The following is a 108,743-nucleotide window of genomic DNA, read 5'->3' on the forward strand; positions in this document are numbered from 1 at the left end:
TCTCCTGCCCCGCTCCCTTCTACCTGACCCCCATTCCCCCCTGCACCTCTTCCCCCTGCACTCCCCTTCCTCCCCCTATTTCCATCCCCCCTGCAACCTCTCTTCCTCACCCCTTCTCCCCCAGGTCCCCCCACCCTTCAGGCTCCTTTGACGTCTCTGGTCCTGCCTGGGTGAATCGGGCGGAAGAAAAGCCTCTGTACCTTGGTTTTACCTGGCCGTCGCTACCTCCTTTAAGTCTTTGTTTAGGAAATTTGTGTTAGTACCTGAGCACGTGTGGGGGGGGTAGAAATCCAGGTCGAGGTCTTATATTAGTTGTGAATGGCACATGAATGGCATTTGCTCGTTTCTGTTACTTTTCAGGATATCCTAACTTCCCTGCTAAAAAAAACCAAAAACAAAACCAAATCTTAAACTGGTCAAAAATTTCTTCTCTGGGGCCATATTTGATGGTGAGCTGTGTGAGGCTGTCTTGCAGACTGGTACTATGTACAGCAGTGTTCTTAATTTTAGGTATTGCTAAAATTATACCTGAACAGTTTCTTGACCCAATTTATGTTGCTGGTTTTTTCTCTCTTCTAATTCTTATCGAATTCTTCCTGACGTAGCCCATATCTTTCTTCTGCATCTACAGCAGCAGACCTCTGGTCTCAGTAGATATCCCTGACTTCAGATATTTAACTTTTGAAGGTTGACTGAAGCAGTTTGCTTTTAGGTTCCCTGTATAAGGAAGAAACATGCACCTAAGGAGTTGAGTTTGCTTCTCAAGTGCCTCTTTAGGATGGAAAGAGCAATATTTTGGAGATTACAGTTTCTATCATTGAATTGGAAAACTAAGACAATGCTAATCTCTCTATTTGGACAACTGAAGTTAGGGGACATGACCTAGAGAATTGGAGTTCCATACATGCAGAAGGCTGCCTTCCCTGATAGCCTTGTGCATTCTTGTATATTATTAAAAATATTTTTAGCATTTGAAGTAGTTGAGTCACCATCCCTGGAGGTATTTAAAAGACATGTAAATATGTCACTTAGGGACATGGCTTAGTGGTGGATTTGGCAGTGTTAAGAGTTGGACTCTATGATCTTAGAGGTCTTCTCCAAATTAAATGATTCCGTGATTCCATAATTTACAATTTAGAGAAGAGGTCTGGTAAAGCAGATTCCTGAAAATTATCTTCAATGCCAATACAGGTCAGACTTAGCACCTTCTGCAAACTCTGCTCTCCATGAGATATTGTGATTTGTATGTAGTTCAGAGGGGGCTAACACAGTAATAAAAAGAAGCAGCCACTTGGGTTGTAAATTAGAATGTACAGAAGGTCTGCAAAAAATATAATTGACTTGAGAGCGAAAAGAACAAAGCCATATAGAGAACTGCCATGTTTCATGTGGATGAAACTCCCATCCAGTACTACTCTCTCAGAGCCCACATATAGACATATATTCTGTGTCCGTATATGTGAGCTCCGACATATGTGGACATACACATGATCTATTAGAAAGCCAAAAACCTAAGGTTAGGTAAAGGACAGTCCTGTGTATTCACAGTGTCAGAGATGCTGTTTTCTTTAGTCCTTATTTTTAAATACCATTTTTAAAAAATAGAAATTAAGGGTACATATCTAAGAAGAGGTTTTAAGGTAGGATTAGTGCACTGTGAGTGAATGGAGTTGCTGTGAATTATTCGAGAGCGTGAGCCATGGCACTGGGACCTACTTCACAAGAAAACCTTTTTGCCCTTCTTCCCTGCCAATCTTAGTACTGCCTTTTTAGATCTCAACAATACTGGGATATATGAATTGGAATTAGCTGCTCTAGAATGGCTTCCCATGTGGAGGAGGGTCTATTGTGAAATGCATGTGATTGTTTTCTTTTTCTTTTGTTCTTTCTACTTCTTTCAATTACAGAACTATTACTTTTCTTTAGACGGACACGGTATTCCCAAATAGTATTCAGAAATAGTAACAGATTCTGTGTCCTTTTGGGTGGCTGTTTTAGAGCAGCCACAATATCTACTGTTACTGACTTTGTGTTGTCAAAAACTTGAGTCTTACTTACTTCACACACGTGTACTCAAGACGATGATGCATGCAGCAGCTGTTCAGTGCTCAAACCTGCAGAAAGCTGTAAGATGTTAACTTCCTGTAAAATCTTCAGAGGTTGTAGATACTCAAACCAAAAAAGAGTGCTGAGCCTATATGTTAGGTTTTTTTACCCCCTGAAGGCTTATAATTTGGACAGATACATCCCTGATACAAACTCCCCTGCATTCCTGCCAGATTTCAGGTCTGTTTTAGAACAGAGCTGTTCAAAGCAAATGCTTCCAGATTTTGTTTGCACAGCCAAATTCTTTTTTATTGTGTTCAGAACCACCTAAGCCAGTTGTCTCTCCTCCTTCCCCCCTTAATTTCAGTATGTGATAGGAACAAAATCCTCCAGCCCAGTCTCCAAGTAAAGTTTGGCAAAGCTGTCTCAGCTGAAGATAGCTACTTTATGAGGGTTTCTTAAGCCTCTGTATATAAGGCTTGCTGTTTGCACCACCTGTTTAAACATGAATAATATAGTAGCTTGTGAGGAGAAGAAGGTAGACAGTTTGGGGCCCTGGACTCTGGTACTGCTGGCGTTACTCTGCAGGTTACACTGTTGACAGAACCTGTCCCCTTGATGTGCTCCCAAACGTGGTTCCCACGCTGGAGCGTCCCAGTCACTGCAGCGTAGGCTGCATGATCCTCATGGCTCAAGAAATGAATTATGCACAGTAAAAATACCTGAATTTCCGTGTTTTCTCTCTGAGTTTCATCATTTTCATGTCTTTTGGAATGGCAAATCGGGCAGGTGCTGTTAGTGCAGAATTGCTATTTGTTCTTCCCCATGTTCTCGCTCCTTCTGACATTTTAAATGAATTTTGGAAATCTGAAAATTGTTTTAACATTGATGCTACTTGCACTCTGCTGTTTGTAGCAAAGACTTTGTCATTTCATTAAAGTTTCAAGAAAATAGTTTGATTTTTACTCCCTCTTTTTCCCCTCCTTCCCCCTTAGCCCTCTGAACTGTTGCACGTTCTGTGTGGGTGGTGCGACCAGTAAAAGTGGAAAGAAAATCACTGCACTTGAGGAAACACAAATTTCTTGCAAGTTAGTATAGGATTTCCAATTCTGGATGGAAGTTTACAGCAGTTTGTCCAGAAGTTGCCCGGTACCCATCTGTGTCGGTGCTTGTTCTTTTTTCTAGTGGTGTGAACTCAAGTGGAAAATCTTTAAGAGAATTACATAGTATATAAGATTTCTCGTGCCCATAAGGCACAGAACTGAGACTGTAAATTACACAATTAATTTGAAATGCAGAATTTAAAGTTCCTAGGATATCTGGTTTTCTGCACAGAGTACCATTTACATTTATTTTATATGTAACAATAGAGAGCCAGCTTCAGTTTTTATCAAAACCAATAGAAGATGAAGACAAAAGGCTTCTGTGTTCAAGATGTGGATTTGTACTGAACGCATAGGTGTGCCCTCAAGTTCTCCAGCATGATTGCTCTATGTGCAGCTACAGTGGTTTGCAACAGATGTGATGTCCAGTAGCATTTAGGAAAGAAATCAGTGAAAAATATAGCTGTGAAAATACAGCTCACCAAACTCTCAGGTGTTGACCTGTGGTGGGTGCAGCTGTACAGTCTTAATTTTAGCACTTACACTTGATTCTGTTAAAGAGAAAGAGCCTCCTGTGTTAGGTTAAACTTGGAAGTAGGCAGAGATTCCTGCATATCCAAGATATTCAGTGTGGCTTTTTTCCAATTTATGTGTTTTATATCAGAATTGTTCCATTGCCTTAGAAAGGTTAACCCTGCCTTTAGCTGGAAATTTATTATAAATGATGTTGACGGATTTAGAGACAATTTAAGAGTTATAGCTCAAATAGGAAAAAGGATCTCAGGGTATTTTGAGCTCTGAATTTTTCCTTTCCACTCGTCTGGTTTTTCAGCCAGAGCATTTGATTTCTCAGGCTTCGCCCCTGGTACACTTTTTTGTAACTCACAGAAAAAGCCTTTGAATTAAATGTGGGACTAAGTAATCACACAATTTTAAAATACACCACTTAGGGATGAGCAGATTTCTGTTTAAATTGGGGAAAGCCTAGCTACTGCTTTCTAGATTTCCAAAAAATTGCTTGAAAAGCTGCCCATTGCTAACACAGTATTGCTTACAGGTTGGTACATTTTTCCAGAGTATATCCTTTGCACTTACACTTTTAAATAATTGTAGCCTCTTGGTAATTGTACTTTTACATTAAGCACTGGTAGGAGAGTGTATTTTGATACCTGCTTAAATTTTCGGAGTTGAGTCAATCAGGTCTGTTTCTGTAATTAAAGATCTGATTGCAGGTATCATGAGGATTGAGGGTGCTGTTGTTGTGTGTGGAAAAAGTTTTGGTTTTATTGAATGAGAATGTATTTTCCTTGGACTTTGTGCATTGATTTTCAGACAGAAGACAAAGATGAATTTTTTGGGCTGACCTTTTTTTAATGTTGTCAGTGTAATCTTGAATTGTTTTTTTTTTATTTTGTCCCTCACTTTTTCTCTTTTTAACTTAAAAAATGTAGAAGTCTGTTGCTCAATTGTGTGCTGTTGAACCAATGCATTGCATCTGTTGCTGCAAGCCTATGAGAAATAGAATTGTTTCTGCACAAGTCTTATCTGGCATTATAAAGTGGTTTTTGATGAAGAAACAGCCATTGGAGCGATTGTTTATTTTGTTGTTAAATACTTTTATATACTAGCTTTTTAGCTCTGAAGTTTTCCCCAAGTTTCCTCACTTATCTAGTTGCGTGGTTCAAGAATAGTTGCATTTTTACACTGAAACATCCAAACAATTTGCTGCCATGTCTGTGACCCCGCAAGTCAGAATCTGGTCTAGGATTCATTCCACAGTGTCCAGAGCTGCACCTTTGTGTTGCTGAGTTCATTGTGTACAGTATCAAAAGCAGGATTCAGCATTAAATCTAAAGTTTCGCTTAGAAACATCTACTGATACATTTTTTTGGGAAAGAGTGCAAGTTGCACTTTTATGACTGTTCTGTGTTTAATTGGGGTATCTAGAGCTGCTTTTTTATCTCTGACTTGCTTTGTCTTGTATTTCTGATTCTTAAAGCACCACCTCCATTGTAAAAATTTTGCAGTCTTTAGGGGTCAGATGGGCAGAATCCTAATACTGAACTGTGCTTTATGGGACACAGTAGTCAATATAGCTACTCTTGCTGGCTCCCCAGACTTTGCTAAACAAAAAAAAACCCAAACAAGCAAACAAAAAACCTGAAACAACCAAACAAAAAAAAAACAAGGAAAAAACCCTCCACCTCTTAGCATTCAATCACCCAAAGAAGACTAAATTTAGTTTCTGAAGATGTAGATATATAGATAGATATGAAAACCTGTGGCTTTGGTTATTGTTTCAGATTAAAGATCTTTTTTTTTCTTTCCCCAGGGCCGATTACTGGAAATCTCAGCCAAAAAAATTCTGCGATTACTGCAAGTGCTGGATAGCAGACAACAGACCTGTACGATGGTCTACCATACTATGTCAATTATTTTGAATTACTAGGAATTTGAATTACAGGCTTTTAACATCACTTTTTGATACTAGTCTATTGATGCATGAAATTTGTTTTTAAAAAATGTCTTTGTAATACTTGTGATCCTTAAAATATACTGCATGAGAGCCAGATACCTGCATACAAGATGGTGTGTGCTGTTCTACTTAGCAGTACAGATAAGAACTAAAATATCTGACCCTGCTTTTTTCTTCGAGTTCTGTAACTTAACACTTGATCTGTCTTGAAACTTTGTCTGCTCCTGTTCCTCACTTTCATGTGCAAGAAGAAAGCAAAACCTGGCATTTGTACTGTTTCTATGTGGTAGGCATGGTACAGCCAGCAGTCTTGAGCATTTAAAGCAGGTTTCTTTCATTTCACACAGCCCACGGAAATATTATAGGTGTTTCTGACTTGTAGATGTCTTTTGCAGACTACTAGACCCATTGGTTTCTTACTTAGAAATAAGTTTTGCATTCCTGATTGGATGCCAGAAGTACTCTTAGAGCTGAGCTTCATCTGGCTTACAGTAAGATACCTCAATTAATTAGCTCACAAGAACTGCAGGTATCTTCTTGGAGTCAGTGAAGAGAACTACATGTAAAGGGAGAGGTACGAGTACCTTGTAAAGTCTGTCTTCAAATGAGTTATCCCTGAAGGTGCATCCTCTGCACATCAGTTCATGCAGAGGAAAGAAAGAAATTCTAGGGTTACTAGGTCAGGTTTAGGCACCGAACATCTGAACACCTGAATGAGCTCAGACATTTTTTTCTGAGAACCGCAGGAGGACTTCCACTGTTGTGCCCATAGGGAGCTTCTGAACTCCTTCCAGCTCCTACTGACTTGTCTTCCTGGCAGCTTTTTGGCTTGCGGGCTGTTCTGTTGTCCTTAGTTACCCAACTCTCCCACTTTGCCTTTTCTTTTTCTCTCTCTCTTTCTCAGATATGTGGACCTGCAGTTCGAGTTCATGAGATATTTGTGGAGTTAACATTATCTAATTAAGGGTGGTAGCTAATATTTGGAACACTAATTAACCCATATGGTTTTTAAACGTTTGCATGAGAACAGGATAAAAAAAAAATTAATGACACTTGGAAGGATAGCATGAAGAGGGAGCCCAGGTTCCCTGTTACTTGTCTCTAATATGTTGCTGAACAGTATTATTTGAAAAAATTTAAATCTTATAAATACACTGAGATTCTGTGATACCATCCTGGAGTGTTACTGATTTTTTATTATTTTTATGTTGAGTGTTTCTCAGTGTTCCTGTGTCCCACCCATTTCATAGCTTTAGTTTTGCTGTAAGTGTTCTCAGAACAGGTTACATTTAGGTTTGTTCAACTAAGCTTAGTCTAACTAAATTTTAAGTAACTAAAACTATTTTTAAATTGTATAATACATATAATTTTTCTTGGTTTTTTTCTCACTTTGAAGAGCATTGATTTTCATGAAAGAGGAAAGAATCATAAAGAAAATGTGGCAAAAAGAATTAGTGAGGTAACTCAAATATCTTAATTGCACAAATGCTTATTTTTACTCTCTTATCATATTTGTTTAATTTATTCTCTTGGGGGTTTTCTGTTTTGTTTTAGATTAAAAAGAAAAGCTTGGAAAAGGCAAAAGAAGAAGAAAACATGTCAAAAGAATTTGCGGCAATGGAGGAGGCTGCAATGAAAGCATATCAAGAGGATATGAAAAGGCTTGGAATTAAGCCAGGTAGTTCACATAGCTGCCAAAAGATAAAAGGCAGAATTGAAAGAATATTGAATAGGAAAGTTTTGTCTTAAATTGGGTTTAGGAACATGAGAGGAGGCTTCCAGGACTGTGTTTGCTCATTAATAATAAAAAAAAAAAGAGTAGTCTACAATTTGCGAGTAGCAGAAGTGGCAGCCCAGAACATTTTCAGCTATGGTATCCTCTGATCCGTGGAACAATCAAATTCCGAGTAGAAAAATTAAACAATGTGATAACAACAAAAAAAAAAAATAGGCTGTAGTTGGTGCTTTGAATGACCAGTGCAGCTTCCCTTGATTAACTTTTATGTTTCACTTTTGCCAGTTGGAGACAAAAGTTCCTATGCGTAGGAGAAGACTGGGTTCCCACTTGTGTCTGACAGTGGAGATGAGAATCTCCTACTCAGCTTGCAGTTCAGCAAGTACCTTTGTTCTGTCCCTGTGAAGACATACTATCCTCTAAAAAAAAGTTTGTAGTTTCAGGCTGCTGTACCAGCTGTCTTTCTCATAACGCTTTTAGTTTGGTTTTTGTTGTTTGGTTAGAGCTAATTGATCCAAATGGTTTTTGTTATTCATCTTTTTAAATTTGGACTTTGTTATGACACTATGGAAGTGCTACAGTGTAAGATTCTTTGAATATAGTCTTTTAAGAGTGCTTGCTGTGTGTAATATTGATGACTGTCACACATTAGTGAAAATACTCATAAGAACAAAGCTTCCTATTTTCTGTTGTGCAAGTGACTAATATTTAAGTGCAGATTATTACTCTTTTTTTATAAGGGCAGTATTGTTTTCTTTAAGATCCTGTAGGTCCCAGTTCAACACCAAGTAAAACACAGAGTGACACAGTGGAAAGTAAAGGAAAGAAAGAAAAGAAAGAGAAGAAGGAAAAGAAAGAAAAGAAAAAGAAGACAACTGAAACGAAGCAGTGGGTGCAAGGACTGTCTCCAGAAGGCTATACATATTACTACAACACAAAAACTGGAGGTAAAAGGAAATGCAGATGTAGTTACTGGATCTAAGTGAGAAATGACTACCTGCATTTCTTTACTCTTCTGCTCTTTCAGTAGTAAGCTGATTATTAAAATGTGAACGATTTGATGGAGTTTTGATATTTAACATTCAAGATTTAGGCATCCAGAATTTCAGAGTAGTTTTACTGTTGATTAATAATAGAAGAATGCAGTAATTCCACAGTTTCTGGAAATGTTTAGCCTGTCAGAGGTTAAGTATACAAAAGATAGCTGTGTTCTTCCTAAACAAGTTTTCTGATCAGGAATGTGAAATAAACCAGTTGTTTCTTTCCAAATTTACAGGCTTTATCTAACTGACTTTTCTTGAAGAACTGTGTGTTGTGGTCTACTTTAGAGCATAAAAGCCACCCTCTTTTATGATTAACGAGAATGTTACAAACTGTTTCTTATAAATCTAAGGATTTGCACTAGTATTTACTGTAGTCTTTCCTCATACAAGATAACGTCCAAAAGGTAAAAATCTTGTGCGTTTGGTTTCTTCTGGCCTAACATTTAAAAAAGGCCAAACAAACCCCCCACCTTTTTTTTTAACTGAATTTTCAGTATCTGTGTATCAGCCATATAGAGTCTGAAGGGTCGCTAATTCCAGTAAAGCCAGGTGTAATTATGATACTTTGATTTATTTTTCATACGATAGTTTTATCAAGGATTATTCATATTCCAGTGAGGTATATCTATACTATTTCTTTATGTATGTGCACACATCAGTGTTATATCTTTTAGATCTCGTTTTATAAAACATTATTAAACATAAACAGGATTGAATGATGGGTGAATTATGCCTTTGTTTTTTTCAGAATCACAGTGGGAGAAACCTAAAGGATTCCAAGGCAACTCTCAAAACTCACAAACGGTAATCAAATACTATTATTCATACTTTTCTTTGTCCTTGTAAACACTTAACAGAAATAATCTAAGCAATTTGCTAGTCTTTTGGTTCCAGAAAATAAATTGTTTGCCCTTTATAACCTTAAGAAAACACAGAATCATTTATGATAAACTGAAATTTTACTGCACAAATCTTATTTGGCTAATTTGTCTATCAAGGGAGGAGAAATGATAATAGTGGTTGGGTTCTTGCAGAACATGCTTTTTCTTATGCTTCAACCCATAAAATTGAAAGCTTTGGGGAAATTCTGAATAAATTCTGTTGAACCTTTTGTGAACAAAATGTAATTTAAAAAATCTTACATATTTGAAATAGTTAAGCCTCCTTTATCTTAGGAAACATTGAGATTGCATTGGCAGGTAGTTAAAAAAAAGAGTGCCTATTTTTTGTGTTTACTATTGATACAGTTATGTAATAATTTCTGGTTTTCCTTGGTTTATTATGATCATGGAACCTATGTACAAGCAATTATTTAACATATTTAGAAATTTAGCATGTTACTCTATTTTCCTTGTTTGAGGCACAGGGAAACTTGCAGAATAGTCCAAAGACAGAAAGACTATTATTAATGGCCTTTCCCCTGATACTTATCACTCCAGGATTTTTGTGCTTTGCAGCATTAAAACCAGGATTTTTCCAAATCTCCTGTTAAGTGATGTTATGTTTCTCATTTTCAAGATAGGTGTCATATGCACACTATGATTTAACGTAAGTTTTTTTTGGTTTGCCAATGTTGGATTTTACATTAGAGTTCAAAAAAGCCTGGTGTTTTCAGAGTGCCTAACATTCTCTAGCTCTATATTGTCCCATCACATGCTGCTCTGGCTTTCTGATTCCCTTATCCTGTGGTTTTGCACCACTTGTTAATCAGCACTTCAACTTTATCTTTTCAGTCAAGGCATAGCATTGCAATATTTATAAGCCAATCTTACTGTAGCCTTCCACCGAAGGAGGCGGTCCTGAAGCTAATCTTGTGTGGTCTTTGGTGCATATTTACCCTGACAGTGAACTAGTTCAGGGAGTGAAGGCATCAGAGTTTAGGTCAGTGCTTTGTAGGCTTATTTCCTTGCCATTGGCTATCTGGTTAATCAGAGAAATGCCAGTGTGGGGAGAGCACACTGGGGGGAAAAGGCACTCCCTTCTTGGCAACAAATTGAAGTTAGCTCAGCTCAGCTATATCATAAACACACACCTTCAGCCTTGCATATCTCTCTAGTACCACATGGCTGTATTTTGCCATTCCTTCCTCAGCCTGCTCAGTGACTTTGTGCTGTCTTGAGTTATTTTCGCTACAGCTAAAAACAAGCGTTTGATTGCTCCCTTATTTAGTCTGAGCTAAACATACTGGGAACACTCCAGACCTCTAACAAGGACTCACTGCCCAGAAGTTAAAGGGCATGCTTGCAATATGCCGTGCAAGTGAGATTCAGGAGCCCTCCTGGTTTTACAGCACATTACATTGCTGCTCAGACTTTGTAAGAGGTGGGAAGAACAGAATAATGAAGAGGCATGTTGGAGACTACCTATAACCAGTTAGATTGACATTGTGCTTGTTAGCATTCGTGTCACAGGATACTCAGTGTGCCTAGTGTCAAATATTTGCTGAAAACCTTCAGGCACCAGGTCTAAAACGATCAGGATCTAACACTTAACAAAAAGGATAGGTTGTACTTAAGACTACTTTTTTGATCCACTTTCTACTTACGTAAAAGAAACATTCCTTTTGCTTCTTTTCTTGAAAGGAGCACGCTGAAACTTTTGAGGGCAAAACCTTGAAGAAACTTGCTTACTGAAGGCTTTTTTGCCTTTGCTTGCTCTAAACCTACTGGTACATTTTTTTTGTTGTTTGTTTACAGAGTGGGTGCAAGAAGCTTAACTTCTGATTTTGTTGTGTTTAAAAAATAAATAAACCCAAGTTTTATTAAGAGTATTAAGCAAATGTAGAGGTATGTGCGTGCAAAACGTAGACGTTATTAATGCCAAAATAAGGTATGGTGAAGCAGCACAGATATTCTGCCCAACACAGGGGAGCGGGCAGTATTAGTACTTAAGGAGCAGTGAAGTAGTTGTATGTGCTAATGTAGCTAAAAATCGGGTTCTTAAGGAAGATGTTAGGTCATGGGTAATGCTGATCATCTATCTGTAGCTAAGTCTGAAAAAAAAAATTACATTACATGTCCACAAAGATACTCCAGCAAGTTCTACCACATTTCATACGTATTTATAAATCAGTAGGGAAAAACAGTCCATGGTTGAAATCAGTGCTTTACGGAAGAAGTAAAATCATTGGTGTGCATTCATACAAAGTTTGATTCTATATTTGTAGTGAAAGTCTATTTTGGGATACATTTCTGTTTGTTTATTTAATTTGTGATAGTATTTATTGGTATTGGTTTTTTTTTAACCCTCACTAAGACCTGAGTCTTGTAGAGAATTTTTTCATCAGTCTCTAGTAAAGACAATAACACAAATAGGAAATTACAACCTCAGGGGTGAATACTTTGGAAAATAAAGAAAACATGTAAAATAATGGTCTATATAATAATTTGAACTTCATGGCAACATTTACTATAGAGGCTCATACAGATTATCCACTGTTTGAAAAATAATTGTTTATGTGCATTTGCAATATTTTAAGTCATGGAATTCAGTCTCATTTGAGTCAAAGGGAATATGTTCTAACAACGTTAGGGGTTCAAACTTTAAACCAGTAAAATAACCACAGACAAAAAATACTCAGGAGTTGAATAATCTTACAAGTGATGCTTTGGCTGATCCTGATAACTTTTTCATTAGCTTCTGAATCTTTTTCCTAGGGAGCAGAGTGGGTAGAAGGTGTCACTGAAGATGGTCATACCTATTACTATAACACACAAACTGGAGGTAAGGAGAGAACTCTGTTAAGCTCTGTTTCAGGAGAGGGGGTTTTCAGAGAAGCTTTTTGTTTTGCAAATTAACTGCATTTTAAGGCCGTTACTAAGTTTTGTATTTTTTAAGCTGCAGTCTTAGCTGAAATATACTTGTTGCTTAAGTCACTGCTGGCTTTACAGCTGTATTGTCAGTGTGTATAAGTTCATGCTTCGTAGGGTTTTTTAGACTTCAGCTTGTAACTTTAAGCATTCTTCTTTTCTATATGTATATTGAAATTAGAGTTAGGAAACTAGAAAGGGGATTTTGTTTTCACGGGTACGTAGTACTAAATAAGAATCTCCTAAACTTTCCATCTTGTTGGCATAGCATTGATAAGAGAGTCTAGAATCTTACCTCCCACTTCTTTTACCCTTTTTTTTCCCTACATGGGAACTTTGTGGTGACTCCCTCAGAATGTTTTCTAAATCTGTTTGAATCATTTTAAGGTCAATGAGGCCTTTCTGGAGAGGAAGTGATTTTTATGCTTTCTATGAGTTTTTCTACTGCTATTGGGTATGAAGTGGCATTCCTCATGATGCCAAGAACAGAAAAAAAACCCCAACCAAAACCTTTCAGTTTTTAAACCAGTCACTCCCCCGCTCCAATGATTTGTGGTTTCTTCTTTGGAAAGGGAAAGGAGGTGTTGCTTATTTTTAAACATTGCCTTCTAAATTCAGATGCATTTTATGCATTTTGGGTGTATTGTTTTTTTAAGTTCTTCAGAGACATATGACACTTGTGAATAATGTGTTTATAGTCATCGCATTTGGTAAAATTTTGGCTTGTGAGATTTCAAATTGATCCTTTACTTTTATATAGCTGTAAACGTCTTGGAAATATTTGAGAATTACCTGTCGGTTCTAATAAGAGTAATCCCATCCTCTGAAGACAGGACCAATTTTTAACTGATGTAAATAGTCATAATTGTCTCATCTTAGACATGTAACTTAGGAGACTGATATCTCTGGACTTAGTGCTACGAGTCGTGCTTTGGGAGGCTGTACTTTACTCCACTGTATGTGGCACCTAAGAAAGTGAAAGCCAGATGACAGCAGTACCGTTAAGTGACTGTGCTGTTCATGCAAAGTCCTTCACTGCCAGTTTTTTACACCTTTACTTCTTCAAGATACATCTAGACGCTTACCTGTTAAATGTTGTTTGCAGTTAAGGATTTCCTTGGAAATGGATAAAATAATTGGAAAAGTAGTAGTTTTGTTACATCTGAAAACTTACATAAAATTATGGATGGAAAGTTGGCCTACTTTCGCCTTATTCTTACTAAAACCAGTTTTAAGACCACTGAATCAACTTTTATTTAAATATTTCCTTTTGATGTATTTACTGGCATACTACCTTTTAATTGAAAATGAGGATATGTATGTATATATCCTGTACATACTTTCATGTATTTTCAGATTAATGTTTGTGTTTCCTCGTTTGCTTGACAGCTTTTAATTAGAGACTTAACGTTACCAAGCAAAGGAGCACGCGGAAGGGGTTTATCATGCTGGAGACCTGAGGCTTGCAGTTATCATTCTTTACTTTATCCTGTCTTTGTAATCAGCGAACAACTCAAATCAAATAGGCACATCTAGAGGGTAATTAATTCACTGGTCCTGTGTAGGGATGAGAGCGACCACAGTCGTGCAGACCACGGTTCACCGTGTGTTTGAGCTAATTAAAACAAGCTTTATCAACAGTGAACTCAGCTGTCATGACTGTATCTCTGCTGGGAAGTGAAATGTTATCTTTCTAATTATGTTTATTAAAACAAACATACCCAACAAAGGCAAAACCCTCGTGCTAAATTATTTGCTGTATTTTTGAATAAGGCAGCACTGCTTCTAAAAGGTAATGTTGTCGAAGCAATGAAAGATCAAAATTAGAAGCATAAATAATGGTTGTTCAAATGTCTTGGACAGTATCCACATGGGAGAAACCGGATGGTTTTGTTTCATCTTCAAATGAGAAGAGTCGACGTGACAAGCATTCCGAAGAGCATGCAGAAACAGCATCTGAATCAGACTCAGAAGACAGTGAAAATGAAGCAAAGAGTTCAGAAACAAACTCCAAGGTAATTTTTCTTCAGATTTATTTTATATACAATCTTATACTAAAAAATTATTGCTGTATCTTTTATCTCTTGTGATAGGCTGTACTCATTGAAATGAGATTAAACCATATGACTGAAAGTAGAATTTTGCACTTCTTTAAATAGTAAAATGAATCTTTGTTCAATTGTTTGGCTCATTAGTGGCACTGTTCCAGGATAGAAAGCATGTTCTTTCCTTCAACTCACCAGAATTACCTTGAATTCTGCAAGATATGTGATGTTCTCTGAGAAAGGTCACTGTCATCTCTCTGAAATAATCCACAAAATGGTTTGGATTTCTGTGTGAGAATGACTTCAACCCTTCATTGGTAAATGTGACTGCCAATGGACTCCAGGGAATGCTTTGGACCGAAAATGGCATGGTTGTAGTTTCCTTATTAAATTGAGAAAAAGCATTGACACCACATAGTACAACATCTGTATCAATTAAATATTTCAAATGTAAATGTAAAACTTCAGATAAAAGTGTGTGATTATGGCTTTGGTTGGGTCAAATGGTTTTTCTGAACAGAGACAATTTAAATATAAAATGCATTCACAGGCAGATGTTAATTCTAAAATATGTATTTTTGTATCACTGTGCATCATTATAAACTGCTATCAGGTATTAGCAATAAAGTGTGTGTATCTGCATGTACATAAAGCTGCATGTGAATTTTTTTCCTCATTTTTTATTTTAAGACACCCTAAGCTTTTTTTTTAAGTAACTTTGAATTGGCTATGCCTTGCTAACTTCAGTCTTGGTAGATGGGCTTTTCCATCTTGAACTTCTTGTAACATTTAAGAATTGTTTTTCAACTTTATGTAATGAAAGCTCAAGAAGAAAAATTTGCAAATTATATTACAATATGAACTTGTTTCAAGTTATTCTTGGTTGAAAACTATGAATAGTAGATAATACTAAATAAAAGATGTAAAATAAAGATACATTATGTTTTTATTTAGGCATTTTTGCTTAAGGTGGGTTTTTTCCTCTTTAGAGGAAAGGAGATAACGGTGAAGAATCAGAGGAAGGGAAGAAATCTCCTAAAGCTAAAAAGTTAAGTCCATATGGGAAATGGCGAGAAGTTAAGTCAGAAGAAACTGGAGATAAAGAGAAGAGTACATCAGCTTCCCAAGAAACCTCTAATGATGGATCTAACACGACCAACCCTTATGGAAAATGGAAAGCACTTAAGGAAGTAGGAGAAGAACAAGAAAAAGAAGAAGAAGAAGAAGGGTGAGTATCTTTTTTACCTTGATTATTGTCATAATGTTGTTTTCAAGAGCTGAAGCTTTTTCTTCTGAATTCTGGAAGCATTAGCACAGCAGTAATTGGAATACAATTCTTTCTGCCATGATTATTTTAAGTAATAACTCTCCATTGCATATGTCAGTGGTGGTTTGGGTTTAGTGTAGAATTTTACTGTAAGTACAGAGTAAATTAAAGTGATTTAAGAATTCTAGTCATGCATCATTTTTTCAGAGGCTGAGTATCAAATGTTTAAATGTTGTTACTCTAAGCTTAACATCATCTCCTTCATAAATCTGGTTCAGCTTCCTCAGGCACTCTTATGACTGCTTTTTGAACTGCTTCCAGCCTTGGAAGCTCTCTTGGGGCCTTCAGCTTTCAGGCTAAATTCTGTTTCTTTTTCATGGGTAACTAGTTGGGCAGACTTCACCTGGAGTTTGAGATCTATCTTGATCTTCTAGGACCACCAGCAACTTTACGTTGATCGTAGTGGGTTAGCATTGCTTTGAATTCCTTCCTTGTGGGATCAATAGTTGCTGACATAATGAGTGTGCTTTTTTAGACTCCAAGCAATTTTTACCTAACACTGGTATGTTTGGCTGGGCTACTCCCACAAGCAGTGGATCATTTCTCACTTTGTGGTATTGTACTAACTTTTGACTGTTCACTTGAAGGACACAGCCTAGAAGACACTTCAAATTTTCTACCTTACTTTCACTCAGTATTGCAGTAAAAGACTTCTGGTTCAACTATTTTCTTGTTCCCTTTTTTCTCTCATTTCAAAACAAAGTTAACCAAAACCAAAACAAAATCCACTACAGCCTTTTCTGCTGTCACAATGACTAAGTCCTGAAGACTATTAAAATGGGGTGGGAAACACTTTCTCTAATGATTTTACTTGGGAGATGAAAGACAAAATATGTCTAACGTAGTTATGCCAGTTTTGAATCGGGAAGCTGTCTCTCCCTCTCTCTCTCTGCCTCCCCCATGCCTGAGCAGATGTTTTCATGACCTGCATCTGATCAGGAGGGTTGTTTTTGTTTTACTGCATAGTGCCTGAGGTAGCTTTTTTGTTTGTTTGTTTGGGGGTTGTTTTTGGTTTTTATTGTGAAGCATGCTGTCTTTTATTGTCATTTTCTTGTGGCTCCCTCTAGGAGTCTGGAGAAAATAGGTTTTGGAGAATGAAAACAGTCTTCTTCCTTATGCTTACTCCATTCTCCACATAACACCTGTGTAGCATCGGCTAGCTGCTCCTTGACTTCTGAGCTGAAAAATTCTTTTGGGGTTTTGGAAAGCACTGTCTAGTAAAAAGTGCTTTCAGCTACTGAACGTTATAGATGAGTCTCTGCATGAGCATGCAGGCTTGAGATAAACACATGTCAATGAGACAAATGCAGTTCATTATTTAATTTAAATTGAGTCTAGGCACAGTGACAACCACTTTCAGGAGGTTTATATTTTCAGGATATGGCAGCACTTGCATTTTCTTGACGTACTTGACTTGCAATCATTCTTATGGCTCTTCTTTGGGTGCTCAAACTGATCCATGTCTTCCTTGAAGGGAGGACTTGAAACTAAGTATATACATGAGCTGACATCAGACTAATACTTGGTAGTACCAAGAGTATTCTTGCATGGATTGGCCAACGTGTATCTCTTTGCATCAGTGTTGTGCTGGTGTGATTCCTGACAGACTTGTGATTTAAGTAACTTTCTGCGAAATGTTTCGTTCTTCTCTACCGTATATTTATGCCACAGGTTATCTGTGTGGAACACAGTGTTTTGCTGTTGACCCCTTAAAACCAATTAGTCATTTTTAGTTGATGTCTTTGGTTTGTTCATATCACTGTTAGCTGTGATCCTGGCCTCCAAAGCCACCTCTCCCAACTTGGGGTCACTGGCTGATTTGGTAAGCTTGTCCTCTCTTCTGTCGTGCAGTTCCTTGAGGATGGACACTTCAGCAGAACTACTCAATGGTATTTTGGTGGAGAGCCACTGCAAATTACTCACTGGCTACTGTCTGTCAATATTCTTATATTTACAGACATGCAGCCCTGTTATCTTTTGCGGGACTGTTTACCTGATGAGTACTTGGTCCATGGTCTAAGCTCAGCACAGAATGAGGTTTCAGTTTGTTACTTTTTGTGGCAACCCACACAGAAGAAACAAAGAACATGGATTTTTTTTCTTGATGCCTGTCATGATGATGACTAGAAGACTGCATGTAGCTGAAAGCTGCTTTGACAAATAAAAATAGCTGTTACGGTCTGCAGTACACCACGTTGTTTTCTCCATGTAGCTTAACCCTTTCATGTTTTCTTCTCTCCTCCCAGTGAAAAAGTGGACCTGGAGCTTCCAAGTACAGAGAGTGACAATGTAGCACCCCCAGTGTTAGAGGTTCCGGAAGAGGAAACAGTGATGTTTAAAGAGAAGACAGTCACCTCCCTTGGAGACCTGACAGAAGGGGTGCCAACATTTAAAAAGAGAAAATTTGAAAATGGAAAATCTAGAAACTTAAGACAAAGACTAAGTGATCAGTAGTACTTAACAAATCATTTTAGATTCTGTTTAAGCTAGAGTGAATCAAAAGTTTAATATTTTAAACAGGCTTTTATAAAGAAAATGTTGGATAGAAATTGAGGATTTATAGGTATTAAAACATATGTGAGTTATTTTATTTTGATGTGATTGGTTTTGGAATGGAAGTTCGTGTTGTGTTACTTATGCACTATTGTAAATACTTTTTATTTTAACCATGCCATCTAAGTTCTATTTGCTCTGTGTATGCTGTTTTAAATATGTTGCATAACATTTTACTTCTTTTCTAAGTATGTGAGAATGTAGTAATGTTTAATATGGCAAAAATTAAGCAGATCTTTTATTTTTACAGAGGAACTGGATCAATAGCATGTACTAGAGAGCAAAATCATCCCCCAAGATTGTTTATGTGGAGTAGTTTCCCCACTAATGAATAAAAATATTGTGCTTTCTAACCTTTGGTCAATCGCTTGCCGAAGAGTAGGTGGTGAGACTGCCAACATTTCAAACTGATCATTTGAAAGCTGTTTTTAGAGGAGTTAGTCACATCAGTGCCACCCATTCCAAATGATGTTCTGAAAAATTATTTCTGTACGTGCATGATAGATGTATTAAACCTCTGCAGAAGATTTAAACCTGATGAATCTTGTAGTAACAGCACCAGAGCCCTGTTGGAGTAGACATTTTTTCTTGTTGTATTTTGTTTTATTGTTGCCTACTTCAACTGTTACTTATAATATTTTCTTTTTTTGGTCTTGCTTTCTTTTTGTCTCTTTCCCAGAAAAAAAGTGCTTGCCTGATATTTTAAAGAAAAAATAGTCTAGAGACTTGGCCCTTGTATGCTCTAGCATACAGGACCCTTTTTGAGATTAATGTGTTTTATCTGCTGATAAGAAGAGTGTGTTGCATAGTTGCAGTGTTTGATAAGCTGAGAGGGACTTAGTATATTGAAGCTTGATCATTCTCAGTACCACAGGAGAGGAAAACAAAAGATTAGTAGAGCTGATGGCTGTACTGTCCAAGATGACTTGGACATTTTCTTAAGGATTGTAGATTTGATTTCTTCACTTGGTGGCATTGGTCTGCATTTAGCATCATCAAGATTCATTGCCTGTGTTAGAATACAGCTGCACTTATTGCTTCTCTAGCAATGAAACAGTGGACCATAAAGGTTCAAATAATGAATCCATTAAAAACTATCTCTTTATTCCTAAAGCTCACAGTGTTTTGTTCAGGAAAGTCTCAGTCAAAAAGAGGTGCAGTTAAGACTGTTGTCAAGAGTCCAGCAAAATAGAGTTGGTAACTGCTGAGCTTGAATTGCTTTGAGAAAACAACTGTTAATCTTTTGGATCAGTGGAGAAAGGAGTGCAAGACAGGAAATCTGATTTATTGTGTGTCACAATGGAGGTGAAGTCTTTTTTTCTATTATGTGACATTTGCTTTATGTGTAGAAGAGAATTAAGTATTGTATTTAATCCTGTGTGTTTTCTTGGCTTCATCAGGGTTGTGGGTTTTTTTCCTGATGTTTATTCTGATAAATTTGAAGGTTTCCTGTAAAATCTGACCCTGGATTGTCATTTAGAGATGCAGGACGTGCTGGATGCTTTCACAGTTATAGTTCAGGAATATACAACATGCACTCCACATGAAAGATCTCACATGCAAGGCTAGAACAGAAGCGTCTTTCCTGCCAAGGAGAGGTTGTCAGGTTTCTTATTCAAATTTTTCAGGTTTTGTTCTTATTTGAACGCTACTCTGGCAGCTAGGAGCCTGCTCTAACTTAGTCTCCTTATGTTTGTGACCAGTTTACACTCTTCCTCCCAATTCACACAAGTACTGTCCTTGAGTTAAGTAGCTTTTCTTCATCTTGAATCCATCACATCATCTCTCTTCGAAATCACAAAAAGCATCCTTGTGTGACAGGACCTTCAGTGCTCCACCAGCACTTCTCTTCACCCATTCCAGCCTGAGTCTGCCTAGACTAGATTTGCCTAGGTGATTTTGCCTGGGCTAGTTTGCCTAGAATAAGGCCACACATGATGTCACTAATACTTCCTTAGCATATTGGAAGTAACTCTGGGTATGTCCCTAAACCATATTTGCCTTTCACATGACCACATCACACTGTCTGCCAGGGGTGCCCTGTGACTTAACAGTACAACCAGCTCTCTCTACTCCTTTGCCATTGCCAGCTGATGAATTAACAGCTGGTCATGCTCTCCTTTCAAGCACAATTTTTTTTTGTACTGCTGTACACATCCTCCTTCTGTTACTCCAGGCCTGAGATATATACATTTCATTATGATTTCTGAAAAATTATTTTTTTGTTTATTAGTACAGTTTTATCCAGTAGTATAGAATTTTTTTTTTGTAGGCTCCACTTTTAATATCCTCTGAGGAGAGCATCTTTCCTCTTGTTATGAGGTTTCCAAAATATGAAAGTCTTTCCTTTAAAATGTTTTGACACATTGAAGTCACAGGCGGGGATTTAAAATACCTGTAACTACATCCCTTGAGTAGATGTTTAAAAACGTCTGAAAATGAGTGTTCAAAACTTTTGTTCTTGTGGAGCTGCTGTTAGTTGTAATATGAACCAAAGGTCATTGTACTGTGTTAAATAGACAAACCAAAACATTAGGAAAAGAGATTCAAATATTTCTTTGCTCACCTCTAGTAAAGTTAGTTTAAATACCTTATGCTTGGTTTTGCTGATGTGACTTTTAAAGCTTGTGTTTCACAAAGAAATACAGATACAGCCCTTTGCTCTCTACTACCTCTGAAAGTCAGAGACTAGTTTATTCCTAACTGTAAATTATAAAAAAGGCCAGTTGATTTAAATTCGATATACTCAAAGCCACTGTTTAATTTTGCAGCGTGCTGTCATTCAATTTTCCTTATTGTGTATCTAAGCCAAATATTTTTCTGTTCTACACAAAAATACTGTCTTGTCTGAGATTTAAGGCAGACACTGCTTTTCCAAGACATCTGTTTTTTCACAGATCTCTCTCCCTTCTGTGCTATCTCCCTGCAAAATCTTCTGCTTTTGAAATTTGCCGTACGAATCCTCTAGGTATTACTACAGTTACGCTCCTCATCTGCTAATCCTTCCTTGGGCTGCACTGGCTTTTGACAAAGGAATGTTACTGTTTCAGATGAGTGTTTTCTTTTCTGACTAATCCCATTTTCTATCCTACAGCATGTTTTTATCTGCTTGCCTGGTTTTATTGCAAGCTCGAGTGAGGACTACATCCTTGGTTTTACAGGCTGCCATAGATATCATTAGCAGTATGAGAAGGAGAGTCAAAGAGAAAAGGAGTCATTGCAATTTCTGATGATGATTTCTGTTGTGTGGTTTAGAGCAAGTCAATTCACTGCTCTGTATTTTTCTTTCCTTGCCTAATATTTTCACCTGCCTTGTTTGTTTAGAAAGACAGCTTCATAGTACACGACATTTTGTGCATGTTTTTACAGCAGGGCCTGTCTAAAGTTGGTGATACTTTTAGAAGCAAACATACTGCATATACAGAAAAAAGAAAAATTATTTTATTGTGCATTTGCTATGCCAGGAGCTGTGCGGAGACCTGCTCAGTTTTACCCGTGTTATAGAATAATCCTTGTTCCTATTTAGGCTAAGACAAATTTTAACCCTTCACCTGGGGATTGGTAGATTGAAATCCAGACTTCCCCAGTAGGGTGAAGTTTCATTTGACCATCATAGATAAAGTCTGTGCTGCAGCATCAGCCAGTCCCGATATTGAGATTTAGAAGGTGGGAGGGCTGGTCATGACATGGATCTGAGTTAAATTCACTAATCTGTGCATGTATAAAACCATTTCTCCTTTTTTTTTTTTCTTCCCTGAAAGAGATTTTATTTCAATGCAAATTTTGGCATCTCAGAAAGGGAGTAAAAAACTATTTCACGCTGCTTGGTTTCCTTGATTTGCTTTTTGAGTTGTGCCTCCCTTTTTTAGTACTTTTCTTATTAATGCTGTCTTCCTTGAATCGTCTTCTTCCAGTATTCTCAGATACACAAATCTGTATCACTGCTGTGCCATGTTTCTGGCATCCACCTTCACCTCATCCCCTGCTCTGCCGAGATCTTCAGAAAGCTTTGCGTTCCTAGGTAGGCCAAGGTGTCTCCAGGTCCCAGCTCCTGCCAACCACTTCTGCTGCCTGTTTGCATTGTGCCCTGAAGAACTACAACCATGTCTATTTCCACACAACACACAAGCTATTTCAAGACTGACTACATGTGCTCTTTTGATTTCCTTGATAATTCATTTTTCTGAGACAGATTCCACTCCGTTCCTCCTATGGGGTTTGCAGCCCTAAAATCCTTCTACTTGTTGGTACAAAAGCTGTCTATACCTTCTGCCATGAGCTGCAGCAACCCTTGGGTTCTGTTTTGTCAGCCATACCTCTTCAGTCTCTATCTACCTCTTTAGTCACCTTACCTTCTACCTGCTAAATTATTTAACTTAGAAATTGTGTTAACCATTTGTGTGATTAACAGGTTTAGCTTTGTGAAATGTTTCAGGGTAGAGCTTGAATAAAATTTTCTATACAAAGCAAGAAGTGTTGCAAATAATAATCTCAAAAAGGCTAAATTTGCCCAAGAGGATTCCCAGAGAGCGTCAGCAAAAGTGGGTTTGATTTTACATGTAAAACCAGAAACAGTCTGTGTTAAAAACCAGAAGAGAGCATTGTACAGACCACGGGATGATGACAGTGGATTTTAATGGCTTGTTTGGGGTGACTGAAGAGTGCTTGTTTTAGTTTATAAGTAACATCTGCAAAGTTAAACAGCTGGTTTATCTTCAACTGCTTCTCAGTTGCAATTACAAAATATTGCAAGCTCTTGATGTGAAGTTTATATGAAAATACAGAATAAAGCTTTCATTTGAACAATCTGCGTTACTACTGTTCATCTGTTCAGGGGGTTTAGGACAACCTGGAAGATTTATGGGTGCATATTCTGTTAAAAGTGGGGCCTGAGGCAAATATGAACTATATATATATATAAGAACTATATAAAATATAAAATATATAATAAAAATATGGAAATGCTTCTTAAAAGAAATACTTTTATTTTGTGGTCACCAACATGGTGTCTGGCTGCCTTCCTGTAGCACATTAAGTGGTTACTGCAAATTTGTTTATTCTGTGCATCAACTATGAGTAATAAAAGGCCTGGGTTAAAATTGTTATTTAAAAAATTATTTGTAATAGAGTTCAGGTAAGGTTTGTTGCAGTTACTGTTAGTAACATTCAGAAAAAAGCTGAATATATGAACTTTGTGATGACAGATTGTGATTCAGTAGTTACAAATTTGCTGGTCTCAAGAACAATGAGCAGTGCCCTGAGAGTTAGATACACGCTTGATGACTAAATGGAAGTAATCAAGGTGAGGTGCCTGGGCTGTTCTCCTTCTGCGGAGGGTAAGCATCCATCTTTCCACTGCCATAGAAAGGGCTACTTCCAAGGGCACACATAGCTTTTGTGTGGCTTCCTTCTTGGCTGAGTGAGATGCTGCTGCACAAGACCTCAGCAGGGAAAGGAAAGAGATCGAGGTACTACTTTTCATATCAATGGACAGGATCTGCAGAGCGATGAAGTTGGTGCCTTGCACCACCTGTAACATGACGTCTGTGGCTAAGGGCCCAGTTCCACACTGATGGTGGGGAGGGGAAGCCAAGCAGATGGGTGGTACTTCATGTTTGTTCTAACACTGTTTGACAAGAAAATGCAAAGCTACAGCAGAAGGCTGTTGTTTCTAGCAGAGGAACCTGCTCTTGCTCTATCGCACTGTCCCCAGGGGCTGTTCATTGGCCCCCAAGAAGTTGTTACCCCTTTTCCTCCCTGTGCTTTGTTACTGTAATTTTTCCTGCTGATGATTTCACTGCTGGAAGTCGTGATTGCTTGTAGGAAACAAAAAGCCCAAGTTCAGAGTATTCCATCCTGAAAATACCTCAGAAATGGAAGTGTTATACCCCACATCCCTTCTTTGAGGACAAGTGCCAGCCCACAGTCAAACCCCATCACAATCTCTCAGCTCTTACATCCCACAGAAAGACTAGGGTGGAAAAATACAGCTTCAAATCTTTTTAAGTTAGGAGCAAACAGTTTCAAATAATGCTTTCTCAATGAGGAGAAGCAAATATTCCTGCACTGCAGGCAGTGACCTCCTGTAGAAGTAAGTCTGCTCTATACCGAATTCTCTCATAGCCATATTTTGCTAACACACACACACACACATACACACATATATGTGATTGCAGAAGCTTAATAAGAAAAAGACCCTCCAGAATCTCCCAGCCTAGGCTGGCAGAAGGGGCTTAGCTGCTGAGTTTCAATGCCTATGTTTGGGACATCCAAAACTTAGTAGAAGAGTGCAGCTGCTGTCTGCTTTTCCCTTTCTCATCACTCTGCACCAAACCAGCAACAAAAAAGGGCTACAGAAAATTAATTAATCACAAATATCCCTAAGGTCCTGCAGAAATATGACCGTCTTTCTTCCAGTAAAATAAATGAGGACCATTTTTTAAGTGTTTCAATAGTTTTTCATAGTTAAGTACTTCACAGGTATTAATTAATCCTGGAAGTGAAATCTGATTATTTAAAATGTGTACATTTTAAGAAGTTTCTAAGATTATTCAAGAGATAGCATTAATAAAATAAATTGGTTTGTGTAACAAAAGTGAGCATGGTAATTGGATATGCATATTATCTGGATACTCTCCTACTACAGCTGACCGTATTTGTTATTGCCAGTCTGTCAGTATGGCAGAAGTACAAGCTCAGTTGCAGATCTTCATGGAGAGTTTTTTTTCTGAATTCTGAACTGCTTATTGCAAAAAGCCAAAGTTCAAATGAATACTGGATTGCATGGTAAATACATTTCCTGATTGATTTACAGAGCTATCAATTAAAAAAAAAAAATCAGATCCCAGAAGTTTTTGTAATTAAAGTGTTGGAAGCAAGTCAGAAATTGTCAGACAAAGCTTGCTGATAGGAACACACAAAAGAATTGAAGAATAATTCCAGAACTGAGGAAACGAGTATAGTTTTCCTGCTTTCTTCCTGGTATAAATTCTGTCTTTCTTTATAAAGCTGAATAATGTTTAAACTGTTGTTATATATAAAGTAGTAAAAACTACACCATTCAGAAGAACTCAGTATTAAAATAAAAAGAAAACACCGTGATCTTGCAAGTCGACTGAGTTCAGCAGAGCACCTATTTTTGTGTCACGTTGAACATGGAGTATTCCTGAGTCACTGGGCGTGACGTCTGCCTGCCTCCGGTCGGTGCCTGTCAGCACACAGCACCACACGCGCACAGGGAAAAACATAAACCCAAGGCCCAGTAAAGCCGAGTGTGCTCACAGACATCTGGATCACCCTCAGGGACAGGCAGACATTCCCAAAGACATCAAGGCAGAAGCTGAATTCCAGAGCTACCTGGTTTGCTAAAATGCATCTACACTATGAACTTGTTTGCTCTGCCAAGAAGCAGGGAGCTGCCTGTTATTACTTAGTTTAAAACTAGAACACGTACTTTTACACACCACCACAGCACAAGGTCCAGTCCCACCCTAAGCTGACCCAAGAATGGCTGGAAGAAAGCTGACAGGATTCTCTCTTAACATTCTGGCCCCTTGACCAAGATCACTGCCTTTGCTTTTGTATATTTACTCTAAAGTATCATAATACAAAGTTATTTTTAAGGGATTTCATTTAGGAAGCTGACACAATAAATGGATAAAAAAGAAGTAGCATTCAGGAGGCCAGACTCTAGACTCTGTTGGGGGAGCTCAGTTTTTTTCACTCGCAGAGGAACATCTTCCACCCCCAAAACAAAAAGTGCACTCCCTGCTCCACCACCATGATTCTGTCTCTTTCCAGCTGTAATATAGTCAAGACGACCAGCTTAACAAAGCCCAGCTGCCAAGACGCAAGGAGTATGCACACAGTACTTCAAGCCTGTTCTTTTCTGCCATGTCTACTGTAATAAATTCAACCCATTTGCACCAAAACATAAAAAGAATAGTATCACACACTGAGAAACAGAGGAATAGATTTTAATCAACCTATCATCCAACAAACACACCTGTTTTATTTTGCTACTGAACATGTTTTTGGTTTAACTCTACACATCATTGTCAGCAGCCTCCACCTTCGGAAGCCTGCAGATTTTCTAGATATTCGGTGACAGCCTCTATCTCTGCAAACTCCAGTACTCTGTTGATTAGCTTATCCAGTGCTTCTTTCCCACACAGAATTTCCTATGGAAAAAAAAAGCAGACAAAAGAGCATTACTGACTGTACTTCAGTACTATTCTGAAATGCTGACTACTCCAATGAGGAGCCCCTGAAATGCTCTTTTTCTGCAGCCTGTCCACTTGCTCACTCTTGCAGTTTCTGCCTGTGTGAAAGCAACACGTGGTGGACAGCAGTGGGACTTGGCTGGCTGCCTGTGAAAGGCACATTGATTCTGGCAGCAACAAAAGGAGCTACTGGTGCCTTCCCGCCATATTTTCATGTAACCCATGCGCTTACATGAAAATCCCCTATAAGAACAATCAAGGACTGAAGAACCTAATTCTAATGCTGTTGTCTGTGCCAAAAACTAGGCTGTTCTGCAAGCAAAGCGCAACTAACTTTTGTTAGGTAATTTATGGTTCCAGTTTCACTCAAAAAAGTAACGAGTTCCCAGCACAAAGTAACTAAGAAAAGTCACCTTTATGCAATCGTGGAACTATTTCCTCCACCATGGTATTCTGCACTCCATTAAATATAAACCATTTAGCATGCTCTGCAGTCTCTGGATTTACCCAGGACACATGTGAGTGCAGTTTGAAAAGCGTTGCTCCTTATGCAATAGCACTTATGGCTAAGTGCTGTTAAGTGGATACCTAAGCCAAAATATCAAGGGATCACCCTAAACTTTGTTCTGACATTCAAAACATTTACATAAATTTAATACTCAAAAATCCATTATCAGGAGTCTTTTTCACTGTTAAAAAACTGCAATAAATTGAATCATGGAACCATAGAATAGCTCAGGTTAGAGAGGACCTTAAAGATCATCTAGTTGCAACCCCCCTGTTGTGGCCAGGGACAACTTTCACTAGACCAAGTTGCTCAAAACCCCATCCAACGTGGCCTTGAACACTTACCGGGATGGGGCATCCACAACTTTTCTGGGCAACTTGTTTCTGTGCCTCATCACCCTTACAGTAAAGGATTTTTTCCTAATATCTAATCTAAACATACCCTCTTTGAGTTTGAACCCATTCCTCCTTGTGCTGTCACTACATGCCCTTGTAAAAAGTCTCCACCTTTCTTGTAGGCTTCCTTTGGATACTGGAAGGATGCAATTAGGTCACCCCGGAGCCTTCTCTTTTTTCAGGCTGAACGATCAATAAGATTCAAGCCATATGTAGATATTTACTCAGAAATAAGATCTCAGATAATCTTAAAATGAAAACAATTCAGTTGCAGTTTCTTTTAAGTCTGGCCTCTGAGGCAAACATAAAAGTATTTCTGTTTTTCACCTCAGCTTTAGGAGGAGAAAAGAATGGCTTAACAAAAATAAAAAGTCCCTCATGTCAGCTTTTTCTTTTGGATGTACTATGCTTCAAGAATCTCAAATGTCACCTGCCCAGTTTGGCCAAGAAACTCATGGAGCTCATTGAGGACTAAATGCTTGATCATTTTCCACTCATACAGTAGAAGAAAAATACACAGAGAAGTAGGCCAGTGAGCTATAGCCTGTGTCAGTAATTTCTAACACTACAAGAAGGCAGGAAAGAAAGTTTAAGCTTTCTAAATCTACAATGTTCTGTCAGAGCACAACTGGCTACTTTCTTCATGTATATATATTAAATTGTTTTCACTAAATTATTTTTTCTTCTTATGGTACACCTAAGTATCTAACTTTAAATACTCCATAAGCAACCATTACCTTGATATTGCGTGCCTCGTATGAGATCCTGTGGTCAGTGACTCTGTCCTGGGTGAAGTTATAAGTACGAATTCTCTCTGACTGGGCTCTTGTTCCCAACTGTAGCAAAGCAGAAAAAAAACAAATTCTGTTATGTTACATTTTAAAAAAATCAAGTACTTCTCTAGAACAGCATATTTAGAATAAACTTTAATGGATGAGCCTGTTTCAACCACAAACCTAGCAATCACTGGCTTAGCATATGGGGTTTTTTTAAATATTGTGGCATTACTAAACTGTATTGTTTGTGATTCTGTATCACAGGCCAAGTTTTTATATCCTCCAGCACGTTTCTATTCCAGCTCTGTAGCTGGAAGAACTACTTAACTCTCAAAAGTCATGTAAGGCAAGAGATATGTCTATACGAGTCCTTAGTTCCAAAATATAAGTATTTTTCCTTTTTGGGGGGTTATAGCTCTCACAAAAAAATTATGAAAGTAGTCTCCATTAATAACAGAAGCAGCACAGTCAACGCGTGGCTATCGGAAATTAGCACCAAAAGAGTAAATTAGTAGTGAGAGGCTAAGTTACCCTCTAGTGGTAAAGTGCGAAAGTGCAAGCAGCACTCATCTGCACTCAACATGTGTAATTCAAAAGAAGGGATTTTTGGGATAAATTCTGAGATATTAGGAAAGGTAAGTCACTTTCGCCTGATTTTCCACAGTATTTATATAAAGGTTCATCTAAGTCCTTTATGCAACTTTGAAGACTCTCAAGCTGAAATTAGTAACAAAAGATAAATGGCTCACTGCTTGCAACGATGGGGAATACTCTTCAGGAACAATACATGTAAATACAACCTGAAATTAGTGATTAAATAGCTAAGCTGGAAAATATGGAGTACCGAGTAATTTTCTAATTCTAAAGTTTTTCATTCCCATTGATCACTGTTGAATTTTGTACCACAGATGGGAAAATACTCAAAGAATGACAGGACATTTTGAGAGAAAGGCACACTTTGCAGCCTAACTTGAGGTAACTCTTAGGGAAGCTGTTTCTTCCTTAAAAGGTTACCTAAACCATATCAAATAAACTGCTACCTACATGTGCAGTGGCAGGATTGTTTATGTACTTGTTTCTTTCAAAAGCTCTGTATGGCTATATCATATACTCTGGTTTAAAAACTTCTGAGAACTTCTGATCCTAGTTTTTCACACAAAATAACTTTTTACTGATGCTTTATTTGTGTAACTCTGGCCTTAACAGGCACATTAAATATATGATGTTGAGTTTTGCCTCTTGGATAATTCCAGTTAGTCTTCTGACTCTTTTGTTTCCAGCCACACGTCTCTTTTCATTGCCTGAGAAGTCTACAATAGTGTGGAACTGGGATAAGTAGAAACAGACTTACCATTTTAAAATACAAGATTTTCCCTTGTAAGCACACCTGGTTATACACACACTCACACACTCTTCCTTGCTCTGTCACAATCGCTCAAAAAGATCGGAAACAAATCTACAACACAGCACCCCCTCTGAATCTCAGCCATCACATGTCCTCACCTGCAGTTTTCTGGCGCTCTGCTCTTGACTTAGTTGTTTTTCAATTATCTGCTGGTACAGCTTAGCTCTCAGTGTCCGCAGAGCTATTTCCTTGTTCAGCTGCTGTGACCGCTCCTGCTGGCACTCCACTGCCAGTCCTTTACAGAGGGATTCAAGAACTCAGACCAAAAGCCCATTATAACAAAGAACAAACAAGCTAAATTAATTCTAACACATTAGGCAAATGAAACCTACTGGAGTGCTGGTTTGTAGGGCCTTTCAGCTGTGGGATAAAAAGTCATTTTAACACACTGGCCAGAACCATTAGCGCGTTTTTAAACTCGTCACAGCTGCACTGGAGGGCTTTGTTCAGTGCTATAAAAAATCAGGGATATTTTAAAATTTCATGAAGCAAACAAGTTTCTGACCTTGCCTCCAGAAAATGGGTTCACTCCAATTAGCTGTCATATGTTAAAAATGCAATTTGAACAGTCTACAGAAGCATGTTTAAAACAGTGTAACACAAGTTTTTAAAGTCTTAGTCCAGATAAGCTCTAGGAGACTGGAAAATTCATTATTCTGGCAGAAAAAGGTTCCTAATCAAAACTAGTGAGTCTTGAACTATGAATAATGAAATAAAGCAAAATAATGCTCTTTAAAAGAAATGTAGTACTTATTTTTGCTTCTCATTTGATTTTTGAAAGAAAAAGGCATATAGGAAACAGCTGTTTTCAGGTCACTACTGGAATTTCCTGTGCTTAAAGGGATTCTGCATCTGGACAGATAGAAGCTCTCTGAATTTCAATAAAAACAAATCCTGAGAAAGACAGAGTGGTCTGGCCTACATGATACCTTCCCATCAGCATTTTCCCTCCTATTCGATGTATGATAGCATTATCTAGTGCTGAATGAAAATCTTTAAGTCGTCTTTTTTATCAGTCATGTAACTACAAAGGTTTCAGCCAAGCAAAGCGTGCCCCGGATTGCCAGTGGCCATCATGCCTGAAGGTACAGAGCACACAGCACGAATCATTTACGTCTTCCATCCCATCCCTGTCACCCTCCATTTGTTCTTTCATCCTTCAAAGACAGTGTATTCATTAAACACGCCCTCTGAAGACAAACTGGCATAATTGTTGTGCCACTGGTACACAGCCCTTTTCTCACATGTTGCCTTACCACAAAAGGGGCAGAAACCAGAAAGGGCTACTTCCTTTCTTTGGTATAGGGCCCAATCTGCAAGAGACAACTTGCAGGATTCATCAGCTTTCTTTTCAGGATACAGATTTCGTGCGATTAGAAGTATGGAATACAGCCAGACTTACCTGTGGGAAGGTGTACAATTCTCACAGCACTATCAGTTTTGTTAACGTGTTGCCCTCCTGCTCCTTTGGCCCTGAATGTATCTATACGCAAATCTTTGGGATCCACTTTAACATCAACCTAGAATCAAAGAAAATTACTACTTCCTCCTCACTCTAAAAATATTTGAATGTCAATGATACTCAGCATTAAAAAAAAAAATCACTTCTCAAAAACTTGCTCCTCTACACCTGAGTAACAGCTATAATCATTATAACTTAAAAAATGCAGTGTCAAATATCTCTGAAAAGCAAGTGATGCTTTAAATATTTCACTTATTTTTTCAAACTCTTACTCCAGGTCCTTCACAAGACAAGGGGGGGGCGTGGGGGGTGTGAAAGAAAACAAAATCAACGCTTTGTAAAACCACTCGCTTTGGAGGGAGACTAAGAAATAAGCAAATATTTAAAAACTACTACTAAACAGCAGCGCAAAGATCTTGTTCATGAGTTAAGCCTGGATGATTCTTGCAACAGTACTTAGACTCATCTAACCAAGGAAAAAATAGGTATATCCAGATCCATCCAAGTAAGGATTGTCACATTGGAAATATGAGTCCATGATGACCTGGACCATAGTTTGAGCTCAGTGGATGGGAAAGGAACATTCAGATCTGATCAATGTTGCAAGGAAAGTATTACAAAGAAGGAGGAGAAGGTTCAGGGAGAGCCTACAGGATCTAGGTTTGTTCATTTTATGTGTATATATCTGGTTTAAGTAAGAACTGCTGGTATCAGTGAGATCTCAGAAAGACTAGCCAACACTCTCATTCAAATTCGAAGGAGATTGTCCTTGATTTAACAGAAAAGGACACCAATAATTTAAATGAACAAAAAAAAAAATCAAAAGAACCTGCAGAATCACATTAATATGCAACACTGAGTATTTTCTTGGATATATTCCCTGTATTAATACAAGATGTAATTTAAAATTGGCTTACTCATTACAGTGAGCCTTGCCAGTGTTGGGGCTGGAACACTTAATGAAATGATCATTCATTTACATGCCATTTCAGGCAACAGCAAATCTCTGCAAAGTTGGTTCTGATGATCCATTTACACATGTAAGGTACAGAGCCAAGGATATCATCTTCCAGAGTCAGAGCACTTGTGGTTCCTTTGCTGGGACTTGGACAAAGCACTTGCGTATTGATGAAATCCCCAAAACAGTAACATGCTTTTAAATAACACCTAGTCCAATGCCAAAATGGGTGAGCGGGGACACACCATCACCTTACCACCCCAATTAACAGTTTACCTCCTCTGGCTGAGGGAGGACAATAACTGACATTGTCCCAGTGTGAATACGCTGCATTCTTGATGACATGCCTGTCTCAGGGATTCGCTGGACTCGATGAGTCCCTCCTTCATATTTCAGATGCCTGTAGACATCCTCTCCTGAAATATGAGCAGCAGCATGATGCAACCCTCCTAGAGAGACAAATAGTGTGTGACAAATACAGCAGAGAAACACCACCTTTAGTTTCATTGTCTTGGTGGAATGTCTGAAGAACTACTGTACCTATCTCAGCTGGCGTATAGTTCACAATGTCAAAGGTCCAACGTTTGTAGTCTGCATAGTTCTGGTACATCTCAAACATTTCTTTAGTGAACTGCTGGCAGATGTCTCCTAAAAATATAAAGGCACTACAACATAAATAGCAGTTCACAAAATGGCAGTCACCAGTTTTTAGATTTCACTGCAACTCTTAACCCCACTCATTACACAGGTTAATGCTCATCTTTAGAAAGCATTAGTTAATGCCAATAAAGTATAAAAAAGCATTAAGAATAACCCATAAGTGGTTTAATAAAGTTGGATAGAGGTTTGAAGCAATCTTCACTGTAGGGACTTTGCTGACCTCCGGTTGTTCTGCCAGCTGTCACTTCCAGTATGACAGGACTTCTATCGTATTTTTCCTTTGGCACTAGAAGCTGGAAAAGCTGAAAAGAAAAAAAAAAAGAATGCTATTATCTCCTTCATGACTCTCTATCTCCTCTTAATCAAATTTACAGCCGTCCTTTGCAACTGCCACAGCTTCAGCACACACAACCACTAATTTCTTTTGGCAAGCTAGTTAAGTAGGACTAAAAAGCTGTCCAATGGCCATTGCAACTCAGCGCAGTCTGTGTGGAAATGGGATATGCTGGTGCATTCACAGGAAAATTCAGTCCTGCAAAGTCAGGTGTCAGGTTACCCCCTGCCAGCCCCATCTACCTATGAACACAAGGTTATTAGCTAACCCAGCCAATCTTTGCATTAGTCTTATTTTTCAGAAAGTGCCATTTCATATTATTTCAGTTTGAACATAGAAATGAGCCCAAACACAGAAGTTCCCACTGAATTGTTTAGCTTCTCTGCTTATAATTAATTTCCCCACTCATGTGGTCCTTTCAGCTGAAGACAACATGAAAGGTTTCAATCAGAAATCTTTCAAGAATGCATGTTCTGCTGCCACAAACAGTTACTAGGGTGTCATGTTAGGTTTCAGTAGCACAGACTCACCATTTTTTTAATCCCCTTCAGCATTTCCAGACAGACAAGCAAGCAAGAAAAATTACTAAAATACTCAGCTTCTAAGACACAATTGTCACTAAGAATCTTACTAACAATTAATGTTGCCACTTCTTTTCATGGAGAATACAGAAGCTGGACTTCTGTTTCGTCTACACAAGTGTCAGTCTATTGGTAAGATCACAAAGGAACATTTTTCTGACATCTTTATTTACAAAGCTGTAAAATTTTACCTCAGGCTCACCTTTCTGCACAACAGGTTCATTCTTTCATCCAGAGTTTCCTTCTCTTCTAAGGCAAGCTCTAGAAGTTGTTTCTCATCTCTCCTGTCTAGCTCTAAATTCCAATAACATGAATAGATGTTAGCCAATCTCATCCATCTTAGAGCAAATTATAATGTGGCCACTCAAAGACATGGACTGCAGCACATAAAAGCTTGCAGCATTTTACCAGCATGAAATATCAAATAAGAACTGCCCAAGCCGTGATGTCCATTGCTAACTAAATGATCATATTTTCCAGGTGTGCTGGAAGGAGTAGCAGGTATCTTACCTGTGATTAGACTGCCCCTTCCCACATTTTAGAGCTTACTAACAAACTAGGAAACATTTTCAGGCAAAGCTTACAGAAGCTCCAAACCTTTTCTGCTACGGAGGCTCCAATTTACAATAACTAAAAATGCTGATCACTTAGCACTAGATTATACACTAAGTAGAAACTTGGAAGACAGCTGGAGTCAAGTGGAAAACCCAACACTGCTGAAACAGGGATCATCCTCTCCTTTTTATCTTTCTTCCCACTGTTCTACCTGCTGAGGAGTGGCTCTGTCACTCATCAGAAAGTAAAACAATTCAACTCACCAGAAGATATAAAACAAGTCTGGTTAAATAAATACATCTTTTTACCATGCCAAGTTGAACTGGATTTAAATTACAACTGGACAATCACCAGCACAAATGAGGGAATGGGTGAAGACAGGTTTGAACAGCTGGGAGTGAGAGCAAGGGAAGAAAGCAACAAAGAGGAGGAGAAAGCCTTTTCCCTTGTGACCAGCATAGAAACCATAGGTCTGCCTCAGATGCAGCATAAATCTGGACACTCAATCACTGAATGCATCTCCTCATCTTGCAGGACCTGAGCTCTGCACTCTGCAGCAGGAATTGGGTATCCCAACGGCAGGCACAAGTACCGCGGGCTCCACATCGCTGGGCCTCTGGAGCCTGGCTCCCCTCTGCAGCAGCCAACACACACACGCAAGGGCACACACACATTCACTGGTGGTCTCAGCAGCAACCCTCGAGAACTAAATGGGTTGGTATGTTGAATCAGCTTTGTATCCTGGGCGAGGACAGCAACAGCTGTTCCATATCACAGTTTTTAATGTATGCTCTGGGTTTTTTTTCCTTAAATAAAATGTCAGATCAAGACTTGAACCTGGCATCTCCTGTACATAAGGCAAGAATCACAGAATGGGTAAGGTTGGAAAGGACCACCAGTGGGGTCATCTAGTCCAGCCTCCCTGCTCAAGCAGGGTCATCCTAGAGCACATGGCACAGGATTGTGTTCTTGAGTATCTTCAGTGAGGGAGACTCCACAACCTCTCCAGGCAATCTGTTCCAGTGCATGGTCACCTGCACTGTAAAGAAGTTCTTTCTGATATTCAGGCGGAACTTCCTGTGCATCAGTTTCTGCCCATTGCCTCTTGTCCTACTTCTTAGCACCACCAAGAAGAGCCCAGCTCCATCCTCTTGGCACCCTCCCTTCAGATATTTGTATACATTGATAAGGTCCCCCCTCGGAACTGTAAAAATTTCCCTGCAAGTATGTCACAACTCTAGCCTAAAACTGTTACTGAATCAAAACCTTCTAGCTGGTCCAAAAAGTATGATTATTGATCAATCAGATACACAATATCAAATTAACTACCGTCAGCAGAGGTGAGAGAATGGTCAGGTGGTGACCAGTTTGAAGGACTGATATCCCATTCCTACCTCCCTGCAAAACAGAATTCATTTAATCTACCCCATGACTCACATCACCAGTGGCAAACTGGGAAATATTTTTCTGCTTCACTGAGCGTTGCAAATATAAAATCCTACATCAATAGTGAGGAATTCAGGTACTAGAGAGAAGACGGTCAGTTACAGAGCTAAATGGAAAACAAAGAGCAGTCAAATGAAAGGAACATCTGTGTTTTAACTTGGCCACATGATAAACAGTAAGATAAAATAATTTGGCTCCATTTAATTAATTTATTGGCTGCAATTTTCTACCATTCTTTTCCCTTCTTTCAAGTAGAATGCACTCTATTCATCCACATCAAAATTTATGGAACTGGAAAAATTCTTCATTATATTTACTTGATCTAAAAATAGCCTTTTTAAGTTGCAGTATGAATTTCCCAAAGTTTTCTTAATACTTTATTATTCTTTCAAGAATATTTCTTTTTCAGCATTAAATTTTTGTCCCTCGTCTCCTTCACTCTTTCTCCTTTTTTCACCAGTGAAGAGAATTAGAGAGGTTTGAGGATTGAAACATTTTAAATAACCATTTTTTCCAAAAGCACAAACAGTTATTTACTTCTAAAACTAAAGAATACAAATGTTTTCTACCTTTCTAAATAAGTTACAATTTCACCAGCTTTATTTCAATATGGCTTACATTGTTTTGTCAACACCCCTTGGCTCTCTCTCTGAAGAGCACCATGAACTTTTGTCCTCCTCCATTTACATCACTGTGTACGGATTTCTCCCGTCCTTTGTTTTTCCCTTTCTTCACTGCTTTAATGTAAGCCCCATTCTCTCCAGGTCATTGTTTCCCTCTCCTGGCTTAATACTTACTGGTGTAGCAGAACTGCCATTTTTCCTTTCCCTTCCTTTTCCTTTCCTATCGTGTGTGCCTCCTCACACTTCTAACAATGATGGTTTTTTTTCTCTCAAATGTTGCAACATTACTTATTTTATAAATTCTTTTATTCCCCATGTACTTTCTTATTCCCACATGGTACAAAAACCAGCAACAATTTTTAATTCTTTTTTACCTCATCTTCTACTGTAGCAGAGTATTGAAAAGCAACAGCTTCTTAGACAACCATCAGATTTATTCCTTAAAGGACTCCCCAAATATTTTCAAAGAAATACTAGCTTTTGCTGCTTATATTGGGAGCTGACAATTCAGAGCCTAATGAAAGTTCGTGTAATTTGGTCAATAAATATCAATGAACTAGCCAGATGGACTCCCATTTTAAATAACACAGCTGAAGTCTGCATCTATCAAATGTTTTAGGCTCAGTAAATACTTTGCTTCAGTTCAAACTGCTCTCAGTTCTACCAAAAAAATAACCTTAATACAAACACTTCCCAGCCATTTCTGTTAGACAGATGGCCATAAGGTTCCAGACGATCCCTACTCTCCTAAATTGACTGTATTAAGACCTCAAACTAAAGTGAAGTGAGATGAAAAATGGAAGGATGTGGCTGGATGCAGAAAACCCAGGAGCAGGGAGGACCAGAGGGTGTTCCAGGGCTGGCTGAACTTATTCACAAGCTTTCCTCAAAGGCTGGGCAATGAAATTTATCACAAACACAGCTACTGTTTTGAAACTGTTCTCCTTACCTCTGCACATAGCTTCTAACTCCTGAACTTCTTTTTCAGCTTCCTTGATTTCTTGAAACGCAGCTGCAATGGGGGACAGATCGGCACATCTTCTCCTCAGGGTTCTTTGCTCAAAGTCATTTAATGCGTCTGCATTTAACAGATGACTAACCTGCTGGTATTCCTTGCTTAAAGTCTCCAGATACTTCTGCACAGCCTCATGCTTCCACAAAGCTTGAGAATCCTGATGGATTTCCCTATGCCGACTGTTAAAAGACAGAGTGAATCTAGCTGTGTCCAATAAAGACTTTGGCCTCCAAAATCCATGGTTGTGCAGCCCCACCACACACTCTATCTTCTTTGCAAGGGGAAGGAAAAGAGAGCTGGGAAATTGACTGTGACAGTAGCAATTGGCAAGCAGGCTCTTGAACAGACAGATCCTTTGGAAAGGTTTCATTTTGTTTCTTATTTTTCCACCACCTGAAATTAAAAGTAGACAGTGTTATTATCTAGAAAAAGAAAGCATTCTACTGAAAAAAAAAACCCACAACAACAAACAAATGCAAAATGCAAATGTAAAAATCAACCGAAGTGGATTCAGAGAAAATAAGAGCACGAACATTTTTGCAGCAGGATTTCCTTGGAACATACATTTCAGTTTCCTGACACAATTATGTTTTACTCATCAGTGACAAGACCTTCTATGCATCTTCAGGCTCTTTATTAACAAATTACTGTGACACTCTAACTACTCAACTCACCCATTATTCTCGCCTGTTTACTTTCATCCATTTGTCCACAAGGAAGAAAGAGCAATATGCAGCAAAACCAGAAGTACTGCACCCTGCTTGCCTGGATGCCTGTTTTACTATCTACAGAAGGAGAGAAGGACCTTTATTCTACTTCTGCGCTTTCCCAGATTCCCCAGCCAGCAGGTGCTATTGAATCCACAGCAGTAATTTCAGGACTGCTCCAATGTACAGAAAGCCAATTATACCTCTCATGGATTGCTCTAGTGACTAAAACCAGCTGTAGCAGAGATCCTGTTCCCTTTACCTTGAACACAGTAAAAGGCACAAATTGGGCTCATTATCTACAATCCTGGATTTAGGTGCTCAGGGGCATAAGTGGACTCAGTTCCAAAAGACCTAATGCTACTGATGATACTGGAATTGCTCCAGGTCAGCATGGACCATTTTTGTCTGGTCAAGTGCTAACCATCACTAACTCCATTTTACAATACTAATGTTATATCTTATTTTAATTAATTCATTAAACATATTAATTATAACCATCTAACTTATTTTTACTGGTGTAGTTAAGAAGCAATGTACTCAAATAATAATAGATGTGTAGTATTGCTTTGCCTGAGCTCCCAGAAATTAAAATTCTTCGCTTTAAATGCCTAAAAAAAATGAGTAATGGCATGACACAGACCCTCAATGAAGTCAGAAATTTCAAAATAACTGCTATGCTAAATAAAACAGGTATCTTCTCAGACAGATGTTGCTGCATTACATTTATGCAGAAATAAGCACATATAAAGCTTTTATAGAGCTATGAGCAGTAAACGACCTATTAAATGCTTTCCAAAACAGATTTTAATAACTTTTTTACTTGACAAAATTATCTTGTGCACATCACAAATCAAAACCGGTAAGCAAAAGTGACAACTGCAATTGTCTCATTAAAATAATAATTTATAAAATTGTAATTTCAAGACAGGAAAGAGCTGTCAATATCGTGAACACTTTAAGAGGTTATGAAAACCATTTCTAGCAATCAAAGATGCAAGTAACTCCATGCAGTTGAACTGAGGCAGAGGAATACACAGGAGGATGTGTTTCAGTGCACAAAGACTGAACCAGGATCAGCTCGAGGCCGCGCCTCCGAGGTCACCTCCCACACACCTCTGCCCCCCACCACGGCTACCCCGAGCTAAACCCCTGAACGCCCTGCACGAAGCCCCCCTGGCAGCCCTTCCCCGCTGCAGGTGTTACGGGCGGACGGGGCAGACTGGAGCAGGGAGACGCAGGAAGAGCCAGGAGCCAGAGCCAGAGCAGGGAGCCCCGGAGGTGGCGGGGGGTCGGAGGCGGCAGCGCGGGGGGCTCCGCTCGTCGGACCCGCCCGGGAGCTTTGGCACTCACCGTCCGCACACACGGGCGCTGCACAGATCCTGCCTCCACGCGCGAGGCCATGGCAGACGGGAAGTACAGCGGGCAAACTTCGAGTCCCAGCATGCCTTCGGAAAAGCAGAGTTCCCGGCGTGCTGCCGGCCGGCTAGCCCTCCGCAACACGGCGGGACCGGCATCTGCGGGCATTGCCTGACCCCTGCCAGCAGGAGAGGCAGCCTCTGCTCTAGAGTGTGAAACCCAAGCCCCGAAATAGAAAAAAAAATGAGGAATGTGACCTTAAAAATAGGTCTTTGTTTTCGGTACCTTCCTCAGAGCTGCACAGTAACACACTCTGACTTCAGCAACACCTTGGGAGGAATGGCAAGAGTCAGAACTAATTACACACGTCGTTCCATGTATTTTCCCAAAACATGGCCTGAAAATAAACATGGTTTCAAATCTGATTATTGAAGATTAATTTCACATAAGTCTGAATAAAATAACATTAATTTCCACTTTATGTCAAAGCTATTTAAAATGAATTATTACTATGTTACTAAAGACAAACACTGGTTACAAAATATTAATGAACTTAACCATTCCAATTATCACTATGTTAGTTGGCTGCAGTTTCCTAATAAGATATGTTTTAAAACACACATTTTAATAGATAGTATTAAACAGATTATACAACTACCTCCCTAATTAAAATTTTAAAAATACTTAAGTAGCATTGGTTTTTTATCTCTATAATCACTTAAAAAAAGCTTTCTTCACAGCTACTGACATTAAACAAGACTTTAAAAAAAAAAGAGGCAAAACTTTGGGTTTTGGCATGTAAAACATCACCAGGGTTTGGTGTGGTAAATATTCCAAAAGACTGAAAATGAGACTGGTTGATGGGGAGGATTTGGATCAAACTTCAGAGCATGAATGACAACTAACCGCTCACTTAGACCTGAGGACAGCTTTTGGCTCTGCTCCACTCCCTGTGACAGAAGTCAAGGCAGACAGAGGTAAAGGCTGTTCCAGAGAACAGGACTCACCCTGGAACTGGTCCAATTTACAAAAGGGCCACAGTGAACAGCACCCTGAAACCTCCAAATTGCTTCCCCAGGCCCGAGCCTGCAGTGATGTGCCATGAGAGATGCCATTGGTCAGACACCATCCCTGCTGTGCCTCATTCATCTTCCACTATGACTTTTGGGACTTAGTGAAATGAAATAGTAAAATTACACTTGCATTGATAAGTATCAAATATGCAGTTAGATACTTAAGAATCTTGGGGAGGACAACCAAGAACCTAATAAGAACATGAAACTGCAAGTAGACCACCTGCTTCAAAATTGGTTTCAAAAGAAGAAAGTAGGCGAAGGAAAATCAAATCGGCTTCTACTCCAGCCAGTAATGGTTCTTGCATTAAATCCTCTGATTAAATGTGATCATGGTTCAATTTTTATTGTGCCTTGTGAGTGAATTCTTCAAATTACCTGTGAAAATAGAGACCATAACAAACTCCCACATCCCCCCTCTCCTATCAGGCAGCAGATTACACAGGGGCCACACCACCGAGACAAAGGCTGGACATGTAAGATACACTCTTTCCCTAAGTTTACTGTACACTTTTAGACTGCAATATAGGAACAGAGTATGAGGGACGGAAAATTGCATTGCTGTCTGTGCTTTCACACCTCTCACAGTTTGTTTTGATGCCTTAAAACCTGCATGGCTGATGTAGAAGCTGGTGATGGAGCTGGTGAGGACCAAGGGTTATGGAGCATGGGCTGCTTGAAGCAGGGTGCCACTGCCTTCCTCAACAACCATGGCAGCCTGCAGGGCCATTGGAGGCAGAAGGGAAGAGTGACAGCAGAAAGACAGATGGTCTTCAAGGTTTTGTGACAGAGATGGCAGTCCTGTACTTTAAAACCTGGCAATCCCAACCTACCAACTGCTTTAGAAACTGGAAGCAAAGAAATGGCTCATCAGACAGAACAGGCTCTAGGCCTTACAACACGCTTGGCTTGAAGGCAGGTCCTTGCCCACACGAAGGCCCCTTTTTGCTCAGGGGGCCCCAGTTCAGTTTAGTGATGTGCAAACATTGTGCCACAACTTCTATAGGGCACAGAGTAAAGTGAGCTACAGGGCAAAAATCACAAGCTTGTTACAATGTATAGATCACTTTAATAGTGCTTCCCCCTTTCAGCCCAAACAGATGCCAAGACTTCTGAATTCCTCCTGTTTGAAGAAAAAACTGGTGACAGAATCATACGCTTCTTGAATACAGTGCTGTTTATTAACAAAGCCTGTAGCAAGAGCTTTGTTTTGCCCAGCACAGTGGGATTAAATGACAAGAAGTTTTCTTGACTGTGCTCCCAAACCTCACTTTCAACTGGAGCTCTGTCTCCCTGCAAAGCTCATTTCTTTGTTTATTCTTTCCCAGCTAGTCTACAAACGTTCCTTTTATTGCCTCCCCACTTTTCTTTTCTTGCCACTTTTAACACAGACTTCTAATACGGACACATCTAAATGCAAATTGAACCCCTGCCTCTTATTTGCAATTTGCCTATTTTCAGGCAGCATTCTTTCCAGTGTTTGGACTAGCGGGAAACAGAGCCCTTTGACTGCCAAGAACAGCCTTATTGCTTCAGACCAAAGGTCTACCTAGCATAATATTTGCCTGACCCATCTCGGTGGTGCATCTGTTTATCACTCAACCCAACCAAGGCAAAAACATGCCTTTTGCTAAGACAGAAACTAGAGTTCATAAATTCAAGGCTTCAGCTGGTTATAAAAAATGCTGAAGACATGCCATGGTACAAACAGGCTCTCAAAATGATGCTGCAGGGCAAAGCCAAGTTGTCTGTCCCTGTCAACAATTCTCCTGCTTTGTAAAAATCAGACCCAGTACAACACTACTATATCATACAACAGAAAGAAGAGTGAATTGGGTCATCATGGCTAGGCTTCGCGAACAAAGATTTGGGAAAGGCTCTACCCACGTTTGCTACAAGCGCGCTGGTGGCTAAAGAGGCCAATACGAGATAGGCACGTCCGGTTGCAAAAGGCACAGCAGAAAGACTCCTTAGGTGGTATATTCTGCAAGGCACGATTCTTTCTGCATTGTCTTTTCTCCTCAAAAGTGATCCTGTGTGCTTTCTCAAAAGCATCAGCAGCGTTATAGATGGTGTGTCTCCAGACCTCCCAATTGGAGGCCAGAGTAGACCAGTTATGTTGATCAATATGGCCAAGGCTGAGATGTTGTTTCAGGGAGTCCTTGTATCTCCTCTTTGGGGCTCCTCTCTTGCGGCAGCCAGTGGCAAGTTCACCATGCAGCAAGATCTTAAGGAGGCAATGGTCCTTCATCCTGGAGACGTGCCCTGCCCAACGCAGCTCTGTTCTCAGCAACATGGCCGCAATACTTGTAACTGCTGCTCATTCTAGAACAGATGTATTAGTCACATAATCTGACCAGTGGATGTTTAGGATTGTACAGAGGCAGCGCTGATGGAAGCGTTCTAGGAGACGCAGGTGGTGGCGATAGATGACCCATGATTCGAAACCATATAAAAGAATAGACAGCACAATGGCTCTGTAAACACTGATCTTTGTACTTTTCTTCAAGTGTTTATTATGCCAAACTCTTTTATAAAGCCTACTGAAAGCACTATATGCCTTTGCTAACCTGTTGTCTACCTCTCCGTCAATCTTACCATCCAAGGAGATGAGGCTACCTAGGTAATTAAACTGCTGGACTGATTTGAGCTCTGATTCGCCAGTGGTGATATGGGGATGATGGTATTGAGTGTGGAAAATACACTTTTTGCTCTCAGTGACCCAGGTGACTGACTTCATTTAAAAGCATGCCAGAACAAAAAAAGTGAGAAATAAATACAATAAAGATATTCCTCATTACAGACCATATATCTAGACAGATTAACAAAACACAATCAAAACCAACCATCATTCACAAAAAACAGTGGCCACAAGCTAATGTTCAGCTAAGAAGAACTGTAGGGAAGCATACCCTTTATATTCTCCATACCTTTGCTATTTTCATCTCTGGAAGTTTCCTAAACGTATCTTTTTTTTTTTTTTTCTCCTAGTTAGTATTTCTTAAGTTAGGCTGACATCCAGGTTACTCGCTTTCAAGGAATTGTCTACTCTCTTGTTCCCTCCTTTAGCCTGAAAGGAAAGCAGCTATCATGGCATCAGCTTCAGCAAGGCTTGTGTCAAGTCAAGGACACACTGCTCAGGATCCTCAGTCACAGTCATCTACTTATTGTGAACCAAATGAGATATATTAAGTACATAGTTTTTCTAATTGGCTCTTGTGATATCCTGTTTTCTGCACCCTTGCTTTACTGCAGGTATCTGTCGGGTTCATCATCTGGGACTGTAGGAGGATAACCATATTATTACAGAATTAAAATACCTTAAAAAATAGCAAAATACAATTAATATTTTTAAAGGGTAATTACATAAACAGAGATTTTAATTGAAGCCACCGGGGTTTTTTTCACTTGTAAGATGGTCTTTTTAATTAGTTGTAACCTTGACAATTTAACCAGTTTTCCTTCTAAATAATGCCCCAGGCCATGTGGTTTTAGTGTTCCTGGTTGTTGGTGTTTTTTGTGGGTTGTTTGCTTGTTTTTTGTTTTGTGGGCTTTTTGTTTTGTTTTTAAAGGACGAATTCTGAGAACAACAAGAAGAAAAACATATTTTCAGAAGAGCCAAGCGATGAATAAACGCCGCTGTTCCATGCATGCAGGATGGTGCCGGGAACTTTTACATAACCAACTGCTGAAAATGCATTAATGACGTCCCCGCTTGCTCAAAGTCTGACTGCTTAAGTTTGCTGTTGTTTCCTTAAATACCAGCCAGGGCAACACCAAGCCCGCAGAACCTCCCCGAGCTCCGCCGTTAGCAGAGGCTTCGCTCCCTCCCAACACCGCCTCACAGGCTTCCGGGCAGCCTGGCTCTCCGGGGCGGCCGTCCAAGCGCCGAGAGAGGAGCGCTCCAGCCGACACGCCGGCAATTACAGAGGGAATCCTCGCTCCCGGCCTTGGGGCCAGGCGGGCGGAGGGGGGGTGTCCGTGAGGGGGAAGCGGCGGTGCGCCTGCGCGGAGGGGACCCCGGCGGCCATTTTGCAGCGTCAGGCGGGCGGCGAGGCCGCCCCGGCAGCTGCGCAGAGGGGCTCGGGGGAGCCGGCGCGGAGGGCGGGCGGCGCAGGGCTATGAGTTAAAGAGCCGCCGCCGCTCGGGCAGGAGCTGCCGCCGCCCTGCCGAGTTTGGGGTATTCCTTCCCTGCTTCCCCTGTCCTCCCGCCCCTCGTACCGCCAGCCGCCCGGCCGCCCCCACCCCCGCCAGCCGTGCCTGCCCCGGGGCCGCCCGCGCCATGCCGTCCGTGCCGCTGCCGCCCAAGGAGAGCAACCTCTTTAAGCGGATCTTGGTGAGCCCCCGGCCTCGCTCCTCTCTCCTCCCGTCGCCGCTTCTCCCTCCTCCTCCTCCCTGCCGCACTCCAGCCTCGCTCAGTGCCCTCCGGGTCACTCCGCTCGCCGCCGCCGGAGTTGGCCCCGGCTGAGCGAACACGGATGCGGCGGCCGCGCTCGCCCGGGGGGGGGGGCCGGGCTGCCGTCGGCTCCTCGTCCCGGTTCGTCCCCACTTCCTTCCTTCCTTTGTCTGAGGCCCGCCGAGCAGGCCGGGCGAGTCCCCCCTGCTCGTGTCGGGGCCGGGAAGGGCTGGTGTGGCCCCCGACCGGGCGCGGGCGCGAAGGAGGAGGGGAGCCAGCACCTCCCCGGGGCCGCCGGGCGCCTCCCGCCCCGCCCGCCGCCGGAGTGCGGGGCGAGCCGGGGCTGCGCCGCCGCTCCCGCCCGCGGAGCGGGGAAGAAGGAGACCTCGAAGCATGGGGCACGCGTAGCAGGGCTTTGCTGTTGCTGAGTCGATCTACGTCGGTGGTTTATTTCCAGCAAGAGTGTCGGTTTCAGTGTAGGGGCCAGGTTAAAGCGATTTCGCTCAGTCAGCAATTTTGAGTGTAGTTGAAGACGTCTGGCGGATTGAAGTTTTCCTGGTTCTGTACGTCCTTTGGAAGACTTAACTTTAATGTGCTGGGCAACTTGAGCTCTTTGAGACTTCAGGGTCTAGAGGACGTTGAGTATTTGTGAGAGAACTTTAAAGGAGGAGCTCACTTTATCTGCAAGTTTGTACTCAATCACTGTATCCTTTAAAACGCTAACACTTTATGGAAAGAAAAAGCCCCTATTCCTCTCTCCCCAGAAGAAAACACAACCTCCACACAAGCAAACACACTCCCCTTTTCACGAACTTGTCAGTGTGATAGTAATGGAGTTCCAGCCTCAACAAAACTGAGGTGTTTTTTGTCAGTTTGCCAGTCTGCAGGAGGAGGATGTCTGTGCAGCACACTAAGTAATCTTGTTGGCAGGCACAAATTTCTTGAGTTATCTCTGATTTGGTTTGGCTGGTTTCAATAACTTTGTGATTGAGAGGTGAGCATTTTGGCTTCAGGAAGCTGAGCTCAAAACACTGTAAGGCTGTGTACTCAGTATGGAGCTGGTGCATTTCAGCAGGTGCTTCAGAGCTGTTTTCTTTTACCTGCTTTGGGTAGTGTGCAGATTTTAAAAAACTTAATGGTTCTTAATGGGGATTTGTTGCCTACTGCATGGTTATGGTATGCATCTTAGTAAGTCATTCTAGCACTCCTCTTTCTCTCTGCTAAAAATAAATGACTAATATTAGAACAGTTAAGTGATTATTCTCACTAGTAGCAAACAAGTTCACAGTAGCAGTCACTTCTAAAGTTTTTTCAACTGAAGAGCTTTTTGGGAGATCATATTTTAGATGGAGGTTTTTTTTTATTAAGCAGTGGATAAAACTTGTGATTTAGTGCTTAGGCAAGGACAAGAGGGATGCATAAAACTTCAGTGGATACAGAGATTTACTTTCTTTTCAAAGCTTTCAGAAGGCTTTAGGTGGTGCTGTGTAGTGTCAAATCACAGTTCCTAAAGTGTTAATCACAAAACTGTTGGCTTAGCTCTTCATATATTGTTGCTTCTTGAAACTTAATTTCTTATTACTTTTTTTCTAGCTAGCTCTCTTTCATGATGCACTCTCTTTCTGGAATGTTAATGTCTACACAGTAAAAAGAGAACCCTTTGGCTGCTTGACATGTCTCAGTATTTTAATGTAGTAGTATAGCTTGTGGTGTTAAAGGCTCTTTAACTGATCCAGCTCTTGCTTACTTTGGCACTGCCAGAATACTTAAAATGCCCATAGCATCCCTAGTAATTTCAAAAGTTGGGGGCATTTTGGGGGATTATGTGGGCGGCTGTATAATAAGACCTTACAAGCATGTAGTGATTTAATGAAATGGAACAGATGCAAGGAAACTGTACTCATATTTTAAGACTTAAGTATTTTTATGAATGCTCTGCAGAGAATTAGCAGTTGTGAAATGGGAAACTCATTTGGAGAGCATTAGAAATACTTCAGAGTGAGTGACATGGTGTGTGTATGTAACATATGAGACAGGTTATCAACGGTCTGAACAAGATGCCCACAACCAAGCTGACTGAGCTGCCCTGAGTGTTGTGGCCTCTTGGAGTTCAGAGGAAGCTGTGAAGTCTGCTCAAGAAGCTGAGTAAATAGTCTCGAAGCCACATCAGTTTGTGTGCATGCATGCTTGGCAGTGCTTGAAGAAGCTGACTTAAAACTAGCAGTTGGGTGATTAGGGAAGTAATAGCAACTGTAGCATAGGTAATAGTTCTGTTTGCTCAGGGGTATTGTAAGGTAGTCCTAGAGCTCATTTCTTTTGCTGTCCTGACTTCCAAGTCTGTTTTGTTTCTTAGGCTTGGACTAAGACTCTTCTGCAGAGACTTTTTCTCAGACTAGTTGCTCTTGCCTTGGAAGATCTGCTGGTGCTTGCAGGTGTGATGTTGTTCAGGATGAAGGGGCTGAGCAGCTTCAAGCTTTTATCTTCCACTTCTCAGTCTCAGAGAAAGCATGGATGAAGTATTTGAAGTATTGCTCCCCTGTCATGGAAAGAGAAAGGCATCATAAACAAGAATTAATACAGGAATGCTGGTGTGTTTCTTGCCATCTAAAATCAGACTTCAGCTCAGGTGATTTTCTTAGTTAATGGGGCAGGTGCAATCCAAAACACACACTCATGGTAACTTAGAAATGTTTCTTGTTAAGGTTGAAGTTTGGTAATGTGTATTGGGTGTTTACTTCTAGTAAGCTTAGGCAGATCTTCTGTTTTTTGTATTTAAAATAGATTTGTGAGCTTGCCTTGAGAGTATGTTTCCATTTAAGCTGCTTTGATTTTTTTTTTCCCCCCTTCACCCTAGAATCCAGATTGTAAACTGTGTCTAATCTTAGAGTTAGTTTAAACATTGGCTTTATGGAATCAAATCAGCTCTGTCTGGATAGAGTACAGTTAGTAGTCTTTATAAGTGCTTTAGGGAAAAGCCTTGGGTTTCTTGTAGTACTTTCTTGGCTCACTTGCCAAATTGTTTCTATTTTTAAGGAATGCTTAGTGTCTTCTAGTAACTGTTGGTGTCCCCAGGTAACACACAGTATAAGGTCTTACCTGATGTTTGTTTCATGTCTAATAACTGAGGATAGTATCATGACTGTAAATAACTAATCCTTTGATTTCTTAGTGAATTCCACTTATTGTTGTTGCATCAAATAAGGTTTGCTGTTTTAATTGCAGTTGACTTGAAGTAATAAAACACAAAAAGTTCACAAGTATATCCCTTTGCAGCAGTGACTTGTTGCTGCACAGTTCACTCAGTCACGTAATTTCCATTTTCTGGAGTGAGGACATCTTAGCAGTTATTTAAAGTGCCCTATCTGAGGAGTTGTTTAACTTAGTGTCCTTTTTGTTCCGCAACTTCTTCAATAATCTTATGAAATTTATTCTTTGATAAAATATAAATATACAAGTGTTTGTAGAAGTTAATTAAATTAGTTCTTATTTGTAGAATTCTAAGAGCTTTTTTTAAGCTTTTATTTAATTAAATAATAATGGATTATAAGCATGCAAATAATCAGTCTCCTAGTAATGATGTGGGGGAGTTACGGAACTATTAAACTCAATAATTGTGAAGGTATGTTGTTATGCTAATTAGTGCCTCCCAGATGAGATGAATAACATATCTGAGGTAGCCATTGTAATCCACCACAGGAGTAGTGGGTGTTTGAAGTCATTGAAGTCATTGAAGTCATTTACAGAGAGGAGTGTGGAGCAGTCAGGTAAAGTCTTCTTGGTGTAACTTATAAGACTGATTAGTGGTGTGGTTGCTTCTTGTGCTGCTAAGGACAGGCAGCCTAGGAAGAGTGCAGGCCATTTCCTTGATATGGACTTTCAAGAGAGGTGGTGAGGATGCCTGACCAGCTGCATTCTTCTAATATGACAGAGTTGTGGAGGATAGGTAACAGACTAATGATTATAGTTAGTAAGACTTTCATAAGGGAAGATGAGACTACACATTTGTCAGTAATTTGAGAGAGTCTGATCTGGAGAAGACTTTATCCTAAGTAAATATTCCTGTTTTAATTTTTCAAAAGGAGTTTGTGAAGGTCATCATGAAAGGCTCATAAAGCAGGCTTCTATGGAGTGATGCTGGTTGTTTCTTCACTCTGGACTTTCATACAGGAATTTTCCTTTAAAAGATGGTAATTTTTCACAGTTAATTCCCCTTGTGCTGGATATTTTTCCTAATTGGTGGTGGTTATAGCACTGAATAGCAAGAAGAGTTCGGTTGTGCTGAACTATTCAATGCACAAAAAGTGAAGGCCACCTGCAAACATGCAGAAGTACTTCACATTTTAAGTTGAGTCATAACAAGTAAAACTGGTTGTAAATTTGGAAATCCCAATTTAATGCAGACCTTCTGTGGGCTGTAAGATGGATTGCCTCTAAGATTTGCAGTTTTAGGGATATTTGAGGTTCTGTTAAAACAGTTTTCTTGTGCAGTAGTTGAAAATCATTGAATCCTGGGAAAAGAAAAACGCTGTTATGCCACTACTCCAGTACGTTGCAAGTGTACATTTGCAGTGTTTGTGTGCTTTGCTCTTTCCCCTGGTCCTGCCCCCAAGCCTCCTGAGAAGAAGGAGGCAAGTATGAAATTACCAAACAGAAGAACAGAAGATGCAGAAGTTATGAGCAATCTGGAGAAGTGTGGTGGTTTGAGCCACCACAAAAATCCAAAGTCCAATTTCCAGGCTTCCCCCACCCCTTCCCATAGTTTTATCTCAACACTGAAGAGAAACTTTCAGGCAAGAGGCTTCTATAGGGGAAAGGGGAAATATATATACATTTATTCTACACAATAAATACTGTACAAGCTAAAAGCAACTATATATATAATATTATACACTTCTATCAGTCCTTTTAAGCTTCTCCTTCAATTCAGTCCAGGAAAAAGCCCTTCAGGGCTGATAGGTACCCAGTCTGTCTCTCATGGGAGTGTTCAGGTTCGCCCACCAACCTCCAGCTGTTTGCTGAAGTCTTTTCTTCCTCACGAAGTCCAAGAAGATAGCTCTGAGTCCGTCCTCCTTGGTTCCGTGCCATCTCTGCTGTGATTCTCTCTCTCATACTTCGGTTCCATGCTGCTGTAGTTCAGTCAGCTTATCATACATAGGCATCCTGGAATCTTCATTCCTCCTCCGAGTTTTTGGTTGCCCTCCGTTTAAATCACTGCGAGGACATCCTCCGGGCCTCTCTCTGGTCCATCTCCAATTTTGCCTGGGGTTATCTCCCTGGCACCGGGCTGCATTCAGCCTGTCCACTTGGCTCTGCTCCAATGCTGAGCCTCTCCTCCACTTTACAGTGAGAGGAAAAAAAGAAGCCCCCTCTGCAGTCTAGCTGCAAAAGGTGTGGGGGGAAAGAAGGCTTGGCTGCAAGGCCTGCCTCTCTCTCTCCCACTTACCTTATGTTGTGAGTCTCTTTCCTCACAACAAACACACTCACTCCAATGATGCCTCCAACCCTGGCTTAGGCAGAGTTGTGGGCCGCAGGGCCCCCCTTGCCCCCGGAGCAGAAAGAAAAGGGGCCCTGCCACCCCGGCCTTCTCTCACACTCACACACACACACAGCAGCAGACACAACAGCAGCCAGACAGACCAATTGCCAACAACTTCCACTCGTTGTGTATATATGATTTTTCAGCAGGAGTGAACAAGATGAGCGGTGGTTGGCCCTCCGGGGAAAACTGCCCTGGCACCCAATCACCTCTAGGCCCCCCGGCTCCCAGGGGGGGCAATCTCAAACTATGACAAGAAGCTAAGGAGAGTCTTGCCTATGTTCAAGCTATCGTGCTTACTTTTTATTTTGGTAGAAATAGTGGCTGCAGAGTAGCAGGCTCTAACAAAAAGTTCTTACCAAAAAGATAGTTATACTGTGGAACCCTTTGCTGCATGATGTATTAGCTAAGACGAGGTTTGGATGCCATAGGGGATGTGTGTGGGCAACTGCTTTTTTTGTGTGTGTAAAGGATGAAGGACCACTGCCTCCCTAAGATCCTGCTTTATGGTGAACTTGCCACTGGCTGCCGCAAGAGAGGAGCCCCGAAGAGGAGATACAAGGACTCCCTGAAACAACATCTCAGCCTTTGCCATGTTGACCAACATAACTGGTCTACTCTGGCCTCCAGTCGGGAGGTCTGGAGACACACCATCTATAACGCAGCTGATGCTTTTGAGAACGCACACAGGATCACTCTTGAGGAGAAAAGACAACGCAGAAAGAATCGTGCCTTGCAGAATATACCACCTAAGGAGTCTTTCTGCTGTGCCTTTTGCAACCGGACATGTCTATCTCGTATTGGCCTCTTTAGCCACCAACGTGCTTGCAACAAACATGGGTAGAGCCCTTCCCAAATCTTCGTTCGCAAAGCCCAGCCATGATTGAAAGGTACACCCTTTGGCTTGGAGGGTTGGTGAGATACAAATAGCTGGAGGCTGAACATTCTGTAAGAACTGCAGCAATGCACTTCTTACTCATAAGGGTCTGTTTATGCATCCAGCACTTGTATCTTACCAGGTGGGTCTGATCTTTCTGGACAAATCTGTATAATTCATGCAACTTTTTGTCTGAATCACTGTGTAATTGAGTATGGGATGTTGAGATAAAATTGGAAGTTTACACTGGTAATTGTCTTGAACTTGCTTTAAGATGTCTAAATAAAAGCATAACTTTTAAAGCCCTATGTTTATTTTTGTGTGTATGTATCAAGTCCCACAAAACAGTGCTGATGTTCATGGTTTAATTTACTTAACTGCTCACAGATGCAGTTCCACTAGCTTGTGGAGCCACCTGCTTGGTCTGAGTTCTTGCTAGGCAAATTGCAGTTCATCCCAGGAAATGTGGCAGATTGGTCTCTCCAGTATTTCTACACCAAGTGCAGATTGAAAACTAATGAAAAATATGTGACAGGGTCTAGTTTCTGATGTTGCTGTTATGCTTTGCAGAGGCACATGCATGTTCATGAACTGTAGAGAACTCTACTGCCTCAAGTAGTGACAAAGTTACAGATGCTAACTACTTCTCAGAGCTCTTTCTGCTCTATGTTCTCTTGTTTCTGCCCTTTTGAAGCAAAGGATATTCTAGGGATTCAAGTAGTATTGAGTGTGTGCACAGCACGAAATTAGGCTAGGTCTTAATTTAGGGCAAGCTTATTGATCATAGCTTCCCCTTTTAAAAGAGGTATAGTTTATAGGGCTTTTAAAGATGTCTATGATAGTAAATATTGAAACAACATTCTCTTATCATACATGTTCTTTCAAATAATAAATACATCAGTTTTATTCTGCCGATAATAAAGAATACAGACAGCAGTGATTACAACTGTTACTGTACATAGTGCAGGTGGTGGTGTTTTTGTGTTTTCTGTAGATTTGAGCTTAAATAATTGGGAAAAGCTGGTTAAAGGAAACAATTCTGTTGTATACAGAGAATCATGATAATGAAAGCTTAGATATTACTGTGACATTAGTACTTTGATGAAAATGTTACCACTGTATAATGCTGGCAGCTTATTCTGTTTGTACACCACTGTCTGTGATGTGACTCAGCACCGTTCTGCATTGCTAAGTCCCTGGGTCTGGGGAAGAACGATGCGGCCTGTCCATTTTGAGAATTGAAGTGAGAAAGGATGTATCTAAGTTGCTTTCCTCTTTTTATTTCAACTGATAAGGTTAACTGCTCTTATCAGAAGACTGTAGGGGGGTCTGTGCATGTGTAATATACCTGTAGGGCATTGTCCTAGTTACAGGGGTTGGGACCAGTTTATCCTTGTGTGACTATAACCAAAACTGTATATTCTGCACCCTCTATGTAATTTCTCATGGACTGTTAATAAATGGATGGATTGTAGCGGCTGCCCAGGGCACCCCTGACACCTCAGGCTACAAGCTGGGTGTTAAAAACCACTGTGAGGCAGGGGAATGTTTCTTTGTCTTCACACCACTGACTCAGCTGAGATAACTCCCCTCCAGGGAGGCATTGCACCTTCCCACCCAGCCTGAGGGGTCATCTCTGCTAATGGGCCATACTGGACTGGCATTACAGGCAGCTGCAAGACCTAGACCGCCAAAGATTCCAAAAATATCCCATGACTCACAGAGTTAAATCACCCATACTGAAACTCCCTGTCCTGGGCATTCCCACCTGAATTTGAGCATATATAAACTTTGAGGTTTGGGACTTCTGGTACCACTCGTCGGATCAAGACAAGGACCAAAACTCTGACAGGAATGTGACCGTGACTCTCGACAGGACTGCAATCATTACCTCAAGAGAACTGCGACCATCATCTGAACCAACAGGTTTTCCTTTCCTTTTACTCTGCACCCAGGGGTGTAGCACTAAATCTGCATTATATGGAAAAACTGTTGTTTAAACATGTCTTAAAATGGCTTTTTGTGGTCTCTTTGCAAACACATGCCTCTTCTTCCCAACACCCCCCACGGTAGTGTTATCTCAGGAATGTCCTGAGGTGTTTCTCATTGGACCTTGCTAACCCCTTCCTGTGATTAGGTGTTCCTGTAAGCCCCTTGAGGCTTCTAATTGGTTACTCTGTGAATCCTCCTAAACCCTGTAAATGTAACATCCCCAACAATACAGGGGGGCCATGTGGTTTTCAGCATGGGGGCTAAGAAACATTGTTCTGTTCTTGTCCCTAGGTGCTGGGTTATCCATCTGTCTTTGGGGGTTTAAACCAAGTTTTCTCTGTATAATTGTATATATTTTACTCTTTTTAGTAAATTGTAACTCTGTCTTGTAATCTCTCGAGTTGGGTTCATTTCTCCTGCCGATTTACTTTTAAACCAGCCCAGGCATGGGAAATGGGTGGAAGAACATGTTGTTACGCTGGAAGTGTTGTCCTGGGACTACAAGTCTAAGATGCTGTGGGAGGGCTTTTTTGGCCTCCATGAGCTGAAGCCCCTTCCAGCTGATAGTTGTTTTTGTTTTTCATTCTCTGAAACATCTGTGAACTGAAATCAGTGTGGAGAGGATTGCTGTTTGGGAAACCTCATGCAGAGGTCCCTAGTCTGTCTCTGGACGTTAGTGGTTATTATGATGCTTTCTTTTCCTGTATCAGTATTACATAGTATCCATATATTTTGTGATATGAGAAGCATTTCCAACATGGATGCCAAACTCTTTCAGAACCTTACCGTATATAATTCAAAAAATTTACTGTCAGACCTTGCGGTCAAATTGGTGAATAATTTAGTAATTATTATTTATTAGCATAGAAACAGTATGTAGTGAGTTTTGCCTGAAATCTAACAAAGGTACTTGGACAACTAATTTTATTAGCTGCTGTGAAAAACATAGGTTGTCTTTTCTCCCAGGTAATAAGTGATGTGACGAGGGGAAATGGCCTCAAGATACACCAGGGAAAGTTTATATTGGATATGAGGAAAACTTTATTCACTGAAAGGGTTATTTTGCATTGGAAGAGGCTGCCCAGGGAAGTGGTTGAGTCACCAACCCTGGAGGTACTTACAAGGCATGTAGATGTGTCATTTAGAGACACGGTTGGTGGACTTGGCAGTTTGACTTGGTGATTTAGAAGTCTTTTCTGACCTAATATTCCTATTCTATATTCTTCTAATAAAGCTTGAAGCTGTATTTATTCAGCTATGTAAAAAACAGTTAAACTAGTTGAAAGTCCTACTTTTCACACTGCTGGTTCTGATGTTGCAGCACATTTCTGGCAAGGCAGCCTATTCATGTGCAGACCTATATGAATAGAATGTGAGCTGTACAGGAGGATCTGAGAATAGTTTTAAAGTGTTGGCAGTGGTTTGGATTTTGTGTTTGATAAGTTCTTGTCAGGAGACAGCAAAACCAATTTTTAATTTGTGGTATTGTTTTTAAAGAAATTGTACATTGGTTTGGAATGGACCTTTCAAGGCCATCTGGTTCAACCCCTCTGCCATAAACAGTGACATGTTTAACTAAATCAGGTTGCTGAAAGCTCCTTGAATGTTTATAGGGAGGAGACATGTGTAACTCCTCTGGACAACCTGTTCCAGTGTTTCACGATCCATATTGTAAAATATTTCTTTCTTACGTATTGTCTGAATTGACTGTCTTTTAGTGTAGAAACATCACCCCTTGTCCTGTCACAAGAGGCCCTGTTAAAAAGTTGTCCCTATCTTTCTTATAAGCCCCCTTTACACTTGCTCACCACGAGACAAGTCAGTGGAAAGTTTGGATTGACCCTCTTCAGTGCAGCTGTGTTAGTCACAGACCATCTTAAATAATTTAAAATTAGTAAAACATTTAAGTTCATCAAGGAAGCCTGAGTGCTGTGTTTAACACTGCTATTTGGTTTGATGTCATAGCTGTCCTCAATCTTTGAATGGGATACTACCTTTTATCCAGCCTTCACGTGAAAATGATTTATGAAATGTCATTTTAGTACATTCGGGGCCATGAAGTGAGGAAGGGAGTTGGTTGCTGCAGTCTCTGAGTAGCTAGTTGAGATTTTTTTTTTGTTAGAGGACTTCTCAAAAGTGTGTTAATATCTGAGGACCATAATGAGATGTTCTTCAGCCACAAAATTGCCAAACTGTGTTTTAAACTATGGCTTCAGTACGTGAAACACGTAGCTGTTCTCTAAATGCAAGGCCTTTTTCGAAGTAGCAAATGCTTTGTCTAGGGAGATGTAGTTCGTAAAAGAATCCCTTTATTAACCTGATGTTATAAACAGTTACACTTAATGTACATGTGAATAACATGTGATTGAATAGTGATATGTGAAGTCCTGTTTTATAAATAATGTTAGTGAGTGATTCAGATCCCTGATTCTGTTTATATTTAGTAGTGAAAGGGGGGTTTGTCTGTTTTAAGGGTGGAAGTGTTTATGTCCTCAAAAAAATGACATCATGCAAAAAAATAAATTAGAATTTGTGAGTGGCAGTTCCTTAATAAGTAGAAGCAGCAAAGCACTGTAATACAGGAATAAAGTTTCTTCTTTAGTTTCTTCTAAAGTTTTTCTGGTTTATTCTTGTTACTATTACTTTTTACCTTTACAGTCATAGTTACTTCTTAGATGCAATTCCTATTTGACATCTTTGTAGAGGCACTTGATACTCTCCTGAAAGTACAAAAATTATATGTAGCTTAATTGTATGGCAAAGTCTGCACGTAGATGATATCTTTGAGTTGGTGTTGAAAAAGGAAATAAATAATTATGAGATTTTTGCCAGAGGAGGTAACATCCTTCCAGAAGCATCTGGTAGCAAGAGTTCTGGATAACACTTTGGCCTTGCCAAAATCTCCCTTTGAGGTTTCAAGTGTGTAAACATTCATGATTTGGCTTTAGTTTTAGCAGGAAATGATTGCTATAAAAGGGTGATGGAGAGCATCACATAAAGCACAACAGGTAAGGTAGTGTAAAAAATACAAGCAACAAAAAAAAGCCAACCCAGCGTATTAGCTTGAGCTTTTAGTAAACCAAAGACAGATACTAGTACATACATTTTAGCTACATTTGCCCTGATTACTGAAAAGACTTGAGAACATGTATGGAGACATCAGGCTTGTCATCTATGAAATGCCCATCTGTACTACAAAACGAGATAGTATCATATACCATCAAAGTCTGGTCTCCTGTAAACAAATTGTGGGTGGAGCATAGTGTGCTTATCTGTAGTTTTTTGACAGACAGAAGTTTGAAAGTAGTCCCTTCATGAGGTTTGGATGCTTTAAAAGCTTTTCCATGTAACTGAATCTGTCAGCCTTTCAGTGTGTGCGTGTGTGTAGGTATATATGAGGAGAGACAAATAATTTGTATTGCTGAGCAAAGCCCTTTTGTATTGGTATACTTTTAAGCTAATGTATTGTTATAAATACAGAACTTATTTCCAAATGCATGTGCATATATGTATTTGGAGGCACTGGGGCTAGTAAGTCACCTTTTGATTAACCAGCAAGACTTGACCCATAAGCAGGAATGCACAAAGTTGTATTTCATACTCCTTATGTTTCTGTAGTCAGACTGTCTTTTGACAAGCAGGTGGTCAAGAAATGCTTTGTGTCTGGTTTTGGGCTAAACTGTTTATTGACAAGCACTATGAGTACAAGTATATTCTTATGAGGCTGAGGAAACTAGGATTATTTAGCCTGAAGAAGAGGAGGCTTGGGGATGACCTTATGACTCTCTACGGCTACCTGAAAGGAGGCTGTAGCAAAGTGGAGATCAGCCTCTTCTCCAGGTAACAAGAGACAGGACAAAATAGATATGGCCTCAAATTGCACTGAGGGAGGCTGACTGGATATGAGGAAAAATTTCTTCACTTGAATTGGTTCTCCAGCATTGGAAGAGGCTGCCCAGGGAAGCGGTTGAGTCACCAACCCTGGAGGTATTTACAAGGCATGTTAGATGTGGCTTTTAGGGATATAGTTTAGTGGTGAACTTGGCAATACTGGGTTAAAGGTTGGACTTGATGATCTTAGAGGTCTTTTCTCAACCTAAACAAAGTATGCTGGTTGTCTTACCAGCAAGCCAAAAAAACTTAGTCTTCCTCTCAATGTGGAATGCATTAATTTCTCTCTCCCATTCATCTGTTGGGCTTTGGAAAATGTGATCTTGTCTGTTCTCCAAAAATCACATTTGTCTATAATTATCTTAAATTCAGTGCCTGAAACTGAATTCTATTGGATAAAAATGTCAGAACAAGGATAATGGATCTATTTTAAGTGCACACTTGACTCAAATAGCTTCTGGTTAAGCACTGCTGTATATTTGGAGTTCCACTCAACTTGCAAGAGTTGCAGAATTGTGGATCGATGTTCACTATTCTGTTATTTTTAGGCTTACCTGTTTAGAAAGCATAGTTGGAGCATTCTTGGTATTTTCCTAGGATTCTTTAAAAAATTGTATTAAGCAGCTTATGTTAACAAAGCAAGTAGATGAATGGGAAAATTTGACCTTCTCCTAGAAGGGACTCCGAGTTTTGCCACAACCGGCATTATTTCAGATAAGGTGTGGAAGCTAGTTCTCAGTTAAAAAAAATCTCAAAGCTCTTCTGTTGCTTTTGTTTAGATGTTAATTCCCATAGTATAACTATTTGCCTTTAATGGGAACCCTTTGGCCATCCTGCCGTAAGTCAGTCAGGCAGAGCAACCTGATGTACTATCAAAGTTAGCTCTCTTTTTTTTTGTTGGTTTTTTTTTTTTTTTGAGAGGTGATTTTGATGACCTCCAAGGGTTCCTGCTGACCTGAATTATTCTATGATTTGGTCTGCACTTGGTCATGGTTAACAGCAGGTGTCTTGAGTTTCAGGCAACAAGAACTTAAAAACTGTCTGCAGTTAAGCCCTCCCTCACAGATTGGAGGAGGACTCTTGTTTTGTCACCTTAGCTGATTACCCAAAAGCGAGCCGAGGCGTGTTTCTGTTGCTTGTACCCAGAAAGCAATGTAATGATCTGTTCTGACTGCAAAGGCGTTACTACACTCTGTATTAATTTAACACAGATTTTACCTCTGTCCTGGAAGATTGATGGAGTGGGAATGATCTATGAGAGACTGTTAAAACACTCAAGCACATAACTGCAATGACATAGTTTCTCCTGAGAATAGCTGTCTAAATTACAGCAGGACAATGCTCCTTATTAACTGAAAATGGTGCCAAGCTAAGCCTGGTTTGGTGGTTTTCCTGCAGTTAAAAATCTTAAGTGACCTTACATCATTGTCATGTTTGCTGATACAAGCCTGCCTTTAACTGATTTAAATAATTTGTTTTATTGATCTACTGTAGTGATCAGTAATTGATTTAAATTACTAGAACCTTATTGACTTAAATAATATAGTTCTAAAGAAGAAAAGGGACTTGGGTTCACGTGTTTTGTTTCTTCTGTATGTTTCCACAGTTGAACCACATTGTTTGCCAGTTTACCTAGTAATTAGATAAATGGTATTCTAAGTAAACATAAAAGTAGCCCTTAGCTGTACTATTCCAGCTAGGTAGAAACTAGATATTTTATTTTTTTTAATAACCTGATAAATTCTCCCACCCTGATATCTATGTGGAGATTTCAGAGGTTATGATTGGTCTATCCTAGTTCAGTTTGCTCTCTTCTTTCCCAAAGTCTATATTGGCAACTAGGAAAGTCTTCTGTCTTATTTCTTGCTCTGGGAGGTGACTAGGCCAGGGAAATTGGATGCTGAAAGGAGTGTCTAGACTCTTTAAGACTTAAATCTTCTCAAAAGTCCTGTTGAGTCAAGATTTCTAACTTGTGTCTCTGTTTTAAGAATTTCTAAATCGAAGTAGACATTGCTACTCCCCTTTATTTCTGTTGAAAAGGAATTACTGCTTTTTTAATTAAAAAGTGGACCGTGAGGTAGAATATTGGCTGCATGTTCTGAGTGCTGAACAAAGGCAACGTGATATGAATGGCCATATTTGACTAGAGCTTGTTGGTGATCTGATCCCCATACCTTGCTGAATGAACAGCTGCATTTGTAATAGTGTGTTAAGGTACTCTGGCTTTAAACGCATTTCAGTGATTGTATTTCACCTCTTTTACAGAAATGTTACGAACAAAAACAGTACAAAAATGGACTCAAGTTCTGCAAGATGATCCTCTCTAACCCAAAATTTGCTGAACATGGAGGTAACTGCAGACTCAGGATTTGTTTTGTTTTTTTTTCTCCTATCATGAGCTTAAATGTGTAATCAGTCTATTTCATGCTAATAGGAAAGAAAGGAGCTTGTTGCAGGGTGTGATTCTGTCCTTATGACTGAATAATTACTCGGGATTTTCAGTCTTTGTGTATTCAGACCAAGTTTCCACTGTAGCTCAGTCAAAAACTCCTAGCAGTGGGATGTTGAAGATCAAAATATATGGTGGAAGCACACTTCAGTGGAGCTTCCAAGTAAGTTACCTTTCTAGGTTTCTGGGTCAGAATGCTAGTGTGGGTTTTTCTTATGTTCTTATTTAAGGCAAGCCCAGCCTTTTTTTGGATACTGCATGAAGATGTTCTGCCAATAAATTAAAAATCTGGTTTTTTTTCTCAAGTTCATATATTAAATTTCCTGTGCTGCATACCAAAGTGCTACTTATAAGGAGCAGAGTTAAGTGTAACACTGTTGCTCTTAAGACTTGAAGCTGAAGACAGAATCTGGAGATCCCGTTCTGATAAGTATTGTGGGAAATAGGGCAGCAAAATCTTACTTCTATTTACATCCTCAGTAAGCTTCTCTAGTCTTACTGTATTACAGGTTTCTGTTACAGGGTTCAGACAGTCTTTCCTTCTGATACAGGGAAGTTTTCTTGGGTTTTTTATGTTGAAGCAACCAAACTGAGTGTATCTGTACTGCATCAATAAAATTGTTTTCCTATTTGATGTTGTCAAATCTTGGCAAAATGTTTGACTAGTCCTTTTCATGCTTCCATCAATGTCTGCTGTTTCTTTGTCTTCATTAATTCCCTAGAGATAAAAGTTTTGATGCCTCAAAGCTAGATTGCTTTGTCCAGCTCTGACCTGATGTGTTCGTCTCTACTAGCACTTGTGTTTTTGTAACATCTCTGTACGCAGATCTGTCTTTCCTGCTCTTGCTGCCTCTCAAACTTTTCCAGGACAACTAGCTGCCTTGGCAATCCATGTACTACTTGGGCTCTGAGCCACTAATGGCTTTGAAGCTTGGGAGTAAAGCCTGGAATGAACAGCTGAAGCAGAACTAAGCCAGTGAAATGATCTGATGGAAAGCTGCACTGTTGTCACACTTAGCTTCAGAGACTAGGAATTTCAAAAGTTTAGTGAGAAGGTGGCAAACAGATGGATTGCTGTGTCTGGGCAGTTATCTCTTTGGTGTGGGAAGGCAGGAGTACCTTGGCCCTCTTCCCACAGTGGGGATATTCTTTTTTAAGCTTCTTGATATTGTCTGGAAGATATCATTCTATCTTTCTCTGTTCTTACAGGATGGAGGACAAAAAAGCCCCACGTGACTCATTTTGGGTCATCGTTCACTTTAGGTGCATTTTTACAGAAAAAGTGTTAAACAGGTCTATCAATAAAACCTCAAACTGCTGTTATAGCTGACCTTGAGATCATGGGCTGTTGCCATTAATACTGAGGCAAAGGTTGCAGTTGGAGGAAAACCAGAGTACTGTGATGAAAAGGTGACTAATCTTCTGGCAGGGGCCAAAACAAGTGATCTCTTATTTAACAAAAAAACTGAAATGTGAATCTTGAACAACTGTCAGGCATAATGCATGCATTACATGCAACTTGCTTCCCACTGTCTACCTTGAAGAATGGGGGAAGAGGGAGAGCAGTAGTCATATCAATGTATTATTTGAAATCTTGTGCCTCTCAAAATGTTGATAAAAATGCTGTTACATTGAGAAGGTCTCTTAGATCCCAAATATGATAGCAGGAAATACTCTTCCCTTAACTAATGCTTTGTAAGCAGTCTGTAACAGTGGAGCTGACTGACAGATTTGTTCGTTACAGTATGACACAGCCTAATGATTTTTTTTTTTCTTGGTCTGCCTATCTGGAACTTAAACGCACATTCAGAAGCTCTCTAAATTTGCTTCAGCTTATTGTTAACGCCCTTAAAGCCAATTAGATGTTTTTTTTTAAATTAATAAAAGTTTGTGTTGTCTGTGTTCATCACATCTGTATGGTGCTCTGCAGTGGTCTGTTTAAGACCCATTTCAAGAAAGGAAATTATTCCATCCAGCTGTCTTCAGCTGTGCTAGGCTGCTGTCCTGATCTAAATTTATATTTTAATGGGGAACTTCACTGTGTAACAACTTCAAAGGATATCTTCACTGTGAAGTTGACATATGGGGAGTAAGAAACATAAGTATATGTTACTTCTTACAGAGACGCTGGCAATGAAAGGACTGACCTTGAACTGCTTAGGGAAGAAGGAAGAAGCGTATGAATTTGTTCGTAAAGGACTTCGTAATGATGTAAAGAGTCATGTCTGTATCCTTTGCAGTACAAAAGCTGATCTTTTTGCTATGACGTACTGTTGATGGAAATCTGAGATGCTGAGATTGTGACAAAGACTTCTGATGCACAGAAATGCTGATTTCTCTTTGCCAATGAATAAAGTGGAGCGCTCTAAAATCTGGAGTCTAATTGAGGTTATAGATAGGCAAGAGAGAAAAAGTAGAACTTGTGCACCAATTGTATTGCTAGAATGAAACACTTCTGTGAGTAAGAATTTGTGCTGTAATTGCAGTAGCATGTTTTAAACAATGAATCTCTAGCAATAACTCTTATGGTCTTGTGGAGTTTGGATAATTTAATTTGTATAACAATGCTCAGGGGTTTGTGAATGTGACTTAACAAATTATTTGGAAGCATTTAATATTAAAATGTGTCAGTTAAGTCTGGCTGCAGTAATCAAACTGCATTTATCAGGGTGCTGATTTTCAAGGAAGATGTTAAGTTGTTTGGACTGTAACACAAATGCATGACAGTTACTTTGTGAACATTGTAAATGTATCTTCCTTAATGTGCATTAGGTTGGCACGTCTATGGTCTTTTGCAGCGTTCAGATAAGAAATATGATGAAGCCATCAAGTGTTATCGGAATGCACTCAAACTAGATAAAGATAATCTACAGATCTTGAGAGATCTTTCTCTGTTGCAGATTCAAATGAGGGATTTAGAAGGATATAGAGTAAGTATTCTCTTTGAATTATTATTTTTTGCTGTTAGCCTTCCCTTGTTGTTCTCTTTCATTATGAAGTCTTTTATTGTTGCTCCTTTTTTTCTGTTTCAAAAGTGTTTTAAGCTTTTGTTTAGGAAAGCATGAAAACATATTGCAGCAGAGCTCCAGATAATGTTGAGAACAGCAATAAAAATAGTTGTTCTGTAAATTTGATTTGTGGATCACCTTGTAAAACTAGTTCTCAACTCATTTTTCACTCAAAAAGAAAAAAGGGATGAGACAGATTAGCAAGTAGGAGTACTTACTGTGCAAAGGGTGTTTTGGGTGCGTATGCTGAGGTGGGTTTTGTGAGAAATAGACTATCATGTTTCTTCTGAGTATGTGGGTAACTTGGCCCATGATGACTGATTTCTTGAATCCCAGTGCTGTTTATTATCATAACTAAAATGTTAATATTTGTCTAAAAACAGAGTTAGTAATTTCAGAATAGCTGAACTGATTTGGCTGTTTCATGGGAAGTAGAAGACTGGACTCTGGGCTTGGCATTAGTTGGTCTCCCTACTGAGGATGTTGAATTTGCTAATGCAAAGGGAAAAGGGAATAGCTGACTTAAGGATATGATTTGACTCAGGAAGAGGTTCTAAGAACTGCTGCAGCAGTATGAGGACCATGTGCCTAGGCCATGTGTGAGGAGAGTGGGACTGCTCTTTCAGTGCCAGTGAGCTCATGCTTTTTAATGGAAACTGCTCTCTGAGATTTCAGTGCTCTATTTCTGAAAATAATTTAGACCCTTAAGAGTTATTCTTGAAAATGACACCTTTTGTGTCCCAACAAACAGTTTATGCTTTGTGCCATGACTCCTATATTTAGAATGTATCCCCCAGATTTATAAGACAGAAATTTGTTGCTTTTCCTCATGCTGTTAGAATTTAAAAAATTTCCTAGGGCTTTTAAAGGTTCTTTTAAAATACGAGCTGTACTGGTGGTAAACTGTGATGAATGTGTAGTAACTCTGTTTAGACATCTTGTTTTAAAATTGCTTTTCCTTTACTGAAGGAGACAAGATACCAGCTGCTTCAACTACGCCCCACACAACGGGCTTCCTGGATTGGATATGCCATTGCATACCACTTACTAAAAGATTATGATATGGCCTTAAAATTACTTGAAGAGTTTAGGAAAACCCAGCAGGTAAGAATTCCTGTTGTGGAAAGATCACTTTTTGTATAAGTGATTCAGTGTGTAATCAGAAAGAATCTGAGGAATTATTTCTTCATAATTAGAAATCAGTTATGAATTAGGAAGCAGGTTTTTATTTGTGGAGCTTTCTGCTTTGAGCAGAAAGGTTTCAGGGGGTTAGCAGCTGATATAAATTATACAGGAATACTGTTCCCCCCTTTCAATAGATTGTTAGGGTTGAAGATACAGGAGTAGTCTCACGTGGAGTAACTGAGTAACTGAATGTTTGTGAGGCTTGTAGGTAAAGAAAACCTGTGATGATCCTGCCCCTTTACAGTAGATGAAACTACAGAAAATACTGTTTAATATTGGATGTGCTCATTTGCCCTTTCTCTTACCGTAGTCTGGATGCTGTTATAGCTCTGCAAAGAATATGAAAAACTTTCATTGGTTTGTATGCATCTGTATATAATACACTTTAAACCAGTGCTTGGTTTCAAAGCAACATGAAAGTATAGCTGAAAATACTTTGAACAGATTTGGTGTTACTGGAATGTAGAATAAATCAAATGGTACAAATACTAAAGTCACTGAGTGTAACCTTTTATAAGGGAGAGATTATTCCCTTGTTGTGTTACTGGTAATGCAGAGCTATAAAGTCTGAATTAGCAGAACAGAGTGAATGGGTTGATTATTCTGTAACATGGAAAGAAAAAAATGTGTTTATAGCTGCATTCAGCTGGGGAGGCATCCTGGAAGCATTTTATAAAAATACTGAGGTATTACCTGATCTATAGATTGAGATTTTTGTTCTGAAAAACCCACATATCCTTTCTGAGTTGTTATATGTTGGATTAACTGTAAGAAAGAAAATAAATTGCTAGAATAGGCTAGTGTTTGTCTTAATCATGTATCATAGTCAAACAAAGGATGTTGCAAGCCAGGTGTATATAGCTTGATATTTCAGAAGAGCTGTAACTTCAGTATTGAGTAAACACTGAAAGCAGTAAGTTTAAATCAAAATTGGGTCATCTATTATGAGCAGTTGACAACCAAAAAGCCATGGTTCTCAAATGAGTCAGCAGAGCCCAATCTGAGTTTAGTGTCAAAATGACTGTTCGAATTAGGATATATAATAGATGGAAAAACTGCAAATGTAGTATGAGAAATTGAGGTTCTTTCAAGGACTAAGAGGGCTTAATAGTGGTATTGGCCCCTTGGAGAAAATGGAAGTGATACTGTTAGTGTTGTTGTCTTTTCTCAAAGGTTGTGTTTAAATATGCTTGTTTGAGGGCAGTCATAATACACTGTTCAGTCTATTGACTAAGCCAGATTTAAATACCATCTGCTATAGATGAACATTTTAAATCAGTTGAGTGTGCTGTGCAAGTTACCACAATCTCAAATCTCACACTAAACCAAAGAAATCCTGAGAAGATCTCAAGCTGTCATGCAGCTTTCTGATGAAACTGGAGATATTTGGGAATTCCCATAAATAGGAAGATTGCTTATACATGAACAGTGAGCTGGTTTAATTGTTGATTAGCATCATATCAGACATAGGCAAGTGGTGGAAAAGCTGCTTAAGCATTGAAGGACAGAAATATGCTACATGTGTTGGACAGCATCGTTTTATAGAAAATTAGTCCTGTCAAGCATTTCCTCTCTTTTTTAGATTGGTAGAGGCAGTTAAGTGATCAACTTAACTGTCTAAAACACTAAAAATACATATGAAAACATTAGTTTCATTTCTTTTGAAAATAATCTTGTGCTTTGCTGTGCCAGCTCCCTGATGAGTGCAGGCCCATGTAGAACCCCAAATAAGGGAAGAGAGAATCAATGTGTTGGGTCCAGAGCAGTCAGGAGAGGCCAAGAAAACCCACAGCTCAATTTTGCCACACTTTGGTTTTTCCACTATAGTCCCCTAATGTACTGGTTTTTCGGTGTCTGGATATTTCAGTTCTGCAGTTAAAATAATTAAGTCCAGGATACTCCACTGATCTTTCAGGCGTTATACTTCTTGCTTACTTTACTTCCCAAATCTGCCCTCTTGCTTTGTACTTTTTATGCACTCAACTCAATAGATGAAGTTGTGACTGACTTAATAGAATATTGTATGTAACTGTAATAAAAGGGTGGTGGTGTTCAAGGTTTAAAAGGATGGTTGAAAGACTGAAGGATAGCAAGTGGGAATCTTCAGCAAACCGATGTTTTTGAGGAGTTTTATGGCATTCTGTATTAAGCCTGGTACTGTTTACCGTTCATGTTAATGAATAGAGAAGGAAATGTAACATACTATATAAAATCTTGCTGTCATAGTAATTGGTAAATAATGGTGATGTACAGTGATCATATTTATTTACTTGAATTACTTAGACAGCTGTGTCCATTCATGTGTGAATTAAAACAGCCAAAGTGAAGCAGTAAAACTAAGAAAAAAAAATGAAGTAACTGTTGTTTTAGTGATTATGGGTGAATATCTGAAGATGCAGTATTACAAAATAATGAAGGTAATCTAGCTACAAGCTCTTGCCAAAACCAGCAATCTTGACTTTTTCCTGTGTGCTTGCACTTCCTTGTGCAGCACTGGTTGACTTGTGGAGAGCTGGTTCAGGAAGTTAGTGACAGAAAAATAATCACTCTTTTGAAGGATTGATTGGCTGAACCGAACAACTATGAGGTGAGAGGGGAAAGAGGAAGGGGAATAATAGAGGGAAGTGAACTGCCTTTGTTGATCCAGGCTGCAGTTAGATTGACTTAGCTTATTGCAAAATTGTCTCACAGGGCAAGCTTATGGGTGAAAGCGAAATACACCCTTATTTCTGAGAAGCAGGGATTTTCTCTAAAGCATGGATTACTGAGAGATAAAGACTTACTGATGAGCCTGTTGTCAAAAAAGTTAGAAAATTAAAAGAACAATACGGCAAGATAAGAGGACTAGAGAAAAAGCTGTCTGTGAAGGGCAGATATTCTCTTTGGTTACTGTAACCTGAAAAAACCTAGGTGATTTCAGTACAGATTGGATGCTGGGTTTGGGAAGAAAGACAGGAAGCTCACGTGACGGGGAAGGTGGAGTAGTGTAAGGAAGTCGGTTAACAAATTGAAGTGATAAATTGCTTTTTATCGTGGACAATTTTGTTCTAGTGGCTGAGTTATCACTGGAAATGGTGAATTTTCTGTCTCTTAGTATCAATGTTGCCTGTCATCTGAAAGCTGTAAGTTGGCCAGATGCACAAAAAAGGGTTATGAGGTTGAAGACAGATATCACTGCAGGAAGTGTAACAGCTTGTGCTGTCCCAAGGTAAATTAAATGACTTAAGAGTCACTTCAGAATTTAAATTTTGGGAACCAAGGTGTAAAACAACTATGAAATTTGTTTTACTGTTGTATGTCCCATTTTTCCTTTCTTCTTTTCCAGAACAAAATTTTTATTCTTAATTTTTATTTTATTCCTAATTTCTGCATCAGGCCCACAAATACAGATATGGACAGAAAACCTCTGGAGTTTTGGGGGTCTGCTCTTAGGTATGTTTTGGCTGCATCTTGTCACATTCTTTCAGTGACAGCTATGTTAGGGCATCTACAGTTGTAAAGTTGATTCTTCTTTGGTCCAGGAGGAGAGGAAGAAATTTATTCTGAAATGGCAGAAGTTCAAATTGGACATCTGTGCAAAAATCATAACTCTTCCAGGGGGATGGAGGAGTAAAGCTGTGTTGTGCAGCAATAACAATGACGTGGACAAAAGTCTTTATAGAATATCTTAATCTTTATAAGACAATCTGATTATTCAGAGTAAGTACTGGGGTTATTAGCTGCTTGCCTTCTGATGAATTACACATTTAAGCTGTCATTAACCTGATGAGATTTTAAAATTTCTTCAAAACCAGGCTTTTCTTAAAATTACTTTTAAAAATAGCTTTTTAAATGAAGCAACAGTAAGTCTAGTATCTTCCTGGTAGATTTGCTCTGTATGTAAGAAGGAGGTAATTTGATTTTTTTTTTTTTTTATATTTCATCTTTTTATTAATCCTGCTGAGCCAAAACAGCTATGAGGGAGGTCAATTTAAAACTGCTTCTTGTGTCTTGTATATATATATGTTTTTTGGATTATCTGTGTTTTGAAGGCTAAAACCAATTCATGATATGCCAAAAAGCTGTGCTGCTTGTGAAATGCAGAACTTAGATATGTGTATTGTATTGGAGGAAATGATATTTTCAGGGGGGAAGTGAAGGCGAAATAACTAAATTGGTGCTTTAGTTCCGTGGCATTGCAGTAAGTGTAAGCAAGAAGACATGCTTAAATGCTTAATCCCTGTTCCATGTGCCAGTTCTGTGAAGCAGTTAAAAATGCTTTCACAGTAAAAATGTTTTTTAGTGATTTCCAGTGGGTAATATAGATAAAAATTGAGCAAAGGTGGAAACAGAAATGGAGCTGTAGATAGAGGAGATACACTTTAAGAAGTAGGTAGAACTTCATGCTACCCACTCACTAGTATGTGCAAGGTATAGTCTTATTCCAATAGCTATCACTTGCTATACTGTATTAGCTTCTAAAAAGGAAGTACTTGAATTATGTTATTTTCAGCCTCCAAACCCATGTTCGTTGTCAGATGTAGACATCTTTACAATATTTTATTTAGTTATGCTGTCTTTCAGAACATTTGTATGTAAAAGCAAATATTTCTAAAAATGCCCAGTACTGTAAAGTTGCCTCTCAAAATTTGAAAAGCATGTAATCAAAAATATTAAATCCTATAAAATGAATTTATGCTTAGGGAAGGGCTGGAAGTAATGGTTTAGGACACTATCCTTAATTAGTTCCTTTCAGCCAGTTTAATGTTTTGGCTTTTTTTGTTTTGTTTTGTTTTTGTTTATTAAATTACTTGGCTCTGTAGAGACTGGGGAACAGAAAAGTAATAGTAAACTGTTCATGACCAATGTGACTTCAAAGTGTGCTGCTTACTCAGGAAGAAACAAAGTATGTAGTATTGTGAGAAAGAATATCATTAATGTTTGTCAGACTCAGCAGCTTCTTACTTATTTTTTATATAAAAAATCATGTTAGATGAAAACTGTCTCCTCCTGCAATTTCTATTGACACAGTACCATTCATACAGTAAGCTGTTGTATTGACCTGCTGGGCATTGTCTGGAGATCTCTGAAATTCTTGCAATTTACTTACTGTTGGGGTAGTTTTTGAGTATATTAGTGAAGAGCATTTAGTATGAAAAAAATATTATAACTCTGGCAAGACTTTTCATTGCCTAAATACATTTTAAGGAGTTGATCCCTGAAACGAATGACTTTGTCACCCTGCTTCATTGTCTGTTGTATCACTGCAAGGTGAATGAGCCACTGGTTTAACTATAGCCTGTAGAAAGTCCTAGGTATGCAACCGAGAGTAGGCATCAAAATAATTATCTGTTGCTTGAAAACACTCTGCATGCTTGTGCACTGTAGTTTCTGGGGGATTGAAGTGTAGTACAGAGAACACTTGGTTAGAGAGCAGTAATGTAAATTTCTGATCTGAAAAATTCCCGTTGTCAAGCTGTGGACACTGTTTGGATGGTTCATTGCTTTCAGAAATAGTTTGATCCAGAATTTTGGTATGCTGAAAATAATACTGTGATATCCCAGCTGCGTGCTGTAGAACTTAAGTAAAAATTGTTGTGGAGTCCTTCAGAAAGAAAATACTGTGAAGATCTTTGCTTTCTCTCATAAAATTCAATAAAATTTCTAAGATTTCAGTTTTTGATTAGCTTACCATAGTGATAGAGAAAAGAGAAATAAAGGATTTCTTCTGAACTGTTCTCTAACAGGGGATATCCTGAGTGAATCTGATTTGATTGTGAATAATGGGAGTTTTACATTTTGAATGTTTAGATGGGTATATAAGTAGACCTGATCCATTCCATAGCCTAAATTTTGTTCTGTGATATTGCATACAGTGTGAGGTACAGGTAAATGCTAACTAACATATGTTGTTTTTTTTTCCTTCAGGTTCCTCCTAATAAAATAGATTATGAATATAGTGAATTGATTTTATATCAAAATCAAGTGATGAGAGAGGCAGATCTTTTTCAGGAGTCTTTAGAACATATAGAGACATATGAAAAGCAAATATGTGATAAATTAATAGTAGAAGAAATAAAAGGTAAGTCATTATTCTTCCCTCAACCAATTTTGTTGTAAATTATTGCTAATGGCTTTCAGATATGATAAATCAGTAAAAGAAAAAAGCAAAAACATGTGAAATCTTTAATATATTTGGAACACTTACTGTAGAGAAAGTGGCACCAGGTCGTTTAACTTGGGATGACACAGGAGTAGAAGTGATCTCAGAGATTATTATATTGGTACATACTAGAATAGCTTTCCATAAATCAGGACTATTATAACCCAGTTTTAATCTTATGAAAAAGAATTTCATAAAGAATACTGTTTGAAGTACAAACACTGATTATTTTTCTTTCTTTTTTGACTGAAGTATCGAATTCTTGTTTCCTTTTTAAGCTTTTTTGATGCACTTATTTTTATTGCCCTATCTAAGTGAATACTGAAGCTGACTTTTTTTGGTTAAAAATAACTCACAGGTTTTTTGTGGATTTGAAGTACTACTAACTAGTTCTGAATATGTGCAAGTAGTGGCACATGTTCTTCAACTACTCCTTGCTTGCACAGTTGTGGTGGGTTGACCCTGGCCAGTGGCTAAGCCCCATACAGCTGCTCATTCACTTTCCCCAGCCTGCCTTGTTGAGTCAGGAGAGGGAATAGGAAGAACAAAGGCAAGAAAACTCATGCATTGAAATCAAGATATGTTAAGTGATGGAAAGATGAAAGAAAAAAAATCAACCTCAGACCCTTAACTGATGGAAAGGCAATTACTTAGACTGCTGAGCTAGTCTCCAAGCAGTGGCCACCTGCCCACTCTTTCCCCTCAGTTTTTAATACTATAAAGCATAAAATATCTTTTTGACCAGTTTGGGTCAGCTGTCCAGGTTATGTACACTCCCAGCTTATTGTCCATCCTGGCCTACTTGCTGAGTGGCAGAGTGGAGGTAAAAAGACAAAACCTTGATGGTCTACAAGTACAGCTTAGCAATAGTGAAAACACTGGTGCGTTACCAGCATCTAGTCACAAATATAAAAACACAGTGCAGTATGAGCTGCTGTAGAGAAAATTAATTTCATGGAAGCTAGATCTGATAGAACCATTTACTTATTAGCAAACCAGTGTGATTTAATTGGTTAAAAACTGGTTAGTTGGTGTGAAAAATACAGATGCACTTAGGTAAACAGCCTGGTAGAAACTGATATAGTCATGTGTTGGAGTCCTAGAAGGAAGAGTTTCTTATTCTTTTGATAATCCCAGTAACTATTTTAAATACTCAGATACACATCTTCAAGTAATATTTTTCACAGGTGGTGAATGTTCCAAGCTCTGAGCTCTGTGTGATAGCTTCAATTAACACTTGTAACATACAGTAAATACCTTTGGAAAAATAAAGCCTCTTTTTAAGTACCTGTGTATGATTAAGCCTAATTTTCTAGTATTTCTAGTATTCTATTCTTTACTTGCAAGTGTTTTCTCATGTTATTCATAGCTCTTTACTGTGTTGCTTTTAGGAGAGATGTTACTGAAGTTGGGAAGACTGAAAGAAGCTGGTGAAGTATACAAAGAGTTAATTGAGCGTAATGCAGAAAACTGGTATTATTATGAAGGCTTGGAAAAGGCCCTACAACCTAGTAAGTTTAGCTACACAGATACAATAAAAATACATATGATATAGGATATACTCCTGTTTGATTATGTTACTGCTTTAGATTAGAAAGTTGTACTTGTGAGAAAATTATGTACCTTCCGATCTTGAATATCGGAATGAACACAGTGTGTTCATTTTTAAAATGTTCACTGAGAAACCTGTATGCATGAAAATACCTCAGCAAGTATTTATCTTCTTGGAGTTAAGAGTGGCATTTGCTAAAGTGCTTGCATGAAGAGCCTTTCCTTGCCACACGTGAACTTGGAAACCAAATGGCAATTAATTCCTGTCTAGTAGCTGATTGTCAGACTACTATCATATACACAACATAAAATTGCTATTGTTTAGGTGTTACTTCTTTCTAGGGGCATGTAGAGAAATATTCAAATACTTATTTCTAAATGGTCTTTTAAAGATAGACCATCTGAAAAAAAAATTCCTTTGGGGGTAAAGGTGATAAATGTGTTTAAACCTTTTTTACTCCGGTGCCAGTTCACATTATTGCTGTTGTGTCTTTCCAGGAAAACAGCTCATTTTAAAAAATTACAGTGTTGCAACTATTTGTACCATACTAAGTGTTTTGCAGTGATAACTTTCTGAATGTTTACCTTTATACAGGAATAGTTTCTTTGTATTTAATTTTTGACTAATTAGTGAAAATTTATTGGAGTTATTCTGATGACATCATAAATCATAAGCCCACAGTTATATTATTTGTAGATATTTTAGCTGCATTAGATTCTCAACCAGCTTTCTTCTAGAAAGTTTAACAGTTGGGTCTCAAGAAGTCTGGGAATATGACTGGTAATTGAGTAATGTGAAACATTGCATTTGTTACACATATGCAGAGTGTAGTCTTGCCCTTTGAATGGTTTTCCTAGTATATCCATAGAGTTGAATTCCATGATTAGTGTCTCAGAAAATAAATTACTCAGGAACTTGATTATTCTGTCTGATAGAATAAATGTGTTGATGAAAGAATGTAGTTTTTAACAAAGAACCAGTCCAGTAGTTTTTTACATATTACTATCCTATGTAGACTAAAATGGTACTAATTCTATAAAACTAATAATGCAACTTTATTTTTTAGGTGGTCTTAGGACTATTTCCTCCCCCATGGTAAGTTCTGGAGCTCCAACTTGTGACTTCAATTAGGGCTTTTATATGCTTTAGTTCCAATCCAAACATTATTTTCGTGTAACTTTTATAATTCTACATCTCTTGGAGACACTGGGTAATAGATTCCCCCCTCTTCCCCAACATCTGAGCTCAGTGACAAGATAAATTGTTTTTCTTATGAAAGGAAAACAGGTATTTATTATTATATATGTATTGTAGTCTTAATCTGTACATTCAGTTTTAAATTGCTTGATGAATTTAATATTTAAGCAAAACTGATCTTAATTACATGAAAGTGGCATTTTAAAGCAACAGATTAGTTTTATTTAAGTTCTAACCACATTGGAGCTCCAAAGCATATTATGGGGGAAAGGGGAGGAGTGGGAAGAAAATCTTTAAGTAGCTTTACTTTTTTTAAACATTAAGATATAAAGAGTTCTGGTGCTTGGTACTTACACTGGCAGTATTGTACCCTGGTTTTGCTGTCACCAGAGGACCTATAACAGAGGCATGCTTGTATAGTACACTGTTTGTTTACCTAAGATTTAAAGTGCAATATATTTCTCTGAATGCTTTAAGTACGTCTGAAATGGATGCATAGTGAAAAAACATTAATTGAAGCTATGAATGTTGTACACTGTGTGAATGGGTCTGCACACCACGTAACTGAAAGAAACCAAACTCAGTGCTGTGTGTTTGAATGTGCAAGGTAATGGTCCTGTTTGTAGTTTATCCGTAGAGTGATTTAATGCTGGTAGTTTTGTATTGTGTATACAGTGTGTTCTCAGTACAGTTTTATACAGTAATGTTTGTGATTAACTGGAAAAAAAAAATGTTTAAATTGTTTCAAACCCAAACCAAATATGGACTCTAGCTAAATTAATTCTCAACACTTAAATTCTCAACACTTAAAGACATTTGAAAGAATAGGTTTTTATGTCTGTTACTTATATCTATTATATTTGCTGATAATAGGCACTTTAGAAGAGAGGCTTCAGATTTATGAAGAAGTTAGTAAAAGACATCCCAGAGCAGTTTCACCTAGAAGATTACCTTTAAACTTTGTTTCAGGTAACAAGTTGCATATCTGTTCTGTAATAGTTTTTTTCCTATTTTTTTTCTGAAATTTTCATCAGGCCTGTTTAATGTGCATTTAATACCTTCTTGTGCATTTAATACTTACTTGAACGTGTACACAAATCAGATGTATGCATTTCTCTTGGAAAAGACTATTTTTTTATGGTTTAGGCATTGATAGAAAAATGTCATACACTCGAATATGATGATATGAGTTATGTAACTTTGTATCGATAAAACTACAGTACAGAATTGTATGTAGATTTTAGGAAATCTTGTACATAATTTTTCTGCATCATACAAGTTAAGACTCACAAGTTAAAAGGTAGAGGGTATAGTACACTTGAATTAAAAGTGTAAGTGTATATATATACATACCCACTACTGTATCTTTAATACACATAGTTTTGGTGTTCAGATGTACACTTACTGTACTCTACTTTGCTGTAGAGCCATTAGAACTTAATTCTACAATGAAAACTATCTGTGTTGATAATTTAATAAGAATAGGGAAAAAAAAAGTGGATCTGCAGTATTATGCAGCTCAAATTATTTAATTTTATAGTTAAGTTCTTTCAGTGACTCAGTCCTTTCAAAAGTTGCTTTGAAATACAGTGCACGAATATCCTCAGTTCTGGAAGGAAAATATATATATACTTTTTAAAATGGAAAGGTATGGTCTTCCGAAATAGAAGGAAGGAGACTAAGTGAAATGGTCAACACCATAAAAATATACACTTAAGATGTAGCTGTCTAACTGCTGAAACTCCAGTAGAAGACTTTAGGAAAGAAATATAAAGTATATAAGCTAGATTTCAAATGCCAAGAAATTTGTGTACAGCTGCAAGTTCCCAACATACCTGCTCATTCTTTAGAGGTTAGTTTTTAATTTAGCTCGTTTACTGAGCACTGCATTTGTTGGTACCTTTAAATGTTACAGAATACAGCTACTCTACTTCCCTGTTGTTACTCATGAGTCTGAACATGCATACAGATTTCCTGTGTAAAACACAAGATTTTAACTGCTTCGTGAAAAGTTACCACTTGTGCCTTTTATAATCCTATATACTTCAGTTTCTTTGAAGATACGAGGGCTGATTTTAAGGCATTTGAGCTAGATTTGAAAAGCTAGGTGACAGTAATTGGTTTTCTCTTGTAATAGGATTGTTATGATAACACATAGCAAATAAGGAAATAGCCTGCAAAATGCTTTCTTATATTTTTATTAATAGTGCATTTTACTGTTGACTTCATTTCACTGTTTTGCCCTAGGTTACCTTGTATCTAATAGTGTAGTGTCACAGCTAATATTAATTTAAGTAGGAATATGTATAGTAACAAGGATTAGTTGCTCATGCTGTAGCAATAGGCTAAATGAAAGCAAAATTATTACTAGATTGATCAAAAAAAGTCTCTTGGCTACTTTCTGTAGCATTTCATAACAAATAAGAATTTTCCTAAGTTAAAACTTGTTTCTGTTAACTTACTGATTAAGCTTGTATCAGGCATGAATGTATAAGACTGTTTTTGACCCTGTAGAAATTAATCTATTTAGTAAATGATCTCCTATATTTATAAGTACAGGAGATAAGAATTTCTGTAGGTGAAAGTTAATAGTGAGAATATGAAGGTGTAGAAATAAACTTGTTTGCAGAAAAATATTTCCAATTTTCAAGACAATAGAATTTCTAGCTAAATGTGGTTGCTGCTCCAGTGTGGTCACCAACCAGCTGCAACCATCTCTGTTTGATTCAGATTTAATTTACGTTAAAGAATTAAAATAGTCTAAAGTGCAGGCTTATATTAAAAGGTCAGTCCTTGCCCAGACCTTGCCATTGCCATCTTACTAACCTTGAATTTGATACGAATCTGCTCCTTGATCCGACTGGAAACCACCTTTATGGAGGAAGGCTGTTACAATCAATTTTCAGACTGATCAAGTGTGCGTGTGGCCATGCAGTTATAGATTTGTTTATGCTGCTGTGGTCAGGTCTGTCCCTTAGAGACTAAATCGTGAGCTTGGCTTCTTGTTATAGGTGGGTGCCCAGCTCTGTGCTTTTTTTTTTTTTTTTTTTCAGATTTTGTTTTAAAGCTGTTCTGTTTTCTGTAAATAAATAGGTACTTAATGAAAGGTTGAATCTTGCTTTCCCAAATTCTGAATTGTAATTCTTCCAGCAAGAAAATAAATTAGAAGAATTCAACTGGAGAAACTGAGATTTTATTTTTTTTTGTTACATAGGGGAGTTTCTGTAGTGTGAGAAGATATGTTTTAATTAATCTATCTGTAATAAAGCATGTGCTTACAGTCCAGTTATGGATCCCCATCCACAGGTAGTAAGAGTTTCTATATACAGCAGTTTATTTTAGTACAGCGAGGTGAAAACATGAGTTATTTTTATTAGTCTCAGTGTTTATCAGCAACAGTGCTGATAACAGTAAGTGTAGGACAATTAAGTAGTGGTGGAAGTACTTAAGAATGTTACATACAAAGCAGTAGTGTCTGTATTTTCTGCATATCTATAAAACAATCTGTAAATCACATTTTTATTGTGTTCTTAATGGATTGAAGTTTATTTCAACAGTTTTATATGTCAGTTTTATGTGTGTATGTTAGCATTATGTGAAGTGTACTGCTTCCTTGTTTAAAGAGTTAGAGAAGTTCACAACTGAATAGGCACTGAAGTGTAGCAACTTCATCCCTATGCAAAGCAAAGTCAATAAAAAGTACCAATTTAAAAAATGCCAAACAACAACAACAAACTTCCAAACAAAACAACAACAACTGAAAAGAATCACTTTTCGTCATAGGGATAAGAACATGAAATCCACCTATTTTCCTGGCGGGATGTCTTTTTTTTGAAGTCCTGCCTTTTTTTTTTTTTTTTTTTTAAGCAGCATTTCTCAGAAAGATGGCACATACTGCAAGTATTACTCCTAACACATTTGTCTAACTTAATCATAAAAAATTCCAATGATGGAATTTTACAAGCTTTTACAAGATCTCCGTTGTTATTCTTAACACTATAGTTTTTTCCAACGTTTGTTTAAGTAACCCTTGCTACATTCTTGGTAGCCAGCACTTAATATTTTCTCTTTTTAATAGACTTTAGAGGTTTGAGGACTCTTACCATGTCTGCCAGCACACTCCTAAACATGTAAACACTAGCAGTTAAAGCATTTTGCTCTGTTTTTTTTTTTTCTTTAAAGTCTGGAGTATATTTGTGTCTTATTAAAGAACAGGAAAGTTTAAAACCCTTAATTGCAGTTTCTCAGTTACTCTGTTATCCAGAGTTGCACAGCAGTTAGTGCGTATATTTATATAACACTTGCAATCACTGACATATAACCAAACACACTTTTGTTTCTAGGTGAAAAATTTAGAGAACTAACGGATAAGTTCCTGAGGGTTAACTTCAGTAAAGGCTGCCCACCCTTGTTTACCACTTTGAAATCTTTATATTACAATCCAGAAAAGGTAAAATTTATTTGGTTTTAATGAAGTATTCTATATTAAATTTCTAATAGACAAAGAGTTTTTGTGTAGCTTTTCCTGTAACTTACCAAATACAGTTGAACGTTTTTCTCCTTAATGTGCTATTTTGTCATATGTGAGTGGTCACTTGATGTCAAATGCTTGAAGTTAAATTGGTGCAGAATGCACTGAATTTTCTTGAAAAATCAAAGATGATCATTAGCTTTGTGTACTTTAAGTGCAAGTGTTACAGGATTCTTTCAACTTATGGTTTATGATGTCACCAGAAGTAATGATTTTAAAATATAACGCAGGTGGCTGTTGTTCTACGTACATTTCTAAATTGCACTAATACATTAGTATTTACCACAAAGGCTTGTTTCTTATTTCGGTCTTTAGCTGAAACGTCAGTGTATAATCTCTGTACTTCTGAACTCTCACAGTTTTGGCAAAATTGTGTCACATTAGAACTATTGTTTAATGTAGTTCTTCCTTTTAAACTTGACGGTAAGGTGTAGTGAAAATAAATTTTCAAACTAAAGCATGTTACTAAAATGTGTAGAAAATAAAATAGAGATCAGTGTCTTCAGATATTGCTATCTTTGCTGTAAACAATAAAACTCTGGGTATTCTAAACCATTCATGACTAGGTGAGAAGAGGATTTTGTATCTGGAAAAACTCTTAATACATGATGCGGCTTTACAACAAGCAGTGCATGCTGCTTTATTTGGACTGATTATTCTTCTTTCTAACAGTTTCTTTATTCTTCTTTCTAACAGTTTCTTTGCTAGTTGTCCTAGCAGGAAATTTTCAATTCACTTCTGTAATCTCTACTTTCTCTCCATGGTTGATGTAATTTTAGTAAATTCTGGTATCATGTTCTTGTGGTTTAACCCCAGCTGGCAACTTAAGTACTATGCAGCCTCCTGCTCACTCCACCTCTGCCTGGTGGAGAACAGGATCAGAAACAAGTAAACCTGATGGGTTGAAATAGGAACAGGTTAATGTTGAATCAAACCAAACTATAATAACACCAATGATAATAATAATTGTAATTAAAAGGGGAGAGGGAAGAATAAAATTGAAGAGAAATAAGTGATGCACAATACAGTTGCTTTCCATTCATTGACCAATGCCCAGCCCATCCCTGAGCAGTGTTGGCAGCTCTCAGCCATCTCTCCCTACTTTATATACTGGACAAGATGTTCTGTGGTATGGAATATCCTTTTGGCTAGTTCAGGTCACCTGTCCTGACCATGTTCTGTTTTGGCTTCTTGTGCTCCTTCTGGCTCACAGAACACAGGAACCAGAACGATCCTTGGCTTGGAGTAAGCACAGCTTAGCAACAACTAAAACATCAGTGTACTGTCAATGTTATTCTCATTCTAAATCCAAAACACAGCACTGTACTGGCTACTAAGGAGAAAATTACCTCTATCCCAGCTGAATCCAGGACACACGGGTATTACAAGCTTTTCTGCAGTGCCTATTGCTAATACACACTTTTCAATGTAAACATTTGAAATGGAATTGATATTTTTTTAATTGTGATATGCTGAGACTATTGCACAGCATTGACTGTACTTCTATCTAAAGTTTTACTTCTACTATTTGAAATATGAAAAATCTAGAAATTGAAAAATACATATACATTCATTTGACATGTGATAAGCTTTTTAGCACTTATCTGTTTTTTGACATGATGGATTAAAAAGATGAGGGCTACCATATTTTGGGGTAGACTTATACAGAAGGGTGCCTTTCTGCTAGTTATCTTCATTGTAACAAATCAGTGCTGTTCAAAACTGCCAGCTTCATCCTAAAAAGTAATTAAAATCAGGACCATCACCGTTTCCAAACGGGCTTGGATTTGTTTGTGCTGCTAGCTTCTGCAAAAGCATTTTTATTATATTTTACATTCTTCTGTTACCAACACAGATTGTCTTTTACACTTTACTTGGTTGGGTTTGCAGATAATTATAGTGTAACAGAAGAACCTTTTGAAACTTAGAGAAACCTTACTTTTAGTCCCTGACAGTTGATTTTAGAACTGCTAAAATTTAGGGGTTGGTGGCAGAAAATTGTGACAAACTAACGTGTGCTACACCTTTCAGGAAAATGTTACGCTTCAGTATCTAATTTGTCTAAGTTGGAGCACAGTATTAGCTTTTCACATAAATTACAGGTGTATTTTGACTGAAACTAAAGATGATTGTAGTCAGGATCATGTTGTGCCTACCAGAAAATACCTAGCAAATTTCTGAGTTCTATACCAGTTGGGAATAAACAGTTCGCCGTGTATGTCTTAGGAAGCAGGTGCAATTTGGTGTTGTCAACTGCAGTTGCATTTTGAAGTGGCATATGAGTGAGGACTTTATGAAAGAGTTGGTATTTAAGCCTAGAAAGTTACTTTTTTTTTTTTCTAGAAGTCCGTGTGGGTCCATGATCTTTCATGGAGGGCAAGGAAAAAAGGGTGGTTGTATTGAAGGCAAATGTCGGTCAGATGTGTTCAGGAAAACCTTGTTTATTAACTAATTGCTGTAAGCTTGTACTTCATACTAAATGTTTTAAATAAAATTGCTGGCATACTTTCATTTAAAAACAGGTTGTAGTCTACTAACATTAGTTTTGGGTGGAATCTAGCTTCAGGTACACAGAGCTGCAAAGCTTTAGGACTTGCCCAGGTCAATATGAAGACTATTCAGGAAGGTTTTAGAAACTCTTCAGTACTTAACACTGCTTAGAAAGACTCCAAATATCAATGTTATAGATTGGAAGTTATGCTTTGTCTTCCAGTACAGACATTGTTGTAATAAACATCTAAACCAGATTTGCTGAAGTTGTGGAAGTAACATCAGAAAACAAGGTGGGAAAAATTCTGATTTTTTTTTTTTTTTTGTCTGTTAAAGGAGTTAAAATTTCAGTTGTGTTTTATGATGATCTGTTGTCAGTGTTTGTGTTCTAGTATGTTAGCATTGACTTGATCAAAGATCCTTTAAACAAATAAGGAGTTTAAAAGGTAAATTGCTCAATGAACAAGTAATCCACCAAGAATACACTGGACTAATTTTTAATTTACAAGTTGGCCAAACATCAGCTTTTTTGTTTTTTTGACTACACTCATTTTTCTTTTGAGAATTGTTTGACACAATCCTTCTCTGGTGCTATTTTTACATGTTTGTTAGATTAAGTTGTTTTAGGGAAACTAGAATTGCCTGGTATTTGTCTGAATTTCTTGTTTATTTGTTTGAAATCTTATCTGAGACTTCATTGAAGATCAGTAAGCTGTGTCTAAAGGGCCCTGAAGACAGGTAGTCTTTTTGTTGTTTGAACATTTCTAGGAAAAGGAAAAAACCTATAGGATATTATCTTTGCATAGTTTATCATAGAGTATGTTGTCCTTCTGTACGTCCCTGCCCTTGGGTAGTAATTTTCAGTGTATTTGATTAAACCAAAAAAGTATAATCCTTTTATGTTAGGCATAACTTTTGGCAAAGTGAAAAATTTAGCATGATTGTCATCCAATAAAGGAATGGCTGAATTAGTTACCTTTATCTCTGTTTTATTGGTTCTGGTTTTTGGGGGAGTAGGTGAGTTATTTTAGGCAGGTGTGTTCATGTTTCAGAAACTTTGGTGGTTTTTCTCCCAGATTCTCTGGAATATGTTTTTAATAGTCAAGGAGTAACATTTAAGTTCCAGATTCAGGCCTGGGAATTTAGGTCAGAGGCTGTAGAGTACTCTTCAGTTCACCACCATATGTGGTTTCCTCCTCAGTCTCAGTCTCAGTAGATGTTCCCAAGGCTCCTTTTAGCTATGCGAGGTAGGACTGATAGATGTGTTTTAATTGTAGAGGGAGCACAGGCACCTGTAATGTGGTTATACACATACAGATGCCTGAACCTGTAGGTGCCTGCTGTGTGTTCCCTGTTTCACTAGGGTGTGTTTGGAACTGCTTATAGTTCTTCACGAAGTATCCATTGTATGAGTACTTCATACCTATGAAACTAACATTGAGGAAGCTTTCCCAGTTCTTTCTAGAAAGAAGTACTGAATGCCCCACCAAAAAGTCAAATCACTGCAGTGCTAACTGGGTGGAAGGGATGTTACTTTTTCAGCTACTGAACTGGAATTTTTTTACATACTTGTACCAATATTGGTGTGGTGAAGGATTTGGAGTACAACTTATTTTTCATCTCTTCATTGAAGAATATGCCTTACTTTGGTTAAGGAGGAAAGGTATTTTAAATCTTCCTTTACAGTTTAAGTAGAACTGTTTAAGATCACTTGGGTGAAATCATGGAAGGGTGCCATAAATGGGAAATGTAAAGTTGTTTGTTTCATGGAAAAAAGTAGTCTTAAGGTTTTTGCTGGAAGAAACTTTCTTTGAGCAACCAAAGGCATGAGGATCTGAAATCTGTTCAATCAAGATTACATATAGTTTTGTTGCTTTTTGGCATTCTCTAAGACTTGTCTTGAGGTACAACATTCCTTAATAATAACTATAATGAGTTAAATAAAATATACCTCATATTGCATTATGCAGTGTATGTGTAATTCTGGAGCAGAAAAAATATACATGTTGGCCTTGTGTTCAGTTTGTGATGCACAGAGGTTTATATTTGACTACACAACTGGGTTGAAAAGGAATCAAGATCTGGTAACTGCGTGAAACTTGGGTGCTTGAGAAAGTAACAGATGCTACTGTGAAACCTGGGAAAAGCAGGTTAGCTGGATGTTTCATCATTCTCAGCAGTACTGTTACCTTCTAAGAGGAAGTTGTTAACCACTGATAATTGTGTTAAAGGAGACTTTAAAAGAACTGGAAGCTGATGGGGAGAAAGTGTTAAACTTGCTTTGCTGTAAATTGCTGCACATGCTTCTGCAACAAGATCCAGTTTGAGACTTTCTGGTCCATTACTGCTTGCAAATCAATGATACGGCTAATGTTTTTCTCCCTAGTTTTAGAAGGGATCTGACCAATACATGGTTTAATCCTTCAAAGCTCTTCAAAGGAAGTTGTGATTCTTCAGGTTTTGCACTATTATGCTAATGTGATAAGTAACATGTGAACTAGTTTGGTTTTTAATTGTCTTTTCCTCTTTGTCAAGCCACTTAGACTGGAGGAGACATAAGTAGTTTAGACTGAAGAAATGGAGCTACCAGTTGTCTTTTGCCTAGAAACTGTACTGCCATTTTACCTTGCTCAATGTATTGTGCTGTGGATAGAGCTTTTGATTGTAAAAATACTGTATCATTTAAAAAATCATGCCAGCTGTTCAGTATCCTAGTTGCACATCTATACCATTCTGTAGCATAAAATTAATATTGAAATAAGAAGTGAGAGAGGCATCAGATTGCAGGATGAAATGTCGGACAAAGGCTGACATGAGATGATGTCTGTTTACGTTTTTTATAGTATTGGTAACTGCTTTTCTACAGATTATATGGGTGAGTAAGGATAAGTTATGTAAAGAGTTCAAGTTATTTCTCAAGTGATAATTGTTACTGTGCTGCCTTTTTCCAGATACCAAAGGCATGCACTAATCACTTCCTAACTTGCTGCCTTGGTACACAGCCAGATTCTATGTCTTCCCAATTGAAGACAAGGTCAGTTGGAGGGTGATAGAGGATTGGAGGGTGTCAGACTGAGTCTTACAGTGTTTTTTCAGTGTCTCATTCAAAGCAAGTTTATAATATCATGCAGACTGTGTTCAGTGGCACATCACTGATAGTCATAGATCCATTTTTATCTACAAAATATTAGAGAAATCATTTGATGAAACACTGTCTTAATGGCTTTTTTTTTTTTTCAAAAAATGCTTGATGGTGAAGAATAATGTTCATTATTCTACGTTTGTTTCATATATCTCTTGAAGTAACCACTGCATGTTGTGAAGACATTGGTTATGCTTTCCTTCTATTCCTTATATGGCAGCCTGAGGCTTTTTAAATGTGAAAACTCTTGGTCATAATGAAGTAGGGTAAAGGGAGTGTGGTTACATAAAAGGCAAAGCTCACAAATGTAAAAAGCACTGTACAAGCTTCTACTTACCTGTTGGGTTTGGAGAAAGGACAGGAAATGGGTGATCTGAACAAGAGCTGAGACCTTTCCTTACAGGTTACTAGTGTTAAGGAACTTCAGTTCTGAGCTTGATATTAATTTTTCTCAACTGATCTTTGTAGTGTCTTGTAAGGACAGTGTGTTTCACTTCGTGTGTCAGTCAGCTGACTTCAGGGTTGCTCTAACAGCTTGCAGACTCTTAAATGTCACTTATATGAACTCTTCTCATGTGGAATAAATGCAGCAAAATAACCTTTGCAAAACAATCACAAACAAAAGGCAAAAACCAGATATCTCTTCAAAATCAAGTTCACACACTTTCCTGCATAAGTTGGCACTGTAGCTGTGTGTGTTGGATTGAGTTGAAAATTTTATTAGTATAATATGAAGCATGATTTTACTAAATTACACATAATAGAGAGGAATATTCTTAATATTTTTTGTGTGTTTTTTAAGTGGTTGCTACCTGTTATTCAGAAACAATTTGTTGTTTTTTGTCAAAAATAGAAAATTCAATCCTCATAAGAACATGCTTTAATTAATCTGTTAATCAAATTTTAATTAGTCACCTACATTAGTGTATGGCTTCTAAACTGAAGGAAGAAATTAAGTGGGGAAAATATGAATATAGACTCAAAGTGGGTTTATATTTTGTTGCATGTTGTTGCATGTATTAAAACAGACACCAGCCACTTGGGTTCTGTTCCTCAAGCATATCTGATTTTAAAATACCTTTTAGAATACAGAATTATTACAGAGATTCCACAGTAAACATGTCTACCTTGGCTATGAATTTGGTCACCTTTTCAAGTACCAGCCTTTGTCTGTTTGTACAATTCCTCTTGAAACGCATTCTTGCTTTTGGCTATTGTTTAAGATATCCTGAAGCAACTCTGAATGTCCTACTGCTCTGCAAAACTATAAGTTCATTCCCTGTTTGTGTCTTTCTTGGGCCTTTCCCCCCCATGTTAAGTTTATCTGGGTAATTTCTATCACAAAATGGAAGAATTTCTGGAGTAAGAGTTACCTGTAAAGGAAAGGCACTGTATGCTAATCATGGTGGTGTTGAGACTAAATCTGCAGTTTAGACTTTTCATGCATTGCATCTATGGCTTTAATTGGCAGATAGAGCAGATGTCTTATCTTCCTGATGTAATAATGTTATGATCCGGTTAGTGAGAGAAGCCTCTGCCTGAACTAAGGTGCAAATGAGACAATATGCTGAAGTCAACAGTATGGATTTTATTTGACAGTAAATGTGAGCTAGGGAGATAGAAAAAAAGAGAAAAGAGCGGGAGAGAGAGATCAAGCAGAAGGTAGTCACCACCCGTGGATCCACCAGCATCCTGTTGGTCCTTCATCCAGGGCTTCTTGGTGGTGGGGGTCCTGGAGTTGTTCTTCTGGGGGTAACACCTTTATACAGTCCAAGTTCTGGTTATTCACAGGGTGGTCACAGTGCCATTCCCATAATTTGGGGTGGTATGTGTATGAGCAGTTGCTTCCTTTCCCACAGTTTGCCACAGTGGGAATTTTTGTCCGGATGTGTTAACTAGAATGTGCTAACCAGATCTTACCTTGATCAGACCTGGAACTAGCACCTTCCTGTTGCAAATTCTTCCCTTCTATACTTATCTTAAGTTCCTGCTGTGGTGGCTTGTCTTATGGCAAGTTCCTTCTGTGGCCTTGACAGTGTTTGAGACAGGCAACTGTGCTCTTTTAAATCCTTACACCTGAGAGGAAGACATGTCCCAAGCAGGTACTTAGGTTTCTTGTGCTTTCTCAACCTGCGTCTTCTCACATCTGCTAGCACCAAGGCAAACATTGGATATGGTGATATTTTGTTTTGATCTTCTGGGTATGATTTGCTTCTCTGATAGGGCACTTGTTAGAACAGGAGAGTCAAGTACGCCATCTGCACGTATTCTGTATTAGACTATGTGCAACAAAATGGCGGTGGATGGTTAACTGATGCCTGGTTGTTGCCCTTAGCCCTGTCTTGATGATACTTGTGTTTATTCTTATACATACCTAAGAGTGGATTCCCAAGGAAAAGCAGAAGATACTAGTTGCCAATGACTTCATGGACAACTTTTGCTGTTATGCTAAATAAAAAAAACAAACCAAAACACAACTAGAAACTTGTTCATGGGGCAGAATCCAGAGAAATTCAAAGCACCTTTAATGATAATTCTTTTTGTCATCTTTCCTAATGAGATTCTCATTTCAAGCTCAACACTTGTGGTAACTCTTCTTCAGGTCTTCTAGGAGTTGCTGATCAAGTAGCAAGTTGAGTATATCAAGGCAATAATGTACACCACTTCTGTGATTTTTGAGGGTATGCGGGTGTCACTTCCATTGCTTTCTTAAATGCATACAATCTCAGCAGTGAAGGATCAGGTTATAGAACTGCTAAACAGGTTGGGTGTGCACATGCTTATTGGGCCTGAACGGAGTGCATCTCCAACTGCTGCTGAAGCTGGACAGTGTCATTGCAGTCAGTCTTTGAAATTTTATTATGATGGATGGGGTTTCCTCAGGACTGGAGGAAAGCAAACATTACTCTTATTTTCAAGAAGTACGAAAAGGAGGATCTGAGAAGCTATGGGTCAGTCAGCTTCATCTTAATCCTTGTGAAGCTGATGAAGCAAGTAATTGTGGAAACCCGGAAAGTGTGGTTGGGAGTAGGTATGATGTATTTGTGAAGGGGAATTCATGCCTGACTAACTTTATAGCCTTGTATGACAAAATTACTATCTCAGCACTTGTATGTTGGTTGGAGAGCAGTTGATATTGTGTATGTTGACTTCAGCAAGGCTTTTAACACTGTCTGTAGTAACACAGACAACCTGTTGGAAGTACGTAATNTTTCAAGAAGTACGAAAAGGAGGATCTGAGAAGCTATGGGTCAGTCAGCTTCATCTTAATCCTTGTGAAGCTGATGAAGCAAGTAATTGTGGAAACCCGGAAAGTGTGGTTGGGAGTAGGTATGATGTATTTGTGAAGGGGAATTCATGCCTGACTAACTTTATAGCCTTGTATGACAAAATTACTATCTCAGCACTTGTATGTTGGTTGGAGAGCAGTTGATATTGTGTATGTTGACTTCAGCAAGGCTTTTAACACTGTCTGTAGTAACACAGACAACCTGTTGGAAGTACGTAATTTTGACAGTGTCAAAAGCCTTACTACTTCAGGGTAGGCACTTGCCAAAAGAGCAGGTTGGTTGTTCAGGAGTGAAACAGGGTTAGGCTGAGGTTGTGATCTACAGATATGAAGGGATCTAGTAATTGTTTCTGTACAGTCCTTCATCTGTCAGTGTTGATTTTGGAGCTCTCAAAGTGGCACATATGGCATCTGTCTTTATTTCTGCTAAGTTTCACAGTGCAAATTCTAATAGACAATGTTGTGCATTTGGTGTTTTGTCAGTGATCATCTGCTCGTAGTCTCAATTAAAGAGAAAGAGCTACTTAAAGCTTCCAACTTAGAAATCAGCAATCATTTGGCCAGGCTGTTGATGTAGATGCTCACTGAAGTAGAGTTTGCCCTCTTGTAGTTGGTGAAGGAAGAGTGGAGGACTGATAAAATTCTAGTAAAGTTGTAATACCATCCAGATTATTTCTTGAGTCAGATAGCTCATGTTCACCTTGCGTTCACCTTGCCTGCTGATGAAGACGGTTTGTTCTAGCAAATCTGGTGGCGTTTGTAACATTATACAACAGGAACTACTGGTGTGACACTGTGGTGGGGTCAGTGTGCTGTGCTGTGTAAATGCGGAGCTGTTGAGAGGTGCTCAGTGGTGCAGTTGTCTGATGCTTGACAGATGCCATATGCCAGGTTACGAGTGAGGTGCTGTGTTTTGGAGATCAGTACTTCAATTTTTAATGACTGTTACTTATATTCACTATTCCCGGTACCTGTTGTCTTACTGTAATCTACAGTGACAACTGCAATGGCATATGTTTAAAGAGAAGATGGCCTTTTACCCAAAAATAGCCTGCGTTATGGAGGTGACAACACAAGTCCCATGATCTGTCATCCTCATCTTGAAGTCTTAATATATAGAAATTCCATGCTGGAAGAGTTCTTGATCTTTATACACTGTGCGTGTTGAAGGTGAGGATAACAGGCACCGAATTTGTAGGACTCCAACAGATGATGTTACTCATGGAACTGATTCATGAGTCTGTCATGCAACTCAGAATGGATTATCCAAGAGCCTTGAATTGTGGACAGAGTACTTCACGTTCCCAGTTGTCCATTACACCTTGTCTTTCAGTTGCCATTTTTGCTGAAAGAACAGTGCAGGGGTTTGAGCACCAGTTTCTGAATCTGTACAGCTATAAATATGTGCTCAACTTTTTTCTTAATATGTTGTACTATTTAGTTAAAAGTGGAGCTGCTCAACCAACCATTTCTGCAATGGCAAGCTTGAAAAGATTTTTGGATTGAACATGGGAAAGTAAAAAATATTGGCTGTCCTCATCTGGAAAATCCACAGACATGATTCAAAAAAACCTCACATGCTACAGGAAGTGCTTGTTTGTAGTGAGGCCAATGATGATAATGTGTTTTGAAGAACTGTAGTTATTTCTGAAAAAAAATAGTTTCTTTTACTTAACATTTAAAACACATTGTTTTTGTATTGCCTTTGGATATTTATTCACTTGATATTCCTGATCTTGCCATAAAATACTAAAGTTTTGCATCATCAATTCATAAGCATACTTGGAGGTAACTTGCATTTTAAAGTGAATTTGTGGTCTTTGTGACTTTAAACCAAGGACTAAGTAGTAAGAATTGTAGGTGAGTAACTAAAATGAATTAATTCTAAGCAAATGAGATATACGGGAGGATAGCAGGAGAGGTTTTAATAAAAAAATTCATCCTACATAAGGAAACTTGTGGTTGTGGTTTGAGGTTTTTATTAACCTGCTTTCCTCTACAACTTCAGAATGTTATCTAAACAAAACACGGCTTTGAAAAACAGAAATGTAGTGGATTTTTTTACTTAGGGTTGATACTTTTGAAATAATATGAACAGTTTCATTTTCATGATTTGTGGAGACTTTTGGAATAACCACTTCAAGTACTATTATGTTAATGAAAAGTTTTGAAATGTGACTTATATATGGTTTTATTTACCTGCTAAGAAACACAGAGCATTTACAAGGAAAATGTCTCAACACAATGTAGTCTGTGTGTACATGGAGTACTGTGATATGGGTGTCTTAGTCTATACAGGGAAAAGGACTTAGTATTGAGCTGCTGGGCTCTTCTTTTGTGCTGCAAGTGGTTGCATAGTTTTTATACTTTGCTTAGTACTTTATCTGAAGTAGGTTGGTAAAATATGGGTATCAGCAAAGTATAGCCATTCTCCTTGAATTTTTTGTTATGCTACACCTTTAATTTAAAAAACCTACTATATAACATGGAGGCTTATTAAATCTTTTTATCAGGCTTCTTTCAGTTTCTAAATAGCAAGTGTACTTGGCTATTTAAATTACATTTTTTCTATTGATATCTTTCTGCTTGAATGAAATTCACACAGTTGGTGTGAATATTTGGGAAGCAACAGCTAGTGTTTAGAAGTGCCACTGCATTATTATGAGTTTTGTTATTTATGCAAAGTCTTTGTTCAGAGTGAATGTAACTGTGTCACATGGCAGAATGTTTGTTCTGGAAGCTAATAACCAAGTATAAGCAATTACATGGGATATAGTAATTTTCACATTCTATAAGCTACTGTCCAGGTGTATTAGAAATAACTGTGAACAGCCTTATGTGCTAATGTTCCTCACAAGAGGAGGATCTTGGAATTCTACCCCCACATCCTCCCCAGAAAACTCTTTTTGTAGTTGAACAGTGTTCAAAAATACTCTTTGGTTCCTTCTATGTCCTGGTCTCTCTATCCATGAGATAAAAAGTCCAAAGAGTGAAGATCTTCAATTAGTAAACATCAAGGTTTACGTCGATTGTGTTGCAGGTGCATTGGTTGATTCCATTGAAGCTCGACATTAGTGCACATGTGCCCTTTTTCTGAGTATCTAAAATTGTGGAGACTGTGAGGAAGTACTGGATGAGAGAAAATGTCTGGCTGGAAGAAACATCAGAAACTACAGTCTCAAAAAAAGGTGTAGGACTGTCCACACAGGAAGGTAGGCTGTCTTCAGTGAAGATATTTCTTTAACCCTTTCTGGAAAGAAGGCATATTTCTTCCTTGATGTGGAAAGCTAAAGGAATATAAAGCAAATTGCCACTGTTTTTTTTAAGTTAGATGTCCTCTGCGAATTATTGGTGGATTACATAAGGAAGTGAAAAACATTAGTTCTGCTAAAAATCTTCTGGCATTTTAACGAGAAATAGCTCTGTAAGAGTAACCAAGGACAGCCTTTTGTTCATACTGACTCCATCAGTGCAAGTGCTAGAAAGTTGTGTCTTTGAGTTAAAATTCCAGTAGGGGAAATCTGGGAAGTGGACTTTCTCAGGATCTGGTTAACAACTGGTGTGTTCATAGCAAAAGATAGCATTTCTACTATACAAGTGGATCATAAGGAGGAGTAAGGAAGCTTTAAAATAAGTGAAGGAAGGAGAAGGATGAGAACTTTTGTTGTAGGTACGGCAAGGATAGGATCCTTCCACTCTGCAGTGAGTATGGGTAGTGTAAAACATGTTGCTGGCTGACAGTTTGGGTCTGTGAGGTAACTTGTAAGCCTAGAGCTGACAGGTGTAGCCAGCTGATTTACAAACTACTTTATCAAGACAACTTTTTTAGTCTGCATAATCTATGTTGAGATTAACTGCTCTAAGTAACAGTTAGATTGAAGACCCAGAAGAAATGCTCTCAATATCTCTGCTCATAGTTGCTCCTACTGATGCTCTGCTCATGTGGAATGATTTGCTTTTTTTAGTGCAGTCCCCAAACTTCTCCAAAAACTCTCAGAAAAAAATCATTAAATTAGTTGTGTGATGACCACAGTGACAGAGTATTGGTTTGCTCTGATTTTGTTTTCTTATGAGTTTTAAAACTTTCAGCACAAACTCGTTTTACTATTGCTATCTTAATTCATTTTGTCAACAGTTTTATGACTGAATCATTAGTAATAGCAAAACTAACTGGAAAGTCAGATGCTCTAAAATTAACAGTATTTTTCAGAATGTTTACATACTGTGATATAATGCAAATTTTTTGTTTGGCAGTTTTCTCATATGCTGTGGCTTATGACACATTTCACAAGTTACTAGTCTTGACACAATACGATAAAAAGGGGATGTGTTGTCCATTTGACACATTTGAAACAGCCAGTAAGATGTCAAGGCTGAATTCTCCAAACACTGATCATATAGCCTAGGATTTATAGTTTCAGGAATGTTTATCTTCAGAAACATTCACTGACTTCAGCTGATACCAAATGCTCAGCATATTAGAAAATCTGGTCCTACATATTTTAAGGCAAATGAAAATGAAAAAATCATTATTGGTGTTCAGTGCTTCCATAGAACAGTATACCATTTCTTTCCCATTTCATTCACTCTTGGGTGTATGTTAAATGAGACAAGTGCTTTTCAGGAAAAAATGTATAACAATGCTTTATATTGTGTTGCTTGGTGTCTGTAATTGCTTTAGAATGGCTCCTTCATTTGTACCTTACAACCTCTTGGCTTTAGTGTAACTCAGACACAGGACTGCTGTTGAAACAGTAAGTCTGAGCTAGCTAGTTATCTCTAAATTTTAGTATTGTTTTTCTTCTGTACTACACTCATATCAAGAAAGTGTCAGTTTTTATAACTTACCAGATATTTGCAGTTCATTATTAAGTGCAGGTTCATCTGGAGTGGGGTGCAGTGCATTAAAAAAAATGGGTAAACATCAGATCCTCAGTCTTCCATATGAAGTGCTTTCCTAGCACAACTTGGCAATTTCTGACTGCCTGTGGGAGTCTGTTTCATAATGCTCCATCATGTCTCTAACAGTACTTCTGGGGAAATACAATATCCCGGTTATAGTCTGTTTATCCTTTTGGGCTAGTTCCTAGATGAAAGATGTCTAATACATTTAAGCAATGTGCTTTTTTTTGAGCTCCTTGTGTAGTTGGAAATAGCACATAAATGAGCAGGCTTTTCTAAAGTACATACTGGCTTCAGTTGTAGACTGACATGTTAAATTTCTATAGCTTAATTTGAAAATGCAGTAAAAGATGAGTGTTTCCAAGTGTAAAATCAGAAAAGAAATTTAAATAACCAACTTTTAAAAGTCTTTCATGCAGTCCCTAGGCTTGTGTTTTAACTTTGTGTTGTACATTTTACAGCTTGACCGCTATTGGGAGAGTTTTCCTGGGACAGTAAGTCTGTTCTGACTGTGGTGTTGCTGGTACTACTGAACTCTAGAGGCCTGCACAGACATTTTCTAAATTGTGTAACTTCTCATTGCCAGTTTTGTAAACTGCTAATCTGTGTTAGCTTTCTCTTAAAAAAAAAAAAGGCCTGTGTAGAAATGACATATGATCCTCATAGTCACATTACTTAATATGATACAGCTGAACACTCATGTTCCTGCTTTGTTCTATAGCTTTACTATTGCTGCACCTATAGCCAATATACATTTTCATTGAAGTTTCCATAAGTTTTTGAGGGAAGTTAATCTATTATATTGATAACAGCTAGATGTGTAGTTGAATTTGAAAAATTATTTAACTACTTTAGTCATACTTTTGTTATTTTCTGAATGGAAAGATGCTACCTTTCATGAAAAAGATTAGAGGAATTTGAAGCTCCTAACAAAGAGAAGACCCCATTTTCAAGTCTGGCTGAATCAATCCTATGTTTTTCCATCCCAAGTAGATGCCTTAACAGTTTGTTGATAAAGATATTTGGAGTATTGATTTTACAATAACTTTTAAGAATTCGTTTTAATATTCAAATTGTTGCATTTGAAGCACTTAAAATTCATGTCTGGCTCTTGTATTTATAATCATTGTACTTAGTTTGTTGTGCTTAACATGAGACTGATCTTCTAATACTGTTGCCGGGCTCCGAATGAGCTTGTGCAGTTGTACTTTCAGTGTATGAACATAACCATACTAGACCTCTTCATAGCAGCAGTAAGTTCTGTAATGAACAATGTTCTTGTGACTCGTTTGCCATTCTGGTTGTGTGCTCTGCTGTCTACACAGCCGGTGTGCCAAGCAGCTTTCCCATAGCTGAGAGTTCTCTAAGAACAACTTGGAAGTGCAAAGCCTGTTACATATGGGACAAAAATATGTTTCCGGTGTATAAGCTGGAAACAAAAACTGGTTAATGCAGTCACATATGACTAGAAATGTTGCATGGTTTAGTTAAAATTACAAAACAATTGCAATGTTTATCAAATACTACTGCTACTATAAGCTTTCTGATTGGTTATGCTGGTACATAGAATTATTTTTAAGGGAGTGCTGCTTTAGCAGAGCAAGTGTACAGAATACTATATTACAAGTTACTTTTCAAATGACAAATAACAAACTAGACTAATATAAATGGAGGAAGCTTTTTCTTCTGGAGTTTAGTATTTCAAATAGCCTGTGTGTTCATTTGTGCTGTTGATACTAGAAAAAGTATCACTTGTTTTATTTCAGGATTAGCTATTGTTAGTGCTGGCAGAAAGGGAGAGTAACAGTTTTAAAGATGGTGCTGCAGAGTTAGTGCTTTGTGGCTGGCCAGTCCTTATAAGCTGGTAGCTCTCTGGTGAAATTCCTGAGGATAAATGTCTTCTTAGCTACCACACACTGAGAAATGCTGATTTTGGCAACTAACCATAATGCAATAGGATTAGCTTTATAGAAGAATAATAACATTTTTCTCCTATCTGGGTTAAGATGGCCAGTTACAAGCTGACTAGAAAGGTCTACTCTGGCCTCCAATCGGGAGGCCTGGAGACACACCATCTATAACGCAGCTGTCTCCTTTGAGAACACACGCAGGATCACTCTCGAGGAGAAAAGACAATGCAGAAAGAACCGTATATTGCAGAATACACCATCTAAGGAGTCTTTCTACTGTGCCTTTTGCAATCAGATATGTCTGTCTCGTATTGGCCTCATAAGCCACCAGCGTGCCTGTAGCAAATGTGGATAGAGCCTTCCCAAATCTTCGTTAACGAAGCCTAGCCATGATGATGAGAAAGGTGTTTCTACAGGTACTTGAACCTGACTGTAGAATACCTAGGTTTTCACCAAAACAGGGTGCAAGATTCTGAGCAGCTGCTTAACAAACTCAGTTGAGGAACAGATCTGAATGAAAACTCACTGATTTCACTTTTTTTTGGCCGTTGACTCTGTTTTAGGTGAATTTAACATGGCTGTGAAACTTGCCTTTAGATATGTGTTTTAGTGCAGGTAAAGATTTTTGTTTCCCTGTGTATGTATGAGCATATGCACACATTTAACAATGGTTTTCTTAGGGAAGCAGGAGTGAGGATTAATGGCTCAGTTCAGTAAATTTAAAAACAGAGATGCACCTACATCTGAATTGCTGATAGTTTTAAAGCAACACTTCCATTGGGGGTTACACAAAATAGTAAAGCTGTGTACTGGACATATGTCAAAAGGCGGATAAGAAATTTAATGCGATTTGTGTTTAGTAAAAGGCTGCTTTTTATAGTTTTCCGTTTTTATTTTCATGGCATGAGGTGGTAAAATAATTTTTAATTGACTGTGATTTTTATTGCATTCAAATGTTAACCATATACTAAAGTGTAAGCCATGGAAGTTCTCTGTAAGTGGCTGAATAGGCTTTCAAAATTGGAGTACTTTATTTGAACATTCTGTAAGCTTGTTCTGTGGTTCATACCTCATTGGGTGAGGGCAATCTGTATCAGCTATATAAAAGGTTATGGAGCAGAAACTTTTCAAGTGAAACTAGGAAGTTGTTCCAAGTAAGTTGCCATGACTAAAAATGGAAGTATTCAGTCACTTGCATACCCTACAGCTTTTCCTTTTTATACTGATAAATCTGAAGTTTCAAAGTGGGTAGATGGGACGTATTTTAAATAGTGGAGGAATGTTGCTTTAAAATAGTCAAAATCAACCAGTGTGAGCCTTGCTGCAGAAATTTTTTGGTTCTTCTCTGAACTGTGTAAGCTCATAGATGTTGTGAACTTACATACTGAAATGCAACTTTCTAGGTGGCTGCCCATAAACACCTTCCTGTGTGGATACATTGGAAGAGCCTGAACTTGGACCTTTTGTGCAGTGCAACTGTGCCAGCTGGCTCGTGTGTTTGGCATGCTTTGTTCTTTGCCTGAATAAAAAGCACATCTCAATTCATGCCAATCACCTCTTGGCTGTAGATGAAGTTGCGTCTTGTCTTCATTAGGCCGTAGTAAAACACTTCTAATGTGTAGCTGCTCTTTTGCCCCTGCCCTTTTTCCTACCATGTCGTTAATTGAATTTATGAGCTTTTTCCTTTTTGAGTCTATTGGCAGTTTCTTTATTTGAAACTTCCTTCCCATCAGTATTTCCATCCAGAAAGGTATGGTTAATATGCCCTGGATTGAAATACTGTTAATCATGTGATGGGTCCATGGTGGATATAGTGGATTATCAGAAGTGTACTCCTGTTACCATTTCTAAATATTTTTGCAGGCCTAAATTTCACACCTAAGTGCCTGCATTTGTAGAGATGGGGACTTCAGGTTGCAAATTTACCATGTGGGCATGGTAAATTTAATGGGGTCTGAACCCATGATCCTCCACCACAGTCTCTCTAGATACCCTTTTCAAGAAGAGACTACAAGTTCCTTGCCAAGCTGTATGCCTGTCTCATTCATCACAAGTAATCGAGTGACAACAGGGAGGCTGTGAAGGTATCTCTGTGAGCAAAGGGAGATGTTCTTATTTGTGCTGTTATTGCATCAGAGTTTTTTCTAGTGCTGAGCTGTTGCTGGGGGAGCTTTTGTTTAAAATAGTGTGGACAGCATAGAATCAAAAGAAAAACAAGGAACCAACTTTTTCTAGTGGGCCTCTTCATTGTTTTGTGGGTTCAGCTTTCAGCTCTGTTGGCTTTGTGTGCATGTGTGAATTGATTACCACTGTCTTGGAAGTGGACTGACAATGGAAACAACTCAAGAAAAGCTCATTTTGGTGTTATTAACTGTGTGCCACAGACTAGCTGCAAACCCTGTTCAAAATTGTCACCAAAGGCCTTCTGCAGAACTCTGATCTAGCAACTGCGTTGTTTTTTCAGTCTCAATTTACTTGAAACTAAGTTCATAAGTATTTTTTCAGGGTCCAGTGATACTGCTTCTACATGTTATGAGCACCTTCTTATCACTCTTTTAGATAACATCTCATTGTAGCAAAGGCTCCAAGTATTCACATAGTACTCTTTTGGAATGCTTTTATTGTTGCTTCTGTATTCTCATGAGACATTTAGAGTATTGCTTCAGGGCATGTACTGGATATTTCTTTGTCTTTGAAAGACACTCCTGATTTGGTTGTTAATGTCAACATGGTTTTCTGGCACAAGGAAAGCATTTTGCCAATGGTGCAGTTGAAAGGCTTAATTTGTCATTAAGTCTTTAGGTATCCCATTTTTTCTAGGTGATGACTCTTTTGAAGCTGCAGAACAGCAGTTCCCTGTGGGTACTCTGCAACAAGACCATTTAAAAATGGTTTCTAGATACTCTGAAAAGCACAGCTATTTCTCAATTTCTGGGATAGACATAAGGGTGCTTCACAAGTCTAGTGGATGCTTCTTCTGCCATGCTGGAAAAGTGGTATCACAAACTCAACTAAATCCCATTTTCTTGAATAAAGAATACTGTTCTTACTTGGGAAGCCAGAAAGCTTTGTTCAGCACCACTACTTTCAAAGGCAGTGAAGGGAAATACTGTCAAAATTCAATTTATTTTGAGATGAAAACCAAGGGATTGATTTATTCAGCTTTGAGACATACTTCTCTGGTATTAAACTGGAAGTTTTGCATCTTTAGGAGTTGATTTTTCAGATAAGTACTCATTTGATTCAGAGATGTTTGATTTACTGATGACAAAATGTGTGGTGCTTTGGGATCAGTTTTTAAGTCCCTTATGTGTTTTAAGTATATATACATAGATCATATTTCTTTCTTTAGTATTGTTCTTATGAGGCTGGTTGGTTACTTGCTGCATATGGCAGGCATGTTTAGAATGTAGCTACAAAACAGGTTGAGCATTTCATAAAATGTTTAGAAGTACTAAGTGGCATTTTGAGCAATGGACCTGGTATTGGAATAGTTAATTGTCATGAAATGCACAGGTACTAACATTTGTATTTACTGTAAATGTCAGACTTGTATAGTGTGAGCTCAAAAATGAATGGGTGAATTTTGAGAAACCATATTGTTGGCAAGGTCTGATTTCAGAAAGCATTAGCCTTAAATCAATCAGTATATAGATTTTTATGTCAAAAGATGCAGTCCATGTTCTAGGCAACAATACCTTTCAAACAAAACAAAAATCATTAATAGTACACATCAGCCTGCCAGAAAACCACAGAAGTCTCTGCTGGTTTTTTGCTGCCGTGGGAAGTTCATGCAATCTTTTTCAAATCAGCTTTCTTTAACTGGGTGAGTTTCAATGCTTCAAAATTAATAGCATAAATCAAGTTGTACTTAGGAATTTTTGTTCAAGAGGATACTAACCAAATGTACTTGATTCTTTTCTGGCTTAAACTGCCTAAGATTAACCTGTTTTCCTCCCACATCAGCGTTAAAACGAATGATCAAAGATAGCTTGTAAAAAGTGAAGTAAACTATGTAAAGACACATCCATTTTTTATCAAATTAAGTAGGGTTTTTTATGTAGTTTCTCTAATTTGCTGAAGTATTCTTTTCAATGTGTTAGTTTCTGTTAAAATGATAGTAAAGCATAACTTAAGCACATATTTTTTTATATGTAGGTTTCTACAATCCAGGAGCTTGTTACTGGTTATGAAGCCTCTTTGAAAACTTGCGACCTTTTTAGTACATGTGGTAAGTTTCTATGGTCTTATATTAATTATCTTGTAATTACTAATACTCTTCATGGAAGAGTTCAGGTGCTGATACTTTTTGCAAAAAAAAAAAAGTAGTTATATGTTTTAGTAAATTAATTCATTATAGGAAATATTTGCTGAATTTGCCAAGCTTTGTGTTTTGTGTTTGTTTTTCAAATAGCAGTCTTCAGCCTTACCAGTTATTGTAACCTTTTTGGTTTTGTTGCAGAAAATGGAGAGAAAGAGCCCCCAACAACATTGCTTTGGGTTCGGTATTTCCTGGCACAGCACTTTGACAAACTTGGCCAGTGTTCTTTGGCCTTGGATTACATTAATGCTGCAATTGCAAGCACTCCAACGTTAATAGAACTATTCTATTTAAAAGCAAAAATTTACAAGGTAAAAAGTCAATTTGGACATGTGGTGTACTTTGTTTATGAAAAAAAAATCAACCCATCAAACTGGTGTGAATGTGTGGATTGTGTTTCAGTTAGCAGTGGTTATGGGCATCAGTTTTCATGTGGGTTTGTTTTTTGGCACTGTTCTGTCAAGAAGAGAATGAAAACCCTTTTGTTTGGGTTTTGCAAAGCCAGTCACAACTTACAAAAACTTGTCATTCTGAAAAAAATTCTGGGAATGGGGGGAAGTGAACGATAATACTGGCTTTTGTTACTTCTGACAGAGAAATACCAGTAACTATAGATTTCAGGAGTTGGTCAATAGTAGGTTTATACTGAAAGTTAACTATTTAATTTCTCCCTAACAGCATGTAGGTAATATAAAAGAAGCTGCCAAATGGATGGATGAAGCACAGTCTTTGGATACTGCAGACAGATTTATCAATTCTAAATGCGCTAAATACATGCTGCGAGCAAATATGGTGAAGGATGCAGAGGAGATGTGCTCTAAATTCACGAGGGCAAGTATATTGCTTAAATTAAGAGAGGTTTTGCTCTCTGCTGGTTTATTTTTCACTCATAACTTTTTGACCCAGATAAAAAAATTCTTTTATTAATGTCCATTTTTAATGTAATGTTCTTACATTTAGTGGTGAAGAACTATATAGAATCATAGAATGGTTTGTATTGAAAAAGGCCTTTTAAAGTCCAGCCCCACTGCCACGAGTATGGACATCTTTGACTAACTCAGGTTGCTCAAAGCTGCATCCAGCCCAGTCTTGAACACTTCCAGAGACAGGGCATCCACAACTTCCCTTGTCCTGTCACTACTGACCCTGGTGAAAAGTCTCTTCCTGTCTGTCTTATGAACCTCTTTTATATATTGGCAGGCTCCTGTAAGGTCTCCCTGGAGCCTGCTCTTCTCCAGGGCAAACCCCAACTCCCTTGGCTTTTTGTCACAGGACAGGTGTTCCAGCCTTCTGATTTTTCATGGCCTTTCTCTGAATCTGCTGTAATAGACCCATGTTCCTCCTATGCTGGGGGCCCCAGGGATGGATGCAGTACTTGAGCTGTATAGACCTAGTAAATATGGAAAAAATGGTTGTTCAAAGGTAGTTGTCCAGAAGTACCTTTTATTGCCATACTTCTAAGTACATCTCTGGAAATGCATCTGATGGATACCTTGTTTGCAAAACCTACTGTTTCCTGTTAGTACTATCTCATCTGAGCTAACTGCACAGGATGATTTAGCATTGACATAAATTAGTTTAGACTTGAACATTTAATTCCTTTAAGCTAGTATTACTGACCAAAACTTTGTTAAAACAAGGTCTGTCCTTAAAAGATGGGATAACTGTATTTTTGACATTGAACAAAATTTGGATTCCTAAAGACCAGATTTCTATATCACTTATGTAACTAAATATGAAGACAACTCATCGTGTATGCTTGTCAGAAGTGTTAGAAACACAGAACTTTATCATAGGTATCTGGAAAGATAGGATAAATCTCATCCTAAGTAATTAAATGTTGTGAGTTAACTGGGTCTTCTTTCTGCTAAAAAGACTGTTCTGAAAACTTGGTGGCTAGTATTCATGATATGTGGAATGTTTTTTCAGTTTACTTATTCTCATCTAGAGCATTGAAACTATGAAGTCTCAATCTGAGGATTTTTTCTTGTCAAAATATCAAGTATAAATCTAACTTCATTTATTTAGACTAACAAATTCCAAGAAACTCATACTACATGATAAAGCAGTAAATATATTGGTAGGTTTTTAGACTGGTGGATGCCACTTGCCTGACAGGGAAAAAGCAGCTAAAATTGTTTGCTGAACTTCAGGAATTTTTTTAAATAGTCTTGTTTCTGCCATCACATTGTAAAAGTAAGACTGTGTATGCAAGCATGAGGTAATCTTAAAAATCCATTGAGACACTAATCTTAAGATAATTGGGTTTTTTAATAATTTCAATCTATTCCTTTCTATCTTGGGGAGCGTAGAATATCACAAGTATTATTCTCAGCCACTGAGTGTTTGTCTGTTTTCTATTGTATTCCAAGTAGTTGAAGGATTGATTGTTTGCTACTCATGGCCTGAAACTAGCCATAGTAGAAAGAAGCAGCTGGTAAATTATAGGAGCAAAAAGTGACAATGACGCTTCTTTCAGGAAGGAACTTCTGCTATGGAAAACCTTAATGAGATGCAGTGTATGTGGTTCCAGACTGAATGTGCTGCAGCTTATCAAAGGCTAGGGAAGTATGGTGATGCCTTGAAAAAATGTCACGAAGTAGAAAGGGTAAGTAGGTGCAAACACCATCAATTGCTTCCTCAGTATTTCTCATAAACTAGTGAAGATATTTGTTGATGTAATCAACATGATTTTATATGCTTTAGAAGCGTATAAAGCTTCTAGTATATTGACTTCTAAAAACAACTTGATAGTTGATGATTTATTGTAACAGATGTCATCTCTAGCCATTACATGAAAGACTATTATTTGAAGTGAAAAGGTTTCAATATAATACCATGTCTCCTAACTATACAACTATTCATACATTAACTTTATGCTGTCTTCTAACAGTTGTGTTTTCAATCAGAAGTCACATTTCACTTGGCTCTTAGAGTACCTAAGTCTGAACAATCACATTATAGTTTTTGTTAACAAACTGAGATTTTCCCCTCCCGATAGGTTCTATTGGACAGACATTTCTATGTCTGTTAAATATTGCCTGTAAATAATATCAATTGTAACTTTATTCACCTCTATCTAATAAAAAAAAATACATTAAGCAAGGGATGAGTATATGAGTGTCTTTTTTTTTCCTTGAAGCATTTTTTTGAGATAACAGATGATCAATTTGACTTCCACACATACTGCATGAGAAAGATGACTCTTCGTGCCTACGTAGACCTCTTGAGACTAGAAGATGTGCTCAGGAGACATGCCTTCTACTTCAAAGCTGCTCGATCAGCAATTGAAATCTACTTGAAGCTCCATGATAATCCTCTTACCAATGAAAGCAAAGAACAAGAAGTGAATTCAGGTATCTAAACTGTAATGGAGGCTCACACGTATATTGCAAGTAAAAGCTTTTAAGCTAAGTAATTTATGTGTTACAGAGTAAATAGAATGCAAGATCTTCCTCTTTTCTGTCACAATAACTGAAAAGAGATTGTAGATAACATGCTGCAGCTTTCTTCTCTCTGTTCTCTACTCATCACTTTTTAAAACTAGTACATGCATTAACTTAGCTGTAGTTGGAATACTTGAGAAGGTTATTAAGAGGAAAAATCAGATTCAGTTCAGCCACTAGATAAATGTTATAAACCAATGAGTTATGAAACAATGAATAGATTTTGTGGGAAAGAAATCTAAATTGTAAGAATTTAATTGTGATTAAATGTATTTAATTATTACATGGTAATTCTAGTTAACACTGCATTAACTTTTATCATTTTTCACATAACTTCAGGGCCAAAGAATACATGGATAAGTGTATTAGCAATATTAGTGCATTTAGAAAATTATTTAAAACTAGAATTAAATGGAAAGCAGACTTTCTTAGGAAGCCAGTAGGGTTGGTTTGGAAACTTAAGGATTCAATGACAAATTAGTTGGAGGTTTTTTTACTTTAAGATAAATATTGCTTTTCCTTTATTGGAATTGCAACTAGTGTCAGCACTGCAGTGGCTATTGACTAAAGCAGTGAAATTAATGTTTAGCTCTTTGTAAAGGGGAGAATATTTGACACAGGAAAAAGTGAAGCTAAACCAAAAATTCCACTTAATACTGCAAATGCAATCTTACCTTTAATTCAGAGGTGAATGACAAGTTTTTCCATACCCGATTATGTATAATGAAGTAAATATAAGAAGAAGCACTTTTGAAAAGTTGAACTTGCGTCTTTTTTCTCTCCAACTTTAATTTGTTTCTGTATGTAATGTAAGATTAGGGTGTGACAGAGGATCTTGACAGCAATATATCATAGAAACAAAGGTGGGTAATGTCTAAGAAGTCATGTTAGTTCATTTACCTGCTGTGCACTGGGATTCAGGAGGCTTGTCTGTGGGGAAAGATGGCACTGTGTGGATGGGGTAAAAAGAACACTTGCTTCCCTGTCTCTGAATGGTGGCTGACCCCAGCTGGGAGGTCAGGGTGCTATAGCCATAAAAACAATGTGTTAGTCCCTCAGGAGCCGTTTTTTCTGCGCCTTCCTACATTTTTAGCACAAATTCTATTTTTGGTGAAACACCACAGTAAACAGAGTGGAAACTACAGTATTATTCTGGCTAACCCGATCATTCCCATTTAGCTATCCCATGGCATTTGCAGAAAATAAATGCAATTATGTCTGTGTATTGTTCAGACACTTTATTGAAAAATAGCAAGCATGTTTTAAGATGGAATGTAAATCCATCTGGATGTTTCTAGATGGCATTAGAAGTAAGGTGAGTTACAGTCAATATTGGAGCTTAGTATTACCCTTGAAAACCATTGCCCATTTCCTAAATTAAAACCTGTCACAGATGTAACAGTTTTACATAGCTGACCTTTCAAATCATTGAGGCTTCTATAACAGCTATGTAACAGAAACTATGCAAGATAAGTGGTATGTTGGGTTGTAAATAGTAATCCAGCAGTAATGTTGGTCTAAAATGGTGGTGATACTCTGGGAAGTGCTAGTATTTGTGGAAATCACTGTGAAAGTTTGCCATTTTGAGATGGTGAGAAGCATAATGGTATGTCTGAGTTGTTTGAGGGGAAAAAAGATTTTTAATTAAATACTGTTAACATAAGTTACATTACCTTAATCTGTAGAAAATCTCTCAGCCAAAGAATTGAAGAAAATGCTTAGTAAGCAAAGAAGAGCACAGAAGAAAGCAAAACTTGAAGAAGAAAGAAAGCATGCAGAAAGAGAACGACAGCAAAAAAATCAAAAGAAAAAGCGAGATGAAGAGGAGGAGGAAACTAGTGGACCCAGGGAAGAGCTAGTTCCTGAAAAACTGGAAAGGGTTAGCATGGTCTTTCATGTTAAATTCATGTGGTTATCATAAAAAGCCTATCAGGTTTACTATCAGGTTCTCCTAAAAGAATCTAGGTGTTTTAATAAAATCATTTTTGCATGCAAAGATGCCTTTTTGTAGTCTACTTCTATTTACACCAAAGAAAAGTAGTATTTTTCCTCAATAAATCCGAGGTCTATGTTAATAATATTATTACTTTCCTTAAATTTCAGGGATTTTTTGAAACAACAGGCCATCCTTCATTAAAATAGATACTGAACAAAAAAATTTTTTTTGCCTGAAGAAATCTGGTTTTCATACAGTGAATAAAGTAAAAAGTAACAGAAATTATTGCAGTTTACAAAATTTGAAAAGACAAGATAATATTTCTTTAAACACAAAACTACTTTCTTTATAACTTCAAGCTTGTTGTCTAAGGTAGTTGTATTTAATTTTCTGAATGTAAATTACAACACTAGTTAAATTACACAAGCAGTGCCAGAGTTAGCAATGATGCTGTCTTTGTTAACATGAAATCATGAGTAAACACTTTAAAATCTAGCTGTTTAAATAAAAATGTTGTGGTTCAGTTTAATTCAGAAAGCTAGCTTCGGTTCAGCTTTGGCCTGTAATTATTTAAATGGTCTGAATAACAGAAACTATCAATGGTGGGTTTTATTTGACATTTATTTTAAGCCTTAAATTTCACTGTGTTTTTATTAAAACAGGTAGAAAATCCATTAGAAGAAGCCATTAAGTTCCTTATACCACTTAAGAATCTTATTGGAGATGAAATAGAAACTCACTTATTAGCATTTGAAATATACTTTAGAAAAGGTAAAGTACTGCTTAATTTTATTTTTGCTTTACAAAATTTTAATCCTTCAGTGCAGCCAGAGTGCAGCCTAAAATGATCTGGAATAAATACTTAACTGACTTAAGCTGAGATTTGCATCATATCCAGTAATAATAGGGGAAATAGGATTTTTATTTAGCCACCTTAAACAAAAAAAAACTAAGAGCAAAATAAGTTGTAGTATATAGTAATAAATACTGTAGGAAGATATTTGCAGTGTGATGTTTAATTATCTAGAGGAAAACAAAGCCAAATGGACAGTAAACAGTGTTGCCAGAGTTCAAGCAGCAGGCACTTCTGTTTTATTAAGCGATTTGAATGGGGAAAAATAAATTTCCTTTCTAATTCTGCTCAGACGTTGAGGTTTCTAATATTTGTACTAGATTTACTGAAGAAAACAGTAGTTGATATAAAGAAAAAAAGTTCTGTATTCTTAATCTTGGTTTCTTAATGTTTTGTTTTTTCTCCTTCCCACAGGAAAGTTTCTGTTAATGTTACAGTCTGTCAAAAGAGCTTTTGCTATCAACAGTAATAACCCATGGCTACATGAGTGCTTGATTAAATTCTCTAAAGCTGGTATGTATGTAGGAAGTATATATGTAATTATACAGGAAGTTACATTCTACAAGGACATAATTATGTATTGTTTGTAATGTATACTCTGTACACAAACTGATAAGAAGAAAAATAAAAACAAATTGGGTTTTTTCCATGATAATACCAAAGAAAACACAGGTTATGCTACCTAGGGTACTGTGTATGTATTATATTATACTCCTTCCTCCCTTAATCCACCAGGTGGACCTAACAACTCGTTTTGGCTAGATTTCACGGAGGAGTAAGTGTTCCAAAGATCCTGGAAGCTCTTTAAGTTTTAAGAAAATAAGTGGCAGATACAGGAGAGAGATTTTGACCAAAACAAAGTGTGTTATGAACTTGTAAGAGAAAGCTTAAGTGACAGAGCACCCTTTATGAATGTTTTATTTATTAATGTATCAGCAATACTCGTGTCGACATATTTTTATCTGAGATTTGTGTTTCTGTGCACAGATTTTAAAACGAGGTATTTTAGCAGTGATGTCTGTGGTTTCACAGTTTTCTACAGTTAAGTGACTTCTTTTTTTTTTTTACTTCTCTCCCTCTTACCTTGCCCCTTCTAGTATCTGACCAGAGTAACCTCCCAGAAATTGTGAGTAAGGTTCTAACTCAAGAAATGCAGAAAATCTTTGTTAATAAAAACTTGGAGAGTTTTAATGAAGAATTTCTCAAACACAATGCTACCTCCATTCAGCACCAGCTGTCAGGTTTGTTTAACTTTTTTATGCTCTTGAAAAGGAGATGATTTAAGTGATGCAAATCCAGAATCTTTATCTGCAGTCCCTTAAGGCAAGGTTATTTAGAAAATGCATTTCCAGCAGTTACGAAACTTTAAGTGTAGTTTTATCAGGCACCTAAAGTAGTGCTAAATTCACCTGGCTTTTAAAAGTTACCCAGGGTCTGTCCAGAATCACTGGAAAAACTTAGCTTCAGAGGATTGTTCATCTCTCTTAAAGGAAGGTTAGGTAACTTACTACAGACTTTCATTGGCCTCTGTAAGGTCCATGTTTCAGGACGGCATTTTGAAAGAAATACTTGCACCACTTTCCTGCGAGCAGACTCCAGATTTGGGAAGCCAAATACAGATAGCTGAGCAGTCAATTGCTCCTGATTCTTACAGATGTATTCTTCCACTCTTGTAATTGTTGAGCATCTAACTGGATGCTTTCCAGGTCCTATTTTCTGGTCCTCTATTATTATGGAAAACAGTACAGTCCCTAGATAGGTCCTTGGTAGCTTTAGGTCTTCACCTGTGTATCAGTCTTCTGTTTATGCTGAAACAGATTTGAGGCAATTGACTTACCTACTGTACAATTTTTAAGTTTCTTAGACAGTTGTCTTTAATTAAAGTTTGAAAATGTGAAAGTCTGAAAGACCTAAACCGTAAGTCTGAGAGCACAAAGACTGTTTTCTTAGCTTAAAATTACTAGAGAAGAAACCATAAGCAGGATTCTAATCTTTTCAATTTCTGTACCATAGCCTCCCTCACTGTAAGCAAATGTTACTAGGTTAAGATAACTGTTTTGAGCAATGATGGCTCTATATTCAGTCTAGCAATTTTTGAAACCTACAAAAAGCAGTAAGAACTAGGAAACTTTCTTTAATTGGGAAAACTAGTAATTGGGGAAATAAGTTGAGCAAGAAGAAACAAAAGACCCAGAATGTTGGGTTTAAACTTTTCCAGTAAAATGATTTCTTCAACTTTTTGGTTTTTTGCAGCAGATTATGTAGTGGGGTGAATCTGGATTTTGTATTTGGGCAAAGGAAAAATACATGAAATGCCTGCACATTCACTTAGATGAGATTTTAAATTAAGGCAGCTATGATATGAGGAGCAGAATTTTGCAGAGATGCCTAGACCACTTTTGATAAACTGCTTATGGTCCAAGAAGCTGCATAGTAACATAATGCACTGTTTTACTTTTCACTGATGTAGCCCAGTCCAGGTGAAGCACCAAACTTGCATTACACTTTCCTTGTACCTAAGCTACTTCACTTAGCTCTGGGTTAGTAGCCTCCCTTGGCCTTACTTTCTGCTACATGGACATATACTGGTCTGAATCTTTTCTGGACCATGTTCCACAATTGTTTAGTAACTGTGTTGTTCACTTACTCTCAGTACTTTTGAGAAGAATTCAGAGTGTCTCTGAGAGAATATCTTTTACTTGCTTCTACATCTGTAGGATGGATTTCATTTAACCTGCTGATTTGAAGGGTTTCATCATCAATGTACTCTGTGATACATTTCTTTACTAAAGACCTGTCAGTCAAGTGAGGCATTTCACTTCTGCAGGAGCAGATCTCCTGTGTTACTCAATCTTTATGCTTCTAATAAATTTCAGAATGGCTTTAGGTTTATTAGTTTTCAGTTACAAATAAGGGAGGAAGATATGGTTTATTAAAACTTGTAAGAAGTATAATTAACATTTATTTACAAGTTTTCAGGTTCTGTGTGTCTGTATATGCAGTATGGCATTTAGGAAAGCTAAACATTGTGGTTTTTTTCTTGTGATAAGGTGCAAAGATGATGTATTTCCTGGACAAATCAAGACAAGAAAAAGCAATTGCTGTTGCTACTAGATTGGATAAAAACATGAGAGACAAAAATGTGAAGGTAAAAGATATAAAGCCCCCCAAAGTGTGGGATCTTAAATAGTGTATACTTTAATACAGGATAATGTACATGATAAATTAATATTTGAAAGAACAAGGTTTCAGATTTTTCCTGTAACTGTAAGATATGTGAATACCAACAGAGAAACAGAAATGTTCTTTTAGGAATAGGAAAATCGTAAGTCACATTTATTAACTGTTACTTTTGTTTCTTTAGACATTAACAAAGGTTTTCGAGGCACTGCTTGATGGCAGTTTTGGAAGCTGCCATGCTCAATGTGAAGAATATCAAGCAGCATGTCATAAACTGTTTCCTTTTACATCTGCCTTCATGCCTGCCACAAATGAGGACAACAGCAGCATTGCATCTATGAATCATACAGCCATTAACCATGATTTGCTGTCTAATGAAATTTGAAGTAGTGTGTGCAAGCCCGTGTGTGTGTATACCTACATGCACACATGTATACAAAGCTCTGACTCTCATTACATGCTGGCTGGATAAAGATCAGGGTTACTTTTCCAGGTTGTATTTTAATATCTTTAACAGGTATAAAACAAAATATTTGGATAGTTAAATGGAGTATGCTATTAGGGTTTTTTCCTCCCAATGAGAACTGCCAATATTTATGTAAACATTATCTTTAATCAGCATTTTTCATGTTTATACTTGTACAGGTTTAAGTCTTTTAATAATTCATCAGCCCTCCCTCACAAAAAATATGGATGTTGAAGAATGCTTTCACTTAAGTGTTGTTACCTATACAGATAAATGTGATCATATCTTGTTAATAAATTATCATTTGAGCGTTTTTAGCAGATTAAGACTGAAGTGCTGCTTGAATTGCCCTCTTTGTCTTTACTGTTCTTTAGGGTTTTTTCTGGGTTGTTTTGGTTGGATTTCTTTTTTAATCTTTGGACAGTTTGGTTTCTTTTGAAGCACAGTAACAATTAAAGCATTGGGGGGTTGCATGTTTTTGTCAGGTGTGCGTCTTATATGGAACCAGTGTTGACAGATATGAAGATTAAGTTTGTGTAAAAAACAAAACAACTAATAACTAAGGCTTTTTGAAAACTATTCCATCTACCTTGTGTTCCTTAGCTATTGTTTGCTTAAGTTTATGATCATTTAACATTTTAAAGTTTTAATATCCTGAAGCAATTCCCTGAGAAAACATAATGAATTTGATACTGTTGTTTGTCCTTTGTTCCATTTCCCTCTTTTTCCTGTTCCTTCTGGTTTCTGCCCATCTGTTGACACTTAGGTTGGAAAAGCTGCTCCAGTTATGAGCAAATGCAGAAGGTACAGTAATGGGAAATATGGTTCTTCTCTACGTCATAAAAACTCACTGGTAGTTGTGCTGTATTACCTCCATTAAAAGTCTTAGTTGTCTACTCACGGCCAATACTCTAGTACTTCTCATGTCTAAATACTATTGCTGTAGGTGCTGCAAGGCAAAATAGTATCTGAGAAGTATGTTTTACATTTTAAAACTGTTTAAGGGAGCACAAAGAGGCTGACTACAAATCATAATGAACTTTTTTCTTACTTTGTATTTTGGTGCATTAACTGTTATACAACACATCAAAATGGAAGTTTAAATCTAATATACCTATTTAAAGCATAGCATTGCTAGACAAAATGGCTACATATCACATGACAGCTTTACATTCTGTAAGAAATGCTATCAAAACATAACTATACTGTGGCTTGTACAGAAAATCTGTTTTCTGGAAACTGTAATGGAATCATTCAATCTCGGTTTGTTTTTATTTCACTGCAGTGTAAATAATTTCAGTAATATTAACTAGCCCCTCAAAGGCAAATACCAATTCATGAAGAGGGGATTTTATTAAGACAAATAAACTGTTCTAATTAAAATTCTCCTTTGTGTGTCATCTGTTTAGATTAAAAAATTGTTGAATGGAAAATTCACTGTAAAATATTGCCAACATATGTTATGCTGTAATAAATTATTTTGTACACACTTGCCTTTCGTCTGGAATTTTTGCATATTTATGGACACCAAACTTTGGCCCTTCACAGTCATTAGGGTTTTTTTTCTGTTGAGTTGCAGCATTCACTGGTTTAATGTTAACCCTGTAAGTAGTTAAGAAAAAAAATGTTCAGCACTCTTTAGTGCATTGAGACATGTATCTATAAATAGTAGTGGCTTCAAAGGGAAAGAGAGCAGGTTTAGATCAGATATCAAGAAGAAATTCTTTACTATGAGGGTGGTGAGGCATTGGAGCAGGTTGCCCGAATAAATTGTGGATGCCCCATCCCTGAAAGTATTCAAGGCCAGATTGGATGGGGCCCTGAGCAGTCTGGTCT

At 38.1% G+C, this 108,743-nt stretch overlaps 3 protein-coding genes across 11 annotated transcripts; 2 read left to right on the forward strand and 1 right to left on the reverse strand.

Moving 5' to 3' along the window:
- Positions 1-151: 151 nt before the first annotated feature.
- Positions 152-22,943, forward strand: WBP4 (WW domain binding protein 4; the record flags this gene model as incomplete). The annotated part of the gene is made up of 11 exons (XM_017827797.1): positions 152-255; positions 3,042-3,134; positions 5,482-5,554; positions 7,022-7,084; positions 7,180-7,303; positions 8,122-8,307; positions 9,152-9,207; positions 12,060-12,126; positions 14,076-14,227; positions 15,247-15,485; positions 17,831-22,943. Coding segments are annotated over 11 exons (1,365 nt in total), but the record flags the coding sequence as incomplete, so codon positions are not given.
- Positions 22,944-26,092: 3,149 nt separating this feature from the next.
- MTRF1 (mitochondrial translational release factor 1) lies at positions 26,093-44,649 on the reverse strand. Of its 6 annotated transcripts, none has more exons than XM_017827806.1 (12): positions 44,535-44,649; positions 40,440-40,594; positions 39,429-39,540; positions 37,012-37,470; positions 33,641-33,732; positions 32,744-32,825; positions 32,404-32,511; positions 32,140-32,312; positions 30,846-30,963; positions 29,542-29,678; positions 28,000-28,098; positions 26,093-26,317 (listed from the first exon to the last, which is right to left on the reverse strand). In XM_017827806.1, the coding sequence occupies exons 4-12, from the start codon at positions 37,445-37,447 to the stop codon at positions 26,195-26,197; spliced, it is 1,368 nt and encodes a 455-aa protein (XP_017683295.1). In that variant the 5' UTR covers positions 37,448-37,470; positions 39,429-39,540; positions 40,440-40,594; positions 44,535-44,649; the 3' UTR covers positions 26,093-26,194. The 6 variants fall into 6 exon arrangements, with proteins under 6 accessions (XP_017683295.1, XP_017683296.1, XP_017683299.1 ...); XM_017827807.1 differs by lacking the exon at positions 44,535-44,649 and adding an exon at positions 43,147-44,189; XM_017827810.1 differs by lacking the exon at positions 40,440-40,594 and having other exon boundaries at positions 44,535-44,552.
- On the forward strand, positions 44,305-108,392 carry NAA16 (N(alpha)-acetyltransferase 16, NatA auxiliary subunit). 4 transcript variants are annotated; one of them, XM_017827802.1, is made up of 20 exons: positions 44,305-44,552; positions 59,174-59,258; positions 61,480-61,584; positions 62,130-62,287; positions 63,335-63,469; positions 69,458-69,611; positions 71,084-71,203; positions 73,315-73,410; positions 76,785-76,891; positions 96,864-96,936; positions 97,168-97,337; positions 97,705-97,857; positions 99,506-99,634; positions 100,169-100,382; positions 102,158-102,351; positions 103,071-103,179; positions 103,676-103,774; positions 104,359-104,502; positions 106,312-106,409; positions 106,626-108,392. In XM_017827802.1, the coding sequence occupies exons 1-20, from the start codon at positions 44,499-44,501 to the stop codon at positions 106,824-106,826; spliced, it is 2,598 nt and encodes an 865-aa protein (XP_017683291.1). In that variant the 5' UTR covers positions 44,305-44,498; the 3' UTR covers positions 106,827-108,392. The 4 variants fall into 4 exon arrangements, 3 of the variants coding, with proteins under 3 accessions (XP_017683291.1, XP_017683293.1, XP_017683292.1); XM_017827804.1 differs by lacking the exons at positions 73,315-73,410; positions 76,785-76,891 and adding an exon at positions 72,311-72,339; XM_017827803.1 differs by lacking the exon at positions 73,315-73,410.
- Positions 108,393-108,743: the final 351 nt, after the last annotated feature.

Source organism: Lepidothrix coronata, unplaced genomic scaffold (assembly GCF_001604755.1).
Source record: "Lepidothrix coronata isolate B3197 unplaced genomic scaffold, Lepidothrix_coronata-1.0 Scaffold143, whole genome shotgun sequence".
Lineage (NCBI taxonomy): Eukaryota > Metazoa > Chordata > Aves > Passeriformes > Pipridae > Lepidothrix > Lepidothrix coronata.

What these genes read in the sequence shown, in the direction of transcription:
- NAA16 (XM_017827802.1), top strand. Translation starts at nt 44,499, where the DNA reads ATGCCGTCCGTGCCGCTGCCGCCCAAGGAGAGCAACCTCTTTAAGCGG. An exon ending in AATAGTAGAAGAAATAAAAG is followed by an intron (nt 69,612 to 71,083) that starts GTAAGTCATTAT and finishes TGTTGCTTTTAG; the next exon opens with GAGAGATGTTACTGAAGTTG. An exon ending in TGAGAGACAAAAATGTGAAG is followed by an intron (nt 106,410 to 106,625) that starts GTAAAAGATATA and finishes TTGTTTCTTTAG; the next exon opens with ACATTAACAAAGGTTTTCGA.
- MTRF1 (XM_017827806.1), bottom strand. Translation starts at nt 37,447, where the DNA reads ATGAAACCTTTCCAAAGGATCTGTCTGTTCAAGAGCCTGCTTGCCAAT. An exon ending in TGAACCTGTTGTGCAGAAAG is followed by an intron (nt 32,826 to 33,640) that starts GTGAGCCTGAGG and finishes TTTTCTTTTCAG; the next exon opens with CTTTTCCAGCTTCTAGTGCC. An exon ending in AGCTGGCAGAACAACCGGAG is followed by an intron (nt 32,512 to 32,743) that starts GTCAGCAAAGTC and finishes TTATATTTTTAG; the next exon opens with GAGACATCTGCCAGCAGTTC.